The 144179-nt window shown below is 43.8% G+C and overlaps 1 protein-coding gene across 1 annotated transcript; it reads right to left on the reverse strand.

Moving 5' to 3' along the window:
- Nucleotides 1–6371: 6371 nt before the first annotated feature.
- Nucleotides 6372–116732, reverse strand: SLC25A53 (solute carrier family 25 member 53). Its single transcript, XM_086948262.1, has 2 exons — nucleotides 116483–116732; nucleotides 6372–10836 (listed from the first exon to the last, which is right to left on the reverse strand). The coding sequence occupies exon 2, from the start codon at nucleotides 10816–10818 to the stop codon at nucleotides 9928–9930; it is 891 nt and encodes a 296-aa protein (XP_086804388.1). The 5' UTR covers nucleotides 10819–10836; nucleotides 116483–116732; the 3' UTR covers nucleotides 6372–9927.
- Nucleotides 116733–144179: the final 27447 nt, after the last annotated feature.

The raw sequence follows: 144179 nt of genomic DNA on the forward strand, positions 1-144179 counted from the left end.
CCTGGCTTTCCCTGTGAGATGGTGCCATGCTGGGTATCTCCAAGGTGAAGCCAGGCATCCCCGGCGTCTGTGGGGGGCCGTTGTAGAGATGAGGCAAGCTTAATGCCCAGAGTTACCGAGTGTGATCACTGCCCAAAGTGGGCACCGAGGCGAGAATTATCAGTCCGCTGACCCTGGTCCTCGACCCTGCCGCGTCGGGAATCGAACCCTGGTCCCGGGCCGTTCTCAGCCTCCGGGTCTGCCGCCTCTAACCAGTGAGCCACACCTCTCAGAAACGTCAGTATTTTGTATGACAACATTGTCAACATTTTCATTGTTAACAATTCTTGTAACATCATCTCGAGTACAATTATCAATCACAGGAACAGAACCATCCAAATGTTGATTCTCACACCCAAAAGTATCTAGCATGGCCGAGTAAGACACATCATATTTCTTGACAGAACTATTTAACTTGGTGTCAGAATGATTCACAATCGAATCATTATTAGTGGTAAGTAAACCAGAGCGTGAATCTACTTCCAAATTCAAACCTTTACATAAAGAAATCCTTCTAAAATTCCATACTTTACCCCCCTCAACTCTAACTGCTTTGGAGAATACTTCTCTAACTTTACACGGATCAGACCACTTGTTCCATTTATTGCCAAAAGCCTAACCAAACTTGACTCGCACAAAATCTCCAACCTTGACCTTCCTACCACAATTGTTTAATGACAAATAGCTGCTTTTCATCTTATCTTGATATTTCAAAACCCTGTCCCTTACCTTGGAAGGATCCAATGAAGACTCACAAGGAAACTTAACCTTCAACCACCAGGGAAGGAGCTTTGAACCAGGTATCCTACCTCTAAGCATCTCAAACGGGGATAAATCTTAGGAGAGGTACGGTAAGACAATAATGTGGCACGCAAAGTTTTCCTCCAATCCAAGTTACTTTTAATAGCCAACTGAATGGATTGCTTAATAACCCTATTGAAACGTTCCGTTTGACCATTGGCCTGGGGGTTATAATTTGACACACTTTTATGCACAATACCACACCTTTCAAGAAAAAACAAAAATTCCTTACTAATGAACTGCGGACCATTGTCCGACACAATTTCTGCCGGAATGCCTTCCCTACAGAAAACCTCATCTAAAAATTGAATCATCTGAGTAGAACCAACCTTGTCAACAATCTTCAGCTCTGGCCATTTCGAAAAGTAATCAATCAATACTAATGCAAACACATCCTTGTGAGTGGATAGATCAAGAGGACCAATGATGTCAATCCCCAACTTTTTCCAGGGACATGTGACAAACTGTATTGTATATTGGATTTATATAGCGCTTATCACCCAGGGGTCTCTAAGAGCTTGCCTTGGGAACCCGTCCTGGCTTTTCCCTGTGAGATAGCCCCTACAGGACATCCCCAAGGCGAAAGCCAGGCATCCCGCCGCGGGGGCCGTTGTGGAGATTAAGCAAGCTTAAGGCCCAGAGTTGCGGAGTGTGAACCCATGATTAGGTCAGGCACCGAAGCGAGAATTATCGAGTCCGTGGACATTTGAGCTCAAGACCCTGCCGCGTCGGGAATTGAACCCTGGTCCCGGTCTGACCTCTGCTTCAGGGTCTGCCTGCTCTAACCAGTGAGCTACACTTCTCCACTCAATAGGAGAAATATCCACAGCCAATGGTTTAACAGTTTTGTCACTTTTAGCACAAGGAGAACATGAACTGACCCATTTATCAACCATTTTATCAATTTAAGGCCACCAGTAGAACTCACGAATACGTCTCTTAGTACTAGACATACCCATATGGCCTTCATGGGCTATAGAAATAATTTTCTCTCTCAAAGCAACCGGAGGAACAATCTTATCACATCTAATTATGAAACCCTGATCAAACATAAGTTCATCTCTCACCTTAAAAAAAAGAAAGAATATCACCAGACAAATTTCTTTCCTGAGGCCAACCATGTTGTAAATAACCTACTACAAAAGATAAACTAGTATCATTACCCATTGCTTCTCTCCAATTGGTCTCAGAAATACCATTAGACAAACCTGCAATACTACAACCATTAACATCATCAATGTTAAAAACAACATCTGAATCACCTCTTAAAATGTCACTACAAATAGAATTGATTAGAGATAACCTGGACATGCAGTCAGCATGTACATTCAAACGTCCAGGAACATACTCAACTATGCATTGGAATTCTTGCAATTTTGCAGCTAAATGTGCTAAACGCGCAGTTAAAGTCCTACCACCACCAGCTGCCAAAATTTTAATCAAAGGTTTGTGGTCAGTCCTTAGTCGAAACCTTGTTCCCCAAAGAAATTGTCTGAAATGTTCAGAGGCCCAGGTGCACGCCAATAATTCTTTCTCAATGGTAGAATAGTTGTACTCAGCACCCCGCAAGGTCCTAGAAGCATACAAAACCACATATTCTTCCCCTTTGTCTTTCTGCATTAACACAGAACCCAAACCTACGTTGCTTGCATCAACACATAATATACATTCTTTACCAAGCTCAAATGGTCTCAAAAAAGGAGCATTGATGACTTCCTGTTTCAATAAGTCAAATGCAGATTGTTGATCATTGTTCCATACAAATTTAACATCTTTTTTTAACAACATTCTCAGAGGGTGTACTTTTGAAGCATAATCTTGAACAAATTTACTATAAAATTCGGTGAGACCCAAAAATGAAACTAATTGTTCCTCATTCGATGGTGCTGGTGCTTTTGATATGCTTTGAATGTGATTAAGTTTAGGTTTAATACCCTGAGAAGAAATTTCATGGCCAAGATATTCAACTTTACTTTGTCTAAATTTGCATTTGGATAATTTTAATGTCAAGCCCTTTTCCTGAACACATTTTAAGACTTTTTCCAGGTTCCTGTCATGGTCCTCGAAATTTTTCCCATAAATCATCCTGAAAGGCAATCGCCCCCTCACAACCCTCTAACACTGCTTTCATGAGTCGTTGAAATACAGATGCTGCACTGGCTAAGCCAAAAGGCATTCGGCAATATTGGAACATACCTTCCGGTGTAATAAATGTGGTTAAAAATTTTGATTCCTCATGCAAAACTACTGGATGATAAGCACTAGTTAAATCTAGTGTTGAAAATACGCAAGCACCTGAAAGAGTGGAAATAAGCTCATGGATATGAGGTAAGGGATGTCTATCAATCCAGATCTCCTTGTTTAGACTGCGAAGATCTACATATAGACGAAGTTCGCCATTACTCTTAAGGGATAAAACTACTGGACAAACCCATGGTGATGATTCAACAGGTTCAATTATCTTCTTGGCAACAAGATCAGACAAAATTACTTTCAATTTGTCACGATATGCCAAAGGTACATTTCTGACCCTATGTCGAATGGGAATAGCTGATTCTTTAAGAATGATACAGTGTTTAAAATTAACAAAAACTCCCAAATCATCAGTAAAAATAGAAGAAAACTTGTTCTTCATTTGAACAATAAAATCATTTTCGGGTGGCACTACATATACAGGTGGAGAAGCATTAGGATTAAGTTTAATGCCTAAATCGTGTTGATGAGGCCAACACAAGATAGATGCACCTTTAGTGGCAACATACACTTTCCCTCTAGTTGTTCTGTCTTTGAATTTAATATCAGCCCACATGTATCCTTCAAGATCAATTTTCTTTTCAGAGTACCCACCAGGATGTACATCAGGTGGTAACAATTTCGTTGTACCCCAATATCTATTGAAAACATTGTTGCCTATAATAGTATACCAGGCAAAAGAATCAATAAGCATTGATATTTCTTCTCCATTGATAAAAATAATATCACTGGGAAAACCCTTGCATTCAGTATCCCCAACACACAATAAGGTATTGATTTCAGAAGGCTGCTCAAGATAATCGCATTTTTCATAGGACAATAAATTTACTTTCTGTGAAGACTTACACATTTTGTTAAAATGACCTGGCCTCTTACACTTTATACATATTTTGTTCCATGCTGGACAACCCCTGTAGTTTCCTACATGATCATTGGCTCCACATCTGTAACATACAATTTGGGATTTTTTAACAAAAGTTTTATTTTCTTTCCCAAAAGTCTCTTTTTTAGCAGGAAAAGATGAAGATTTCCTATAATTGGAAACATTCTTTACTAAAGAAACCTCAGGAATTACTACTTTACTTTTAACTTCCTGACCTCTAATTTCACTTACAAACAATTCTGATTGTTCAATACCTTTAGCAATGTTTAACATGGCACTGAGAGAAGATTCAGTACCCATCCACAAATGTTCTTGGATCTTTTTACTTTTTGTGCGCATCTTGATTTGATCCCTTAAGACTTGTTCAAAATTTATAGTCTCAAAAGAACAAGAACCAGCCAAAGTGTGCAAAGCAGCCACGTAGTTTTCAATAGACTCATCCTCTTTTTGTACTCTAGAATAAAACTTAAACCTTTCCATAACAGTATTGATCTTTCTTCCAAATCTAATACCTACTTGCTTTATAACAACTTCAAAAATATTTAAATCTCCAGAACCTACATTCTCAATTGGAGGTAAATTTTTCAATTCTTTAAGTCCTGCACCACCTAGACAGTTCTTTAAAAGCGCTAATTTCCTTTTTGGAGAACATCCATCCTCCTCTACTACATCTACATATGCTAGAAATGTTGGATACCATAGATCCCATTCCATCTTGGGATCACCAGCTACAGGCAAAAAATGTGCAGGTGAAGCGATATTGTTAGACATATTTTTTTTAAAAAGATGACAAAAGTATAACCAAGAAAAAAAAATAATAAAAGTAGTCACCGTAGTCCATAAAGTAGGTAATGTCCAATGTTGACAGATGTGATGACAAAGGATGTAGTAAATCGTCTTCTGAAATTAGATGTTTACCACAAAATATATTTAGAAAAGAATACTGTTCCAGAGCTTCGCTGTAAAGAAAATACAAAAAAAAATTATTTCCCAAACAAAGAAACGAGAAATGGACTTTGCCAAAGGTTTTCGAAAGAGATCGTAACCGTTGCTATGGAAACGAACATCTGACGAAAAATAAAATGGCCGCTGAAATGCACACGTCAAGACGTACGTGAAGACGTAATGCGTGTAGACAAGTGATGGCTCAGACTTGTGATGACAGAGTGGAGTTGCCCTGTGTAATAGCCTGGAGAAAGTTGAAGAGAGCTGCACGTTCGAATACTTCAGTAAGTTTTCAAAAGATGCATTTCAAGACAAATGTTCAATAAGTAAAGAAATATATATGAAAAAATGTCAAAAAGTTAAAAATTCGACAAGGCTTCACATCCGATAATATCAGCGTCTTAGTTAAATCTTTTTAGTTTAGCGTCTTAGTTAAATCTTTTTAGTTTCTTGTAAATAATTGAAGAATAAAGCGAAGATGAATATATAACTCCCGCTGGTGCAATCAAAGCACTTAGAATAACAGAAACTGCCGCTGGTGCAATCAATTTACACAGAAAGAGTAAAGGAAAATGAATACCTTCTATTATCTTTAGTTGCAAAGGTGAACGCTGTCTCCCAACTTCATTTCATGAAATAAAAAAAATCTTGGAAGAAAGTGGGTTCTTTTCTTCTCTTCTCTTCTCGATCCCGATTGTCGCCAAAATTATGATGTAATCCACTTAGGCAGATAGGTTGCTTGAAAGAAGTTTATTGATGGGAGACAGCTTAGACAACCACCACCAACAGATACTTAGTCTTAACTGCATATAGTCATACATACAGAATGTTGGAGCAGGAATGAACCATAACAATTCTAATGGAACAGAGAGATAAGAATGCTACATTAGGCATCCCTTCGGGGTCTGCAATGGCCTTGCCCGGGATAGATAATAACCTCAGGGAAAAACATAATAATGTTTCAGAGGCAAGAGACCATGGACACCTTATGCTAACAATGATTAGTCAATTATCCGCATCAAGCATCCCTAATATCCACACAGCCCGGCACTAGTTCCTTTGACCTGGGTGAAAGACCGCATAGTAGAGAAACTTCCCACATTTGAAAGTATCATATTTAAAAAGGTTCTTCACTTACGACAAAAAGGAATTGTATACTTTCTCCTGGCCCTCTGTAGAAACTTCTCCCTTGACATATATTTTGCTCACTTTGTTTCATCCGAAAACACGATTTGAAAGCATATCTGCTTGTTGCATATTCAGTTTTATGAGAGAACTGGTTAGGAAAAATGGCTTCGGCTCAGGCATATGCTCCAACTTGCCACCTTTTTAGGGAAAATGTATTTATGTATACCTCTTTCTAACCATGCCATTTACCCTATGTCAAATGATTTTTCACTGAATGCAGATGTAAAAACAAAAACTATAAACGTTTAGGAATTTTGATGTAGCCAGAGGTTTTTATTTTATTTTCTGCCTTTTTCGTACTTGCATGCTTAAATGGAAACAAACGTCATTCACATTTGCAACAATATCTAAGACATGCATTATTCTTTTGTAATAATAAAAAAATGTTCAAAATGAGAAGCCAAAGATCCCTATTGTGCTTCAGATATCATTAGCACACTGCCCTGAGCTTTATTAGTGCAATTAAAACTTTTCAATGTCTCTACAAGAAATAGGAATGCATACATTATTTATATAAAAAACTCAAACGTTTAAAAACACTTTCATCTAAAGGTTTTGGAAGCTCTGGGCACTGACCATGAAGATGAATCGAATATTTTGCAGACTAGCTGGCAGCATATTGTTTGCTATCTGTAGACTGTATGGATTCCTTTATTTCTTGTACGAAGCACCACTTGCTGCCATTGCCCACTGTTGGCCACAAGGGAGGCATACATACATGATAAGGTTGAGTATAGAGATGGCAGCACAATTAGGACACAGAGAAAACACCCATGAATTGAGTGATAACCTTTACTTTAACTGGATGTTCTACTTCAACCCACGTAGCTTTGTAAGCAGCGGCTTTTAGTTCAATGTCAACTGTGGTTTTTGCATTTGTCACCCTGAGTGGGACGGGTATGCTCAGACGTGAGTCCCGTGCTCTCCACACCACTGGAGTCAAGCTATCCTGGCTCAAGACGGCTGATAGCCAGAAACCGGTCCCAGGATGCTTGATTCCGGTCCAGGAAAGACATGGCTTGGCAGTTCGGGCTGGACTGTTCCCATGAGGCACAGGGTCAAGGCTGATTTGCATATGGCCATGTCTGAACTGGGGTGGTGTGGAGTGCAAAAAAACCGATGGATTTAGGCCCAGATCTCTGTACTGGGGTGAATGTATGACATTGTTCTGCATTCTGTCCACCAACTGTGGTTTTTGCATACTTCAACCCACAGCAGCTTTGTAAGCAGCAGCTTTTAGTCCAATGTAGAGCAATTGTGTTTAAGGTTGAGAGAGCTATGTCATGTATGTGGCTTATTCTTCTGTACAGTGCATATTGTAATCAAATATACATTTCAGGGTCTGCAACAAAACAGATGCTGTTTCTAAATCTCCTAGCCATTGAAGCTTACTGACTTACACATCCTGCAAGGGCAATCTCCAGCTTGGGACTTGTCTAGGAACGCGACGCGCGACCTCGCCGCTGTTCTTGGACGAAGGTGTGGCCTATGTTTTGTTGATCCTAGGAACGTCCCCATTGGCAATGGATCTGGTCATCATCCACCTACATGTGAGCAAAACCTGAAACCTGTCCCCTACATGACGCCATCCAAATGTTAATACTGCAGATACTCTTTCTTCTATATACCACCTGACGTTATAATGAAGTCTCACTCAATTGTTGTGTTTAGTTTTAATATGTGTGACCTACCTACATATATCCATTGTCTGCACTTATATATATGTATGCCTATTTATTTTGCGTACTCTGAAAAGCAGAAGTTGTAGTTAGTATATTTTCAAATTAATTTAAGTGATGCAGGTATACTTTTTCTTCTATATCTGTTGGGTTTTAATGCTAAAAACATAGTGTAACAATACTACAAGCAGGATTACAAAATAGACACAAAGCGTCATACTCTCTCATACTTTGTTTTAACTATTTTCTGTCAATCTGCACTGCTTCTGCCTGGGAGTCATGGGAAGAGAGACTGGGTAGCAGTAAAATACAGTGGGGCAGATTTACAAGAAACTAGGATTGCGCAGTGCAGCACATCATTTTGCTGCGCAGTGCTGTGTTAGTTTGGAAAGCACAGAGATGCAACATATTTACAACAATATGTCACATTTCTGTGCTCCTTCCTGCACTGGCGCACAAACTGCTGCCATGCGCTGACGCACTAAATTTTCAGATTTTGGAATTAGTCTGATATCGACCATTAAAGAATGCAGGTTGATACTAAATATGTTGGGCCCAATTCACAAACATTTTGCTTTGACTTACTCTTTTAGTAATCAAGGCATTCAGATTTAAGCCAAGTGATAACCATATCAATATCTTTGAAAAAGAAAATAAGGCTTTCAAGGAAATGTCATGCTGATTGGTGTGAGGGCACACTATTGTATGTGTGTGGCAATTACGCAGTCATCTAATGGTAATGTTATTCCCCAGGGAAACATTTCATTCGGTTTCTACTTTTTTGCTAACTTACTTTCCCATATGCAAGTGCTCTATAGGAAAAACGTTGTCACTTTTAGCAAAGCTACTTGACATTGAATACCAAATGATGGCGTCCCCATTGAAAATGTGTTGTTGGAACCCAAACTCAAAAACTTGTGATAGAGCAAGTACTTCCACTGACAATTCATTAAAGCCACCGAAGAAATACACAACTGTCCATGGCTGAATTGGCGATGGCGTGGGGATATAATATTGCTGGACCTCCTACAGTGTAGGGAATGTAGGGGCCCACGATGAAGCCAACTACAGCCCACATTTTTGTAAGTGTAATGGGGAACAGTGCCTATTCCACTGTGCGTTTGTTTCCTCTAAATATCCTCTTCAAACAATTAAATGGGCCTCAAAGTATTCTCAGTAATACTGCTTAGAGAGATTCTCCTTCTCTTGTCCACCTAACTTTCAGATTTTGTTAAATGTGTAGCTTATTATTTCAAAGAAACTGAGCTTTACAATACCTTATGGTGTTCATTACATGGACATGGAATATAGTCTCAACCCCCATTATATTTACATTTGATGGATTTCTTTTTCTTCTAAAAATTAATGATAATTTTTGTGACTTAATTTTGTGAAGAATCCTTGACTGCTCCTATTAACATTATTGATCATTTTTGTGAATGTATGTAGTTAAGAACCTTTAACTACTCTTTTTAACATAAAAGGGTTTTGTTTTTCTTATTTGACAGGTTACCATGTTTTAAAATGCACCATTATGCTTGATTTTGTATATTTTACTTTAAAAACAACTGTCTTCTGTGACCCATATCCAACCTCCTCGAGTCTTATTTTGTTAGGCTGCCCACATTGATATTCGTACGGTGTGAGCTCTCCACAGCCAAACTGTAAAAATATGAAAATGTGGTCCACAGATTCAGAATACAATGTTTTGTTTTACATAAGATATCATTTAGATGTTACGATTTGGTTTATTAGTTGAAAAAAGAGGATTAATATGGGTTTGAATTGCACCACTGCTCCTTCACTGGATTTCATAACCAATATTGTGGTTTGGAATGGAGGACAGTCAACAGCAAGAAGTCAAACTATGCACAGTAACTCCTAAAAACAATATTTTTGTTGGACATGGAATAAAATGCATAGTTTTCTGGCTAAAGTGTAAATTAATGTTGTCAGCATTAATATATTATTTATCACATATCAGTTTGGGAAGTATATTCATACATTAAATAGCTGCATCCGTGGGCATATAAAAATCCTAGAAGATATATTGAAGAGGCATTTCAAAAGTTGATACCCCTGAAGTTTGACCAATGATCACAAATAATAGTTCACAAAACAGTGAAGCATCGATGATCCTCACTGTTTCGTGCTCTTTTGATCTTTGTTTGCTTTCAGGAAGTCATGGATGGCTGTTGTAAGACCCCATGTCACGCAGGATCTCAGGATTATGAGGGAGCCCCCCTGGTAAAGGAGTGATATCTTCCTTCCTCTTGACTCCCAAATGGTCCTCATACACTGGCGTATGCTGATGGAATATTGGCCAGTCTGTGACTGCATGTTAGCAATGAGCACACTGAGAGGATATAGCATCAAGCAGGTCACCATACCATTGATGCTGCCAGACACAAATGCAGGCAGCCAGCTAGGTAAGCCTCTCTCTGATAGGCTATCACGCAATGGGTCCTTGAAAGAGAAATACAGGGCGCTTCCCAGACCATTTCTTAGAAGAACTGGAAATAACCCGCGATAGTAGCCCATGGTCAAACTTTCTTTCAGACCATAGGAGTTAAATTCTCGTAAAATACTGTGGATATTTGGAAAACTGGTAACCTTCCTCCCATCTTGCATAATATTTTGGACTCGTTCAAAAGGGCTGAGGATGAAAGCCTCGACAGATCCAGAAAAGAATCCTGCCGTCCAACGGTCTTTGAGTGTGTAAGGCCCAGATGGATTTCCTGAGAACAAGTTTAGAAAGCTGTCATGTGTGCCAAACAGCAAGGTCCCTTGGATTGTCTTTGCCACTAGTGGTGGGTATACCCCCCTGTAGAAATTGCGAAGGCCTTCCTGTCGGAGCTGTCGCATGGCCGCCCTCATGGCAAATGCATGGATCTGTTGTCGAAAAATGGTTTTGTAGATGGGAAAGGTCACAATGGTTGACAAGAAGCTGGAGACAGCTCCAATAGTGTAGCTCCTTTTGCTCCATGTCAAATTTGTCCTGTTTGAGTTACCACTTACATCTGCCTTCATTATTTATACAGCCTGAGTCTGAAATAAAAGAAAATATGAATGTAAAAACAGTTCCCAAGTTTTAAAAACATATTTTAACTAATTAAGCACACAGTTGTAGAATAACGAAGAATAACCTATCGTTCATCTTTATAAATATTTGAGTTATAGAATTAGCCCACCATTTGAACAGAAAAACACCATAAAAACAAATGATGGTTAGTAACAGTTTGACCAGAGGATAGTAATTACATTTCTTTTCATTTAATTTAATTAGCCAATATAAATATTGCGGGGCTCCTAAAATCTAATCAAGCAACCAATGTGAAATATTCATTTGCAGCTTTATACCAAAAGCCATTTTCCTTTGTAAACCTTCTTTACATACACAAATGGCGTGATTAGTTCGTAATATAGACTCTTTCATAAAGCCTTTAACTCATGAGCCATATTACTCCACTCTAGTGTAATATGAATTTAAGAAATAGGGTTATTGGTTGAGGGGTTTGGAAGCCGCACTCAGGCAACAACCACAGTCCTTGTCAAGGTGAACCACAAAAGTCACTAAATTAATCTGTGCTTAACCCTCTGCTAGCTGGCCACATATCAGTCAGGCAATGTGTTAAGTATTTACAAAATACAACAGGTATTAAAGTGAAAACACAACACAAGAAAAATCCAAATTAAACTTTAATAAATAAAATGCTATCAGACCAACAAAAATCCAAGTAGGAGAACCAGAGATATTCAGTTTAAAGTTTTTGGTAAAAGTAGCAAATAAATGTACAATGCACCACTCGCAGTCATCTAGTCGCACTAGACCAGGGGAAAGTCAAAGGGTCAGGCTGACAGGAATGGAGCGTGGGTCAGATACAAGGGCCAGGTTAGTCCCGCTGAAAAGTTACCCTAAAAGTCCAGCACAGAGAATTCCCTTCATGGTAGTCGTCGCCACAGTAGGGGAAGCATTGAAGTTCGGCGGAGTTAAAAAATTTTCCGCTGAGTTTTCAGAGCGCTTTACATGAGCACCATTTGCGTTACACAAGGACACATTAATTTTTGTTATGCACAGGGAGATTAAGTGATTTGCCCAGAATCACAGGATGTTGAGCGTCATTGCAGAGACTCGAACCCGGTTCCCCAGATTTGAGATCAACTACTCTAGCCGTTAGACCCCAACCTCTCCCCATTTACTATTCTCACTCCAAACAGGACAACAGTAGGGAAAGCGTTGGATTTCGGAGGGGAAGAATTTACTATTCTCATTCCAAACACTGCAACAGTAGGGAAAGTGTTGGATTTTGCAGCTTGAGTGACTATACGAAACCCCAAATACCCCAACCAGAAGAAACTCTGAGATACAGACACAAGTAACGACACAGAGTACACTGAGTCATTTTGCACTGAAGATAATCCCTTGATAATACAGGGTTTGAAACGCGTCTGTGTTTTTCTATATAAGATCCCATGAGGGCCATACATGAAATGTAGCCCTAGTGCTAGATAGGGATAATGAACTCAAATTATATCCCATAAAGACCTTGAGCTTAGCCCCATGGTACAAGGAACTCTAATGAAGCCAGTCAAATAGTTGTTAAAAATAGAGTTCCTGTAAGACGTGGATCTTGACAAATTGTATGTATAATGTGATTATTGCACTTTAGGTTAATGTGATTCATGCACTTGTTTACAATCTCTCCTGTTAGCAATGGTGTGATTCATGCACTTATTGTTAAGCCTTAGAAATAATTCTTTTTTAAAATAATTGTTTTCATTTCATTTGATTTTTTTATGACTATCAAGTTTATCGTTTTATGTTTTGGCATGCATTTAAATGTTATGAAACATGTGCAAAAAAAATGTAAGTAATTTCAAAGAAATAGCCAGGACCAAGAAAAATAAATATTTCCATTGGTCCTCAATCTGCTAAAATAAATAGCGGGAACCAAAATAAGGTGGTCAGTTGGTGCCTGCAGCCTGTCTCTGGGTCACATCACTGGGTATGGGAGACAGTTGGGCATTGTGTATTCCTCCTAGACAGCCACACACAATGGCCGTTTAAGTGTGACTGAATGGGCCATCATTGGCAGGATGGAAGGGAGGAGCTGGGCACTGCCCCATTTACACTTGAATGGGCTGTGTCCTGTCTCCACACACAATGATATGAACCCCACTGTAGTTGGTCTGGAGCCAGGGAATCTGTCCACTTCCAAGGCATGCCTCTAGAAGCTACTTCCTATTTCAAAGGCACAACTGTGTATAGAACAAGGACCTCAGACTCCACCACTTCACTACACTTCTGGAACCGTGGAAGCTCTGCCAGAAAGAAGAACTGCTGTGCTACTAGAAGGACTGCCACTCTATTGGACTTCTGTGCCAAAAGAACTGCTGCCCTGCTGTGCTGACCTGCTGCAAGCTGCATTCTTGCCTGGGTAAGAAGAACTGGACACTTAACTTTATCTTGAACCCAGGACCTCAGAGTGACTCAAAGGGCTAGTCTGTTGGCCTACTTGTCTGTGCCTCAGGGACACAAAAGGCTCCACAACAGCCCATGGACCTGTCTTCAGTGAGATCCTGACCTTAAGTGGTGCCTCCCAACTCCTGGACCCCTGCTGTGGCTCTCGAGCTCTTGAAATCAAGCTTTTGAGCTCTTCGCAACCACAAATGGGCCCATTCACACTGAAACTACACCACTCCCTCGGATAATCAGCATGCGCTGGTGTTAGCCATCTCTTCGCACAGCAGCATCGATACCTCATGAGGGACCTCCAACGCAAAGCTCCAGCTGGGCCATCTACAATGCCCAATCTGTTCTTTGTATGCAATACTTTCAGTGCTTGGAAGAAGGGCTGACAACAAGCTCCCAGGAAGGTCCCCAGGACGTGGGCAACTACATGCAGGCACTTCACAACTAGATGAAACACTTCTGGAAGAAAGCGCAGAAAAATCTAGAAGGCAGCCAGGAGGACAAGAAGTAGCAGTATGACCAGGACACCACTCTGGTTGAGTTTCAGTCAGGCTAAAAAGTGTGGGTTATGAAGCCTGTGGAGCACAGAGCCATAAAGACTGACTGCTGGTCTGGGCCTTATGAGGTGTAAAATCCCAACAGTGATGTTACCTACTTGGTGGACCTCAAGACAGGTCCTACATGTCAATGTCTCAAACCCCACTTCAGAGGTCCTAGTCACAGATGATGAGATGGAAGAGGAGAGTTAACCCTCCCCAACCTCTTTTCTTCTAAGGAGCAGGATAGGTCAGTGGAGGGTGTCAGCCTCTCCCCTAATCTGACCATAGACAAAGTGAGAGACTGCAGATAGCTTTTGGTTCTCCCTTAACCTAGGACGTACTACATGGTAAGCATGGGCGAATTTTGCGAATCTCGCGTTCGCGAATTATGCGGATTTGCGAACTCGCAATCCCCAAAATCCGCGAATTCTCGCGAATTTTTTTTTTTTGTGTTCGCGCGGGTTTCTGCCAGTTCGCGAGGGTTTTGTACAATTTCGCAAACGCGAACTTACCTGTCGGGTCGCAATTTTTGCCAACTTGTTGTTTCTACGTGTCCAGCCTGTTTGGGACAATCTTCTTCATCACTGCCACTCTCTGTCACCACTGCCACTCTCTGACTACTCATGCCACCCTCTGGCCCACCCATGCCACCCTCTGTTTCATCACCGCACCCTCTGGTTGTCCAGTGTACATTATTTTCGGCAAAGCAAAGCACACCTTCCCTGCCTCAAGTGACCTGAATTAATTTGGGGCTGATTAATGTGTCACAGAATATTTTTTTAGCTGGCACCTGCTTCCTTAGTGCTTCCTGATTAGTGATCTTTTGCACTTGCTAAGTGCTTTCATTGTTGCAAAATTAGTTACAACACCTGCCCTGCCCCAACTGACAATAATGAATTAGGGGCTGATTAATGTGTCACTGGATTTGAACTTCCAGCCTGGCTCCTGCTTGTCTGCCTTAGCTGTAATTCAGGACCTTTGTGTAACTATTCTGAGGGTCAGTGCAGGGTCACATAATAGTTGCAAGTAGGCAACTGAACTCTGGAGGGGCCCCTCAGGAAGCACTACAGGAAATGGCTACTAATGATGAGCTTGAACTTTTGAACCTGGTAAGTAGTTTCAGTTTTGCTAAGATCGTATTTCTGCAATTTAGCGCTTATTCGCGGGGCGCGAAGTTGAACTGGGAAGCCGCGAACTCACGCGAACAGTGCGAGCAAGCCATAAAATCTGCTGCTCGCGGATTTGCGGATTTTGCGGGAAATTCGCGAATCTCGCGGATTGCGAATTTACCGAAAATCCGCAAAATCCGCGAGCGTAACGGATTTTCCGCGCATGCTTACTACATGGTGTACCTATTATTTTGATACTGGGGACAGCACACCTGTGAAGAGCAAAATGTACAGGTTGTCTGATAAGGTGAGAGCGAGCATTAAAGAGGAGGTCTCCAAGATGCTGGTGTTATGGGTTACTGGACCCTCAAACAGCCCTTGGTCCAGTCCAGTGTTGCTGGTTCCCAAGGCTGCCCCTCCTGTTTGCACTCCAGAATTTAGGTTCTATGTAGATTACCGAGGCTCATTGCACTAACCAAGACTGACGCACACCCCTTCCCCAGAGCCAAAGAGCTCATAGATCAGCTGGGGCCTGGGAAATTCCTCAGCACATTTGATTTAATGCCTGGGTACTCGCAGATTGCCTTGACTGAGGGGGCCAACAAGAGTTCTGGGTTCTCTACCACAGATAGGCACGTCCAGTTCCAAGTAATGCCCTTTGGGTTGAAGAAAGCCTCTGCCACCTTCCAGAGGTTGGTCAACCAGGTCCTGAATGGGTTGGAGTAATTCAGTACCACCTATTTGTACGACACTGGGGTCTTCAGTTATAACTGGAAGCACCACCTGCGCCACCACAGTGAAGTCCTTCAGACTCTGCAGAGGGCATTCCTGACTCTCAAGGCCAATAAGAGTTTAGTGGTCTACTTGGGTCATCAAGTGGGAGGAGGCAAAGTGCATCCCCTCCAGGCCAAGATTGAAACCATTCTGGCTTGAGAATGCCCCAGGACCCACACAGAGGTGAGAGTCTTCTTAGGCCTCACTAGCTACTACAGGAGATTTGTCAAAGGGTATGGCACCATTGTTGCCCCCTTGACAGAGCTGAATTCCAAGAAGCAGCCATGTCAGGTGATCTGGATGGAGGCGTGCCAGAAAACATTTGACAACCTGAAGGAGACCATGTGCACAGCACCCATGCTCAAGGCTCTTGACTTCCCCAAAGATTAAATTGTGCAGACCGACGCTTCAGAGCATGGCATAGGGGGCAGTGCTCTCACAGCTAAACAAAGAGGGCCTGGATCAACCTGTTACTTCCAAGGGAATAGAGTTGGAGAGCCTTTGCTGTGTTCTGGGCACTGGAGAAGCTGAGACCATATCTGTTTGGTGCTCACTTCCTGGTTCAGACAGAGCAAAGACCCCCTTAGATGGTTTTTGCAGATAAGGGTTGAGAAGCCCAAACTGTTGTGGTAGTCCATCACCCTACAGGGAATGGAATTTACAGTGGAACACCTTCCTAGAACAGGCCACACCAGTTCTGATGATCCCTTTTAGGTTTGTTCGCCCTAGTGAAGAGAACTCCCAAAGGGTTTAGGTAGGTCTCCCCCCTTTCAGCTGCGAGAGGACATATGTTAGACCCGGTATCCTTGGCATCTTTCCCCAAAACTTTTTTCCTTCAGATGACCTGTTTTTGCTGACTTCATATTTACTGGACTTAGGACTACAGATTTTTTGCCAGTTCCCAACCTTCCTTTATTATATATATATATATATATATATATATATATATATATATATATATATATATATATATATATATATATATATATATATATATATATATATATATATATATATACATATATATATATATACATATATACATATATACATATATATATATATATATATATATATATATATATATATATATATTCACTGAAAAAACCATAGGTTTCACACCAGTTATAGTTAGGAACTAACATTTAAAAAACCTATTAAATTCACTGAAAAAACCATAGGTTTCACACCAGTTATAGTTAGCTGGAAATTTTACTGACATAAAACCATTGAAATTCCCACGTTATAGTTAATTGGACTCACTATAACTTGCGCGTGTAATGCACTGCTGATGACGTCACATATTACATCACTCATGACATGGTCAGTGACATCACTCATGACATCACTGATGACACCATCCAGTGAATGTGTGCCTTTCTGAAAAATAAATATGTTTTATATATGTATATGTAAAGGTCGATGGAAGAATAAATGTTTAAATAAGTGTCTAAATGGATGTTTTTTTTTAAAAAAAATGATTGGTTAACTGGCTTATTAAGTGTATCTTAGTGAATACATATTTTAACGAGTAATGTTTAAATATTTAAATATATGTATCAGTGTTTCACTTTGTGTATAAATGGCTGCATGGGTTGGTAAGTAGCTACATGTGTGTGTATATGGGTTATTAGATGTTTTTTTAGTATCAGTATGTCTGTATGGTTTGGTGGGAGTGTTACTTAGCACATAGATGCGTCAATGACTGACTCACTTTTTGTATGTGTTTTGAAGACGGCATATGTGCAGGACTGTATGGGTGGATGAGTGTGTATATGCTTGTGTTAGTGAGTGAGTGGCTGTCTCATTAGTGTTTTTATCAGTAACTACATATGTTTTAATCTAGTATATGTGAGTATTGATGTATATGAGTGAGTATATGTGAGAGTGAGAGATTGAAAGAGTTCTTGTTTAAATAAGTATGTGTTTCTATAAGTGATTGTTTAAGAGAGTAAGTATGTGTAAGTTTCCTTAGAAGTAAGGTGGTAGTGTGTGCATAGCTGTATATGCAAATAAATGGATGTTCAATAGTTTATTTGCATGTGTGAGTATGTGTGTGAGTAACTTTTGGATGACTGTCGGTGTGTAACAGGATGTATAGGTGTATCACTACATATGATGAGTGAGTATATGTATGAGTGACTATATAGAACTGTTGGTGAATGAGTGAATGTGTATATAGATGGTGGAATTATTGAATTGGTTGTTGTAACTAGTATGGGTATCTCCATTTTTTAAAATGTTTTAATTTATATTTTTCAATATGTGTTTCATGGGTTACATTACAGTGAAAGGAGGTCTGTCACTCTGTCACAAGGATGATGTCATCAGTGATGTCATGAGTGATGTCACTGACCATGTCATGAGTGATGTAATATGTGACGTCGTCAGCAGTGCATTACACGCGCAAGTTATAGTGAGTCCAACTAACTATAACGTGGGAATTTCAATGGTTTTATGTCAGTAAAATTTCCAGCCAACTATAACTGGTGTGAAACCTATGTTTTTTTCAGTGAATTTAATAGGTTTTTTAAATGCCAATTCCTAACTATAACTGGTGTGAAACCTATGGTTTTTTCAGTAAATTTCATAGGTTTTTTAAATGCTAATTCCTAACTATAACTGGTGTTAAACCTATGGTCTTTTCAGGGAATTTCATAGGTTTTTTTAAATGCCAATTCCTAACTATAACTGGTCTGAAACCTATGGTTTTTTCAGTGAATTTCATAGGTTTTTTTATGCTAATTCCTAACTATAAGTCTCACTTTATAAGTAAGACTGTTAGCGCTCTAGTTGTTTAGAACACTCTGGTACATTCTGTCATTGGGCTACAGTTGGGCTACATCTGGCTGATATTTGGGCTACATTTTTTGTTGTTGTCTCTGGTGGCCATCTTTGGGCTACATTGGGCTACATTGGGCTACATTGGGCTACATTTGGGCTACATTTTGGCTCTAACATATATATAGCCCAATGTAGCACAATATATATTTTTTTCAAAGTTAATTTTCGTAAAAACCAATTGAGAATAGGGCTACCAGTCCCAACAATTTTTCCCAATTTTTTATTTTTTTTTGCTTTGGAGAGCTCCTGGTGCGTGCCCCGGGGAGCGCCCCGAAAAGCGTACTTTTATAAAGCGCCCCGGGGAGCGTCCCGTAAGCGCCAATATCGCGAACGAAAACATGATCGTGACGTATCGCGTAGCCGCATCCGTGTGATGCGCACAGCGTAAGCGCACCCGGAAGCACTCGAGCGAATACGATCGGGCAACGTAAACATGCGACGCGCTTACGCGACGCGACCCGGGGGCGCGACCCGGGGGCGCGCCCCGGGGCGCGTAGCGTAAGCGCGTCGGGTCATGTGACCTGAAAATAACAATTTTTATTGGTTCATAACAGTTTTGGTTTCATAATGATGAAGCCCCTGGTCATGTGATCTGAAAATAACACTTTTCATTGGTTCAATAAAAAAATTTAGCAGCTGGTGCATCTGCACCACCACCACAACCACCAAAAGGACCTCCTCAAGATATCATTGGTGGTCTTCAAGAAGAGGAAGAGGAGGAGGAGGAGGAGGGGAGTTCAAGATGGCTGGAAGAACGCAATACCCCATACCAGCCAAGACCACACATTATTTGGGAGTTTTTTACTCTCCCAGAGGGGAAAAAAAAAGTAAATGCACCCAAGGTCAGTTGCAAAATTTGTGGCATGGAACTTTCCAGGGGAAACCCAAATAAAAAATATTCATTTGGGAACTACACAATGATACGCCACATGCAGCGCAAACATCCTATAAACTATTCTGCTGCAGAAATGAAGGAACTGGCCAGTAACCCTTCCCGATCAACAAGAACCAGCTCAAAAAGGAAACAACCCACTGCGTCTGCACCAGAGGAAAGTGAGACGATGCTGTGCATTCAGCCCCGATTTGCAGATTTCAGAATTATCTGTAAATATTGTGGGAAGACCATCTCCTACGGAGAACAGAGCGTAAAGCTCATCGTCCTTGCTGGGGACAACCATAAATGCCCCAATAAACCCTAATTTTTTCTTTTCTTTTAGTTTTTTGCTCCAGTTGAGCCATTTTCAATTCCCTGTTTTTTTGTTTTTCCCCATGAAAAATACAAAAAAAATCTAAAACTGTTCAGAAAATCCAAAAAAAGTACAAAATGTTCAAAAAAACAATATGAAAAATATAACAACAAAAAGAAGAAAAAAAACAGTTCTTTTCAGAACTACCTCCAATTTCTAAAAAAAAGGCTACATTTTTTAAAAAACTCTATCATTCATTTTTCCTCATGGTACGCTCCCCGGTCCGCTCCCCGGTGCGCGTACCGGGCACGCCCCCGCGCCAAACAAAAAAAAAATGTTTTTGCCCCGCGGGGCCCTTTTTAAGCCCCCACATCAAACCTAGGGGGTCAGGGGGGATCTATCCTGCCCCCTTATGGTCATTTCCCCCTTTGTTTTGGCCACCTCTTGTGTCTCGATACTACAGAGACACAAGATGGCGGCCGCTCCAGACTGTTTCGAATGTTTACAGACACCCAAGAGCCAATCAGATTTCCGGGCGCACCTCGCGTGTCGCGCCCGGGGCGCTCCCCGGAGCGCGTACCGGGGCGCGCTTACAGATATATATATTTTTTTGAACCTAAATCACTCAAAATCCACTGGAGCACATATCTTGAGACATAGCAAAGGCAAATCGGGCTACCAGTCCCTACAATTTTGCCAAATTTGGTTGAAATCCATTCAGCCGTTCGGGCTAAAAGTGAAATCGACCGCCCTATGGAAATTAACATGGGGAAAATGTGTTTTGGGACCCCCCTTTTATCTCGGCCCCCGCTTGACGAATCCCCCCCAAACCTTCAGGGAAGGACCGGAACGCCGCGAGGCCATTTTGAGGAAATTTTCAGTCAGATTCGTCAACCGGCGCCAAAGTTATTCCAAATGGAATTTTGAGATTCAACATTGAAAAAAAATCCTAACTATAAATACCTACTGGCGACCGCCAGTAGGTTTTATATATATATATATATATATATATATATATATATATATATATATATATATATATATATATATATATATATATATATATATATATATATATATCTCAAACACTCCAGTGTTTCTTTTTTCCAACAACAGCGAAACGGACACTTGCTTCCTCTTCTTGAAACAGGTATGTAATCAAGTTTTCAAATTTTCATGTGAACTGCCATGTGCTGTATATACACATATATGTATATGTATATATGTATATATATATATGTATATATGTATATGTACATATATATATATATATATGTACAATACGGCTTGGTCCTGCCGTGGAACACCGCACCGGCAAGTAAGGAGCGCCGTAACTGCCCGCAATTGGACCATGTGAGGTTTTCCCGCCGCAAGGCATTGGGCAGTGGCAGGCGCCACGGACTGGACTGTGGATTTGGCCCCAGTAACGTCGGAAAAGTACTGCTGGGGTAACGCGGAGCTTTGTTTAAACGGAAAAAACACACACCCATTGAAGGGATCCTACCATCAGCAGTCAAACAACTACAAAGACCAGGATGCTCGAAGTGAAATGAAACGCCCATCAAAGGGCTGGACAATTAATGCGAAGCACCGATATGGCCTTTAAAAGTTGCAAAGCTGCTCGTGATTTGTGCCACACTCCTCCTCTGAAGAAGACCGAAGTTACGGTAGAAATGCATTAGGAAAAAGGAGTTTGTCAAATAAATCATCTGAAACACCGCGTTATGTGTGCGACTCGATTCTTTCAAAAGAAAGGTGCTTTCAATACAATACGGCTTGGTCCTGCCGTGGAACACCGCACCGGCAAGTAAGGAGCGCCGTAACTGCCCGCAATTGGACCCTGTGAAGTTTTCCCGCCGCAAGGCATTGGGCAGTGGCAGCTGCCACGGACTGGACTGTGGATTTGGCCCCAGTAACGTCGGAAAAGTACTGCTGGGGTAACGCGGAGCTTTGTATAAACGGCAAAAACGCACACCCATTGAAGGGATCCTACCATCAGCAGTCAAACAACTACAAAGACCAGGATGCTCGAAGTGAAATGAAACGCCCATCAAAGGCCTGGACAATTAATGCAAAGCACCGAAATGGCCTTTAAAAGTTGCAAAGCTTCTCGTGATTTGTGCCACACTCCTCCTCTGAAGAAGACCGAAGTTATGGTAGAAATGCATTAGGAAAAAGGAGTTTGTCAAATAAATCAGCTGAAACACCGCGTTATGTGTGCGACTCGATTCTTTCAAAAGAAAGGTGCTTTCAATACAATACGGCTTGGTCCTGCCGTGGAACACCGCACCGGCAAGTAAGGAGCGCCGTAACTGCCCGCAATTGGACCCTGTGAAGTTTTCCCGCCGCAAGGCATTGGGCAGTGGCAGCTGCCACGGACTGGACTGTGGATTTGGCCCCAGTAACGTCGGAAAAGTACTGCTGGGGTAACGCGGAGCTTTGTTTAAACAGCAAAAACGCACACCCATTGAAGGGATCTTACCATCAGCAGTCAAACAACTACAAAGACCAGGATGCTCGAAGTGAAATGAAACGCCCATCAAAGGGCTGGACAATTAATGCGAAGCACCGATATGGCCTTTAAAAGTTGCAAAGCTGCTCGTGATTTGTGCCACACTCCTCCTCTGAAGAAGACCGAAGTTACGGTAGAAATGCATTAGGAAAAAGGAGTTTGTCAAATAAATCAGCTGAAACACCGCGTTATGTGTGCGACTCGATTCTTTCAAAAGAAAGGTGCTTTCAATACAATACGGCTTGGTCCTGCCATGGAACACCGCACCGGCAAGTAAGGAGCGCCGTAACTGCCCGCAATTGGACCCTGTGAAGTTTTCCCGCCGCAAGGCATTGGGCAGTGGCAGCCGCCACGGACTGGACTGTGGATTTGGCCCCAGTAACGTCGGAAAAGTACTGCTGGGGTAACGCGGAGCTTTGTTTAAACGGCAAAAACACACACCCATTGAAGGGATCCTACCATCAGCAGTCAAACAACTACAAAGACCAGGATGCTCAAAGTGAAATGAAACGCCCATCAAAGGGCTGGACAATTAATGCGAAGCACCGATATGGCCTTTAAAAGTTGCAAAGCTGCTCGTGATTTGTGCCACACTCCTCCTCTGAAGAAGACCGAAGTTACGGTAGAAATGCATTAGGAAAAAGGAGTTTGTCAAATAAATCAGCTGAAACACCGCGTTATGTGTGCGACTCAATTCTTTCAAAAGAAAGGTGCTTTCAATACAATACGGCTTGGTCCTGCCGTGGAACACCGCACAGGCAAGTAAGGAGCGCCGTAACTGCCCGCAATTGGACCCTGTGAAGTTTTCCCGCCGCAAGGCATTGGGCAGTGGCAGCCGCCACAGACTGGACTGTGGATTTGGCCCCAGTATCGTCGGAAAAGTACTGCTGGGGTAACGCGGAGCTTTGTTTAAACGGCAAAAACACACACCCATTGAAGGGATCCTGCCATCAGCAGTCAAACAACTACAAAGACCAGGATGCTCGAAGTGAAATGAAACGCCCATCAAAGGGCTGGACAATTAATGCGAAGCACCGATATGGCCTTTAAAAGTTGCAAAGCTGCTCGTGATTTGTGCCACACTCCTCCTCTGAAGAAGACCGAAGTTACGGTAGAAATGCATTAGGAAAAAGGAGTTTGTCAAATAAATCAGCTGAAACACCGCGTTATGTGTGCGACTCGATTCTTTCAAAAGAAAGGTGCTTTCAATATATATATATATATATATATATATATATATATATATATATATATATATATATATATATATATATATATATATATATATATATATATATATATATTACCTACTGGCGGTCGCCAGTAGGTAGTTATAGTTAGGATAATTTTCAATGTTAAATCTCAACATTCTATTTTGAATAACTTTGGCGCCGGTTGACGAATCTGCCTGAAATTTTCAGGAAAATGGTCTCATGGCGGTCCGGTCCTTCCCTGAAAGTTTGGGGGGGATTCGTCAAGCGGGGGCCGAGATAAAAGGGGGGTCCCAAAACGCGTTTTCCCCATGTTAATTTCCATAGGGCGGTCGATTTCACTTTTAGCCCGAACGGCTGAATGGATTTCCACCAAACTTGGCAAAATTGTAGGGACTGGTAGCCCGATGTGCCTTTGCTATGTCTCAAGATATGTGCTCCAGTGGATTTTGAGTAATTTAGGTTCAAAAAAATATATATATCTATAGGCGCTCTCCGGTGCGCGCACCGGAGAGCGCTCCAGGCGCGACACGCGACTTGCGCGCAGAAAGCTGATTGGCTCTCAGTTGTCTGTAAACATTCTAAACAGTCCGGAGCGGCCGCCATCTTGTCTATCGGTAAAATCTAGTCATAAGAGGTGGCAAAAACAAAGGGTGGAATTGACCATAAGGGGGCAGGGTAGACCCCCCCTGACCCCCTAGGTTTGATATGGGGGCCATTAAAGGGCCCCGCGGGGCCTCAAAAAAAATTTTTTTTTTTTCGATTTTCGCGGGGGAAGCGCCTGGTGCGCGCACCGGGGAGCGTATCGAGGAGGGTACTATGGAAAAATAATCACTTCAAAAAATTGTATGTTTATTAATTGTTTTTTTTTGAATTTTTTTATTTTATGTAAGTACCTACATGTAGGTACTAATGAAGAGACTTAAATTTAATGTTCACCATCTTCTTTGTAGACATCTTGCATGTTGTTATTGTATTTTTTGTGGTATATGGAATTCATAATATAGTCTGTCTGGAAAGGAGAAACAGATCTTTTAGGCACTCCCTGAGAATTTCTAGGGGATCATGAGTAGTCTATCCTGCTCACTTATGAAAATGAGGTGTAAAATATTCATATGAGATAATATAGTGGGAGAAAGGTAGTAACTATGAGTAAACTTACTATGTAACAGAAAAATAGTTGAACAGTATACTATAAGTCTCACTTTATATTTTAAACATTTATGGTAATACTTTATGAATTACATATAAAAAAGAATATTGTCTGAAACAATTGAAATTATTAAAGATACATTTATTCCTCTGATTCTTTTTCATAATTTAATAAAATTTCTAACATAATATTGTCCGGAATTTCCTCATAATTATATGTACATGATTCAATTTCTTCCAAACATTCTATAAACTGTTCATCCAAAGAGTCATCCATGAAATCAACTTCTTTTTTTTCATCTTCTGGTTTTTCCACCTTTACTTTGATAGAAGTATCATTTGCCTTATTTTCTCCTTCCATTTTCTTTCTGAAAATTGCATATAAATTAACTATATTAGTAGAGCTAGTATACCAGAGAAGCCTAATTCAATCCATAACTATTACAGAGAAGTCTATCTCTATCTCTAACTATTAAAGAGGGATAGCATATCACTAACAGAATATTTTTTAAGAAATAAACTTAAAGTGTACAATATATTTCCATAATTAGAAGTTACCTTAGAGAAATTAGTTGAAGTTGTCAGTGAAATTTGTTTTCAAGTGTACTTCAGGAAGCAGTAGTCAAAATGGCTGTGTTTCCCTCTCTTCTTTTATATATATTGTTGTACTTAACCAATCAAACGTCAGGAAATAATCGTAGAAAATGAGAGATACTTTTTAATTGGTTGTAAATTCTAACATTACAAGTGTGTTTTTGTCATGTAATTTACCTCAGGATATTTAGACAGGCCTGTAGCCTAAATGTCTCAATGGAATTTCACCAAATTTGGGCAAATGGTAGGGACTGCTATGTAGTAGGGCGTATTCTATATTTGATGAAAGTGTCTCCATTGGGTTTTCCGTAAATTACTTTCCCACCTTTACGCGCACTGGCAGCGTTACGGGAGTCCTCCATTTTGTGTTTCGGAACAATCGAGACACAAGATGGAGGGTAAACAATGTTCGGAATGGATAGAAGGGGGAACTGTAGAGACTTCTTGACCCTCTAGGTTTTCTGAGGGGGGCTTAGGAGGCTCATAAACGTGAAAAAAAAAAAAAAATCTTTAATTTTTCGCGGGGGGAGCGCCTGGTACGCGCACCGTTAAGCTTACCGGGAAGCGTACTACTCTCTCTCTTCTTTGTCTCTATTACTCCCCATGTGTTACCCTTATTCACTTACATGTACCCTCTTTCACCCCTCTTTACTTATATTCACTGATATTTACTTTCCCTCAATCACTGCTATTCTTTTCCTCTGATTCCGTCACTACCTGACATTCTCATACTTAACTGTCCTTTTTTTTTACTTTCAACATCCATTTACAATCTCCCTTAACCTCTGCTTTAGTCTTCTTCCTATTTCTTCTTTCTTTTGCTCCCTTATTCATTTTTCTTTTCTCAGTTACTTCCTTTTACACTTTTTATCTGTCTTACTATCTATTACACAGTCCCTCCTTCATTTTTTTTTTCTTTTTTTTGTTAGTGCGCTGACGGTACGCGCACCGGTGCGCGCACCGAAAGCGAAATATAAAAAAAAATATTTTAAATTAAAAATATTATCTCAATATACATTATAGTGTTCATTTTTACAAAAACATACTTTAGCAATTCACTAAAAAACACATAGGTATGAGTATGAATAAAAAGTTAAGAATTAGCATTAAAAAAACCTATGAAATTCACTGAAAAAACCATAGGTTTCACACCAGTTATAGTTAGGAATTAGCATTTAAAAAACCTATGAAATTCACTGAAAAAACCATAGGTTTCACACCAGTTATAGTTAGGAATTAGCATTTAAAAAACCTATTAAATTCACTGAAAAAACCATAGGTTTCACACCAGTTATAGTTAGCTGGAAATTTTACTGATATAAAACCATTGAAATTCCCACGTTATAGTTAGTCGGACTCACTATAACTTGCGCGTGCAATGCACTGCTGATGACATCACATATTACATCACTCATGACATGGTCAGTGACATCACTTATGACACCATCCTTGTGACATAGTGACAGACCTCCTTTCACTATAATGTAACCCTTGAGACACATATTCAAAAATAGAAACTGAAATTTTAAAAAAATGGAGATACCTATATCAGTTACAACAAGCAATTCAGTAATTCCACTATCTATATACACATCCACTCATTCACCAACAGTTCTATATAGTCACTCATACATATACTCACTCATCATATGAAGTGATACACCTATACATCCTGTTACACACCGTTATTCATCCAAAAGTTACTCACACACATATTCACACGTGCAAATAAACTATTGGACATCCATTTATTTGAATATAGAGTTATACACACACTTCCACCTTACTTCTATTTAAAATTACACATATTTATTCTCTTAAACAATCACTTATAGAAACACATACTTATTTAAACAGGAACTCTTACAATCTCTTACTCTCACATATACTCACTTATATACATCAATATTCACATATACTAGATTAAAACATATGTAGTTACTGATAAAGACACTAGTGAGACAGTCATTCACTCACTAACAAACACATATAGACACTCATCCACCCATACAGTCCTGTACATATGTTGTCTTCAAAACACATACAAACAAAGAGTCAGTCACTCATGCATCTATGTGCTAAGTAATACCCCCACCAAACCATATAGACACTCAAACTGATACTAATAAAAATATCAAATAACCCATATACATACGCATGTAGCTACTTATCAACACATGTAGCTACTTATACACAATGTGAAACACTAATATATGTATTTAAATATTTAAACATAACTCACTAATATTTATTTTTCAGAAAGACACATATTCACTGGATGGTGTCATCAGTGATGTCATGAGTGATGTCACTGACCATGTCATGAGTGATGTAATATGTGATGTCATCAGCAGTGCATTGCACGCGCAAGTTATAGTGAGTCCGACTAACTATAACGTGGGAATTTCAATGGTTTTATATCAGTAAAATTTCCAGCTAACTATAACTGGTGTGAAACCTATGGTTTTTTCAGTGAATTTAATAGGTTTTTTAAATGCTAATTCCTAACTATAACTGGTGTGAAACCTATGGTTTTTTCAGTGAATATATATATATATATATATATATATATATATATATATATATATATATATATATATATATATATATATATATATATATATATGTTACCCATAGGCTAGGCCCTTAAAAGCCCAGAGAGCAGGTTGCAATGCATTAAAAAAAATTGTACATGTACTTTTAAGTTTTACATGTCCAGGTAGTGAAAAAAAACTGTTTTTCACTACTACAAGGCCTTTCTCTCCCATGGAATAACATTGGAGCTGCTGTATTACATTTTATAAGTGTAATGTCCAATTGGGAAGAGATAACTGGTTCATGTTTGGTGTCTCTGGGTCCCTAATTTGAAGTCCTAATTCATGGTGAAGTCGGATTTTAAATTACAGTTCTGAAAGTACCACTTTTAGAAGGTTAAAAAAACAAATGGTGAAAGATTCACCTCCATTCACAAATCTGTATTCAATGGCAGTGGAACAGGTGGTCTTCCCAGCTGGAGCTGAAGACCGGAACATCATTTAGGTATATAACACTGAAATCTGCCACTGAAAGCCTCCATTCCATCCAGGACCCAGTTGACCAACCTCTGGAAGGTGGCAGGGGCATTATTTCAAACTTGGTTGTTCCTCTAGGGTATAGAATGCAGACCTCTCCATAACCCCTCAGTGGAGTCAATCTGTCAGTACCCAGATGTTAAGACAAATGTTTTCAAGAACCTGGCAGCAAGGTGTGTGAAAGGACAATTCTTTCCACTGACCCATCCTACTCCTTGGACAATAGGAGGTCGGGAGAGGTTCACTCTCATCTTCCACCATATCATGTGGATAGGAGCATGGTTATCTCCTACATCTCGAAGTGACGTTTGAGGTGATTGACATGGAGGACCCTCAATGGGTTTCTAGTGGTCTTGGGATCTACCACGTACGTGACCTCCTCTATGCACTCCTTCACCTGATAGGGCCCATTTAATCAGTTCTGCAAGACCTAAGGTTCCACTGGTTCCATCAACCATACTTTCTGACCGGGGTGAAACTCAACCAAAGTGGTCTTCTGATCATACCACAGTGTTATAACTTCCTAGTTAGCTTCCAGGTTCTCAGTAGCTGTTTTCCAGAACCCATGTCATCTGAGTACTGAGAGCCAGCATGCAGCAGACAACATTGGGAGAGTTCTTGGGAGCCTGCTCCCACCCTGTCTTCACAGGGATGAGAGGCTCTCTGGCAGGGTGGCCATACAGAAGTTCAAAGGGACTGAATCTTACTCAATTCTGAGGCACCTCCTTGTAAACAGACAACAGGTATGGCAAGAGGTTGTCCCACCTCTGCCTCAAGGGCTATGGTAAGCCCATGATCATGCCTTTGAGGGCCTTTGTGAACCTTTCAACATGCCCATTAGTCCCACATAGACTTCATGTATGCTGACATGAAACTGGGTCCCCGATCAGACACCACCTTCTTGGGGAAGCCAACTTGAGTAAATTTCCCCATCAGTCCCTTGGCCACTTCAGGTGCAGTCACAGTCCTGAGAGGTATTGACCCCGGGTACCGGGTGGCATGGTCGACCAAGACCAGGATAAATCTTTTGGCCTAGGCTGTCTAGGCATCTGGGGGCCACACAATGTTGACGCCTACCCACTAAAAGGGGGTGTCTGTGACAGGAAGTTGTACCAAGGGAGCTTTTCACTTTCCCCCTGTCTTTCCACTGGCCTGGAAGGTAGGACAAAGCCTGCCGAATGCATCTGAGATCAATCTCATCCAGGGCCAATAGAAGTGGGGGACAAGACTCAAAAAGGTCTTGTCTTGCCCTAGATGTCCTGCCAGGTGTACATTTTGAGTCAATCCCAGTAGGAAGGCCCTGTAGCACTGGGGGATCACTAAAACATGAGTTGCCTCAGGCTCAGCAACCTTAGGCTCGCTATACAGGAGATCATTCTCCCCTTAAAATGAGGTGATTCTCAGAGGTGTCACCAGATGCCTGGGCCTTGGCCTACGCTGTAGGGCCCTCAAGAGTTGGTCAATATTTGTGTGTTAGGCAGAACTCTGGCCAGGATGGTCCCTGTCAGCTTGCCAGCCGACCTGCTTGGGTAGGTCTTCCAGGGCAGCAATGAACCCCCCCCCTACCATCTAGGTTCTTGTGTCTCACCCTTATGTTCAGCTTCCTCTGAACCATGGGAGTTTTAGGAGTGGGTTTCCCATGCCTCCTGCCCTTCCTCTTTTTGGCAGGTACCTGGACCATTTGTCTAGGCTTTAGGTCCTTTCAACTTACGTCTCAGGCTGCATGGATGCCATGGATTGTGCATTCAGACACACCTTCTCAGACAACCCTAACATCCCCAGTTGGGACCGGAGTTCCGCCTCCTTCTAGATAGTATGCTTCATGTTATTGCCATGCATGGCTGGACTCAAGCTAATTAGATTTAATGGTTAGAGTTAATAGAGTTAATGGTTTCCAAGGCCATGGGGAAAGCCATGGACTCATTTAATTAAACCATTTAAAAAAATGTAATGACACCATTAACAAAAGAATTGAAATGCTCACAACGGCATGGCCCTTTACTAGTGGTGCGCACACCTTTGGCGCAAAAGAAGGGGCAGTTAAGGTCCCAAAGAAAAGAGCAGCAGCAGAGCACCCTAGCTTAACTTCCAAAAAGACAAAAATGTTAACGAAAATGGATCGATCTAGATTCCTAGACGGAGACCAGAACGATGCCCCAGGAATCACAGAGAGGCAACAGACAGGCCCACAACTCCCTATACATATCGATAGCGATGAACAAGACGAGGCAGAGATAGATCTATCCTGTTCTTCACCTTTTGATTCAGACATTGAGGTCCAAGGAGACAATTCAATGGAAAACTCTGAAGAGGCAAGTAAGGCCTCAGGATCAAAATATGGGTATCACTGACCCTTTCAGAGACAATCTGTTTGATCCATTGTTAATCAAACATCCCCTATCTCCCGAATGGCTACTGTCCCAACATGTAGCAGATTATATTAGCTTCTGGCTAAGAAGGGAAATCCCAGAAGAAGTAAGATCCAGATTGAGATCAGAATGCCCTCTTCCATTCCTTCCAGACAAAATCACTTCCACCTCTGAACTTGACCCTAAGGTCGTCGCTTTTATAGCCAAAGGTGCAAAGGACCCAAGGAACGGCATAGACAAAGGTCTTAGGTGATGTCAAGACCGTCTGCTTGATATAATTGGTCCCCTAACCAAAATTTTTGACCTGGCCGAAAACACATATGTTGATGGTACTCCTATTGATCCCAACGATTTACGTGGGCGGGTCCAAAGATCCATCTGCCTCCTTGGCAATGTAAACACTGCCATTTCAAGTGAATGTTGTAAGGGGATACTCCTTAAAATCGATCGTAAGCTAAAAGAATTGGCTAACAAGGAGGCAGGACCTACCTCAAAAGGGCTCCTTTTTGGAGAAGATTTTATCCGTGATATGGCCAAATATGTAGGGGCGTTCAGCTCGATACAAAAATCCCAACGCAAATGTAAAAAAGTCTTCCAGGACAAAATTTTTAGAGGGGCCAGGATAATGCGGAGTAGATTCCCTGGCCATGGCCAATCCATCTCAAGACCTTTTCGGGGACGAGGATCTAGGTTCCAACAGACATCATTCTACGGGAACCAAACCTTCTACCCTCAGAGGCAACGCAACAGGGGAAGATCATTTTGTGGCGAGAGAAGAAGCAGAGGTTTCTCAACAGGTATGTGTATCGAAAGACTATTCAGATACCCCTGTAAAAGTGGGAGGGAGACTAGCCCTTTTCTCTGGGAACTGGACATTGATAACTCAAGACCCGTGGGTCCTACAAACCGTCAAAGGTTACAAAATAGATTTTGTAGACATTTCCTTTCAATCAAAAACACACCTCGAGATCAGTTTTTTCCCTAGAACAGAAAAAACTAGTATCTCAGGAGGTAATGGATCTTTATGCCAAAGAAGCTATAATAGAGAGCTCACAGACAGGTTTCATCAGCAATATTTTCTTGGTAGAAAAGAAAGACAAGACACAGAGACCTGTCATAAACTTAAAAAGTCTAAACGGGTGGGTATTTTACCACTACTTCAAGATGGAGGGTATACACCTTCCGAGAGATGTCTTGAGAAAATGCAACTGGCTAACACGCCTAGACTTAAAGGACGCCTATTTGACCATTCCAGATGCCTATTTGACCATTCCAATTTGGCCCCCACCCAGGAAGTTCCTCCAATTCACCTGGGAGGGAAAACTCTGGGAATTTTGCAGTCTTCCATTCGGACTATCCTCAGCCCCTTGGTGCTTCACCAAGGTCTTACGTCCGGTAGTAGCATGGCTGAGGGAAAGGGGTGTAAGACTAATAATTTATCTAGATAATATCCTTATCATGTGTCAGTCTAAGGTGACAATTTCGCACCACACGGACCTTACAATCCGCCTTCTAGAATATCTAGGCTTTGTCATAAATACAAGGAAATCTTGCACTACCCCAACCCAGGAAACCCAATTCCTGGAGTTCATGGTAAACACGGTATCGGGAGAATTGAAATTACCAAGGGAAAAGATAAAGAAACTCAGAAAGGAATTAAAAAAGATAATTTCTCTGGAAGTCTTCCCTTTGAGACAATTAGCCATAATCCAGGGTCTCCTCTCCTCAACCATTCAGGCGATCTTTCCGGGCCCTCTACACTACAGGGCCCTCCAGAGACTCTAGGCAAAAGCTCTGAAATCGACTCTGTCTTACACTAAGATGACTTCTTTAGACACAGAGTCAAGTAAAGAACTATCTTTGAGGCTGAAAAATGCAGAAGCCTGGAATGGCACAGCCATCTTCACGGAAACCTCAGATTTGATAACAGAATCGAATGCGAGTCTAGAGGGTTGGGGTGTCGCATGTGCCAACTCTTCCACCGGAGGGCGGTGGACATGCGAGGAGAAGAAATTACATATCAACTGCCTAGAACTTTTAGCAGATTCCTTTGCGATTCGAAGCTTCAGCCAGAATTTGTTGAAATGCTGTATAATGCTGCGCGTGGACAATGTCTCTGCAGTGAAATACATCAACAAGATGGGGGGACCACGTTCGAAGGGTCTGACTGAAATAGCAAAGGTTTTCTGGGACTATTGTTTGAACAAGGGGCTGTCAGTCACGTCTTAACACATTCTTGGTTTGAACAATGGTGTAGCGGACTGGTTCTCCAGGATTTTCAGGGACTCCAGCAACTGGAAGTTAAACAGGGAGATATTCTTGATTATCAAAGACTGATGGGGCCCCTGCCGGACAGACCTCTTTGCAGACAGATTAAACACTCAGATGGCGAACTTTTTCAGGTGGAGACCGGACCCTCAGGCAACAGGAGTGGATGCCTTCCTCCAGAACTGGCAAGGCTTAAGGCCATATGCCTTCCCGACGTTTGTAATGCTTCTGCAACTTCTCTTACATGCTTTCAGATGACAGTTGCAAATCCCTGGCCTTTTGCACAATGCTTTCCAACTCATATCTAAATCTTGGGCATCTGGAACAAGGAAGGCATATCGACTTGCATGGAATAAATGGGTTCGCTGTTGTCTTCAACGACATTACGATCCCGTTTCAACTGATTTAGTTCATGTAGTCAATTTCCTATCGGAACTCTTTGCTTCTGGCCTTAGCTACAGAACGGTTAATGTCTATAGGTCAGCAGTAGCTGCAGGTCATTGCTTAATCGATGGTGAGTCAGGTGGACAAAGCCTATTAACAAAAAAGATTATGAGAAGCATGCGAGTTCTCAATCCTCCAACTCCCAAATATTCAGGGACGTAAGAAACATATTACAACTTATTTCCTCCTGGGGCGATAACGCTAATCTCTCTCTCAAATGCATTTCTTATAAGCTTACTGTGTTACTTTGCTTGGTCTCCTTCAGGCGAACATCGGATGTTATGGCTTTAGACATTACTAGCAGGGCTTACCAGCCTGAGGGAGTTTATTTTTACCTTAAGAAGAGGACTAAGACGATGTTGTCCTCTATCTTCTATCCTTTCTTTCCTCTGTTTGAAAGTTTGTGTGTTGTCAAATGTCTTAAAGAATATGAAAAGAGAACTGTAAGTCTAAGGGGAACTGAAACTCCACTGTTGATCTCTCATAGATCTCCTCATAAAGCAGTTTCATCTCCCACACTCACGAGACGGGTTAAAGAAGTGATGAGTGAAAGTGGTGCTGATATTTCAGTTTTCAATGCACACTCCCTTAGGGGTGAAACAGCTTTTAAAGCTTTAATGCTCGGTGGAGGGCTCCAAGTTATTCTAAGAGCCGCTGACCGGTCAAATGAGAGTATGTTTAAAAAGTGTTACTTTATGACCAATCAATAAACTTTAAACTTGCATAATGCTGGCCTCCGTGTCATGCCATAAAATTTAGATTTTTCACAGCCGGCTGGGCTAAAAAATCTAGATTTGATTAAAGACACAGAGGTTAATATTATCCCTACACTATTTGACCCTCCCTATGGGTTTTATATTTTGACACCTTGTATCTCTTTTCTTTTTCAGAATAGAATTCCTACATTTGATTAATGGAATCGACTCGTTCAACGTCATATTTCATTTTATTTTGTTTTTGCTGAGTTTATCCTTTTGGTTTGCAGCATCGGACAAAGAAGGAAGATGGCTGTGTGCTCATGGACTTTATATTATATCTAGAATGTTTCGAAGTTCTATATTCTCTTCATTGTTACTGCTGAGGTTTGAAAATAAAGGAGTTTTGCATAATATTAGCCTCTGTGTCTTTAATAAAATCCAGGTTTTCCGCCCAGCAGGCTGTGAATAATCTAAATTGTCCTGGGAATGTTGGAGGCCTTGACGGAGTGATCAAGTAGGACAATGTCATTGGCAAATTGTAGGAATAGCAGTGGCTGTCTCTTTAGATTTGGTAGACATGCTCTGTGATTTTTTATTGTTGCCTCCATATCGGCAAAGAATAGGTTAAACAAAGTGGAGGTCGACATGCATATCTGCTTCAAACCTTTATTAATAAACACCTTTTTGGACACAGTTTCAACTGCATCTAACTTGACTTGTTTACAATTGTTGGAAAAGTGGGCTATTATTGCATTTAGTGGTTTGGTGGGGTTCCTCTGTTTGGTCAGTATGGATCATAGCAGCTTCCTGGTAATGCTGTCAAGTGCTTTCTTGAAATCAATGAAGTATAAATGGAGGGGTCTTTTGTTGTAAATGTAGGTTATTGACAGGCAGAGCAAGGGCCAAAATGTTGTTATTTGTTACGCTATTTCTCCTGATTCTCATTTGAAACCAGAGTATCACATTACATGTTTCCATACATTCTCTCACATCAGCCAAATTTAGGGAGGCAAAGTATGTGGCCTCAACATCTAGGAGGGCAAGTGGCCTATAGTTTGATGAAACATCCCTTTTCCCCTTTTTGTGTATGTGATAAATATAGAATGCCTGCCAGGGAGATGGTATTGTAAAAGACAGGTAGCAGTTTTCAAAGACATTAATTAGTGGATTTAACTTGAAGGTGGGATGTGTCGTAAAGAGGAGTACTGGAATCATGTTTGGCCCGGGTGCACCGTTGTTCTAACTTTTCACAATTAACCATGTAGGATCTCTTTACATGCCCAGCCCGGGGATTTTCTTTGCGGCTTGGCTGGGAGACTTGTTACACATTGTTCCTTATTGTCAGTCTTTTTGGTTATTACTGCTGTCGTAATGAGCGTCTCCTGATGAGTTTTTTAAAGGAAGACAAAGTCAATGGCGATATTCCCTTTGAGGTCTTGTTTGTTTTGTACAAGATGCTATACCCCAGCATTTACACTGTTTACTGGAGGACAGTTGGTTGGTAGCAGCAGCTTGTTAATCCATCACCAAATAGTACTTGAGGTTTTGGAGGAACATGCTGTATGTAAGACACCCTCCTGCCCAGAAACAATCAATGGTGTTTTGCTATTTCCATGTGTGCTGCACAACGCAGCACACATGGAAACAGCAAAAATGGGGAGAAATTAAACATTTCTCCTCTTTGCGCCAGGGTAAGACCAGGTTTTGCCTGGTCTTAGTTTTGGTGCTGCCCCATATTTACTCCACCCTTGTAAATATGGGCATCGTCAAAATCAATGGGTGATGCAGTGGAATGCCCACTGCAACACCGATTTCCCTCCCCTTTCAGGCTAAGTATAGCGTGAAAAGGTGCCTGATTTATAAGGCAGCATTAAGCCATGTTCAATGACTTAATACTGCCTTTTAAGTAAGGTGAAGCCCCTATCGCCACCACAACGTCGTGAAAAGTGACGTTGTGGTGGCGATAGGGGCTTGTAAATATGTCCCCAGGAGTTTAGCTAATAGTCTGGAGTGGATGCATGTGTTTTATGCATGGGGATGTCCTTGGACATTAGGATGCCTAACTGTTTCATTGCTTCCTCCCATATGCTGTGGCTGTAGAGGCAATTATCTGAGGAGATTATGGAAAAAGAAATTGTGGAGTGCCCCGGGAACATGTGCCTCTATTGTTCTTCCACCTTTGATGAACATTTAAACCGCGTTGCCTTGGGGGCCTCAATTCCGTTCTCTATAAACCTGGACCTCAGTAGATTGCAACTGGTGGTGGCAAGAACTCCCTTCTGTGGAAAGTGATCCTTTTCCAGGCGATGTCCTATTGAAATTCCTTCAGTTGGCTTATGAGATGAAGGGAGATTATAGTGTAGTTGGAACACAAAAAAATGATGGGCGGAACCTTGAACATTGTCAAACAGTCACCCCCAGTCACAGGTCTGGGTTTAATCCATCTTTATTTTGCTTGGAACGCAATTCCAGTTTAGACCCAGGAGAATGCAAATCAGTCTTGGCCCTGCTCCCAATGGGAACAGTCCAGCCCGAACTGCCAGGCCACATCCTCCCTGGACCAGAAAACAAGCATCCTGGGTCTGATTACGGGGTATTGCCCCTCATCAGCCAGGCTAGCTTGAAACTGGTGGCGTAGTGAGCACGGGACCCACCCATACCCTTTCCACTTAGGGCAAAATGAGCTAAATAACTGTGATGGATTCAACCCAGATCTTTGACTGGGGCTGAGTGTCTGAAACATTTCAGCCCTCCGTCCATCATCTCCTTGTGTTTGCTTTGTTCACCTTAAGTTGGCAGAGTATGCCCCGACGTGGGTCCCTTGCTCACGTTGCCACGGGATTCAAGCTAGCCAGGCTGATGAGGGGTGTTACACCAAACCCGGCACCAGGATGCTTTTTTCCAGTCCAGGGAAGACTTGGGTTGGCAGTTCGGGCAGGACTGTTCCCATAAGGCACAGGGTTAAGAATGATTTGCATAAAGCTGGGTCTGAACTGGGGTGGCAAGTGAGCTACAGAACGGTGATAGATTCGACCCAGATCTGTGACTGGGTGTGAATTTCTGAAAAGTTTCAGCGCTCTGTCCATCATCTACTTGTGTTTGCTTTGATTATAGTGTAGCCAAGCACAGCATTGCCTTTTAGGTTTACATAGTGAAGGTTGCTAATTGATTGAATTTATTGCTCTTAGGCTTGGCATGGAATGGAGGGCTTCTATTAGTTGTTTGGCTCATCTCTGTGGGTGGTAGCATGGGGTAGAAGTTGCCAGATTAGGTCTTGCTCTCTAGTTGCTTTGGCATCAAAATTGGACTATAACAGATTAACATTGATTATATATCCTATATCTAAATTTGCTGTGCGAAAATCCAGATGGTAGTTCTACTGGCAATCCACCATTGGGCGGAGGGATTTAGGCATTTTTTTTAAATATATGTCTAGTACTATTAATTTACACAGTTTCACATTTATGATGGTCAAGTGCCATGGTTTTCCGGTGTTGAAATTTTGTGTTTGAATGAGAAGGGCAGATTTTTTCAAAAATTGCAAAGCCACCTGCTGAATTTCCCTTCTCTTATACTTTTTGGGAAGGATTATGATGGACTTTGTTGCCCGTGAGAAGTGGTGCTTATAGTATCTATGTTTCGTGTAGGCATACAATGTCAAACGTAGTCAGGTGCTTGACTGCATCCTCTTGGGTGGTGGGTTGACTCCATCTTGATATGTTCCACAAGCACATTTGCATCTCCTCGATTTGATGGGTTTGAGACCCGTTAAATTTTTCATCGAATGATGGTTAGGAATGTTGGTTTGCGAACCTATAGCTTGTATGAGGGAGATTGTTCTTGGATAATGCTTCTGGTAGCTAGGATCAGTCCTGGAGCAATTGATCCGCCTTTTTTAGCCTGGAAAGCCTGTTCCAGTAATTGCTGATGTTAATTATACTTGCATTAACCTCCTGGAAATAGGAGAAATGTTCTGTGGAGTTTATGTGAGTGTTGGTTATGACAGATCCTCCATACAAGACATTAAATCCATGTGAATGGCAATCTTGAGATGTAGGTTTTCGTGGATGGGTGGGATTTGCCAAAATTCCCTAAAATCTTGAACGCTATATTTAATTAGTGGGTCAGGTCTTGAAAACAGTTGGAAAGTGTTTAGGTTCTGGCTTGGAAATATGTATTCCCCAATTATTGAAATTTTGTTCTGGGATATGATAGATTCAAGTTAATCTTTGTTCCTTAGCATCAATTTTGTTGTTTTGTTGATTTCTCCTTGTTGGCAGGGCATAAATGCATTGCTGATTGTCAGAAAATGCTAGGTTGTGATTTTAATAACTTGAGTATATTACTGCGAATTAGATCAGCTTGTAGCCCCCATGAGATGTACAACGGATTTAGTAGTATGGCGGTCTCTTGATGTGTCAGATAGTTTTCCCTAGATTTCCACAAATTTGCTTGGAGAGATTGAGCTAGGATTTGCAATTTGATGTGTGCTTCACAGTCACCCTTTTCCTCTATTGGGATTGATGGACAAGATTCACTGTTGTCTCTAACAAGGGCGTCCAGTTGTCCCGATGTGTTCCTAGAGTTGATTAGATTGTAATTAATTTATAAGTGAGAGTCTCCCATGATGGGTTGGTAATGGACTGTAGAGACAGCTTACAGTAAAAAAAATATTGTTTCTTGAATCCTGTGAACGGGAATCTGTTTGTAGTTAATTTACTCTGGATTACTGTTCTTTGATTTTCATCCTAGTCTCACTTGAGGTGGTGTTTATTGGACTTGTTGGTCAAGAAGTTGTTTTGGAAGTGATTCGTTGGACTTTGTCTTCCTTCATCATGGAGGGGTAGTTGGGTGGTTGACGAGAAAATTAGAGAATTTTGGTGGATTTCAAAAATAACAAAGGGTATTATTTGGGCTTGAGAAGTTCAATTGGCCCTGCATGTTGTTTAGTTGGGAGGCCTGCTGCTCTTGTTTTTTGTTTTTAATAAATTAACTTAGTCTCTTGCAGTTTTTTGGGGTTTGAAGGGAGCAAACTCTTCCTTTCTGTCATAATTACATGGGTAAAGTTTGCCCTCTAATTTTTAGTTTTCATCCTTTGAAACGGCTCCTTTAGTAATCAATCTATTTGTAGAGCGCGCTATTTACCCATGAGGGTCTCAAGGCACTGAGGGGGTGGGGGGGTGGAAGCTTCGCTACTGTTCAAAGAGCCAGGTCTTGAGGAGTCTTCTGAAGGCGAGTAGGTCTTAGGTCTACCGTAGATGGGTAGGAAGGGTGTTCCAGGCCTTGGCGGCGAGGTAGGAGAAGGATCTGCGGCCTGAGGTTGTTCGTTGGATACGGGGGACGGCAGCGAGGGCGAACTGGCGGAGTGGAGCCAGCGGCGAGGGGTGTGGAAGCTGAGTCTGCTGTTCAGGTAGGCTGGTCCGGCGTTGTGGAGTGCTTTGTGTGCGTGGGTGAGGAGTTTGAAGGTGATCCTCTTGTAGATGGGGAGCCAGTGTAGGTTTCTCAGGTGGGGGGGGTGATGTGGCTGCGGCGGGGATGTTGATGATCAGTCGGGCAGAGGCATTTTGGATGCACTGTCATCGTCGTAGGTGTTTGGCTGGGATTCCGGCGTAGAGTGTGTTGTCATAGTCCAGCCTGCTGCTGACGAGGGCCTGTGTCACCGCTCATCTTGTTTCGGTCGGGATCCACTTGTAGATCCTGAGGAGCATGCGGAGGGTGTTGTCCAAACAGGTCAACGCTGTCTCCTCCTCCTGCTACAAGGAGAGGGAGGAGTCGGGGATGAATCCAAGATTGCGTGCGTGGTCGGTGGGTGTCGGTGCTGTCCCAAGAGTGGTTGGCCAGCAGGAATCGTCCCAGGTTGAAGGGTTGGGTCCGAGGATGAGGACCTCCGTCTTGTCCGAGTTCAGTTTCAGACAGCTGCTCCTCATCCAGTCGGTGATGGCCTTCATTCCATCGTGGATGTTGGTTTTGCCGGTGCGTGGGTCCTTGGTGAGGGAGAGGATGAGCTGAGTGTTGTCAGCATAGGAGAAGATGTTGAGGTTGTGGTGGCAGGCCACGTGTGCGAGGGGGGCCATGCAGATGTTGAACAGCGTCAGGCTGAGGGAGGAGCCCTGGGGGACGCCGCAGATGATGTCGGTGGCTTCGGATCGGAAAGGTGGGAGGCGGACGCTCTGGGATCTGTCGGAGAGGAAGGATGTGGTCCATTCGAGAGCCTTCTCTTGGATACCGGCTTCTTGGAGGCGTGTTTTTAGAGTGCGATGGCAGACCGTGTCGAAGGCGGCCGAGAGGTCCATGAGGATGAGGGCTGATGTCGTCTGTGGCGGCGATGAGGGCTGTCTCGGTGCTGTGGTTTCGTCTGAAACCGGATTGGGACGGGTCTAGGATGTTGTTGTCTTCGAGGTGGCGGTTCAGTTGCATGTTGACGATTTTCTCGATGACCTTCGCCGGGAACGGGAGCAGGGAGATGGGCCGGAAGTCCGTCTTGGGCTTTTTGAGGAGGGCATTGATTTCGGCGTGCTTACAGTTTTCCGGGTAAATGTTGCTGTTTCGAAGGAGATGTTGATGATCTTCCGTAGTTGGGGTGCGATGGCTGTGTCTGCCTTGTTAAATATGTGGTGTGGGCACGGGTCTGTCGGTGATCCTGAGTGGATGGAGTTCATGACCTTGCGTGTCTCGACGTCACTGACGTTGGACCAGGAGGTCAGGCGGTTGGTGCTGTTGGTGTTCCGGAGAGGGGTGGAGTCTGGCGTGGTCGGGTCGGTCGTGGAGTTGAAGCTTTCGTGGATGTCGGCAATCTTGCGGTGGATAAGATGGCCAGTGAGTCGCACAGTTCCTGTGAGGGCGGGATGTCGTTGGTGTTGGCGCTGGGGTTGGAGAGTTCTTTTACAATGCGGAAGAGCTCTTTGCTGTTGTGTGCGTTGTTATCCAGGCGGTCTTTGAAGGAGGATCTCTTGGCTGATCTGATGAGGTGGTGGTATCTGCGGGTGGCATCCTTGAGGACTGCGTAGTTGTCCGGTGTGCGTTCGTGGAGCAATTTCTTCTCCAGTTTCCAGCGTGCGCGCTTGGAGGCCAGGAGCTCGTCGGTGAACCAGGTGGCTCTCTTGCTGGCATTGTTGTTGGAGGGTTTCTTTAGTGGGGCAAGGGTGTTGGCACAGTCGTTGATCCACTGTCTGAGGTTACGGGCTGCGGCGTCTGGGTTGGTGGGGTCGGTGGGTGGGTTCTTGGAGAGGGTGGTGATCAGCTGATCTTCGGTGACTTTGCTCCAGCAGCGGCGAGACAGCTGTTGGGTGCGATGGTGCGTGGTTGGTTTTTTGAAGGTGAAGTTAATGCAGCGGTGGTCGGTCCAGTGGGGTTCGGTTGTGTGGTTGAAGGTGACGTGGGTGCTTGTGGAGAAGATGGCATCCAGCGTGTGGCCGCGGGGTGGGTGGGCGCGGTGACGAGTTGTCTGAGGCCGAGGTTGGCGAGGTTGTCGATCAGCATGGAGGAGTTGCCGTTGTTTTAGGTGCTAAGGAGTTTTGCGGCGCTCTAGAAGCAATACACTACATATATGATTCCCTGTTTCTATATAGCGTACGGGTGCCTGCAATAAAATTGGGGAAGATAGCACCTCACTTCCCACCACCTGATCAGCCGTTTAGGTACAATTAACAAAGATATGACACTGCAGCACTCCACTTATCACAATAAGTCTCTTAGTTAAAGATTCAGCAATCGAGTAATATCAAAAATAGTCCCAAGGCTCTTCAAAACTTCTTCTTTTATTTACACATTCGATTCCAATCCCATGCCAACGCGTTTCGGCTTCATCAGGGCTGGAAATATTACAAAAAACGTTTTTTACCATCCCCACTTCAATTAAATTTGATAGCTTATTTACAGAGCCTTTCAAGACCCCATATAACAACCGTGTGCTCAATAGAAACCTCTCCAACGTGGTATACAGCATGCACATAATATACATTTAAACATGTGCACCGTGCTTCTCAAAAAATATAGTCTCAAAGGTTAAACAAATAGCATCAAACAATTGAGTCTCATGATACATTTAAACGGTGCCGTAATCATTTCATGCGTTTAAAGTGAAAGGAAAATGGTTCATTACAACTGAGACCACTTGTGATATACACACTGCACACATATGCATGCTATCTAGTTATTTTAAATGATATTTACCTCAACTTGAGGTGGAAGTTCAGGTCCCCAAGGAGGATGTAGTCCGTGGAGGCGAGTGCGTGGGTGCTGGCGAGGTCGGCGATGGAGTCGCTGAAGCGGGCCCGGGGTCTGTAGATGAGAGTTCCTCTGAGCGTGGTGTTGGGGTCAGTGTGGATCCGGAAGTGCAGGTGTTCGGCGGTGTTGAGGGAGTCGTCTGCGTGGGTGGTGACCTTGAGGGTGGACTTGTGGACGATGGCTATTCCTCCTCCGATGCCATTGGCGCGGTTCCTGCGGGTGATCTTGTATCCGTCTGGGATGGCTACGGCGATGTCTGGTGCAGAGGAGTCGTTCCATCACGTCTCGGTCAGGAAGGCTACATACGGGCCTGTGGTGTCGAGCAGGTCCCAGAACTCCATGGCGTGTTTGCGTGCAGAGCTGGTGTTGAGGAGTATGCAGCGGAGGTGGTTGGGTTTGGTTCTTGGTGGTTTGATGGTTCTGTCGCAGGTGAATCTGCAGCTGTGGCAGGAGAAGGGTCTGGGGGTGTGTTTCGGGGCGGCCTGGTTGCAGCGTTGGTCTCGGCCGGTGTTGAGAGCATGGAGTGAGTCGGCGTCGTAGCTGAGTCTGGGTCGGGTGCAGTGGGGGTTGCGGGGGCCAGGGGTTCTGGCTCTGGGCGCGGTCCAGGCGCGGACGGACGCAGACAGGCTTGCCTTAGGTGCGCCAGCGGCGCCCCCGCTGAGCTCGGCCGCTGCGCGGCCGGGTAGCGGCTTCCATATGAGGGGATGTGGGAGGGAGGAGCAGCTGGGAGGCGAGAGCGGGGCGGCAAATGCGATTGCAGGTGGGCGGGCCGCAGGGCCGCAGCAGCGGGAATAACAGGCGGGGGCCGCGGGAGAACTGGGCACAGGAAGGAAAAACAAGTTTAGGCAAGAAAACAAGTACAGGCACAGAGGAATAAAAACAAGTCTGGGCAAGAGAGCAAGTTAGGCACAGGGGAATAAAAACAAGTCTGGGCAAGAAAGCAAGTACAGGCACAGGGGAATAAAAACAAGTCTGGGCAAGAAAGCAAGTACAGTCAGGGGAATACAAACAAGTCTGGGCAAGAAACCAAGTACAGGCACAGGGGAATAAAAACAAGTCTGGGCAAGAAACCAAGTACAGGCACAGGGGAATAAAAACAAGTCTGGGCAAGAAAGCAAGTTAGGCACAGGAGAAAATACAAGATTAGGCAAAAACAATGTAGGCAGAGCCGTGCAGCATCGTGGGGAGCGACCTGCCTGCCAGCAGGGTCATCGGTCGCTCTTGAGTAATGCTCTTGGGTATTGGATCATCTGAGGTGTGATCCTTGCTTGGAGCTTAATGAAGAACAGTGTCGAAGAAATATGCATCGTGGCCTCTAAGATAGGTGAACTGGAGAAATGAAAAGTTGCGGGTCATGAGTGCTTGTTTCTTCATCTCTTCCTGCCAACTGCAAACTTTTGCTGTTTGCTGTCCTATTGGCTGATCTAAAGTTAGTGGAAGTTGGTTCTGATCTATGGTTGCCTTGCCATGTACAGATGGTGATGTTTTCTTGGTTTACTGTGGATCTCCACTATGAACAGCTTTACCATTGTCTATGTTGATTTACTCGTCAGTTTACTAGTAGGAACAGGTAAGTAACTTTGATTGACGGGAGTGTCGGTTCTAAAATCATACACTATGAACTGGAGAATAACTGGAACTTCAGTAGGTTAAAATAATAATGAGCATAGACAAGTAGTAGATGGCAAAGCAGTTTCTTTTTATACACAAATTATTAGTGGGCACAGCTTTTTGGAGGCTCATTTCAATTGATCCTATTGAGCCTTCCATTTGTGAATCTGTGGTTAGGTGATCTTCTAAAATCGTTTTTTTATTTGGTAAGAAATACTCTCCACCTATTGCTTCCCAGAAACCAAGTACACTGGATTCTGAAAAATCCTTATCAGTTGTTGGGTAGACACTCTGATCATCATCCTAAGTGAACCCCTGCAAGTTAAACTGCTCATTGTGGTCCTTATCTTAGGTTGTTTCCTCAGTGGTTGGCGCATCATAGTCATCACAAGATGTTTTTGTAGTGTGCAATGTGCTCAGTTTGGGATAAGGGCCGACAGCGTTCAGATGATTTAGGAAACTATTGTTGAACTAGATGGTGAAAGGGGTGGAAATCTTGGGTTCTGCTTTGGTAGTTTTAGGGATGCTGCACAATCATGTTCATGGCACCTTGGCTTTATAGAAGGTATCATACATTGGTGCCTGCAGTTGGTTATAGGTGGAGGGCCTCATTAATGGGTTTTATGAAATAGGCAGCACAGCAGGCTTTGCTGCTGCGCTGCCCTATGGCAAAAAGAAAAGGGCAGACATGCGCTGTATCTAAGAGCTACGGTGCATTCCTGTCCTTTTCACCAGCGCATGTACACAATGCGCTGCTGTGCACCAACGCAGGCACCTTTGCACCATGGTGCAAGAGTGCCTGTGTTGTGGGGATGATTATTTTTGTGCAGGAAGGAAAACCTTCCTGCACAAAAACAATCACAAGAGGCTTTTTTCTCTTTCTATGTGTGCTGCAGAATGCAGCACACACTGAAAGAGGAAAAACGAGGAGAAATAAAGATATTTCTCCTCGTTGTGTCTTCCTTACGCCTCGTTTGTTTATGGCGCTGCCTCAGAATTACGATTCTTCGTAAATCTGGGGCAGTGTCAAAAGCCATGGATGTTGCCGTTCGTGCCATTTTTTGCGTGAAAGGGGTGCATATTTATAAGGCCATGAAAAGGCAAGTAACATGGCTTTACGTGGCCTTATAAATATGCCAGTGGCACATTGTGCCACCAGAACGTCAAAAAACATATGTTCCAGTGGCGCAAAAGTGCCGGTAGGGCCTCATAAATGAAGCCTGTAATGTTTAGTGTGTTTTCTGCTTCACATCTCTATACATGTTTTTATTTTTGAATTATTTTTGGGGGATGGTTGCTTATCGGTTTTGGTAGTTTGGTCATGACCTTAGTCCTTTTCAATTAGCTTTGGAAGAAACTAAATTTCTCATGCAATGGAGGGGGGTGAAAAAGGATTCCACTGATTCCCCGATTAATTTATCTGGATTTCCGCTAGTATGAATTATCTTGTAAATTGTAATTGTAAATTGATACTTGTATAGCGCACTACTCACCCGCAAGGGTCTCAAGGCGCTTGTACGAATACCGCTGTGGAACCCTTCCTGGCTTTCCCTGTGAGGCGTCCACTCCTGGTCACCCCCAGGGTGAAGGTCAGGCATCCTTAGCGTTGTGGGGGCCATTGTGGAGATTAAGCAAACTATTGCCCAGAGTTGCAGAGTGGGACTCTATGATTGGAATAGGCACCAAGGCGAGAATTATCAGGTCCGTGGAATTTTTTTGGAGCCCAAGACCCGCCAAGGCGGGGAATTGAACCCTGGTCCCGGGCTAGACCTCTGCATCAGGGTCTGCCTCTCTAATCATTGAGCCACACTTCTCTTGGGTCTTGGGTACCCCAATGAAGAAAGCAGGCGCTTGCAGCCTATGTTTTGTAGCTTTGATTCTTTCTGCCAATTACAGCGAAGGTTGGGGGCTTGAGGATGATGATGCACTTGCATTGAGTTTTATATCTACGCGTGGGCCCAATTGGGCTTGGTTTCACATGTGATCCTTTGTGGTTTTGAGAATTTGACTCTGCTAGCTAAGCACTGAAGTGGTCAAAAACAATTTGTTGGTGTATTTGGAGTTGAAGAAGTGGACTCTTGCTGGTCATTCTGGTCTGGCCTTTGTGGCTACTCCTGTGGAGGAAAGACAAGCAGCAACAATAACCATGATGTTGGGGCTGAAATTACCAAACCGTAAGCTACACTGAGGCTACCTTTTTTTATAGGCACGCATGAGCATCAAACACCCACAAACCCCTATACACCCCCAGCACCAATTTCCCTCCTCTAGGAGCATGGGGCAGTATGGAGCAGTCAGAGTGCCAGTGTCAGTCAAGGGTTAGTGTGGGGGTGGGACCTTGGGTAACCACATAGGGGCATGCGCAAACCTGGCCCCTTCCGCGGCTTACCTGCTTGGTGGTTGTAGATGGTGGCTTCTGCTCCTCAGCGCTTCACTCAGGTGGTTGTGGGGTGCGGTAGCTTTGTGGGGTATGATGCACTCCCTAGCCATTACCTGTTATTGTTGCTGTTGGTTCTCTCGTCCCAAACCTCTCCTCCCCCGCATTTGCTTTAAAGAATGGTGCAAAATGGGGTGTACTTAGCAGCACTCCACCTTGTTTTCTGAAGCTGTCGACTAGTGAACTAGCTGACTGGCAGTTGAAGGGGTTAATCCAGATGCACTCCCCTGTTTTTGATCCTTTTAATGTGCTGTAACTGCTGCAGGCCTATGGTCCACCTGCCCATCGGTCTCAGACTCTAGCACTGAATGTAGGCAGCAAATGGCAAGAGGGTTGTGCCCCAGTGATCCCTGGCTCAGTTCGACCTTCCCGTGGTTCCCTCGGGCTGCCACTGAGGAGTTGTGCTGCCTCTCCAAAGCGTCACATGTGACACTGCACAGCTTTCATCTTCACTGCTTCCACAGCAGACAGATTCGACCAATTGAAGGTTCTGAATGCTGGCTTGTCTTTTGTCCAGCAATAGAATTCAATTGGAATCTTATATTAATGATAAAGGATGGCATTGTGTATTTTCTCATATCAACCTAAGGACATATGATTCTGACAGTCATACAAATGAAAGGCTTTAATTAGCAATCTAGGAGTCGTCCTACAGAACATGGGGTGCTTTCCATTTACGATAGACTTAAAAGGATTTATGATGTCTCTTTTCTAGCCATTGTTCTTTGTGTTGAGGTCCAACTGTAAGGGCCATTAACAGGACTCACATTATTGAGTGGCCATAGCATTTTATTAGCTTAAAATGTTTATAATGTCTAATTTGGTTGTGTTATAGCATAATGAAGGAAGAAAGCCCACCTCAAGTTCAGAAATCTCATCAGGGCATGTAACTTCCTCAATGTGTTCAGAGGTTGTACAGTATCACACTTCTGTAGAAAGTCGGGTGCCAATTCTTTACCCTCACTGGATAGCTCACACCCAAGAAAACTCACATTGAAATATGGCACTTAACATTGATTCTACACCCATGTCGGGTCAAAAGAGTCACTATTTGGTCCACCCTTTCCGTCAGGGCATTGTATGTAACATACATATTATCAATGTATGATAGCGCCTCAGGATCCTCTTGTAAGAGCTCCATAATTCTTGCTGCAAAAAGCCCAGAGCTTTTCTTATACCCAAAAGGCAAACATGTATAAGCATACTAAGATTCACTGAAGGTAAAAGCAGTTAGAAACTAATATTCAGGCTTTATATTTCGACTAAAGAATCCACTAGGTATGTCCAAATCTGTTTTATATTTTCATCACTAAGTTCATCATTAGTCTTGCACGACTCTTATACAGCATGTATGCACGCATGTTCATTTACATTTCTATAATCTAAATTCAAAATGAGACATGGTATTTCAATACCAGAAAAAGAAGGGTGTTCATTGTAGAACTACATGGGACCATTACACCTTGATATTGTAGCTGATCGACTATAGCTTTCACATTACATTTAGCTCCTGGCTTCAAAGGAACCTGGGCGGAACTGCATGTGGAACAGATTTTTGTCCCACTTCACTTGGTTTCTATATAACACAGGAGCCTGCTTCAATGTGCACTCATGTGCATATTTTTCCATGATTTCTTCAAATACTAAGGAGGAAAATCCCTGCGTTTTTACCTCCTCACCTTGATGTACGTCCCTTATGAAAGGCAGAGGCTAGCCACCCTTTTCAAGAATTATATCATAAGCATCCAATAAATGCAGCCAGAATACAGCGTTTATTCTGTACAGAATGTCCCCCTCAATCTGTAGTGCTACCTTATGTATTTTTTAGTTGGGGTTAACATCAGATACCCTTTGAGAGATTGGCAAACTATAGTCGCTTCTGCTGTGATGTCCAGAAATGCTACCATCTAAGTCCTGTTCCAGAAGTATTCATAGTTTGCAGGGCATGTTTTGCTGCTAGACCCTGTGCTGCATGAAAGGGAGAGGGGAGGAATGTGCCATATTTAACATTAAATGCACAATAGGCTGCCTTGCGCCAAAGCAGGCAGCCCTGCTCTGTGGTGCAAGGGTAACTGCATTTTAGTCAGAATCTGAATCAGGAAGTTCAGGACATGGGCCACTTGTTCACTATGCCACTGGATTCAAACTAGCCTGGCTGATGAGGGGTGCTTCTCCGAAACCAGTCCCAGGATACTTGCTTCCAGTTCAGGTAACACCTGGCTTGGCAGTTCGGTCTGGACTGTTCCCATGAGGCACAGGGTCAAGACTGATTTGCATATAGTTCGGTCTGTACTGAGGTGGCGAAGTGAGCTAAAGAACAATGATGGATTGAAACCAGATCTGTGACTGGGGGTAAGTGTCTGAAAAGTTTCAGCGCTCCATCCATCATCTCTTTGTGTTTGCTTTGTTCGCCTCTAAGTTGGCAGAGTATGCCCAGACATGGGTCCCTTGTTCACTTTGCCACTGGATTCAAACTATCCTGGCTTATGAGGGGTGTTACCCCGAATTTGGTGCCAGGATGCTGGTTTCCAGTCAGGAAAAACCTGGCTTGGCAGTACAGTCTGGACTGTTCCCATGAGGCACAGGGTCAAGACTGATTTGCATATGGCTGGGTTTGAACTGGGGTGGTGAAGTGAGCTAAAGAACGACGATGGCTTCAGCCCAGATCTGTGATTGGGAGTGAGTGTCTGAAATGTTTCAGCGCTCCGTCAATCATCTCTTTGTGTTTGCTTTGTTCACATCTAAGTTGGCAGAGGATGCCCAGATGTGGATCCCTTATACACTTTGCCAATGGGTTCAAACTAGCCTGACTTATGAGGGATGTCACCCCGAAACTGGTCCCAGGATACTTTTTCCTGTCCAGGGAAGACCTGGCTTAGCAATTCGAGATGGACTGTTCCCATGAGGCACAGGGTCAAGACTTATTTGCATATGGCTGGGTCTAAAATGGGGTGGCGGAGTGGGCTAAAGAATGATGGTGGATTTAACGCAGATCTGTGACTGGGTGTGAGTGTCGGAAATGTTCCAGTGCTCCGTCTATTATCTCTTTGTGTTTGCAGTGCAGAAAGGGACACCTTCCAGCACAAAAACAATCCTCAGAGGCTTTTTAAAGATATTTGTCCTTGTTACGCCTCCCCTGAGAACGCATAGCATTTTAATACATTTCCAGTTTTTTCCAGTCCAAGTAAATCAGGGAATGTGCCAAAATCCACGGGTGGATGCATGGGAACACCCACACTCCACCCATGGGAGCCTTTCCAGGTCAGAGTAATGCAAGGCAGTGACCTGCGCTGCTTTGCGCAACTCCAGATTTACTTAACCGCACAGGGCCACAAAAGGTGGCCTTGCTTGTCTTGGTAAACCTCATAGGATCTGTGTTGCCCTACGTTCACTTGCTCGATGCAAGAACGGCGCAAAACACTGATAAATATGGGCCTCAGCCTGCCCTTTTACTGTCCTCAAAGTGCTGAAAATAGCAGAAAGAATGGCTATCAGAGTACTGCTACTGGTCTGGGATTTTGACTTTTTCATGGTACCTTAAATTATATTCTCCCCTATTAGACTTCTGCCTTGAGGGAGATCAGGTCGTTGTTTTTTTTTTGCTTTCTGCTTCTTTTTAGTCTCTAGCATGAATTTCTCCTTCCCAGAACCCTCACACTCTTTTTTTACTTCGAGGTGCAATTTACTAGCCCCGAACCTAACATATCAGAGCCCACAGAGGTGTAAACTTTTATATAATCCTTGGAACTTCCTGTTCATTTTCCTTATGAGGAAATGGCTGCTGACCGCTGGTGTTCTTCCAGACCTGCAGTTGCCCGGCAAACATTACTCAGAGCTAAATAAGAGACTGTCTTAAAATTTCAAGTCAATTTCATCCCTCAATCAAGCAGCTGATTAGGTTTCGCCTGCCGAAAGCAGCGCACATGCGCTGCTCTCGCCATGAAAGGGCTTCTTGGAATCAATACAGTTCCAGAAGTCCTGTGTCCGCTTCTTCAATTGTCATTGGCGTGCGTCGGTTTTCATCACTAATTATGCCAAACATGCTTTCTTGATTGCACTGGACGGTTTTTAGTCCCTCCTGGTTGCCACCCTGTCCGCTTTAGGCAACGCCAACCGGGATTGGATGTTTTACTGGCAGAGTGAGACGGCGGCTTTAATATTTACTCGTGGCACTTTTTTTTTAACTTTTGCATGTGTCTGTGTGTGGGGTGCATTTACAACTATTGGGTAATGTTTAACTGAATGTTTGTTTCATATCTGCTTTGTTATTTGCAATCTTCTTTTTATACGCTTCAGTCGTGATGTGTTGCGTGTGGAATGCATTTTATTCATTACACACTATCTTTTGAGTATAGTCTTGAGGCGCGGTGTCTTGCGTGTGGGCTGCATTTTGTTACTTGCAACATTGTGCTCTGCTATCTTGTTACTATATCTTGTCGTTGTTACTATACATTGTCATTGTCTTGCATGTAGGAAGCATTTTGTCATTTAAAATATTATTGTTACACGTTAGAGGCACGTGGTGCTTGCTGCAATATTTTTTTTACGATTTCACACGATGTTGCGTATGTGATGCATTTAAAACTATTAGAATTACTAAACAAAGTGGTTGTACTTGCAAGAAAACATCTGTTGTGCTCAAGTTTTGGAGATTGGCTGCGTACAATGTCGGGAGTTTAGAATGGTATTTGTCTTAACATCCTGCACTGTGGTTGGTGGATCTCACAAGCTTCAAAGAAACCAGCCTGCCCCGGGATTGTTTTAACATCCTGCGCTGTGATTGGTGGATCTCACAAGCTTAAAAGAAACCAGCTTGTCCCGGGGTTGGTTGGTGTATTTCACTGTGTTCAGAGATATCACCCTGCCCTGCGGCTGGTGTTATTTGCTCACCCACTCCTATTTTCTTTGCATTCCGGTACTCTGAGTGATAGAGAATGCGAACCCAAAAGAGGCTGCATGTAAAGCAACGCACAGGGTTGAGTGCGTATTTTAGGCCTGGCGAGGGGCATGTTGAGGTCTCGGGATTGTGGACAGCAAAGCTCTGAGAGGCGTTCTCCGTCAAGTCACGTCACTCAGTCTTCAGAGCGGCCCCCGTAAACTTCCTCCTCCCAGTTGCTCCCGGAAATCTTCGGTGTTTCTTGTCCCCCGGGGTGGGACAGTTAGCCTGAAAAGTGCGCCTTATTAGACGGCAGACAGTCCCCTTTATATTTTGAAGATGTGTCGCAAACGCTGACTCAGGAGAGCCAATGTAAATAACAAGCATTGAAATGCTATAGGTGTCGCCTTTTATAAAGTTGCAGCCAATTGCTTTGCTATACAATACCATTTGTAAAGGAAATGGCTTTCACTTAATCAAAGGTGAGACCTATTTCATTTTCAATGCTTGTTTCGTACCTGTCTCAACACCACCGGCAGCATCTCCAATGAGCCTGTGCCATGCATAGCAGTATAAATATTCACAAATGCACTGGCACACGTGCTGAACTCTTCTGTGGGTGGTACCATTGCAAAGGGAAGCAACATGGTTAGGATTCTATGCTTATCATAGGTGCTGTACGAAGATAGACCTCTTCCAATTGACTGATTATGGGAGAAATTCAGAATGGAATTTCATCTCACTTTGTGGGTGCTTTGCTCACAATAGCGTTAATAGTCCGTGGACTGATTAACTGTACTGTGGCATGCATATGGTGTGCTGATTAAGGAGCACATGCTTCCATAGCAGTGATTCGTAAGAGATACTGTTGAAGTTGTCTGTAGAGAGCCATTACTTGTGTTAGTAACTGTCTTACTTCTGCAAGTGTCAGGCTCCCTGAATCAAAATAAGGCGTATACCCAGCCAATACAGACCAGGTGACCCCATCATTACTTATGGGGTCCATTCTAATGTTCTGCACTACATGCAGAAGTTGACCACCAAACCATGCTTGGTGTTCTTGATTTTCTAGCAGGACCTTTACGTCACAATAATGTTTATAATTAGCTGTTATTGTGCAGGTTTGTATGTAAGAAAATTCTCGGTATTGAGATCTACAGCATCAAACTCCACCAATGAATAAAATATTTCAAAGGGGTAGGAACCATATTTATTTACAACAAATGTTACCCCGCCCCAGTGTTGGGGACACCCCTAACAAGGAGACGTGCCTGGTGACTGTGACTGGTACCCTGGAGTTTTCCCCTATCAAAACAGGTGCTTGTGCATTTTTCAACAAAAGGATTAAATTAATATGATTCAAGCAACACAAATGACAAATTGAGAATAACTTTCCATAAGAGCCTAACAAACCTATAGCAAACAGAAAGCACCTAGCTCGCCATAAGGTGGTACCCAATATTATAACAGACATTTCCATTAATTGTAATACTTATTTTCTTGACTGTTCCCTCCACAATTGCTCAAGGAACTAGAAAACGTGTGCACGGAGTTCAGGCGCCAAACTGTTCGTTTTCCAGATCACTTTAGAATACAGGGTTTGCTTTTCTATACCCTCTGGCACAAAGGACTCAGTCAAAATGCCAACCCAAAACAGTAAACCAGCTGGGCTGCAACCATTCTACTGAGCAATATTTGAATGAGTTGTTGTTCAGTTAACGGTGAATCCCATGAGAGATTAGAAGGATAGTTAGTGGAACTCCAAACCCATTTCAATAAAGAATATTATACTGACAAACACTAGAAAATGAGGAATACTTTTTAAAGATTTCCTTTCAAATCAAAACCCTAATCTAGTGCCCAAGATATGAATTGCAACTACAATTAAGACAAATAAAATGGCTGCAGCATTGTTTACTAAAACATGAATAAAAGGAAAAACCTCAACATAATTGCTGTATGCTTTTATAGCAATTCTACCTTAGTTCTGCTACTCCTAAGCACTATGCTAATTCTAGCACAGCAGAAACTTAAAAATTATTTTGAGTTTCAGAGATGATTCACACCCACATCCCTGTTTCAATGAGAAGGCTGGTGTTCAATTTGATAGCAAAGCCTACTATTCTTTTCACACATGAGCAACTGAGCTTGACAATCACAACAATCGGAAGCCAGCTGCCTCCTTCCCCGGCACCCTTCAGTTAAAATGAGTGATATGCTTCTGCACTGCCTGCAGCGTTGTCAATTGGAATTAAGGTCCCTCTCTTAACACCTAACATTTTCTGCTCAGCTTTTATAGCATTATTTAACTGTTGCTCAAACTCTCAGATTAAACAGTTAGCAGAGAGTGGCCTGATGCCCTTTTACTCTTTTTCATTCCACATGAATGTGTTCTGTTGAATAATAACAATAAATGGAACACATAGGGCCAGATGTATCAAGATACAATTTTGCGATTCTCAAATAGCGATTTTTAAGGATTCGCTATTTGAGAATTGCAAAATGGTATGTATGTAGAAATTCGCTATTTTTTTGCGATTTCTTAAAATTCCTAATTGCGATTAGGAAATTGCTAATCGCAATTAAGGAATAATTTCCCATTCATTGCTATGGGCCAGGAGGCCCATAGGAATGAATGTGAAATTGTTCTCAATTTGTGATTCGCAATTTGCTAATCGCAAAGTGAGAATAATTTCAAGGGTGCAGGGGGGTCCAAAGGACACTCTGTTGCACCCCTGAAATAAGCATGGGTGCACATGTGGTGCACATACATGCCCTAAGGGCATGTATGTGAATCACATGGCACTTTGAAAAATGCAAAAATGGGCATTTTTCAAGAAATTAGCAAATTACCACCAACTTGAAGTTGGTGGTAATTTGCGATTCCTTAAGGACAATTAGAATTTTTTTTTTGCTTCATACATTGCATTTAAGGAATCGCAAATTTTGAAATTCCTTAAATGCAATCGCAAAATAAGGAATCGCAAATTTACGATTCCTTATTTTGCACTGAAATTTGCTACATACATACCATTTTGCTCAAATGAGTTCGCAAACGCCGAAATTCTGAGAATTTCGGCGTTTGCGAACCCATTTCAGCTTCATACATCTGGCCCATAGTTATCAACCTTCTAAAACTCATCTAAAACCAATAACACATAATGTGGAACATAACAGTCACCTTTTTGATTAAATATTGTGACTATATTTAAAAAACGTAATAATCACGCTGCACAAAGAAATAATATAAACTAAATATGCATTCTATACTATCCATAGGTATTCACTTTTAATTAACTAACATATGTCACTCAAGAAGGGGCATACCCAGAATAGAACAGTCATAATATTTGTGACGGCTAGAATGCCAGAAAAGATAGGAGCTGAGAGAGAAGAGCCCTTATAGGCCACAAAATATTCATGGTGTCCTTTAGGCCACATATCTTCACACTCCAGCACACTATACAAGCCCTGAAGTAGGGGGGTCTCATGAGATCTGTTGCTATTCAGGTATGCAAGCCTGCATGACACATCAAGCGCTGAAGCTTACGTGTGGGTATTTGATCCAGGTCAGCTGGGCTGCAGGTCCTCATGCCTCCTGGGCTGGTTCCTCTTTCAGTCAATTCTCCTTGCAGTTTAAAGTCTCGGCCAAGCCTTTGCTCTACTCTTCAGGTTGTGGGTAGTACTAGTAGCAGCAGATTCACTTCTCATCTTCCTGCATGGCACCACAGCTTAAAGTTACTCAGATCCAGGTCCCAACTTCGAGTAGAACAGCACTAGAGGCCCAGCAGACCTGCTCATCTTCGCCTTTCAGGGCACTGCGTGTCGAGTTTCTTCAGGCCTTGGTGTCAGGCTTGAGGGGAATGTACTAGAATCCAGGTTTTTGACCGACTTTAAAATCCAGGTTATGACAAAATATTTCAGCTGAATAGCAAAGTCTGTTCTAAATAAGTACAAAATCTGGATTTGGCGGGTCAATGCTGGTCCAATACTGGTCACAACAAATACAAATCCTGGTTCTCAAACATTGGTACTTGTCCCCTACTGGCAGAAAGCAGAGTAAGAACAAGTGCTAATACTGGTTCTGCAGGGTCAACAGGAAGCCATGTCCCAATAAGTCCTTGTGCCACTTTTGACCTTAAAATGTGCAGTGAATCAGAGCAGGGCTACCTTTGCAGTCTTCTTCTGGCTCTTTCCTTTTTGGCAGGCGTGAGGGACACCCTAGGTACCTGCAAAACAAGTAAGGGGGTCTCTTGTGATGCTGCCAGGGGCTCGGCTAAGTTACACCTTTCATACTGGGGCTCTCTCCACAGACATTGTCCATCATAAACATGTGCAAGAAATCTTATGAAGTGAAATAACCAAAACCCAATCAGCATTTTATAAACGACACACACTCTAAAAAAAAAAGTAATGTCATCACAAGCACACAGGAACTGCATGTCTCTCTATTCCGCAAATGTGACAAAGGCAGGAGCCACAGCACACTTACAGAGCTTAATTTGTAAAAATTAAAAAAAATAGAAAGTTATGCTCAGCAGCCTGGAGCTAACGCTATCAAATGTCAGGGTGCTAAATACCAAGGCTGGGTAGTTTTGATTCCATCGAATGCCTCGTTAATCAACCACCAGACACTACCTGTTTCTATATCTAACTCTTGCAGATTCTTTTTCTCCCCTGCCTTCTCTCTTTGTCAGTCTTTTGTCCATTTTTGTCTTTCTCCTTCCTTTCCCATTTTGTGCTTTTCTTTCTCTTGCTCTGGATAAAAGTATTCCAGTCCCCAACAAATGATAGGCTCCACCTTTCATCACCGGGTCACATTATGTACTGATACTACCGATGCAAGGTACATGTATTAACATATATCAAGCCAGATAAATGATGTAAGAAGAATTCAGTGCATTACATCAAATACAGATCTTCAGAGAACAAAGATCAGGGAAAGTAGAGGAAGGAAATATCAAAGGAAACAAAGATTAGTAATGTAATGTAATGTAAGGGTTTTTTTGTAAAGCGTGACAATCACTCCAAGGAGCATCTTGGCGCTGAGAAAAAAAACAGACGGATGGAGGAGCCGGTTCAACTGCTCATCGTGGTGCACCCAACAAATCAGATTAGGCTTTTACACTGCCTATCGGGCAGGCTGTAGATCCAGGTCTTTAGTAGTTTCCTAAACACTGATTCAGAGCTGGTTTGACAAAGGTGCAAGGGGAGTTTATTCCAAGCCTTTGACCCTAGAACTGCCGGAGCTTTCCCCCCCCCTGGTGGTCAGTCTAAAGGAAGGAATGGTCAGCAAGTTTGCATTTGAGGATCTCAGAGTTTGCGATGGGAAGTATAGTTTAAAACTCTTTTAAAGATATCTAGGCCCTTGTGAATGAAAAGCCCTAAACGTGATTAATAGGACTTTAAACAGTACTCGCTTGTGGAGGGCATCCATCGCCGCAGTGGCTGATGATTTCCTGGGCCATCTCAACACCAGTCTGGCCGCTGCATGCTGGACCATTTGCAGCTTGTGCGTGACCGCTTTGATTGTACCTGCATATAGACTGTTGCCTTAATCTAGCCGAGATGTTATGAGGGCAACTGCTACCATACGCCTGGCTGGGAGTAGTAAAAAATCGAAGAATTTCCTCAGCCCTTTGATGATGCTAAAGCAAGAACCCGCCACGGCCAGGGCCTGTTGCTTGAAGGACAGGGCAGCATCGAACTTGACTCCTAGGTTTCTGACTACATTTATTGTATTAGGGGGAACGGTAGCGTCTTTAGGCCACCACTGCTTGGGGCTGAAAAGATTATATGGGCCAAAAGGCAGGATTTCAGTTTTCCCTGAGTTACACCTCAGGTGATTATTGCTCATGCATTTAAAAGTGGCTGAGAGGCAGTTTTTTCAATTTTCCTCCGCTTCTGTTGAATCCTCATCCAGCACCAGGATGAGCTGCGTATCATCCGCATAAGAGATGGTGTTAATCTTAAAGGATGATATCAGTTCAATCAGGGGGGGTCATATATATGTTAAACACTGTCGGGCTCAGACAGGATCTCTGAGGGACCCCCGAGGTAAGTTTTTTTTCCTCTGAGCTGAAATGCCCCAACGTGATCACTCGCCGCCTGTTTTTCAGAAAGTCTTTGATCCAGCCCAACACGTTTCCTGCTATACCTGATGCGGCTAAAAGGTTTATGAGTATTTCGTGTGAGACCGTATCAAAGGCCGCGGACAAGTCTAATAGTACCAGGACGGCCTTCTTGCCATGGTCCATAGCAGCCCGTAGTGTTTCCGTAGTAAAAAGGAGATCTGACTCTGTGGAGCTTTACAAGTTTCCTCCAGATTGATGGGAGAGAAACAGTTCTTGCTGGCCATGTATGTCACTGCCTTAGTTTTCTTATTGAGGTTCAATGGGGTCAGGGGGGGGGGGGAGTCTTTGATTAGAATATGAACTTTTTCTTCAAAGAAATCGACTATGGTGTTGCAGAGACTTTGAGAGGGGGGAATTTCTTGCAACAAGGCCTTGGGGTTCATAAAGGTGTTAACTATCTTAAAGATCTCTTTCTGTTTGTTATCATTATTTTTATGGCTTCCGTATAGAAATCCATTTTGGCAGTCTTAATCAGGCCATGGTATTGTCGCCGAGCGGATTTGTAGTTACTGAGATTTTTACTCTCGTAATCTCGCCGCCATTTTCGCTCTAGTGCCCTTACTTCCCCTTGCTTTCCTTTTAGGAGCAGCGAGAACCATGGTGCGGACATTTTCTTATTCCGTGCTTTCTTTCTGGGAGCTGTGGGACCTAGCTCCTTACTGAGTTCCATCATCCAGTCCCCAAACAGCTGATTGTCCCTGATCGGGTCTCCTATCAAGGTAGGTCTCTTTTCCAAGGCTTTCTTTTGGAAATCGGGGTGCCCTATAATAGTTCTACAACAGGGTTTTCCCTGTAGGGGCGTTGTCGGTTTCGCTTTGCTTTTGCCTACTGTGCTATCCCTGACTATCATTTCAAATGGGATACATTTGTGATCTGTCCATGTTTGCACTAAGGGATGCTTTACCTCAAGTGTTTCTAAATTGGAGCAGATACAGTCGAGGATATGACCTGCCCTATGTGTAGTATCTAGAGTAAGCTGTGTTAAGCCTAGGACGCTCATTATGTCCTTAAAGCAAATTGCAGCCGGATCTGTACGGGAGTCAAGGTGCAGGTTAATGTCACCTAATAGTGTAAAATTAGAAAATCTGAGGGCTAGATTACTGAGTACTTCCCCAATGCTCTCCAGAAACCCATTTTGCTGCCCTGGAGGTCGGTACACTAAAACTCTTGCTAAGGTAAACGAGTTGTGGACCTGTATACAAAAGTCCATACTCTCTGCTCCTTTGAGGTCCGGAAGATCGTATATTAGACACTTCAGGGTGTCACGTTAGATTATTGCAAGGCCTCCTCCGTGTTGTTCAGGTCTGTCAGCCCTTGAAATTAGATAGCCAGGAGGGAGAGTGTTCACAATGTCTGGGTTACACCAGGTTTTTAGCCAGGTCTCAGTTATGAAGAGACAATCCAAATCTCCTTCCGTTATTAGATCATAAATGTGCAGTGCATCTTTGCACATCGATCTGGGATTGATAAGCCCCCCACGTAGGCCTTTAAACAGTCCATTTCCCAATGCCGGTTGACAGGACCCAAAGGATCCCTTAAATTGGTTACAGCTTATCGGCCCCTCCCAGTTGGCCACATTCAGGGTCTGACTGCATGTGTTTGGACCGGTGTTAAGTGATAGTATGAGGTCCCTAGTGAGGAGGTTTTTTGGTCTTAGAGGAGCAGCATGTCTGGCCCTAATCCCGGTCGTGGCATGGACGGGCGCAGACGGGCTTGCCTTTGGCGCGCCCAGTGCGTGCGTCTGCTGCGCGTCCATGCCATCTAAGTTTTATATGGAGGGGTGAGTTTGGTCCTAGTGATATTCCTTGGGCAAGGGACACAAGTGAGTCAAGAAATATAAATGTATCATTGGAAAGACCAACAGATCTGGCTGTAATTAAAAGTGCCTCCCCACTGACTGGTATGTTTTGTGCACTTCAGGAAAGGGCAAGTGCCTGAATGCAAGAGTGGGTCAATAGGTAGATGAGTTGATGCATGAATGCAAGATTGAGTGATAAGCTGCATTGAGGGATGGATGACTGAGAACAATGAAATGGTACTTTCAGTTAGATGCCAAAACTTTTGGCGTTGCCAGTAATTCAGTGGGAAACCCGTGTCTGTTCATTAAGATTATGGTCCTGAAGAAATGTGAAGCTGTTTACAAAAATATGGTTAACGGTGTGAAATATGCTAATATTGTTGCAAGCATAAGCACATTCTAAAAATGTAGCATTCTGCTATCTTTTCATTTATTCTGGAATTCGAACATTGTTAATAAATACAGCGATTGTTGGGAATCATAAAAAAAATATGTGCACAGAACATAAGCTGCTAAAGATGTGAAACCGCTCCGCCCACAAAGCACAATGTCAGTATGTCCACTGACACAAACTGTGTAAATGGGTCCACCATGACAACCCACTGCTAGCAGAGTTATTCCATTGGCTTTTCCAATTTGGTAGGAAGGAACTGCACAGTTTTGTGCTGCATTCACGGCAATTTGAGCACAGACCAAGTTTAACTCAGATCAGAATCAAAGCTTTACACTTTGGCGGGAGTTGGAATAAGGGGCACACCATAGTGCAGCTGGGCTCACTTATACTTCTGGATCCTGCCAATTCATACCCCTACTTCAACAAATATCTTGCACTGTGGCTCATTGGAAACAAAACATGGAGGTGTACCAGGTAAACTGCCATCAAATTCACACCACTAAAAAAGAGCTTTCATTATAACATTCAGTTTTATTACAAGCACGTTTAGTGTGTAGGACTGACAAAGTACTTTTTCTATTCAACAACCAGAAGAGGAAAATGTGATATAGGTGTACTAATTCATTTTGTGTTTTAAAAAAACAGGAAGTGTTGTTTTGATAAACGTTACTTCTACTTTCCCTAGTTTCATTATTGCTGTACTCAGAGTATACTGTGCTGAACACTTTACTGAATAATACATGTTCATGCAAAGGCATTGGGTACATCTGTGACAGTCTACCATGTGAGGAGTCCACGATTAACCGTGAGCTGAAAAAGGATGCAGCAACTTGCCTTGACAGTGGTGCAGCCAGTTTTTTTCTCTCTCTCTCTCTCTCTCTCTCCCCTCCCTCCCTCCCTGCCTCCCTCCCCCCTCCCCCCTTGAATGCAGCCTATGGTACTGCATGGCCAACCAGTGGGCACAGTAACAGTAGGGCAAGCCATGGAGATTGAGACGCCTCTTTTAAAAAACAAAGAGGTGCAGAGGCAGGTCCCCCTGTATTTTGGGAGCACTTTGGAACAAAATGAAGCAAAGGCAGAGAACATACCATTGACAACAATGTGGTACAAACCACAACAAGTCCACAACAGAACACAGGACACAACTAGTGCCGCTTGTGTGTAGAAACTGGCCAATCACATTTGGCATTGCAGGGAAATGTGAGTTGATAATGTACAAGTAAAAACACACATCCGTTATGTTTTCGAAATGTCCAATGTCCCCCATCAAATAGGCAGCTCCTCCCAAACAGCCACAATGTACACAGTCATGCAGTCTGTATGAAAACATGTACAATGCGACAGCATACATGTGAACACATTGTTAAACTGCATCTCCCCTTCACATTGCAGAGGGAGAATCAACACCTCCTGCAGAGCAGCCCAAATCTCTCTTCTCTGATGATGAAGAGGACCACCGGAGCCTCGACCCTGAAGCCCTCCAACAGTTTGTGGAGAGCTTCCGCAGCCCACCTCCAGGAGCAGGGCAGCTCAGCTGCTACGAGGAGACCCCACCGCCTGCACAGACCACGCATCAGGCAGCACCTACCACCACAGCTGCTTTCCAGGACCCCCACGAAGAACAGATGGCCTTCTTTTGCCGTGTGTTGGAGTGCCAGGAGAATCTGGCTGAACAGGTGTGGGTGGGCTTTGACCGCATGGCAGCCAAACTAGATGCCATACGTGGGTGTCTAAGTCCCATCAGGAACCACTGATGGTCCCTAACGGACACCCACAGTCTGCTCCATGCTCTCCAATGGACCATGGCTGACATCGCTGGAGCCCTGACTCAGAGACTAGAACAAATGTCCAGTCAGAGTGGCTCTAGCGATGTCACACAGGAGTTGGGACACATGTGGAGGTTAATAGAGACCATGGAGCGGACGCAGGCGGAAATAGCGGCTGCCATGGCTGTACACCAGCGAGAGGTAGCTGGATTTCTCAATGACCTCAGGACTATCATCAATGCATTGCTGCTACAAGGCCTGGTCTGATGCATGCTGCTGCTACCACTACATCCACATCTCCGCCCCCTGAAGTGCCAGTGCCACACAGAGTTGCATACATTCCATTTCTGACACATAAGTTATCACTGGCACACAGTGCTGGAGACAGAACACCACCACCCACATGTGAGGCACATGAGACAGCAGAGGATGAAGATGCGGATGAAACCGCCTTACTGGTAAGAAGAAAACTGTAGCAGTCATCTCCGCCATATGGCCGGTTTCTGCTTGGTTCTGCCCTCTGCCACATCACCTTCCACTGTCCCCAGATACACTCAGCGACACTCACCTTGGACCTCGACATGGACTGCGATATTCTATTTGATCGCCAATGACACAGCAAACAGACTGCAGACTGAACTCTTCCTCTTCCTTTGGACTTGTCATTCCCTGAAGGACTCTGGCTGGCCCTCCACGGGCCATTATTGTAAAGTGGAGTTTGCATTGCCCTGTACAACTCCAGCTGCAACACTTCACTGAATGTGCATTAAACATTCAGAATCACACAGATGCCTCATGTCTATGATCAAGTGTTGAAGTATGGATGAATGTAGGCTCAGTCATTCCCCCTTATGTCAATGTTGCTCATGTCGTTGGATTGGGTCACACATTGCTGAATGCAGTCAGGGGGCGACGACACAACAACAGGGACACACGCATTAGTTACATCCTTGTCCAGCCCAGTACGGAACAACTCCCAGAGCCCCGGGTCATTGTTCAAACCCTTACGCTGGACTGGCATACGCCAGGCCAGCCCACTCCGCTCATGCTCACAGGGGGGGGAACACAACGCTACATGTGCCAGGTCTTCCCTGTAGTGATCTGCAGATCACAGGTCTAGTTGTCAGCATGCCACAACCACTCCCTAATGGCTTGTTTACACCCACACCACACCCATCCAGCACACGCGTCAGAGGACATTTGACCCTGCCAATAAAAAGAGACATGTGCACGTGTTCGACGCCATTTCTACTCTCTATCTGGGTGTATCTGTGTGGTGTTAATGTAGGCATAAGCGCCTAGGGCCCTACAACATCACATTCCCCAGGGCCAGAGGTGACATGCTGTAGTCCGCACCACGATACTCAATCATAGATGGTTCATGACTTGCGGGGCACAGACTTGATGGCCCCAGATACACTACCGCCGGCACAGGCACACCGCCACGGGACGGTGACTTTCGGTGCATTGATGTAGGGGCACCTTACGTGCTGAGCGGGTGTGCAGCCTGCGATGATGCCCTGTCCTGGCGGTCAGGACTGGTGACGATCTTTGTGAGCCCTGATAGACCGCAGTGTAGGCCTGAGCCAGCGGGCAGTGCGTGCATACAGTATAGTGGAAATAGCATGGCAGAAGCTCACTCTGATTACAATTCATGCAGCGTCTGATGATTTTTAGGGGGAAAACGCTGTATTGGGTGACAGCAAACAAGGGATAACAAGTCGGTTTTTGATAAATATGACATTATTTTATACATATGCCAATAGTGATGTTAACTGTATTTTCTTATACTCACAGTGAACCCCTGAAGAAGGACCCCATTAACGGTCCGAAATGCATTGGGTATTGCACATTGTAAATCTGAGGATGTTGATTGTATTTATCGCGAGCCCAGAAAAAGGCCTGAATGGGCATATCGGAAGCATGAGAAGCTGTTTTAAATGTGATAGCATCATGCGTGTGGAATAACACCTAAATAAAGTTCAAATGATGGAATTGATTGGAGTACTTTGAATAATTATCTGAACAAATGGACATAACATGGCATATATGGGAGCTGGCTGTGCTCTGGATTGGAGTGAAACTTCGCTCCATTTCTGATATGAGTTACAAGTGTGGGATACCTGGGTGGATCCTTTTATCCAGACGCACGTCTAATAGTTAACAAGCAGGAAAAAGTTCAATTATTGTGGCAAACAAGAAGAAAAGTGATGGTGTGCACTGTACAGTGTTGCTTCAGTGCGTGCATACCGCCACGTGGCGATGCCTCGTGGGTCACAGAGTTAGTGGCACCTCAAGGGCTGAGCGGGTGTGCAGCCTGCGATGATCGCTTGTGCACTGGTATGTCCACCGCCATAGCGAAATCAAGACCCATAATCAAGTGTGAGACCTGGTGGCCTGCAGAATGGGGCTGCATGATGTGGAGGGTGCCATGTTCGTGGGCCCCGGGCTTGGGGCTTGCACCGGCACGTGGTGGGCTCTCTTTGCGACACGCCGGTGGCGGAAGGTGAGCAATGAGGCCTGGGTGCACAGGGGTAGGCATGCACCACTGGGCGGCGGGAGGGGCTCGGTTGCAGCTGCCTGGGTGCACAGGGGTGGGCATGCACCACTGGGCAGGAGGAGGGGCTGAGGTGCAGCTGCCTGGGTGCGCAGAGGCGGACAGGAGATGATGGCGTGTGCAATTGTATGTACTTTGCCATTCATGTACCTGGACTCTGTTTCAGATGAGGGATCTGTTTCAGATGAGGGACCTGGTGAACTGCACTACATACCGGCACATGGTTGGAGACACACCGGTGGCAGCAGGTGAGCAGCGAGGCCTGGGTGCGCAGTATCGGCACTCTCTCTCGCCGTCACTCTCTTATTTTCTCTGTGTCTCTCTCTCCCCCTCTCTTTCTGTCTTCCTCTCTCCCTCTCTTTCCGTCTTTCACTCTCCCGCCCTCTCTTCCCATCTTTCTCTCTCCCTCCCTATCTTTCTGTCCTCCTCTCTCTCTCCCTCTCTTTCTCTCTCCCTCTCTTTCTCTCTCTCTGTATATCTCTCTCTCTCTCCTTCGCTCTCTCTCTGTCCTTTGATTAGCGCATGACACACCTTCTTATCTGGATTTTTGTCTTACCTATAGATTGTGCCGCCATGTGTCTTCATTAATGTTCTTCTGAGGTGTTTTTTTAATACATTTTCGTTTGGTAATTCAAAGGTGAATGTGTAATGCTCATTTTTGTGACGACACATGCATGTTACCTGTTGTGATTGTGCGACATCAGGCGGATTCTTTGGTACATGAAGTTGATGTGACATGTCTTTGCCATGGGGGTGGATGTCCGGGGAAGAGGGGGGGTGATGGTGGATGTTGTGGCCCTGTTGGGGCTCCATGCTGCATGATCAGTGGCTCCATGGCATCAGTTCTTCAAGTGTAGCTCTGGGCTGGGCTCCCTTTCTGGTGCAGGCTGTCGTCCGACTTTACACCAGGTCAGAGCAGGTGTTAATTTTCTGCTGCTAACGCGCCTTATCGCCTGTTTTGGGTTCTCATATCCGATCTGGCTGGTCGTAGAGAATGTTGCTGAGTGGTGTTGTCGTGGCTTTTTGCACGGGAACGCCTACTCTGCATCTCATTAGCGATAGTTGCCAGGGTCATCTGTGACGATTTTTTTTGCGGCTGCTATCGCAGGTAAACTGGTGATATGGGCTGTTAGCACCAGCTTGTGAATGGGGTGATAAATTTATCACACTTTGACTGCGATAAAGTGCTGTTGACTCGGCGATAAATCTTTAAGAATATGCCCCCTTAGTACCTATTCAAATGTGTTTGTGATAAACTGGTGGATGTGTGCTTGAGTGATGCACACATACAGATCAAACCTTCGTCCACACAAACACAGAGACATCGGAGCACGCTCCAAGTACAAATTAGAAGCATTCACATGAGATTAGTGTGACATTTCAAAACAAGCATTGGCAAAGTCAATACTACTGGTCTTGGCAAACACATGCACATTTTTATAACTTTTTGGGTCAAACATATGCAAAATAAACATATAAAAAAAATAATATAAAACTAGATGAGTGGCCCAGCAGTCTAAGAGCACCTCTGAAGTGAACTTCTTTTTAGGTGGCAGGTAAGATGCTGTCACTTACAGTGCAAGGCGGCCAAAGGATAGACTGCGCTAACCAAATTCCCTAAGTTGTATGCTGTAGTGGTTGAAAGCAAAATGTGAATAACCCTTAAAGAGACTAATTGCTAAAGAGAGCTAACCTGAAACCCTTGAATGTGCGTACATATCTTTGTATTTTTATTATGATTTTAGAAAGCATGGGGCTGGTCAACAGTTAAAGCGGTCTCTAGGGTGACCTAAAAAAGGATGCGTTTGTTCAGTATATTTAAGTTGCTAATCTGTGTTTCAAATTAAAACAAGCATGCCTCTAAGCTACATCTCTACACATATAGTGTCTGTGTGAATGTGTGTATGTTTGTGTCCGCTACAAATGGCGGTAATTTCATGGCCCCTGCCAGTTGTGTCCTGTTGGTTTTCTTAATATTCCTTTGTTCTAGAACTACTGCATTGTAAACAGTCCTCGCGACACTTCAATACGCCTGGTGCTAATTTACATGACTAACCCTATATCCATCAGTCACCACCTCAGCACCTTAGAAATTGCCCAGCATTGTGACCATTTCCCATGGTGTTTTCACAACAATGGATGGCCCCCCGGGGCGACCATGTACCTGGCTTTGATGTTTGCACCCATATCGATACACTTTCGCCAACTTTGTATACCACGGGGCAGAGGCTTCAGCAGCGACTGGTATCAGACAATAACAAAGTGCACTGTATCATGATTTCTATTTCCTTAAATTTTTCAAGCTCTGCCCTGGACATACCTGGGTGCAACCCTATTACAATTGTCCTCCCCCTTTTATAATTAACTTTTCCATGAGTAGAAAACCTCAAAAGAAATGATCCCAATAACTCCACTGCTCTGATTTCTTCACAGTGTGTGGATTCTTTCCCATTGTGCATTTTTTAATATAGTGTCACAGTAAACATGTTTTCCAATGAGGAGCCCAGGCGTGAACCCATGGTTAGGGAACACGCTTCACCTAGGCAAAGACAGAACTCCACCCGTCAATATATTTAGCGGTCTAGAGCTGCATCGCCTCGAGGACACCAACGGCAGCACGTCCTCCCGGTATATTACAGGACACACAAAGCCCCTCCGGCATCTTCCGAGCCACAGGCGAACGGGTAATCCCACAACAAGGGAGTAGCCTTGACAGAGTAAGTCCTAGCATGACAATTTTAGAAGTCGGAAACTTAAGGTTTAGAGGACCTCTCCTTCTAATGATAGGAGGTTTTCTAACCTTTTTGTTGTATCTAACTATCCCGTTTTGAATACTGTGTTTCCCTACAGAGTATGACTACAGGCGTCCCTTCTTCCCAGCATGGACTCATGAGGCCTCACTTAGGCATATTTACATGTATGTAATGTATTGTGTGTAGTATTGTTCCACTTGGGGGCAAATTATGTGTCTATGTATTGTGTGTCTAACGACCCTTTCATTGAAACAACATTTTGTTCACTTTATTTTTACATATTCAGAATATGAGAAAAATATATCACTGTCCACTCACTTTAATGCATGTTGGACAACACATAATGCATTTATGATGCCCATGGTCCGTGCATATTTTTTATGTCTTTTTTTCTTTCCCAACCTTCGTAGAAAAACATAATAACAGACCAAATAGGTGTTGTATACTTTTATTACATGTACTTTCATTAAATTCATTTCTTCACTTATTAAGACATTTGATGACTGGATGAGTGGTAACAGGGAGTAACCCCCTTAGGTCCTGATGAAAAGCCTTGGGTTAGGGCTTGAAACTAGTCGCCCAGAGAAACTAAGAGTCACTTACCCTTGAAGTTTCGCGTTATCCCCATTTTTTAACCATATCGCCTAGGGGAGTGAATAAAATATGGATGTACGTCGTTACAACGCATGCTTTCACAACGCATGCCTTTACGTCGCAACTTTTACAACGCAAGTCGTTACAACGACTTGCGTTGGGGGGCGCTGGATAGTGAATAGTTTAATTTACTATTCCAACTCCAGTCCCCGTGGATAGTAGCGAAGGTGTTGGATAGTAAATTAAAACTATTGCCTATCCTAGAGCGCCCCCCAGCGCAAGTTGTTGTAATGACTTGTGTTGTAATGGTTGCGTCGTAAAGGTACTTCGTTGTAAAAGTTGCATTGTAAACACTGTTCCCCATAAAATATTGACCTTGCACAAAGAGAAGGACAGTAAAAATGCTGTATCAGACAGACAGCTACAAAATGGATCTTATCCAATGAAAGATTTATTTGAAGTGAAATGCATTATAGGGTAGAGAACCAAATGGGAGTGAGTTCAAACAAAAACCAGAACCTTACAGAAAAGCCCAAGGGTTTTCCTAAGACTGCCCTCACTCACTATGTAGTGGCATGCTTCTTAATTCGGCCGCTACAAACACCCTGGTGCAGTCCAACACTCGGAGTGGAGCGATGATTTTTTTGGAGAGAAGAAAAGAGAAAAGGAGACAGCTCTCCAAATGAGGGATCCCAAATACAGAAAGAAATAGTGTTAAGACTGCCTAAGTGAATGTCTATCTACTACTTTATTAATGGTCCCACTTGACAGGGTTGAAAAGTACGTGTTGGGTGTGTAGGAGGAGTTTCATCTCCATCACCCTGTCCGCTCCTACTGACTTGTTTCAGCCAATCACTACAGCCCTTACGGGTCTCTGACCTTCCTCAGGGTCCAGATCCCTCTCGGCTATTGTGAATCTTAAAGGTTATAATTTAACTTGTAGTAAAAAATTGTTTAGGGGTTACTTGATTCTTTGCAAGTAACCACACTCGCCTTTCATGCCAGAGTTGCATTGCTTTTTCTCCCAACTCAGTGCCAAAGTAGGAACACCGCCCTGAGGTCAAACATTCATCAAGGGTCACTAACTCCAACCTGTCTGTGCCTCTTTGCGCTCCAATAAATAAAATATTATTTTTCCCACTAGGCAGATATTTGTAACTTAGTTTTTTTTTTTTTAAAACACTCCAACATCATTGCAATCAGTGTAGGTGTATAGGCAAAACACGAGGTTTATCAAAAAGGAAACAGACACTTGTAACACTAGGCCATTGGTCATATAAATTTAGAGTAACCTCAAAAACCCTATGCCCGTGTGATTATTGCGGTATATATTGTTCATCCGCCCCCGCATATGGGTTGTTGGCCGTTATCATCGGTTACTCTAAGTTAGTGATGTTGCCAGCCTCAACCTGAGGCACCTCTGGCATATAGTGCAGTGTCCAGAGAAGGAGAAAAAAGTGGTGTGTCAAAAATTAGAGAAAGAAAAAGAAAAAAGGGTTTAAAAAACTGAGGAATCACCCTGAGTAATTTTATTTAATGGTGTGATTTCCAGTTTGTTAAAAGGATCTGTTACTACTAAATTGATCGGGTAACTAGATCATAGTAGTTGAAAAACACTTATTACACAAACGTCGACATGTTTCTGCTCTGTCGGCCCACAGGGGTTTATAGAGCATTCGTCAGGACTAACAATAAAAATAGACAAACAATGTTCGGATTACTCACACCTTTTGTGTAGTATTGCGTTAAATAACCTGTATACTTTGCAGGGTATTGACTCCTCCGATTTCTTGTAAACAGAAAGTACTTGCTTGCGTCGGGGGGCCCTCAGGACTCAGAGCCGCGTGTGCTTGTGGTCACGTCTAGTGCTGACTCTGCCCCCGGAAGTTAGTGAATCCGGCCGGGCGGGTGTTTTAAAAGGGCAGGCACTCTTGGCTCACGTGTTAGCGAGCGTATCTAGATGGATTGTTTTTTATAAACACAACTTTATTGCTCGCATCAAGGAAAAATGATATTTTGAACTAGGCAGTCACTTGTATTATAGATGGTACGGGCACTCTGGGCTCATGTGTTAGCGAGCGTATCTGGATTGATTGTTATTTATAAACAAAACACTATTGATCGCATCAAGGAGAGATGGGATTTTGGCGAGTGTTGTTTTCTGGGCTAGACAGTCTCTTGTATTAAAGATGGTACGTCATCTAGAGATTCAGTGCAATGGAATAGATGGTCCATCATTTAGAGAATTGGTGCCACGGAATGGAGTCATTAAGGCCATTTTCATAAGTTCTGAGGCGTTCGACCCACCTCTGTTCTTTCTCGAATAATGTTCTTTCACATCTCTGGGATTTGTCGGTTAACATTTCAATTACTGACCAATGGATGTCATCACAGGAATGGCCTGCTTGCACAAAATGGGTACAAAGTTTTGTGGTGTTCTTTTTTAATCTTATATTACTGCGATGTTCGCCAATCCTTGTTTTTATTTTTCGACATGTCATCCCGATGTAACGTTTTCCGCAGGGGCAGGTCACTGTGTAGATGACATGAGTCGAATTACAATTCGTGTGTTGACGTTGCTGCCAAACAAAGGTGTCAGAAAGCTGAAATGTTTTGGTAGCAGTTGTAGTTTTGCATGCTACGCACGACCCACACGGATAGTGTCCAGTTACTGGTGACATAGTTATATCCCTGGGCAGACTTGCTTGCAGTTTTTTTGGCGGCGGTCGAGTATGTACCCAGACATCCTTGATATTTTTTGATCTCTTGTTGGCAAACCTTGGTTTGGGCCAATTGAAATGTCCGGTGTGAAGGATATGCCAGTTTTTATTTACTAGCTTCTTTACTGCGTAAGACGCCTGGCTGAATGTTGTCACACAGGTGGTTAGATCGGGTATTATTTCTTTCTCAAATGTTTGTAGGAGGCATTCTCTCGGTTGATTTGTAGCTCGTTTTTTGCAGAGTTTGATTGTTTTCTCCGTATAGTTTCTTTGTCTCAGTCTGTCACATAATTCATTGGCTTGCAATCTATAATCTGAGTTGTTGCTGCAGTTCCTCTTCAAACGTAGAAACTGGCTGTAGGGAAGATTGTCCCTCAATGGTTTGGGATGAAAACTTTCATAGGACAGAATGCTGTTCTTGGCCGTAGGTTTCCTGTACGTTTTTGTGTGTAACTCATTATCCTTTACGAATATGGTTATATCGAGGAAGTCAAGGTTGCAGCTAGTGGCTGTGTATGTAAATTTTAGCCATGGGTCAAGGCTGTTAAGCCAGTTCATGAAAGTCTGTAGGTCCAATTTTTTGTCCCAAATCATGATGATATCATCAATGTATCTCTTCCAGTATAAAATACTGGAAGAGAAGATGTTGTCTACATTGATTATGTTGAGTTCTTCAAAGTGACTGACATAGAGCCCTGCCACCGAGGGGGCGAAGGCGCTCCCCATGGATGTTCCATGGATCTGAAGGTACATATCATCTCCAAAAGCAAAGAAGTTCTCCTTCAGTGCTAACTTACAGCACTCTAGAATGAAATGTCTTGGTGTTTTGAATTCCCAATCTTTAGAGAATAAGACGTCTTCCAAAACTTGCATGGTATCGTTTTGAGGCAGACTAGTGAAGAGGGCTTCAACATCTAGGCCCACAAGAAGCATGGTTTGTGGATTGAAAGGTTTTTTATCTATTTGTACCAAAAGGTCTCGTGTGTCCTTTAAATATGCCGGTGTTTGTTGGACAAGAGGCTTTAAGAATTCATCGGCAAATTTGGAGAGTGGTTCCAATATAGAACCAATGCCCGAAACTATCGGACGACCTGGTGGTGGGCTTCTGTTTTTATGAGTTTTTGGCAGAGAATAAAAATAGGGAGTAATAGGTTCCTTCGCCATCAAAAAGTCAGCCTCCTTCGGTGTGATCCAGCCTTTCGTCTCTGCTTCATTGACCATAATCGCAATGGTGTTCCTGAGTCTCTCAGTGGGGTCTGAGTCTATCTTAAGATAAAACCTTGTATCAGATAACAGAGCTAAGCACTGTGAGTCATATCCTTCTTTGCTTAAGATAACAGTTCCACCCCCCTTATCTGCTGGCTTGATCACTATTTTTTCATTAGTTTTTAATGCTTCCAGAGCCAAGCGTTCGTTTTTACTTAGGTTTTCGTAGGGTTTTTTATATTGCAATTTATCTACTCCGTTTAGAAGTGCCTGCTCGAACGTCTGTAGTTCTGGGTGCACAGTTGAGGCTGGTGGATTAAAAGTGGATTTGTTCCTCAAATTAGTATCACCCTGTTCTGTCATCCCAATGTTGGAATTCTGATTGGAGAAGAAGGCCTTCAGTTTCAATGTCCTGCAGAATTCGGCTAATTCGCTCTTCAATTTGAAAGTGTCAAGCCTGGGGGTAGGAACAAAGCCCAGTCCCTTGTTCAGGATTTCGATCTGTTCTTGTGGTAAATCAATACCCGAGAGGTTGATTACTAGGGATTGGTTTTGCTGGTTGAGGGGTGCGATGCTGCCATGCTGCGTGTCTGCACATTCCTCTGTTGGTCTTGCCATCTGAGGGATTTTTTCTTGCCTCTTGGTTGGTTTTGGCCTCTCGATAAAAAATGAGGTTCTTTTTGGGTGGTGTGCAGATTATGCCCCATTTGCTGTTCTCCCATGTTTGGCATTTGTTGCATGCCTTGATTGTATGGATCCATCCAACCTCCATATGGTGGAACAAAAGGCTGGTAATATGGCATGTTGTACCCGTGAAAAAATGGTCTCTGCCATCTATTTCCTCTCCTCGGGCGATTTTGTCTATAATTACTCCTGCCTCTCTTGGGAAAAAAACCATCTGTACTATTGAAGGAATTATTGGAGGAATTATTTGATTCGTTGTCAGACCCTGTATCCTGAGGGGAATATTCCTCCACAGTATATGGATGCATCTTTTCTTGGTTGAATTTCTTTAAATCTTTCCCAAGTTTGTTTAGCTTACTTTGTGTGAGAAATTCTCGAGTTTCTTCTAATTCCTTATTGATTTCATCCAGCCTTTGTTTGTATACTGCAGGATTAATACCCTTCTTCAGCTCTTTTTCGCAATCCTCAATCTCTTTTAGGAGCTTATCTGATAATCTTTTTGCAGTTTTTACAATTAGTACTAGGTAATCAAGAGTACACTTCCACGATATTGAGGACCAATCTCGTCGGAAGGCTAGGTCGCTCAAGAAAATACGTGGGGCATTGTTGACCCAAAGGCCTCTTGGGGCTGCTTTCACTCTCAAATATTCTGTCATAATGATTCCATGTATAGATGTTCTCATCTCTTCTCTTTTTTTCTCCGTCAATTTGTCCCAATCATCAGCCTGTGCTAATGCTTCCGTAAGTTCAGTGTTCTGTAAGAGTGATTGTCCTGCCAGAATTTCATCTATATCATTCGCGTCAAAGCTCAAACCAAGATTACCCTCCATTTAGAGTTTCCGGGTAATATATATATACTTCAAATGCGTATATAAGATATTTAGTCCCGCTGCTGTCCGCAGCTTAAATATCAATCAATCAATGGGGAGGGACTAGGGATTTGAAGGTCTGTTTCATTCCCCAGGGAAAGTACGAGGTTTATCAAAAAGGAAACAGACACTTGTAACACTAGGCCATTGGTCATATAAATTTAGAGTAACCTCAAAAACCCTATGCCCGTGTGATTATTGCGGTATATATTGTTCATCCGCCCCCGCATATGGGTTGTTGGCCGTTATCATCGGTTACTCTAAGTTAGTGATGTTGCCAGCCTCAACCTGAGGCACCTCTGGCATATAGTGCAGTGTCCAGAGAAGGAGAAAAAAGTGGTGTGTCAAAAATTAGAGAAAGAAAAAGAAAAAAGGGTTTAAAAAACTGAGGAATCACCCTGAGTAATTTTATTTAATGGTGTGATTTCCAGTTTGTTAAAAGGATCTGTTACTACTAAATTGATCGGGTAACTAGATCATAGTAGTTGAAAAACACTTATTACACAAACGTCGACATGTTTCTGCTCTGTCGGCCCACAGGGGTCTATAGAGCATTCGTCAGGACTAACAATAAAAATAGACAAACAATGTTCGGATTACTCACACCTTTTGTGTAGTATTGCGTTAAATAACCTGTATACTTTGCAGGGTATTGACTCCTCCGATTTCTTGTAAACAGAAAGTACTTGCTTGCGTCGGGGGGCCCTCAGGACTCAGAGCCGCGTGTGCTTGTGGTCACGTCTAGTGCTGACTCTGCCCCCGGAAGTTAGTGAATCCGGCCGGGCGGGTGTTTTAAAAGGGCAGGCACTCTTGGCTCACGTGTTAGCGAGCGTATCTAGATGGATTGTTTTTTATAAACACAACTTTATTGCTCGCATCAAGGAAAAATGATATTTTGAACTAGGCAGTCACTTGTATTATAGATGGTACGGGCACTCTGGGCTCATGTGTTAGCGAGCGTATCTGGATTGATTGTTATTTATAAACAAAACACTATTGATCGCATCAAGGAGAGATGGGATTTTGGCGAGTGTTGTTTTCTGGGCTAGACAGTCTCTTGTATTAAAGATGGTACGTCATCTAGAGATTCAGTGCAATGGAATAGATGGTCCATCATTTAGAGAATTTGTGCCACGGAATGGAGTCATTAAGGCCATTTTCATAAGTTCTGAGGCGTTCGACCCACCTCTGTTCTTTCTCGAATAATGTTCTTTCACATCTCTGGGATTTGTCGGTTAACATTTCAATTACTGACCAATGGATGTCATCACAGGAATGGCCTGCTTGCACAAAATGGGTACAAAGTTTTGTGGTGTTCTTTTTTAATCTTATATTACTGCGATGTTCGCCAATCCTTGTTTTTATTTTTCGACATGTCATCCCGATGTAACGTTTTCCGCAGGGGCAGGTCACTGTGTAGATGACATGAGTCGAATTACAATTCGTGTGTTGACGTTGCTGCCAAACAAAGGTGTCAGAAAGCTGTAATGTTTTGGTAGCAGTTGTAGTTTTGCATGCTACGCACGACCCACACGGATAGTGTCCAGTTACTGGTGACATAGTTATATCCCTGGGCAGACTTGCTTGCAGTTTTTTTGGCGGCGGTCGAGTATGTACCAAGACATCCTTGATATTTTTTGATCTCTTGTTGGCAAACCTTGGTTTGGGCCAATTGAAATGTCCGGTGTGAAGGATATGCCAGTTTTTATTTACTAGCTTCTTTACTGCGTAAGACGCCTGGCTGAATGTTGTCACACAGGTGGTTAGATCGGGTATTATTTCTTTCTCAAATGTTTGTAGGAGGCATTCTCTCGGTTGATTTGTAGCTCGTTTTTTGCAGAGTTTGATTGTTTTCTCCGTATAGTTTCTTTGTCTCAGTCTGTCACATAATTCATTGGCTTGCAATCTATAATCTGAGTTGTTGCTGCAGTTCCTCTTCAAACGTAGAAACTGGCTGTAGGGAAGATTGTCCCTCAATGGTTTGGGATGAAAACTTTCATAGGACAGAATGCTGTTCTTGGCCGTAGGTTTCCTGTACGTTTTTGTGTGTAACTCATTATCCTTTACGAATATGGTTATATCGAGGAAGTCAAGGTTGCAGCTAGTGGCTGTGTATGTAAATTTTAGCCATGGGTCAAGGCTGTTAAGCCAGTTCATGAAAGTCTGTAGGTCCAATTTTTTGTCCCAAATCATGATGATATCATCAATGTATCTCTTCCAGTATAAAATACTGGAAGAGAAGATGTTGTCTACATTGATTATGTTGAGTTCTTCAAAGTGACTGACATAGAGCCCTGCCACCGAGGGGGCGAAGGCGCTCCCCATGGATGTTCCATGGATCTGAAGGTACATATCATCTCCAAAAGCAAAGAAGTTCTCCTTCAGTGCTAACTTACAGCACTCTAGAATGAAATGTCTTGGTGTTTTGAATTCCCAATCTTTAGAGAATAAGACGTCTTCCAAAACTTGCATGGTATCGTTTTGAGGCAGACTAGTGAAGAGGGCTTCAACATCTAGGCCCACAAGAAGCATGGTTTGTGGATTGAAAGGTTTTTTATCTATTTGTACCAAAAGGTCTCGTGTGTCCTTTAAATATGCCGGTGTTTGTTGGACAAGAGGCTTTAAGAATTCATCGGCAAATTTGGAGAGTGGTTCCAATATAGAACCAATGCCCGAAACTATCGGACGACCTGGTGGTGGGCTTCTGTTTTTATGAGTTTTTGGCAGAGAATAAAAATAGGGAGTAATAGGTTCCTTCGCCATCAAAAAGTCAGCCTCCTTCGGTGTGATCCAGCCTTTCGTCTCTGCTTCATTGACCATAATCGCAATGGTGTTCCTGAGTCTCTCAGTGGGGTCTGAGTCTATCTTAAGATAAAACCTTGTATCAGATAACAGAGCTAAGCACTGTGAGTCATATCCTTCTTTGCTTAAGATAACAGTTCCACCCCCCTTATCTGCTGGCTTGATCACTATTTTTTCATTAGTTTTTAATGCTTCCAGAGCCAAGCGTTCGTTTTTACTTAGGTTTTCGTAGGGTTTTTTATATTGCAATTTATCTACTCCGTTTAGAAGTGCCTGCTCGAACGTCTGTAGTTCTGGGTGCACAGTTGAGGCTGGTGGATTAAAAGTGGATTTGTTCCTCAAATTAGTATCACCCTGTTCTGTCATCCCAATGTTGGAATTCTGATTGGAGAAGAAGGCCTTCAGTTTCAATGTCCTGCAGAATTCGGCTAATTCGCTCTTCAATTTGAAAGTGTCAAGCCTGGGGGTAGGAACAAAGCCCAGTCCCTTGTTCAGGATTTCGATCTGTTCTTGTGGTAAATCAATACCCGAGAGGTTGATTACTAGGGATTGGTTTTGCTGGTTGAGGGGTGCGATGCTGCCATGCTGCGTGTCTGCACATTCCTCTGTTGGTCTTGCCATCTGAGGGATTTTTTCTTGCCTCTTGGTTGGTTTTGGCCTCTCGATAAAAAATGAGGTTCTTTTTGGGTGGTGTGCAGATTATGCCCCATTTGCTGTTCTCCCATGTTTGGCATTTGTTGCATGCCTTGATTGTATGGATCCATCCAACCTCCATATGGTGGAACAAAAGGCTGGTAATATGGCATGTTGTACCCGTGAAAAAATGGTCTCTGCCATCTATTTCCTCTCCTCGGGCGATTTTGTCTATAATTACTCCTGCCTCTCTTGGGAAAAAAACCATCTGTACTATTGAAGGAATTATTGGAGGAATTATTTGATTCGTTGTCAGACCCTGTATCCTGAGGGGAATATTCCTCCACAGTATATGGATGCATCTTTTCTTGGTTGAATTTCTTTAAATCTTTCCCAAGTTTGTTTAGCTTACTTTGTGTGAGAAATTCTCGAGTTTCTTCTAATTCCTTATTGATTTCATCCAGCCTTTGTTTGTATACTGCAGGATTAATACCCTTCTTCAGCTCTTTTTCGCAATCCTCAATCTCTTTTAGGAGCTTATCTGATAATCTTTTTGCAGTTTTTACAATTAGTACTAGGTAATCAAGAGTACACTTCCACGATATTGAGGACCAATCTCGTCGGAAGGCTAGGTCGCTCAAGAAAATACGTGGGGCATTGTTGACCCAAAGGCCTCTTGGGGCTGCTTTCACTCTCAAATATTCTGTCATAATGATTCCATGTATAGATGTTCTCATCTCTTCTCTTTTTTTCTCCGTCAATTTGTCCCAATCATCAGCCTGTGCTAATGCTTCCGTAAGTTCAGTGTTCTGTAAGAGTGATTGTCCTGCCAGAATTTCATCTATATCATTCGCGTCAAAGCTCAAACCAAGATTACCCTCCATTTAGAGTTTCCGGGTAATATATATATACTTCAAATGCGTATATAAGATATTTAGTCCCGCTGCTGTCCGCAGCTTAAATATCAATCAATCAATGGGGAGGGACTAGGGATTTGAAGGTCTGTTTCATTCCCCAGGGAAAGTACGAGGTTTATCAAAAAGGAAACAGACACTTGTAACACTAGGCCATTGGTCATATAAATTTAGAGTCTTACAGAACACTGAACACTGAACTTACGGAAGCATTAGCACAGGCTGATGATTGGGACAAATTGCCGGAGAAAAAAAGAGAAGAGATGAGAACATCTATACATGGAATCATTATGACAGAATATTTGAGAGTGAAAGCAGCCCCAAGAGGCCTTTGGGTCAACAATGCCCCACGTATTTTCTTGAGCGACCTAGCCTTCCGACGAGATTGGTCCTCAATATCGTGGAAGTGTACTCTTGATTACCTAGTACTAATTGTAAAAACTGCAAAAAGATTATCAGATAAGCTCCTAAAAGAGATTGAGGATTGCGAAAAAGAGCTGAAGAAGGGTATTAATCCTGCAGTATACAAACAAAGGCTGGATGAAATCAATAAGGAATTAGAAGAAACTCGAGAATTTCTCACACAAAGTAAGCTAAACAAACTTGGGAAAGATTTAAAGAAATTCAACCAAGAAAAGATGCATCCATATACTGTGGAGGAATATTCCCCTCAGGATACAGGGTCTGACAACGAATCAAATAATTCCTCCAATAATTCCTTCAATAGTACAGATGGTTTTTTTCCCAAGAGAGGCAGGAGTAATTATAGACAAAATCGCCCGAGGAGAGGAAATAGATGGCAGAGACCATTTTTTCACGGGTACAACATGCCATATTACCAGCCTTTTGTTCCACCATATGGAGGTTGGATGGATCCATACAATCAAGGCATGCAACAAATGCCAAACATGGGAGAACAGCAAATGGGGCATAATCTGCACACCACCCAAAAAGAACCTCATTTTTTATCGAGAGGCCAAAACCAACCAAGAGGCAAGAAAAAATCCCTCAGATGGCAAGACCAACAGAGGAATGTGCAGACACGCAGCATGGCAGCATCGCACCCCTCAACCAGCAAAACCAATCCCTAGTAATCAACCTCTCGGGTATTGATTTACCACAAGAACAGATCGAAATCCTGAACAAGGGACTGGGCTTTGTTCCTACCCCCAGGCTTGACACTTTCAAATTGAAGAGCGAATTAGCCGAATTCTGCAGGACATTGAAACTGAAGGCCTTCTTCTCCAATCAGAATTCCAACATTGGGATGACAGAACAGGGTGATACTAATTTGAGGAACAAATCCACTTTTAATCCACCAGCCTCAACTGTGCACCCAGAACTACAGACGTTCGAGCAGGCACTTCTAAACGGAGTAGATAAATTGCAATATAAAAAACCCTACGAAAACCTAAGTAAAAACGAACGCTTGGCTCTGGAAGCATTAAAAACTAATGAAAAAATAGTGATCAAGCCAGCAGATAAGGGGGGTGGAACTGTTATCTTAAGCAAAGAAGGATATGACTCACAGTGCTTAGCTCTGTTATCTGATACAAGGTTTTATCTTAAGATAGACTCAGACCCCACTGAGAGACTCAGGAACACCATTGCGATTATGGTCAATGAAGCAGAGACGAAAGGCTGGATCACACCGAAGGAGGCTGACTTTTTGATGGCGAAGGAACCTATTACTCCCTATTTTTATTCTCTGCCAAAAACTCATAAAAACAGAAGCCCACCACCAGGTCGTCCGATAGTTTCGGGCATTGGTTCTATATTGGAACCACTCTCCAAATTTGCCGATGAATTCTTAAAGCCTCTTGTCCAACAAACACCGGCATATTTAAAGGACACACGAGACCTTTTGGTACAAATAGATAAAAAACCTTTCAATCCACAAACCATGCTTCTTGTGGGCCTAGATGTTGAAGCCCTCTTCACTAGTCTGCCTCAAAACGATACCATGCAAGTTTTGGAAGACGTCTTATTCTCTAAAGATTGGGAATTCAAAACACCAAGACATTTCATTCTAGAGTGCTGTAAGTTAGCACTGAAGGAGAACTTCTTTGCTTTTGGAGATGATATGTACCTTCAGATCCATGGAACATCCATGGGGAGCGCCTTCGCCCCCTCGGTGGCAGGGCTCTATGTCAGTCACTTTGAAGAACTCAACATAATCAATGTAGAAAACATCTTCTCTTCCAGTATTTTATACTGGAAGAGATACATTGATGATATCATCATGATTTGGGACAAAAAATTGGACCTACAGACTTTCATGAACTGGCTTAACAGCCTTGACCCATGGCTAAAATTTACATACACAGCCACTAGCTGCAACCTTGACTTCCTCGATATAACCATATTCGTAAAGGATAATGAGTTACACACAAAAACGTACAGGAAACCTACGGCCAAGAACAGCATTCTGTCCTATGAAAGTTTTCATCCCAAACCATTGAGGGACAATCTTCCCTACAGCCAGTTTCTACGTTTGAAGAGGAACTGCAGCAACAACTCAGATTATAGATTGCAAGCCAATGAATTATGTGACAGACTGAGACAAAGAAACTATACGGAGAAAACAATCAAACTCTGCAAAAAACGAGCTACAAATCAACCGAGAGAATGCCTCCTACAAACATTTGAGAAAGAAATAATACCCGATCTAACCACCTGTGTGACAACATTCAGCCAGGCGTCTTACGCAGTAAAGAAGCTAGTAAATAAAAACTGGCATATCCTTCACACCGGACATTTCAATTGGCCCAAACCAAGGTTTGCCAACAAGAGATCAAAAAATATCAAGGATGTCTTGGTACATACTCGACCGCCGCCAAAAAAACTGCAAGCAAGTCTGCCCAGGGATATAACTATGTCACCAGTAACTGGACACTATCCGTGTGGGTCGTGCGTAGCATGCAAAACTACAACTGCTACCAAAACATTACAGCTTTCTGACACCTTTGTTTGGCAGCAACGTCAACACACGAATTGTAATTCGACTCATGTCATCTACACAGTGACCTGCCCCTGCGGAAAACGTTACATCGGGATGACATGTCGAAAAATAAAAACAAGGATTGGCGAACATCGCAGTAATATAAGATTAAAAAAGAACACCACAAAACTTTGTACCCATTTTGTGCAAGCAGGCCATTCCTGTGATGACATCCATTGGTCAGTAATTGAAATGTTAACCGACAAATCCCAGAGATGTGAAAGAACATTATTCGAGAAAGAACAGAGGTGGGTCGAACGCCTCAGAACTTATGAAAATGGCCTTAATGACTCCATTCCGTGGCACCAATTCTCTAAATGATGGACCATCTATTCCATTGCACTGAATCTCTAGATGACGTACCATCTTTAATACAAGAGACTGTCTAGCCCAGAAAACAACACTCGCCAAAATCCCATCTCTCCTTGATGCGATCAATAGTGTTTTGTTTATAAATAACAATCAATCCAGATACGCTCGCTAACACATGAGCCCAGAGTGCCCGTACCATCTATAATACAAGTGACTGCCTAGTTCAAAATATCATTTTTCCTTGATGCGAGCAATAAAGTTGTGTTTATAAAAAACAATCCATCTAGATACGCTCGCTAACACGTGAGCCAAGAGTGCCTGCGCTTTTAAAACACCCGCCCGGCCGGATTCACTAACTTCCGGGGGCAGAGTCAGCACTAGACGTGACCACAAGCACACGCGGCTCTGAGTCCTGAGGGCCCCCCGACGCAAGCAAGTACTTTCTGTTTACAAGAAATCGGAGGAGTCAATACCCTGCAAAGTATACAGGTTATTTAACGCAATACTACACAAAAGGTGTGAGTAATCCGAACATTGTTTGTCTATTTTTATTGTTAGTCCTGACGAATGCTCTATAGACCCCTGTGGGCCGACAGAGCAGAAACATGTCGACGTTTGTGTAATAAGTGTTTTTCAACTACTATGATCTAGTTACCCGATCAATTTAGTAGTAACAGATCCTTTTAACAAACTGGAAATCACACCATTAAATAAAATTACTCAGGGTGATTCCTCAGTTTTTTAAACCCTTTTTTCTTTTTCTTTCTCTAATTTTTGACACACCACTTTTTTCTCCTTCTCTGGACACTGCACTATATGCCAGAGGTGCCTCAGGTTGAGGCTGGCAACATCACTAACTTAGAGTAACCGATGATAACGGCCAACAACCCATATGCGGGGGCGGATGAACAATATATACCGCAATAATCACACGGGCATAGGGTTTTTGAGGTTACTCTAAATTTATATGACCAATGGCCTAGTGTTACAAGTGTCTGTTTCCTTTTTGATAAACCTCGTACTTTCCCTGGGGAATGAAACAGACCTTCAAATCCCTAGTCCCTCCCCATTGATTGATTGATATTTAAGCTGCGGACAGCAGCGGGACTAAATATCTTATATACGCATTTGAAGTATATATATATTACCCGGAAACTCTAAATGGAGGGTAATCTTGGTTTGAGCTTTGACGCGAATGATATAGATGAAATTCTGGCAGGACAATCACTCTTACAGAACACTGAACTTACGGAAGCATTAGCACAGGCTGATGATTGGGACAAATTGACGGAGAAAAAAAGAGAAGAGATGAGAACATCTATACATGGAATCATTATGACAGAATATTTGAGAGTGAAAGCAGCCCCAAGAGGCCTTTGGGTCAACAATGCCCCACGTATTTTCTTGAGCGACCTAGCCTTCCGACGAGATTGGTCCTCAATATCGTGGAAGTGTACTCTTGATTACCTAGTACTAATTGTAAAAACTGCAAAAAGATTATCAGATAAGCTCCTAAAAGAGATTGAGGATTGCGAAAAAGAGCTGAAGAAGGGTATTAATCCTGCAGTATACAAACAAAGGCTGGATGAAATCAATAAGGAATTAGAAGAAACTCGAGAATTTCTCACACAAAGTAAGCTAAACAAACTTGGGAAAGATTTAAAGAAATTCAACCAAGAAAAGATGCATCCATATACTGTGGAGGAATATTCCCCTCAGGATACAGGGTCTGACAACGAATCAAATAATTCCTCCAATAATTCCTTCAATAGTACAGATGGTTTTTTTCCCAAGAGAGGCAGGAGTAATTATAGACAAAATCGCCCGAGGAGAGGAAATAGATGGCAGAGACCATTTTTTCACGGGTACAACATGCCATATTACCAGCCTTTTGTTCCACCATATGGAGGTTGGATGGATCCATACAATCAAGGCATGCAACAAATGCCAAACATGGGAGAACAGCAAATGGGGCATAATCTGCACACCACCCAAAAAGAACCTCATTTTTTATCGAGAGGCCAAAACCAACCAAGAGGCAAGAAAAAATCCCTCAGATGGCAAGACCAACAGAGGAATGTGCAGACACGCAGCATGGCAGCATCGCACCCCTCAACCAGCAAAACCAATCCCTAGTAATCAACCTCTCGGGTATTGATTTACCACAAGAACAGATCGAAATCCTGAACAAGGGACTGGGCTTTGTTCCTACCCCCAGGCTTGACACTTTCAAATTGAAGAGCGAATTAGCCGAATTCTGCAGGACATTGAAACTGAAGGCCTTCTTCTCCAATCAGAATTCCAACATTGGGATGACAGAACAGGGTGATACTAATTTGAGGAACAAATCCACTTTTAATCCACCAGCCTCAACTGTGCACCCAGAACTACAGACGTTCGAGCAGGCACTTCTAAACGGAGTAGATAAATTGCAATATAAAAAACCCTACGAAAACCTAAGTAAAAACGAACGCTTGGCTCTGGAAGCATTAAAAACTAATGAAAAAATAGTGATCAAGCCAGCAGATAAGGGGGGTGGAACTGTTATCTTAAGCAAAGAAGGATATGACTCACAGTGCTTAGCTCTGTTATCTGATACAAGGTTTTATCTTAAGATAGACTCAGACCCCACTGAGAGACTCAGGAACACCATTGCGATTATGGTCAATGAAGCAGAGACGAAAGGCTGGATCACACCGAAGGAGGCTGACTTTTTGATGGCGAAGGAACCTATTACTCCCTATTTTTATTCTCTGCCAAAAACTCATAAAAACAGAAGCCCACCACCAGGTCGTCCGATAGTTTCGGGCATTGGTTCTATATTGGAACCACTCTCCAAATTTGCCGATGAATTCTTAAAGCCTCTTGTCCAACAAACACCGGCATATTTAAAGGACACACGAGACCTTTTGGTACAAATAGATAAAAAACCTTTCAATCCACAAACCATGCTTCTTGTGGGCCTAGATGTTGAAGCCCTCTTCACTAGTCTGCCTCAAAACGATACCATGCAAGTTTTGGAAGACGTCTTATTCTCTAAAGATTGGGAATTCAAAACACCAAGACATTTCATTCTAGAGTGCTGTAAGTTAGCACTGAAGGAGAACTTCTTTGCTTTTGGAGATGATATGTACCTTCAGATCCATGGAACATCCATGGGGAGCGCCTTCGCCCCCTCGGTGGCAGGGCTCTATGTCAGTCACTTTGAAGAACTCAACATAATCAATGTAGACAACATCTTCTCTTCCAGTATTTTATACTGGAAGAGATACATTGATGATATCATCATGATTTGGGACAAAAAATTGGACCTACAGACTTTCATGAACTGGCTTAACAGCCTTGACCCATGGCTAAAATTTACATACACAGCCACTAGCTGCAACCTTGACTTCCTCGATATAACCATATTCGTAAAGGATAATGAGTTACACACAAAAACGTACAGGAAACCTACGGCCAAGAACAGCATTCTGTCCTATGAAAGTTTTCATCCCAAACCATTGAGGGACAATCTTCCCTACAGCCAGTTTCTACGTTTGAAGAGGAACTGCAGCAACAACTCAGATTATAGATTGCAAGCCAATGAATTATGTGACAGACTGAGACAAAGAAACTATACGGAGAAAACAATCAAACTCTGCAAAAAACGAGCTACAAATCAACCGAGAGAATGCCTCCTACAAACATTTGAGAAAGAAATAATACCCGATCTAACCACCTGTGTGACAACATTCAGCCAGGCGTCTTACGCAGTAAAGAAGCTAGTAAATAAAAACTGGCATATCCTTCACACCGGACATTTCAATTGGCCCAAACCAAGGTTTGCCAACAAGAGATCAAAAAATATCAAGGATGTCTTGGTACATACTCGACCGCCGCCAAAAAAACTGCAAGCAAGTCTGCCCAGGGATATAACTATGTCACCAGTAACTGGACACTATCCGTGTGGGTCGTGCGTAGCATGCAAAACTACAACTGCTACCAAAACATTACAGCTTTCTGACACCTTTGTTTGGCAGCAACGTCAACACACGAATTGTAATTCGACTCATGTCATCTACACAGTGACCTGCCCCTGCGGAAAACGTTACATCGGGATGACATGTCGAAAAATAAAAACAAGGATTGGCGAACATCGCAGTAATATAAGATTAAAAAAGAACACCACAAAACTTTGTACCCATTTTGTGCAAGCAGGCCATTCCTGTGATGACATCCATTGGTCAGTAATTGAAATGTTAACCGACAAATCCCAGAGATGTGAAAGAACATTATTCGAGAAAGAACAGAGGTGGGTCGAACGCCTCAGAACTTATGAAAATGGCCTTAATGACTCCATTCAGTGGCACCAATTCTCTAAATGATGGACCATCTATTCCATTGCACTGAATCTCTAGATGACGTACCATCTTTAATACAAGAGACTGTCTAGCCCAGAAAACAACACTCGCCAAAATCCCATCTCTCCTTGATGCGATCAATAGTGTTTTGTTTATAAATAACAATCAATCCAGATACGCTCGCTAACACATGAGCCCAGAGTGCCCGTACCATCTATAATACAAGTGACTGCCTAGTTCAAAATATCATTTTTCCTTGATGCGAGCAATAAAGTTGTGTTTATAAAAAACAATCCATCTAGATACGCTCGCTAACACGTGAGCCAAGAGTGCCTGCCCTTTTAAAACACCCGCCCGGCCGGATTCACTAACTTCCGGGGGCAGAGTCAGCACTAGGCGTGACCACAAGCACACGCGGCTCTGAGTCCTGAGGGCCCCCCGACGCAAGCAAGTACTTTCTGTTTACAAGAAATCGGAGGAGTCAATACCCTGCAAAGTATACAGGTTATTTAACGCAATACTACACAAAAGGTGTGAGTAATCCGAACATTGTTTGTCTATTTTTATTGTTAGTCCTGACGAATGCTCTATAGACCCCTGTGGGCCGACAGAGCAGAAACATGTCGACGTTTGTGTAATAAGTGTTTTTCAACTACTATGATCTAGTTACCCGATCAATTTAGTAGTAACAGATCCTTTTAACAAACTGGAAATCACACCATTAAATAAAATTACTCAGGGTGATTCCTCAGTTTTTTAAACCCTTTTTTCTTTTTCTTTCTCTAATTTTTGACACACCACTTTTTTCTCCTTCTCTGGACACTGCACTATATGCCAGAGGTGCCTCAGGTTGAGGCTGGCAACATCACTAACTTAGAGTAACCGATGATAACGGCCAACAACCCATATGCGGGGGCGGATGAACAATATATACCGCAATAATCACACAGGCATAGGGTTTTTGAGGTTACTCTAAATTTATATGACCAATGGCCTAGTGTTACAAGTGTCTGTTTCCTTTTTGATAAACCTCGTACTTTCCCTGGGGAATGAAACAGACCTTCAAATCCCTAGTCCCTCCCCATTGATTGATTGATATTTAAGCTGCGGACAGCAGCGGGACTAAATATCTTATATACGCATTTGAAGTATATATATATTACCCGGAAACTCTAAATGGAGGGTAATCTTGGTTTGAGCTTTGACGCGAATGATATAGATGAAATTCTGGCAGGACAATCACTCTTACAGAACACTGAACTTACGGAAGCATTAGCACAGGCTGATGATTGGGACAAATTGACGGAGAAAAAAAGAGAAGAGATGAGAACATCTATACATGGAATCATTATGACAGAATATTTGAGAGTGAAAGCAGCCCCAAGAGGCCTTTGGGTCAACAATGCCCCACGTATTTTCTTGAGCGACCTAGCCTTCCGACGAGATTGGTCCTCAATATCGTGGAAGTGTACTCTTGATTACCTAGTACTAATTGTAAAAACTGCAAAAAGATTATCAGATAAGCTCCTAAAAGAGATTGAGGATTGCGAAAAAGAGCTGAAGAAGGGTATTAATCCTGCAGTATACAAACAAAGGCTGGATGAAATCAATAAGGAATTAGAAGAAACTCGAGAATTTCTCACACAAAGTAAGCTAAACAAACTTGGGAAAGATTTAAAGAAATTCAACCAAGAAAAGATGCATCCATATACTGTGGAGGAATATTCCCCTCAGGATACAGGGTCTGACAACGAATCAAATAATTCCTCCAATAATTCCTTCAATAGTACAGATGGTTTTTTTCCCAAGAGAGGCAGGAGTAATTATAGACAAAATCGCCCGAGGAGAGGAAATAGATGGCAGAGACCATTTTTTCACGGGTACAACATGCCATATTACCAGCCTTTTGTTCCACCATATGGAGGTTGGATGGATCCATACAATCAAGGCATGCAACAAATGCCAAACATGGGAGAACAGCAAATGGGGCATAATCTGCACACCACCCAAAAAGAACCTCATTTTTTATCGAGAGGCCAAAACCAACCAAGAGGCAAGAAAAAATCCCTCAGATGGCAAGACCAACAGAGGAATGTGCAGACACACAGCATGGCAGCATCGCACCCCTCAACCAGCAAAACCAATCCCTAGTAATCAACCTCTCGGGTATTGATTTACCACAAGAACAGATCGAAATCCTGAACAAGGGACTGGGCTTTGTTCCTACCCCCAGGCTTGACACTTTCAAATTGAAGAGCGAATTAGCCGAATTCTGCAGGACATTGAAACTGAAGGCCTTCTTCTCCAATCAGAATTCCAACATTGGGATGACAGAACAGGGTGATACTAATTTGAGGAACAAATCCACTTTTAATCCACCAGCCTCAACTGTGCACCCAGAACTACAGACGTTCGAGCAGGCACTTCTAAACGGAGTAGATAAATTGCAATATAAAAAAACCTACGAAAACCTAAGTAAAAACGAACGCTTGGCTCTGGAAGCATTAAAAACTAATGAAAAAATAGTGATCAAGCCAGCAGATAAGGGGGGTGGAACTGTTATCTTAAGCAAAGAAGGATATGACTCACAGTGCTTAGCTCTGTTATCTGATACAAGGTTTTATCTTAAGATAGACTCAGACCCCACTGAGAGACTCAGGAACACCATTGCGATTATGGTCAATGAAGCAGAGACGAAAGGCTGGATCACACCGAAGGAGGCTGACTTTTTGATGGCGAAGGAACCTATTACTCCCTATTTTTATTCTCTGCCAAAAACTCATAAAAACAGAAGCCCACCACCAGGTCGTCCGATAGTTTCGGGCATTGGTTCTATATTGGAACCACTCTCCAAATTTGCCGATGAATTCTTAAAGCCTCTTGTCCAACAAACACCGGCATATTTAAAGGACACACGAGACCTTTTGGTACAAATAGATAAAAAACCTTTCAATCCACAAACCATGCTTCTTGTGGGCCTAGATGTTGAAGCCCTCTTCACTAGTCTGCCTCAAAACGATACCATGCAAGTTTTGGAAGACGTCTTATTCTCTAAAGATTGGGAATTCAAAACACCAAGACATTTCATTCTAGAGTGCTGTAAGTTAGCACTGAAGGAGAACTTCTTTGCTTTTGGAGATGATATGTACCTTCAGATCCATGGAACATCCATGGGGAGCGCCTTCGCCCCCTCGGTGGCAGGGCTCTATGTCAGTCACTTTGAAGAACTCAACATAATCAATGTAGACAACATCTTCTCTTCCAGTATTTTATACTGGAAGAGATACATTGATGATATCATCATGATTTGGGACAAAAAATTGGACCTACAGACTTTCATGAACTGGCTTAACAGCCTTGACCCATGGCTAAAATTTACATACACAGCCACTAGCTGCAACCTTGACTTCCTCGATATAACCATATTCGTAAAGGATAATGAGTTACACACAAAAACGTACAGGAAACCTACGGCCAAGAACAGCATTCTGTCCTATGAAAGTTTTCATCCCAAACCATTGAGGGACAATCTTCCCTACAGCCAGTTTCTACGTTTGAAGAGGAACTGCAGCAACAACTCAGATTATAGATTGCAAGCCAATGAATTATGTGACAGACTGAGACAAAGAAACTATACGGAGAAAACAATCAAACTCTGCAAAAAACGAGCTACAAATCAACCGAGAGAATGCCTCCTACAAACATTTGAGAAAGAAATAATACCCGATCTAACCACCTGTGTGACAACATTCAGCCAGGCGTCTTACGCAGTAAAGAAGCTAGTAAATAAAAACTGGCATATCCTTCACACCGGACATTTCAATTGGCCCAAACCAAGGTTTGCCAACAAGAGATCAAAAAATATCAAGGATGTCTTGGTACATACTCGACCGCCGCCAAAAAAACTGCAAGCAAGTCTGCCCAGGGATATAACTATGTCACCAGTAACTGGACACTATCCGTGTGGGTCGTGCGTAGCATGCAAAACTACAACTGCTACCAAAACATTACAGCTTTCTGACACCTTTGTTTGGCAGCAACGTCAACACACGAATTGTAATTCGACTCATGTCATCTACACAGTGACCTGCCCCTGCGGAAAACGTTACATCGGGATGACATGTCGAAAAATAAAAACAAGGATTGGCGAACATCGCAGTAATATAAGATTAAAAAAGAACACCACAAAACTTTGTACCCATTTTGTGCAAGCAGGCCATTCCTGTGATGACATCCATTGGTCAGTAATTGAAATGTTAACCGACAAATCCCAGAGATGTGAAAGAACATTATTCGAGAAAGAACAGAGGTGGGTCGAACGCCTCAGAACTTATGAAAATGGCCTTAATGACTCCATTCCGTGGCACCAATTCTCTAAATGATGGACCATCTATTCCATTGCACTGAATCTCTAGATGACGTACCATCTTTAATACAAGAGACTGTCTAGCCCAGAAAACAACACTCGCCAAAATCCCATCTCTCCTTGATGCGATCAATAGTGTTTTGTTTATAAATAACAATCAATCCAGATACGCTCGCTAACACATGAGCCCAGAGTGCCCGTACCATCTATAATACAAGTGACTGCCTAGTTCAAAATATCATTTTTCCTTGATGCGAGCAATAAAGTTGTGTTTATAAAAAACAATCCATCTAGATACGCTCGCTAACACGTGAGCCAAGAGTGCCTGCCCTTTTAAAACACCCGCCCGGCCGGATTCACTAACTTCCGGGGGCAGAGTCAGCACTAGACGTGACCACAAGCACACGCGGCTCTGAGTCCTGAGGGCCCCCCGACGCAAGCAAGTACTTTCTGTTTACAAGAAATCGGAGGAGTCAATACCCTGCAAAGTATACAGGTTATTTAACGCAATACTACACAAAAGGTGTGAGTAATCCGAACATTGTTTGTCTATTTTTATTGTTAGTCCTGACGAATGCTCTATAGACCCCTGTGGGCCGACAGAGCAGAAACATGTCGACGTTTGTGTAATAAGTGTTTTTCAACTACTATGATCTAGTTACCCGATCAATTTAGTAGTAACAGATCCTTTTAACAAACTGGAAATCACACCATTAAATAAAATTACTCAGGGTGATTCCTCAGTTTTTTAAACCCTTTTTTCTTTTTCTTTCTCTAATTTTTGACACACCACTTTTTTCTCCTTCTCTGGACACTGCACTATATGCCAGAGGTGCCTCAGGTTGAGGCTGGCAACATCACTAACTTAGAGTAACCGATGATAACGGCCAACAACCCATATGCGGGGGCGGATGAACAATATATACCGCAATAATCACACGGGCATAGGGTTTTTGAGGTTACTCTAAATTTATATGACCAATGGCCTAGTGTTACAAGTGTCTGTTTCCTTTTTGATAAACCTCGTACTTTCCCTGGGGAATGAAACAGACCTTCAAATCCCTAGTCCCTCCCCATTGATTGATTGATATTTAAGCTGCGGACAGCAGCGGGACTAAATATCTTATATACGCATTTGAAGTATATCTATATATTACCCGGAAACTCTAAATGGAGGGTAATCTTGGTTTGAGCTTTGACGCGAATGATATAGATGAAATTCTGGCAGGACAATCACTCTTACAGAACACTGAACTTACGGAAGCATTAGCACAGGCTGATGATTGGGACAAATTGACGGAGAAAAAAAGAGAAGAGATGAGAACATCTATACATGGAATCATTATGACAGAATATTTGAGAGTGAAAGCAGCCCCAAGAGGCCTTTGGGTCAACAATGCCCCACGTATTTTCTTGAGCGACCTAGCCTTCCGACGAGATTGGTCCTCAATATCGTGGAAGTGTACTCTTGATTACCTAGTACTAATTGTAAAAACTGCAAAAAGATTATCAGATAAGCTCCTAAAAGAGATTGAGGATTGCGAAAAAGAGCTGAAGAAGGGTATTAATCCTGCAGTATACAAACAAAGGCTGGATGAAATCAATAAGGAATTAGAAGAAACTCGAGAATTTCTCACACAAAGTAAGCTAAACAAACTTGGGAAAGATTTAAAGAAATTCAACCAAGAAAAGATGCATCCATATACTGTGGAGGAATATTCCCCTCAGGATACAGGGTCTGACAACGAATCAAATAATTCCTCCAATAATTCCTTCAATAGTACAGATGGTTTTTTTCCCAAGAGAGGCAGGAGTAATTATAGACAAAATCGCCCGAGGAGAGGAAATAGATGGCAGAGACCATTTTTTCACGGGTACAACATGCCATATTACCAGCCTTTTGTTCCACCATATGGAGGTTGGATGGATCCATACAATCAAGGCATGCAACAAATGCCAAACATGGGAGAACAGCAAATGGGGCATAATCTGCACACCACCCAAAAAGAACCTCATTTTTTATCGAGAGGCCAAAACCAACCAAGAGGCAAGAAAAAATCCCTCAGATGGCAAGACCAACAGAGGAATGTGCAGACACGCAGCATGGCAGCATCGCACCCCTCAACCAGCAAAACCAATCCCTAGTAATCAACCTCTCGGGTATTGATTTACCACAAGAACAGATCGAAATCCTGAACAAGGGACTGGGCTTTGTTCCTACCCCCAGGCTTGACACTTTCAAATTGAAGAGCGAATTAGCCGAATTCTGCAGGACATTGAAACTGAAGGCCTTCTTCTCCAATCAGAATTCCAACATTGGGATGACAGAACAGGGTGATACTAATTTGAGGAACAAATCCACTTTTAATCCACCAGCCTCAACTGTGCACCCAGAACTACAGACGTTCGAGCAGGCACTTCTAAACGGAGTAGATAAATTGCAATATAAAAAAACCCTACGAAAACCTAAGTAAAAACGAACGCTTGGCTCTGGAAGCATTAAAAACTAATGAAAAAATAGTGATCAAGCCAGCAGATAAGGGGGGTGGAACTGTTATCTTAAGCAAAGAAGGATATGACTCACAGTGCTTAGCTCTGTTATCTGATACAAGGTTTTATCTTAAGATAGACTCAGACCCCACTGAGAGACTCAGGAACACCATTGCGATTATGGTCAATGAAGCAGAGACGAAAGGCTGGATCACACCGAAGGAGGCTGACTTTTTGATGGCGAAGGAACCTATTACTCCCTATTTTTATTCTCTGCCAAAAACTCATAAAAACAGAAGCCCACCACCAGGTCGTCCGATAGTTTCGGGCATTGGTTCTATATTGGAACCACTCTCCAAATTTGCCGATGAATTCTTAAAGCCTCTTGTCCAACAAACACCGGCATATTTAAAGGACACACGAGACCTTTTGGTACAAATAGATAAAAAACCTTTCAATCCACAAACCATGCTTCTTGTGGGCCTAGATGTTGAAGCCCTCTTCACTAGTCTGCCTCAAAACGATACCATGCAAGTTTTGGAAGACGTCTTATTCTCTAAAGATTGGGAATTCAAAACACCAAGACATTTCATTCTAGAGTGCTGTAAGTTAGCACTGAAGGAGAACTTCTTTGCTTTTGGAGATGATATGTACCTTCAGATCCATGGAACATCCATGGGGAGCGCCTTCGCCCCCTCGGTGGCAGGGCTCTATGTCAGTCACTTTGAAGAACTCAACATAATCAATGTAGACAACATCTTCTCTTCCAGTATTTTATACTGGAAGAGATACATTGATGATATCATCATGATTTGGGACAAAAAATTGGACCTACAGACTTTCATGAACTGGCTTAACAGCCTTGACCCATGGCTAAAATTTACATACACAGCCACTAGCTGCAACCTTGACTTCCTCGATATAACCATATTCGTAAAGGATAATGAGTTACACACAAAAACGTACAGGAAACCTACGGCCAAGAACAGCATTCTGTCCTATGAAAGTTTTCATCCCAAACCATTGAGGGACAATCTTCCCTACAGCCAGTTTCTACGTTTGAAGAGGAACTGCAGCAACAACTCAGATTATAGATTGCAAGCCAATGAATTATGTGACAGACTGAGACAAAGAAACTATACGGAGAAAACAATCAAACTCTGCAAAAAACGAGCTACAAATCAACCGAGAGAATGCCTCCTACAAACATTTGAGAAAGAAATAATACCCGATCTAACCACCTGTGTGACAACATTCAGCCAGGCGTCTTACGCAGTAAAGAAGCTAGTAAATAAAAACTGGCATATCCTTCACACCGGACATTTCAATTGGCCCAAACCAAGGTTTGCCAACAAGAGATCAAAAAATATCAAGGATGTCTTGGTACATACTCGACCGCCGCCAAAAAAACTGCAAGCAAGTCTGCCCAGGGATATAACTATGTCACCAGTAACTGGACACTATCCGTGTGGGTCGTGCGTAGCATGCAAAACTACAACTGCTACCAAAACATTACAGCTTTCTGACACCTTTGTTTGGCAGCAACGTCAACACACGAATTGTAATTCGACTCATGTCATCTACACAGTGACCTGCCCCTGCGGAAAACGTTACATCGGGATGACATGTCGAAAAATAAAAACAAGGATTGGCGAACATCGCAGTAATATAAGATTAAAAAAGAACACCACAAAACTTTGTACCCATTTTGTGCAAGCAGGCCATTCCTGTGATGACATCCATTGGTCAGTAATTGAAATGTTAACCGACAAATCCCAGAGATGTGAAAGAACATTATTCGAGAAAGAACAGAGGTGGGTCGAACGCCTCAGAACTTATGAAAATGGCCTTAATGACTCCATTCCGTGGCACCAATTCTCTAAATGATGGACCATCTATTCCATTGCACTGAATCTCTAGATGACGTACCATCTTTAATACAAGAGACTGTCTAGCCCAGAAAACAACACTCGCCAAAATCCCATCTCTCCTTGATGCGATCAATAGTGTTTTGTTTATAAATAACAATCAATCCAGATACGCTCGCTAACACATGAGCCCAGAGTGCCCGTACCATCTATAATACAAGTGACTGCCTAGTTCAAAATATCATTTTTCCTTGATGCGAGCAATAAAGTTGTGTTTATAAAAAACAATCCATCTAGATACGCTCGCTAACACGTGAGCCAAGAGTGCCTGCCCTTTTAAAACACCCGCCCGGCCGGATTCACTAACTTCCGGGGGCAGAGTCAGCACTAGACGTGACCACAAGCACACGCGGCTCTGAGTCCTGAGGGCCCCCCGACGCAAGCAAGTACTTTCTGTTTACAAGAAATCGGAGGAGTCAATACCCTGCAAAGTATACAGGTTATTTAACGCAATACTACACAAAAGGTGTGAGTAATCCGAACATTGTTTGTCTATTTTTATTGTTAGTCCTGACGAATGCTCTATAGACCCCTGTGGGCCGACAGAGCAGAAACATGTCGACGTTTGTGTAATAAGTGTTTTTCAACTACTATGATCTAGTTACCCGATCAATTTAGTAGTAACAGATCCTTTTAACAAACTGGAAATCACACCATTAAATAAAATTACTCAGGGTGATTCCTCAGTTTTTTAAACCCTTTTTTCTTTTTCTTTCTCTAATTTTTGACACACCACTTTTTTCTCCTTCTCTGGACACTGCACTATATGCCAGAGGTGCCTCAGGTTGAGGCTGGCAACATCACTAACTTAGAGTAACCGATGATAACGGCCAACAACCCATATGCGGGGGCGGATGAACAATATATACCGCAATAATCACACGGGCATAGGGTTTTTGAGGTTACTCTAAATTTATATGACCAATGGCCTAGTGTTACAAGTGTCTGTTTCCTTTTTGATAAACCTCGTACTTTCCCTGGGGAATGAAACAGACCTTCAAATCCCTAGTCCCTCCCCATTGATTGATTGGTATAGGCAAAACATACTATCATTGCTGCCACACAACCGTCAGTCTTAGCACACCCCTTTCCGTGGCAGGTAGGGATGAACCCTATGATGAAGTATGCCACCAAGGGGTAACCCTGGTGGGTGAGGGTTACATATAAAAGAGGATTTTTTTTAATTTCCTCTATGAGGTTAACATTGTTTCCAATTTTCTAGGAGTTACTTTTTTTGGTTATTCGTTATTTGTTCTAGAACTAGACATGCAACCCCCCCACCTTTGCTAACAACTGCTGGAAATCGAAGATGTCCCCTTACAAAAACTCCTCCGTGACAAGCTTTGTGTGTGATCTGAATGCTAAGATCACGGTAACTTTATAAACACACAAATCCTGATCTGCTATTCAATACTGCTGTTTAACTCCTTCCCTGCTGCCGTCGGCCGTTGGCCGTTGGCCGTTGTGAGCACTACCTCGCTGGTGCTGCGAACGTTCAACAGCCGACCCGGCCCCACCCGTTTTGCGGAAGTGCCGCACTGCCGCGAAATCGCAGCCGCGGCAAAGGGGTTAAACATTAAACAGACTGAGGCCTGTATCTGCTTCGATTGGTCTTTCGCAATTGAATTACTTAAAAAAAAAAATGTTTATCTTAATAAGACATTGTTAAGACATGCCTTTCCAAAAGACACACTACATCAATGAAGATTCTTTCTTGTGTACATACTGTGTTCAGTGTTTAACATAAAACATACATTATATACAAAATATAACCAAATTAGATCATGAACAAATTAAATCAGAATGTACCAGTCAAGATAATTTAGAACACAACAGCCAATTGAGTAACGATGAATACACAATTTCTCAAAAACACTACAAAGGCTGTTGGACTACTTGGTATTCATTTGGAAGTCTAGCGGGCATACATCATTTACAGTACAATGCTCAACTTAGACAATTATCATTCAATTAACCCACTAGGGGGTAAATACAGACACGTTTCAAGTCCCTATATAATTTTCAGGGTTCTCTTCAGGGCTTGAGACTGGATATGATCTGGAAATATATAAATTCCAGAAACATTTCGTTAGAATTACACAAATCTCTCTCAATGATATTTATACTACGTTCTGACTCTCAATAATGAGAAGAGGTACCTGGATTTTGAATCTGTGAAGTCAAGTCTTCTTTATAAAAAATGGGGGAGGACATTTAGTAGTTTAGCTGTTCTGTTTGAGGACAAAAACATGTTTTGCTATAATTTTATAAAGCAGGCTTTACAATTTTGAGTGCTTCCTATTGCATCTATGTAAAATTATTTTTCAATAAAATATTTTGAAATAAAAAAAAATGAATGTAAATTCGTGCACTTTGGAGGAGTTTGCACTTACGTTCTGAGTGACTCAGGTCCACCCCTCTTTCGAATAATCCTATCAGGCTTTATCCCAACCATCAATGTGCGATATCGAACACTTACATGACAAGGTATTTTAGTCAGGTTCTCCGAATGGGACAACAAGGCTGCACGCCGTAAGTGTTTGTTTAAGAGAGGCACTTTGAATGAAACAATGTTGCCATTCTACGGTCAGGGTTAATCACCATTGTGTTCAACCGCGCTGCAAAACAAGCGGATGAACGATTAGTAATACAATACTTCTGTGCAGCAGTTCATTCTAAGAGCCATTCCGCGGCAGCGTTTACCTCAAATGTTACATGTTTTTCTCTGTATCCCAATTCGGTTGTTCAGATGTGTTACCAAATAGCTTCGTCTTGCCCAAAAAAATTCTGTGCTTTGTAGTATGTATTTCCCAGTAGAAGCCCATCAGCCTGGTGCTATTGTGAAACACCAACCCTGTGTTTTCTTAATGAAATGGCACTCATTCGCAAACATTTTGATCAATATTGGGATTGGTTGGACCACACCAAGTTTTACCATTATGTCAGAAATATCCCTATATGTAAATTTATGTTCTTCCTATTTTCCATATTTCGTTAAGACCATTTATTGTACTGTTGAATCTCGAAATTAAATAGGCTTCTTTTCTTCAGAGTATTGTTTCAGTGTCGCCTCCTCTAAGATCGTGATTGATGACACAGTACTGTCCATCTGAAATCTCGTGCACTATGATTAACTTCCATGAAATGGCTGACCATAGGGGCTGTGACTACTTTTGTTTTAAACCGTGATCTATGTTGCATTAGCCTCTGTCTTATTTCCTGATTCGTTTTTCCAATGTACAATTTTTGACAAGGACAAAAAATTGCATATTCCACATTTTTGTTTTGCAATTAGAGAAATCTTTCTGCATCCATTTGATGTTACGATTCTGATCATTCAATTGTTGTGTCGCTCACAGAACAATTGCCGCATTTGTGGTGTCCTACTATAGGTTTCAAGTTCCATTGGGATAACAAATCTCTTTTCTTAGTGGTGGAAGCGATCTCAGCACACACAATTTGTTGACCTACGCTAGTTTTTTTTCTTATAGCAAACAGAGGAGTTTGTAATGTGTGCTCCATGTTGTTCAGCAAATGCCAGTTTCTCAATATAATCTGGAGGAATTTGTTTGTTTGAGGACCAAATGTGGAAACGCAGCCCAGTTTATCATCTTGTTTTTTGTCTTTCTTGAGTAGTGAGCATTCCCTTGGAGTGTAGTGGGTTCGTTTGATAGCATGTTTTAGCAACTTTAAGGAATATCCACGATCCTTTAGTTGAGTTTGAAAGGCTTCTGCATGGACAATATAGTCTTCAAGACGTGTACAATTTCTTTGCATCTATCACAGAAAGAGCATACAAAAACAGAGAAAGGAAAAGGGCCTAGAACATACCGAAATTTCTGTTTTTAGTTAAAAAACAAAATATGTCCCCAGACAACTTCTGACCGTCCCGCAGAAAATAATGTGTGTGGTACTAAACAGGAAAATGAAAGAAGACATTCTGGCAGCAACCACATGTCACAAAACGCATAGCGGTTCCACAATCAACTCTCTGATTACTTCTTACACACTTTCAATAATGTAACACATATGACGCTATTGGCAAATCATCTAAGCAACCATTCGGCATAACTGGCTCAGTAATTCTGACCACCCCACCACCCCCGTGGAATCTAAGAGATGGTAACATCTAAGTACCCCACAATTGGAAAAAGCAAAAATAGTTTCCTCAATCACAGCTCGCATAAAACCACCTGGTTCAAGTCTTTAAGAACATGCAGGAGACAACCCTCCGACTAATAATCAAATGGTTTGAGCACCTCATGTGAAAGCCACCTTGTGTACGATGTAAAAACACTTGTTCCTTGTTAAAGCCTGTCCCAAATTTACCAAGCCAAGCTAAGAGAAGACATTGAATTAATGTAAACAAGGCTGCCCGTTTGCATGTTAAAAGTTCAACTTAACACTAGAAAGAACTATACTTTCAATAAAAAACCTATTGAATAGAGGTAGAACTCTGCTCAAGAAAACAAAATGTGGTTCACTCTAAAAGAAGTATCTCTAAGTAAAATCCCACTAAGAGACGTTTTAATGCATGTGTAAAGTGGGCAATTGCCCAGAGCCTCCACATTCTGAGCCCCTCACCCCATGAATGAGGACTCTGTTTGGCCTCTGTCTATTCTATTCCTCTTACTCTATAAACTTCTCTTCCACTGCCTGCCTGTACCCCTGACTCAGTCTCTTTAGGATTTAGGATTTTTGGGGTCCAAGAAAATAATTATTTCAACTGTTGTAGGACCCTGTTGAAGTTTATCATATAACCCAGTATAGTTTGGCATCACAGAGAGCATGAATTATAGAAAATGCGTAATAAAATTCAAATGTGTTACACACGGTCCCCCAAAAGATGACACTTATCCACTTAGATACAGGCACGTTATTAGAAAACTCTCTGTCTCTCACATTATTAGATGTGAAGTCTCCAATGCTGAGAAAACCTCGCAGCAGGGCTGGCACTAGGGTGGTGCGACCGGTGCAGTAGTACCCGGCGCTGACTTCGGGGGTGGGGCCGTGTTTAGAAATAACACAGATTTCAATAGCACCTGCTGCAGAGTTCCTTATGCGTCTTGCAGTTATCGAGGCAACAATAAAAATGTCAATATAACTGGTGACCAATGTTCCTGCTGGAGAAAAAACGAGTGTTGTCTGGTGGCAGTTTCCACTCATGATAAATTAGCAGAGAGGGTTAATATGCCTGCTGCAAAGAACGTGTACAACCATACTGTGTTTTATGTGGCTAGATCAGTCATTTCTGCTTTTGCCACAGAGATCATTTTCCAGTTCATAAATTATTACCCTAATATAGCACATTGAGATATGAACCGCCATGAAAGAGCTGCACGCAAGCTCCATGGTATAAGTGAGAAAGTTGTTTTTTCCCCAGTCTTTCATTATCCTAATGTTGCTAAAAGTGGTAAAGCCAATCACTGTGGTACTTTTTAAATCTTGAGTTTGTGCTTCTCAAGGCCCCAAATTCTTAAAATATACTGCATACTAGTATCTGTCACTCCTACACCTTGTAGTATTCATTGTCTTATGTAGCATTTCCTATGGACTAATTTACATAAGTATGATTCATTGGCTCTATATAATGTGTGTGTGATGTAAAGTGCTCTGACTGGTATCAGTAGCGCTATAAAACAAATCAAATGCATGTGAGAGAGGGGCTATTGGAGCATGGTAGTGAATACATTTCCGGAGGAGGTTTTGGGAGGGGGGGCCAACAAAGTTTGCGGCACTGGTCGCTACCAGCGCTAAAGCCAGCCAAGCATGGCAGCATTAAGCCACTTACCTGTATGCCGCTAATGCCAGCATATTGAATGGATTTATCAACTTTACCAAACAGTATTGACCTCCCAAGAAATTTTTATATAGTAAAATACGTCAAACTCTCACCCCTTTCCCCAGCACAGGGCCAGGATGCCATGACAATATCCCTTTTGGAAAGGGATCTGAATGGGGCAGGTTCCCCTCCCTGCTATTTAGTGATTGATTTTGCACTGGTGTGATTCCCTATTCTTAAAGAGAAAGCACCCTCTTCCCAATCTGTAAGAACAAGGCTACAGATAGCCCACAAAACTATCACCAAATTACCCTCCTTTACCCTCTGGAAATGTAGTTGCCCAATGCCTTAGAGCACCTACAAAACTGGGTAAATGACAACAGAATACTACCTAAGGAGCAAGCCGACTCACGAAAAACGTTTTCCAACATCATGAAGTTAAACCTAATCGTCGAAACAATACACCTGATTAAAACATCAACCTATTTTTGCACCATTTATAGAATTCTCTATATCTGATCTTGACAAGATCAGCCGTACAGTAATATGGCATAAATGAATTTTTCTAGGCATCGCTAAAGCCCTTTTCAAACTACTCACATCTCATCATACTGACCACTGGTTCAAAGTTTTGTTGGATACTGACAGGGTGCTGAGTGCTCAAATATCAAACGAAATGCATCCAAAAAGAAAAGATATTTACCCCCCCCCCCTATTATTTTGGTTATACCATCATGCTTGTCCATCTACACTCCAGCAGGTAAGCACGCCTCCCCAGGAAAGAATCTCAACACAAATAATAAGATTCACACCCTGCTTGATGCTGAGGATCATGTCATCTGCAACAGCGACTGCAATATTATCCGACTACACAAATAATATTTTCTTGAAAATAAATGTAAATAAAGGTAAAAATTATGCGTTTTTTCAAAATTCAATAAAAAATGTACTGTAACAGCTCTGGGGTAAAAAGTTACAACTTCTTAGGGTAACTATAGTCCAAAATAATTCAAAATCGCTTCTTATAAAACAGTTACAGTGTAAATCCAGAGCCGACCGAATAGGGATCCGCAGGTTTTACAATGCCGCTGGGGGGCGCCACCTTGATCTCCTGTTAAAGGTCTATGAATTCAAAGTTCCTGCTAAACTGTTAAAGCTGAATGCTTCGCTCATGAAAAGCTGTCCAATAGGACAAAGGGGAAAATATTAAAATATGCTTTCTGAGTACCTCAATTTCCCCCATACAAGCAATTCCGTTGGAAGCAGAACTGACTAGTGGGGGCAAGAGATCTCGGCACCACTCTGAGCTGGGATTAGCATATATTCTGTAGGCCCGCGGTGGCTATCTAGGAGAGCTAATCTGCACATAAATCGATTTTTCTACAGCAGGAACATACACTTTTCAAAGAACATGAAAGATGCTGCCTTCATTCTTGGACTATTACGATATTTTAACTGTTTATCAAGCTAAGTGTTAGACTTAGCATCCTTGGTGTGGTTTCCCCTGAATTTTTGCCTCAACCACCTAGATTTTTTCTGGTAAACTGGATTTCGTTTTTGCTGGCTTAGACGCTTTGGGCACTTTGCCACTACTGATCAGTTTCAAAGTGTAAGTGCTCCCTGTTTAAAGTTCTATTTTTATTGGTTAGTAATTTGCACATTTGAATTACTGGTAGGCCCCTAGTAAAGTGCACTAAGTGTGCCAGGGCCTGTACATAAAATGCCACATGTGGGCCTGCAGCACTATCCACATGAGTAGCTCTGGAAGTGTAATTCAGACGTGTCACTGTAGTGTCTGTGTGTAGTTTTAAAACTGCCATGTCGAGTGCATCTACTTGCCAGGCCCCAACCGTCCCCTTTCTTACATCTAAGGCACCCCTCAGGTTGGCCCAAGGTACCCCCGTGGGCAGGGTGCAGTGAATGTGAAAGGTTGGGCATATACCGTTGTGTTTTACACGTCCTGATTGTGAAATGCTGCCAATTTCGTTTTTCACTATTTGAAAGTCTATCTGTCCAATAGGGTAACATGGGTGTATAAATTTCCATTGGGACAAGATGGAGGAATTGAGTTTAAGCTCTCTGAACTCACAATTTAATAAATTGTGTGTTTGAAAATGCCACTTTTAAACAAAGTAGCAAGAGAAAAGATGAAAGAATGCACTCCTTCCCTTTTAATTCTAGCAATTTGCCAAACTTGGTGGAGAAATTATTATAAATTATTGTGTGTGAACAGTGATCTGTCCCAACGATCACAATTCTATTAAAAAATTTCCTAGAGGGCACGTAATTGCGCTCCTAACTGTCACATTGCGAGAACAGGAATATTTCCATATCATAAACAACTTTTTTTTCTTTCTTTTAGCCATAATCTTCGTATTCAAAGTAAACCGAGCTATAATCACAAAGCCTTCATCCACAGTTCATCCATACTTCCAGCATCACGGCGAGAACAGAGTAATTCCAGGATGATTCATTAACTCCTGTATGCCCGCCAGGCCTTCAACAGCGACACGTTGGAATGAATCATACACGACAAGTTTGCTCATCAAAGGTATTTCTTTCTTATCACCCAATGCATTTCAGGCCGCAAGGCCCCTTCGTCAGGGGTCACTGAAATGGATAATGAAACAGACATCTCAACCATCTGAACAAAACAAGCTCTCTACATTAAAAATAAAATAGGGATGTAAATGAAACTCCACACCCCGATCATTTTGCCCTCTATTCACCCCTTACCAACAATCGTGAACCAGAAATTCAGAGTGCTGATTCTATCCCTCCTCCCCTTTATCCCTTGCCCAAATTCAAAAGTTAAAAATAATCCAGTGCATGAAAAATTAATAATGATCCCAAAACCTTGCCCATACTTGCATAAGCAACATCCTATCGTGAACCCATCCATAAAAGCTCCCACTTAGACTAGTACCAACCCCTTTAGTGCAATGTGACTTGTAAACTAATGCATCACCTTCAAAGCCGAAACCAGCAGCCTCATCATAACGTGCAAATCCATTCGCCACTGCCAGCATTCAGTTTGACTCAAGTCTTTCCGAACGTAATTTTATAAGCATGTGCACTCCAGGAAACAAGTGTGGTTCTAACCCCATGACCTGATCCGATTGAAATTCAAATGCTTAAAGACACAGCTTTAGAAAGTAGGCATTTTCTTGTTTAACCATTCTGTGTGCCTCTGCTGTTTGTGTATTGGCTGTCTGGTTTTGGAGTGTCTGGAGCCGGTGATGTGCATTCACTTAGATAGCCACAAGGGGGGTTGAGGTGTGTCCTGCATTTCCTGGGTGACATATAGCTGAGCTGAATAGACCTTGGTTGCATTTAGAGTGGGGGGAGGAGTTTCACTTTCACCTGAATATGATGTGTCTCCTTTGCACAATGCTGTGTCCACCCCGTGGTCCAGCTACACCAGAAAGATGGAACTGGTTTGGACTGGGCTCACAGACCCTTGCCACAAAGAGAACAAAGAGAAAATGGGTTATAAGTATTGGACCCTAAACGCAAGAGAATTAGATCCCTTCTGGACTCAAGAGGAACCTCTGCCAAGGAGAAAAGTTGGAGAGCTGTACGGAGGAGCACTGCCCCTTTGCTGTGTGTGCTTTCTAGGTTGGCCTGGAGCTGCTGCTTCGGCCAAGGAGTGGACAAAGACAGGAGCTTTGCTGTGAACCTTCTTGAAGAAGAATCTCCAAGGGCCTGTGTGTGCTGGCCTCCTGTTCTGAAGTCTCAAGGCCACAAAGACTTCACCTGCAACCCACTGACAAGAACATGGACTCGTCTGGAACTCCTGTGTTCAAAAGGGCACCAATTCCAGTTCCTGGGCCCTGAGTATTGTAGTTGGTGCGACAAAGCAAGACAAACAACTTTGGCGCCATCAGCGATGTTACCACTTACGACGCGACCTGCACCAAGTCGAGGCCGCCGCTCGTGAAGTGCATGACGCACCACCCCGCCTGCACCACAGCTCCGACGCCTACTGATGCCTGCAATTATTGGCCTTCCCAATGCCAGTGTTCGCACAATGTTGTCACTGCCAGCATCCCACTATTGCGAATCCGATAACCGACGAGGGTGACTCACAAACTCTTCAACTGTGTATCCAAACCGCCACCTCACTGCCGACACGGCCTAACTTCCCCTGCCCTGGATTCTACGCCTCGCCTCCTCATGGACTCAATGCACTGCCTCCCCCATGGAAAGCAGGGAACCAACCTTGACGCCGAAGCCTCACAACTCCATGATGCTCTGCATCATCCATAGACTTCTATTTCCTAGGTACTGTTGTTTGGGGGTCCGTGTGAATCTATGCCCGGCACTGCGCACCTTGCGGTCGGCGCTGTACTTTGGATTTATGCCTGTCACGAAGTCGGTATAGCCCCATGTAGAGGAATGTGTTTCTGTAAGTGCTATTTTTGAAGTAACTGTTCTAAAAGGGATATTTTGATACATGTCTGTTGGATTTTTGTCATTTTGGTTTTGTTTGGTTTAGATAAAGATACTTTACTTTTCTAAACTGGTGTGGTGTCCATTTGTGGTGTATTCTCTCTGTTATTGTGTGTTTTGAGTACAAATACTTCACACCTTGCCTTTGGGAAAAGCCTGTTTGCTCATGCCAAGCTGGGGGTGAACAGTGGTTATCTAAAGTGTGTAATACCTTACCCTGACTAGAAGGAAGGGTCCCTACTTGGAGAAATGTGCATACCTCTGCTAACTAGAGACCCCCATTTCTAACACTAAGAAACTGGTCAACGATGCAGTATCCCAGTTTAGTTTTTCGCAAAGACGAAAACCATTGCTCTTCAACTACATCACTACAAATCATGGAAACATTTTTATTTTATATCAAAAGAAGCTGCATTTACTAAATCCAATTCAGCGTGAACTGTGAAGAATCTTCTTACTCACAAATACCCCAGCCATAAGATCATGCATGGGTTACTGGACCATCAGGAATGCATCAGGAAAGAATTTGTCCGCATGGTAGTGGTCAGTATATTTATTAAGGGGTTTTGTACAGTGCCAGATCAACAATATTCTCCCAGACCAATCATGGCCACATATGTGGAAGTCCATTTACTTGATTTATGCTCAGGCTTCCATTGTCACAGTACCGTTCATCAGTCAATCAATCCATCAATCAATGAGGATTTGTGAAGCGTGGCTGCTTCACCTGTGAGGGTCTCGAGGCGCTATGGGCTAATGCTGCGGGATCACGCTACCTGTTCCTATTGATTGGACATCCAGGTCTCGAGGTCTTTCCTGAACTGCTGGAGTGATGGTGAGGCTCTGAGGTGCAGGGGGACTGCTGACTCAGCTATGATGCTTGTTTGGAAATCCAAGTAGATCTGCTGCAGACCTTACCAGTGTATACGTCAGCGATTGATATTAAACTAGAAAGATTAAACAAATTAATAGACTGTGCCGAAATGGAAGCTGTGAAAGCAGAAGGACACTGTACTTGCACTTCTTTAATAGATGATCTGACATCAGTTCTGGAGGAGATGAGTTCATTAATAGAACACTTTAAGAGAGTTGCATTAGACACCAACACCCAAGTCAGAACATGGGACAAGGAGGTTCCTGACAATATTAAACTAATAAAAGAACCAAAACCGGAACCTGTAGTACGCCATGTTACAAGATAGACTTAAATTTTCCAAAAATTAACCCAAACAAGGGCTACAACTGACAAGTCATTTGAAGCATGAAAACTCATTGCATCCAGAAGTGGAAGATGAAGCATCTCCCATTTTGGAATTGCCTGTTTTAGCTATGGAAAACTAGAAAAAACAAAAAAGCAGACTGAAAACAAAAAGAAGAATAAGTAACCATCAATACTAGGGCAAGGGAAGAACAATCTTCTCTTATAAATTCCATCCCAATTTATGATACACTGTGGAAACAAAATTATCTAATGAGTTTCCGAATTATGATCAGCAGAATCACATTTAAAAGGGACTCAATCTGCATTAATACATTGGACCACAAGGAACCTCCTTGTACATAAATTCAGAATTAAGTAAAGCTTACCAACTCAATAGTCAATAAATTGATGGAACAACCCAAAAAGGGACCCGGAGTATGAAAAAAAAATAACAAATTAAGCAAAAACAAACAGGCTGAACAGCTTCATGAGCATAGTTAGAGTCTAAACCGAGATGCACCTGACATAGCAAAACACAATCTCCCCTATTTAACACTTCAGCTAAAGCACATAAAACAACTTTGAGGAAAAATAATTTTGCGCCTTATCCTCAAGCCAGCTCACTGCTATTATGGCTTGAGATCATATAAAACAAACCTTTAAGTAGCCTTCCTGCCACTATAATGAGATAAGAAACAATAAGTGAACATTTAAAATTCCTCTTTCAACTAGAATACAATTTTAAGGGAAAGATAACCAAGTGAATTGTGGCAATAGTGTAAGGCTCTTAGATGCGTTGCCAGCATTGGAAGGCTTAGAAACTAAAGATATCATGGCGATAACTTTTAAACCATCAAAGAATGGGGAACAAAAGGAACTCAAAGAGGTACCTTTTGTAAACAAAGTGACTTTATGTTTCACATGGCCTACCAACAGCAACTCTTAATTGGGGAATTAAGATTCTGCTCCCAGAACTGGACAAAAATCCCTACCTTTGTTAATGAAATCTAGCTTCGTAATGACCACGATCACAAGTGAATATCAAGGTGAAGGGCTCCCTTTTACATGGAGCTCTAGGAACTGGTGGCTGTTTCGATACCACCAATACAAAATTAATAATAAAATATAAGAGGCAAAACTAGAAAAGGATGGTGCTAAATCCAGATAACCAATAGAGCTGGGAATTAGCTCCATCACATCACTACTACTAGCAAGAAAGCACTCAACAATAACAACTTATTCATAGAACATCAGAGTAATTACCCAGAGCACCACCTTCCGGGTGCTGCGCACAACCAACGGTCGACGCAGCCCCGCCCACTGCGTAGAAAGCCCGCACCGCAGCAGAAAGTCCGCTGCGGTAAACAGGTTAAAACAGTCCTGTGATTGTAGACATTCACAGCGGGTTGCAAATTGCAACCTGCCTAGTGAATATTAATTAAGCTGGTCATTTTGTATTCCCCTGCGACTCGTTATTTTGTGGACTGACCAATTAGTACAGAGGCTGGTTCACAAAATAAAATACAGGTTGCAAAAAGTTGGTGCCTAATTTGCGACTGCTTTTTTGAAGCAGTTGCTACGTACATCTGACCCAAAGTTATGTAATATGATGGGCTGAAGAGATTGGATTGTGCTGTTTTCAATTAACCTGTTTTTTTTTTTTTACATTTTTATTTTTGGTGCAAAACAAAGATGGTAGGTACATTGTCATCCATCGCATTTCCATACATAAGTTACTAGGTGAATGAGGTGAGACAGCATTCACAAAGGCAAAACTTATAACATCCACAGTAGTATATAGCATTGCGAGTTTCGTCGACGATGTGATGAATAGGAATATACTTGTGTCGAAAAAATACAGTTTGCAATTTTGTGTTTTGTTGGCTACTATCCGTCTGAGTCTTGCCGTTCGCTCCTTGCAATAAACATAAAACAGTAAAAACAGCACACTTTAGTCCGGCACGTACTTGAAGTAGTAGCTTTCGGCACTCGCAGCACAGTCCATCTGTAAAGAGAGCATTGTATTGTTGCCTAGCCCCCTAGTTCCCACTCCCTCCCATGCCACCTCCCACGGCTGCACCCACCCACCTCCGTTGCGCTCGCCCTATTCACCTAGTTACAACCCAATCAACGCTCCTCGTCACTCTCTGACCCTCCGTCATCATCTTCCTCCAATGGTTCGCAGATATCCCCCCTGTATGCGTTCCAGGATTGCCACACCCCGTTCCATTTACGTGGGTTACCCCTCAATTTGTACACCGCCCTTTCAGTCAACATGAGCATGTCCATGTTGCGGAGCCATTGGGGTAGCGTGGGGAGATCAGCCGACCCCCACTTCTGTGCTATGTCCCGTTTCGCTGTTACCATCCCCACTGTGACCCAGGTTCTTGCATGAAAGGTGAGGTCAGTCGGCTCCCAGATGTTTAGCAGACAGAGCCGTGAGTCTAGGGTGAGGGTGGTATGAAGAGCTTGGGCCATCGTGCGTATTACCCGTTGCCAGTAGCCGACTAACAATGGACATTCCCACACCGTGTGTATGAAGGTCCCTTCTGCCCCGCAGCCCCTAAGGCAATATGGATGATCCGCCCTGTGCAGTTTGTGGAGTAATGTACGGGTGTAGTAGATTCTGTGAAGAAATTTTAGCTGCACTAGGCGAAATTTAGATGATATGCCTGCTTCACGGGGGGATGCCATGGCTGCGTTCCAGTCATTGTCGTCCAGGTCACCCACTTCCGCCATCCATTTGTCCTTCAGTTTCCCCAGTGGATCAGGCATATTGTTAATCAGCTTGCGGTATGTCAGCGATGTCGCCCCTTCTTGCATGAAGTCAGTAAGTAGCCGATCCTCCAGAGGGGAGGATTCGGGCAGGGGTGCGTCTGGTGAGATCGCTGCCTGTAGTGCGTGTCGGACCTGGATGTATCTGTAGAGCTCTGTGTTCCCCAACTCATATTGGTCCTGCAAAGTGGCAAATGAGATCACTCCTTCCCTCGTCCACATGTCCCCCACCGTGGATATGCCGATGCTGTCCCATTGTGCGAAGCCCTTGGAGCGCCGCAAATGGCCCAACGCCTTTGTGTCCCACAGGGGTGTAAGTTTCGTTATGACGCCATCCCACTTCAACTTTGCCTGCGCCTTGTACCATATACGGACCGTGTGTTTCGTAGGCCCCGTGAGTTTTGCCGCCACTCCACGGTGATACAGTGGGGCCAATAAGGTGTTGGCACCCAGTTGTGCCCTGTCGGCCTTGTACGCTGGGCCTTCCTGCGGGGCATGTATCCATTGGTTAAGGATTTTGAGTTGGGCCGCCCAGTAGTACAACTGTACATTCGGGAGGGCGATGCCCCCGTCGTACCACCCCCTGTTCAGTTTAGTGTGGGAAATGCGGGCTGGCTGGTTGCCCCATAACAGGCCCGAGATTTGCGCCGTTATTTTCTGGAGGTAGCCATCCGGCACCAGATACGGGGCGTTCTCCAGCACATATAGGAAGCGCGGCAGAGCCATCATTTTAAATAGTGCTGCACGGCCAAGGAGTGTTAGGGGGAGATCCTTCCAATGTCGCACGTCTCCTCGGAGATGAGCTAAGGGGGGTAGTAGGTTGAGGCGTGAGAAATCTGCCTCGTTACGGGTGATATGAATCCCCAGGTATTTAAATGACGTGTGGGCCAGTTCCAGTGGGCAGGAATCCGGGAGAGGCGGGAGTGGGCCTCGCAGTTCAAAAATGGTGGACTTAGCCCAGTTGATGGTGTAACCCGAGATTCGCCCATGAGCCGTACAAAGAGCCAGGAGGTTAGGGAGACTCCCCTCCAGATCTGTGAGATAGATCAGCATGTCGTCTGCGTAGAGGGACACTCTGTCCTCCCATAACGGGGTCCATTGTATCCCTTTCAGGAGCTGGGTGGTACGAATCGTAACCGCCAGTGGTTCTAAAACTAAGGCGAAGAGCAGGGGTGAAAGCGGGCAGCCCTGTCGAGTGCCTCTGCCTAGGGGGAAGGTGTTTGAAATATGGCCGTTGGCCGTCACCTGCGCCACCGGGTCCTTGTACAGCATTCGTATCCAGGAAAGGAACACCGGGCCAAAACCCATACGCGTGAGTACTGCAAAGAGGTAGCTCCATTCCACCATATCAAACGCCATCTTGGCGTCCAAGGAGAGGATGGCAGCCGGTTCTTGCAGTAGTGGAACTCGCGCCAACACGCCATGCACCCTGCGGAGATTTAAAGCAGTGCTGCGGTGTGGCATGAATCCGGACTGGTCCGGGTGGATCAGGTGTGACAGAGTTGGCAAGATCCTGTTCGCCAACACTTTGGCAATAATTTTGGCCTCCGGGTTCAAAAGGGAGATCGGTCTATATGAGGTGCATTCGTTGGGGGGCTTACCTGGCTTTGGTATCGCCACAATAGTAGCCATACGCTGATCGAGCGGCAGCGTTCCCTGTGTTCTAGAATCCTCGTACATATTGAGTAGGGGTGTGCTTAAGGATTCGGCCATGACTTTCAACCACTCAATGGGTATCCCGCTGGGGCCCATCGCTTTGCCTGGATGAAGGGCGCCTATGGCCATCTGAATCTCCTCCACCGTGAGAGGTGCGTCTATGTCCTCGGACATCTCAGGTGTCAGCTCTGGCAAGGGAACATGGTTAAGGGCAGTCTGCACCTCCCCCTCCTCTACCACTATCTCTGGGGTGTAGACTGAGGCGAAATAATCGGCGAGGACGTTTACTATCTCATCGGGGCGGGTGTGGTTGTTGCCCTGTGGGTCCACAATCTGTAAGATATTCTTCCCCCCCCCTGTCTTTTGTCTAACCATGCCAGCAATTTACTGGCCTTGTCTCCAATATCGTATACCCTGTGCTGTGTAGCCGCAATGTCCGACATCGTGACCCTGCGCATGTGATCTGTGAGGCGGCGCTGGTGGATCTGGAGTTCGTGAAGCGTGTCGTCAGAGGGGTTCGCCATATGGGCCGTGTTGGCCCGTTCCAGGCCTAGTTCTATCTCGAGGGCCTCCCGCCTGTGCGTCTTTTTGTGATTCGCTATCACTGCTATGGCCTGACCCCGAAACACTGTTTTATATGCCTCCCACAGTATGGAGGGGGAGGCCACCGAGGATTGGTTTTCTTCGAAGTACTGTTGGGTTACCTTCTTAAGATCCTTATTAATTCGGGGCACTTTGAGGTAGCCCGGGAAAATCGGGAATAATCTGCGCCGCGCCATGGTCGAAGTGGTGAGTGTCAATGTGAGTGGCGAGTGATCGGAGACCCCCCGTGGTAGTATCTCGGCTTCGGCTATCGTAAGGTGTCCATTAATCAAAGTGAAGATGTAGTCTATCCTGGACAGGCTATTGTGTGTGGCCGAGTAGTATGTGTATTGTTGCTGAGTAGGGTGCAGAGCGCGCCATACATCCACCAACCCCTGTGCAGTCAAGAATGTCTGGAGCCTGTTGGGCCCAACTGCGTGCGCGCGTGGGGGAAAGCGGTCTTCTGAGTTTGTGAGTGCCATGTTGAAATCCCCACCTAGTAGTAGTTCCCCATCAGGGAGTGTTAGCAGGAATTTGCCCAGATCCGGCAAGGCCTCAGAGTGTAGAGCTGGTGGGATATAGACAGAGACTATATTAAAGAGCTTCCCCTCCCACTGGCCATGCACTGCCGCGAATCTGCCATGGTCATCCGTTGCTGTAGACTTGACGATGAACTTGGAGGATTTTTTCTGCAGGATGCCAGTACCACGGGACCCCGAGGTGAACTTCGCATGCACTACCATATGATAGCCTCTCCTATCCAGGGCCTTCGTGGCCGCTCCCGACAAATGTGTCTCCTGCAGGAGAATGAGAGCCGGGCCCCGTCTCCTTATCCCCTGCAGCACTAGCCCTCGCTTGATCTTATCCCCCAGGCCCCTCACGTTCCAGGACATGACAATCAGTGAGTTCTTCGTGGTTGGGCTATCTGTTGCTGCCATTGCTAGACTCCCAATCAGACTTCCCTGCGCCCCGAGTGTGCCAGTAGTTCTTGGTTACATAGAACATGCCTAGATACTGAAGTGTGCATAAAACATAAACTTGTAGGACCAAACAGTCCCATAGAAATAACTTTTTCAACTCTTCCCCCCTCCCTGCCCCCCTGCTACACGGACTCAAAACTGCCCGCCCCCCCAACTTAGCAGAGTGCATATCCCATCCCCAAACCAGTGTACTTGCGCGTCGGGGTGAGGGACTCTCCGCAGCCGGCAGTCTCTCATTCACACCCCCGGAGGCCCTTCACCCAGTGTCCAATGGCGGGAAGCGCTTCACAGCTTAATAGTCTCAATGCTGAAGTATGAATGAATTGTCCCCAAGCTTTCATTGTTCCTCAGTCTCGTCCACGCCGCCCTCAGCTCCCAAAGAGTCACTGTTGTCCGGCCTCCCGCCGGAGGCCTGCGAGTCTCTGCGATGGCCGTCGGCCCGATCCTTTCTGGAGCGATTCGTCCGTCTGTGGTTCTGACCCGGTCGCCATCCCTCGAGCCATTCTTGCACGTTTTCGGGGCAGTCGAAGAACCAGGTTTTGTTCTCCGCTACCACTCGCAGTCTTGCGGGGAATAACATGGAATACGGCAATTCCCTGGACCTCAGTTCCTTTTTCACGTCGAAAAACGTGCGTCGCCGACGGGCGACTTCCGCGGTGTAGTCGGGGAAGATGGCAATGGTGGCGTTCTGGATCTTGAGGGGAGGGGAGGACCTGGCTGCCTGTAGGATTGTGTCCCGGTCACGGAAGTTAAACAGACGTGCCACTATGGGTCGCGGGTTAGCCCCTGGCTTCGTTTGGCCACCCGGGACTCGATGGGCCCTCTCCACCGAAAAGAAGTTGGACAGTCCCTTTGGCTTTAGTTCGTTGGTGATATTGTTGCGCCTGGAACGCCCCTCCTGCTCATCCAGCTTCTCCCTGAGCATTCTATTGTCCTGCGCCATCTTTCCCATTTCTCGCTGGAGTTCCGCGACGTCTTCCACCAGAGATTTTGTGATCACCTCCATACTCTTGACCTTCTCCGACATTTTGTGGAGGTCTGCTCTAAGTAGGGTGACGTCCGTGGAGATTCCGCCAACAGTTGTTTGCAGTTGTGCCAAGGCTACCATGACGTCGTCCAGCGTGGCCTTTTTTCCCCCAGGGGAGTCGGCTGTTTTACCGGTCTGTTCCTTCCCTGCCGGGGATCCGGTGGGCTTGTCGGAGGTGAAACGATCTATGCGAGTCTGTGTGACGCCGCCCTTAGGGCCTTTCCCCGCCATGTCGCCGAAGGTTGTGCTCCTCGTGCCCCTACGCGCCAGGATGTAGGGATCAGTGCAGGCCCCCAGACCAGTCCGATACAACAACGAACAGGTCGGGCGAGCTTCTTCGGGGCGGGAGGTGCACCGTAGGTCGCCAAGTGCGTAGCGACGATCAGGTCACAAGATGGCGGGTACTCACTCCGTTGTCGATGCCCAGGCTCCCGGCACTTTAGGAGATGACCTCCGATGCTGTCAGGATTCCAGCGGTCCCTCCCTTGGGCACTGCTACCTTGATTTGCCTGAGCCGCCGTCTCCGACCTCCTGAGGTGTGGTCGAATTGTCGAGGCCACCGCCGCGCGGGCACTTCCGGTCCAAGTTCTCCGGTCAGGATGCACTTCCGGCGGGGTGAAAAGCCAAGGAAGGTCCCGGCTCTGGAGGTGTTGGCAGGCCGGTCGGAGGCTTCGACGTATCTTTGGCTACGGACGTCGGATTTTCTCGCTGCTTGTCGCTGCTCACTCCGCCCGGTCCTGGGATCCGGTGCCTGCCTTTGGGGCTTGAAGGTGTAACGGATTTTGTGTCGGATCGACGAAGAGGCCGCTTCAGCCGCGGAGCTCGTCCCTTATGCTGCCGCCATGATCGGCTGCTAGCCACGCCCCTCCAATTAACCTGTTTTACCTTCTGAGAGGTAGGCCCACCAGACTGGAAGAAGTGTTCATAGATATAGGTTTCCCAGCCAACTCTCCCACTTATCCTATATGAAATTCTGGAATCCATGAAGGTGTACAAAGCGCCTTGCAATTCTCTTGTGAATTGACAATATTGCCTTCAGCAGATGAAACATTTGGGGATTACATAACCCACAAACTCTCCAATACCCAACATAAATGTCTATCAGTAATGTTAAAAAATAACTTTGGCCTTGGAAAATAAGACTATGTTTGACAATCCATCTGGATTATTGTTTATTATTTAGCCGTATGCGAAGAGAGTAAAGAGAGAAGACACATAGAGCCCTGACCACATTAAGTTCACTGTGACTTACTCTTGTAGTACTCCTGCCTTACTCTTTAATATCAGAAGCCAGCCTGGAGTAAACCTAAAGTACTCCTAGATTTTTTATTTTTTTTGTAAAGTATTTTTATTGATTTTTCAAAATATAAGGTACAGCCATAAACAAAATAAACACCACCAAATACAGAAAAGCATCAGCGACCTATGTGCATAAAACAGTATAAGGATTTATATCACAATCCCAGAAGCCCAAAATGGTCGCACCAAACCCCATGTTTTATGATGCTTCTGAGGGCAGCCACATACAGCATACACAGGCTCCTCCATCTTTGTATACCAGTCCATGACTCTCTACCATGCAAGCAAGTCAGGGCCAGATGCAGAAATCCAATCTCAAGTTTTCCCTGCAAGGTTCACAAGCCCACCAAACACCTCTCAGACCTCCTGCCTCCCATCTCCGCTAGCAGCCCCAGAACCACGATCTGAGGAAAACAATCTATTGGTCAACTCAAAGACATCAGAGAAGAACCCCTAAAAGCTGGGACCCCTGCCGCTGTATGACGGGGCACAACCAAATCACATGATGGAAATCTGTGGTGTCAACACCGCAGCAATGACATGCAAGCGCAGGAAGCCTAGCAGCCCTCCACAGCTGCTCCGGCTTTAGGTAGATCACATGAAGTACATTAACTTAGATCACAGGGAACCGGGAGGAGATGTCCAGCTCCCGTGGCGCCATAAGTGCCTCCCTCCATTCCCCATTATCCACAGCCCCCAACCAGGCATCTCAATGCATGCGAAGAGGTAGGATCAAGTCCCTGGAGTTAATGATCCAGGACCGATAAATCTGCGACACTCCCCCTTGACCCAAGGGGGAATTGAGGACCTTAACCTCCGTAGGGCTATATTCAGGGACCTTCACCAAAGCAAGCTGAAGAGAAGATAAGGCATGTAAAATCTGAAAGAAACAGAAAGAACTAAGGGGCAGATTTACGAGCCAGTGCGCCACATTTGCGCTGCCGTTGTGTCACTTCTGTGACGCAGCGGTGGTGTAAACTTTGCACCACGTTGCGCCCTATTTAGATTGTGATAGATCTAGGGAGATGCATCACATTGTAAAGCCCTGCACCAAAGGAAACCTGCATCAGGTTTTATGTGAGCGTTCTGGCGCAGGAGGGAGGGGGGGGGGGGCGTTCTGTTGCAGCAACACTTCAGAAAAGTGCCTGAGTGAACTCTACGAGATTTCACTCTGTCATTTTTCCGACGCCGTTGCAATAATACCTTGCGCCTGCTTGAAGCAGGCGTAAGGCGTGACGCGCACAACTACAAGGAGAAAGTCAGTCTGTTAGTGCGCCAAAAAAACCTCTAGATGCTCCAAAGAAAACTGTTCACCAGGTTCTAATAGCTTGCCCAACGCTTGACATGAGTATAGTCTCCATCAGCCCACCCATTTGGCGGAGCTTCGTCATCTGGAAACCTGTGAGAGTAGGGTCAAATGTAGCCAATGTTGCTCCAAGGCTAACATGAGTGAATACTTGACCTCATACTCCCAGTGATCTCAGCCAAAATAATTGTTCAAGATATGAGACAACTGATGGAGTGCAGTGCAGGTGAAAAAGTGCGAAAAATAAAAATGACTAGAAGAACAAAAAAATATGTTTAATGAATATTGCCCAAATGCCATAAGTAAAAACCGCCTGATAGTATGGAACAAATTTACTATCTCCTGGCAAAGAGTGAGGTCGACATGTTTCAGCCGAATTGGCTAGCTAGCCCGGCTTTCTTCAGGACCTAATCGATGTTAAATGCTACTGCAGGACAGAAATACTATTAGTGAAATGTGTTACATATAAAGCTTTTCACATAGAAGAATGAGTAGATAAGTGGTTTGTTACCACCCTACCAGACATGAATCCAATGTATATGTAGGGAAGAGCTATCTCTTGATTCCCAACTTGCTGTGGGAGTAAGCCTCACCTCACCCGGCAACTGCTCGGTGGTTGAGGCCCCGCTCTGTCCGTCGGTACCCCCTTGCAGTCTGCAAGCAGTGTGGGAGGTCACCATGTTGAGGATAGGCCAGGTTGGAACAGTGCTGGAGTTGCGTCGCGCCCGCGACACAACTCCAGCACTGCACCAATCTTACTCCGGCAGATGCGAAACACATCTGTTTATCCTTGTGCCATGATGCGCCGCATTGTAAATGCGACACATCTGTGGAGGCGCAAGGGGAAACTTGAATCACTCATCTTTCGTGGCGCATCCCTGCTGATTTGCAGGGATGGGCCTGGAAATGTAAATCTGTCCCTAAGTGTGGTGTAAGTGAAAATCTTCTTGTAAGTCAGAAAATGGGCATGTAGGGGATCCCGGCCTTACATCTCCAGTCCCAACTGAGCGATGTCATTCACGTCCCATCATACGAGCCCATTTAGACCTGCCACATGTCAGAGCAGCTTGCTCCTCCAGAGGGGAGTCTGCAGTTTGATCCTACCCCCCCCCCCCCCGCTTTCCCCCCCACCCAGACCAGTCAATATGGAGGTGGCCCACCAAATACGTAACACTACCCCATTGGGGTCCAGTAAAGTGCAAGGGTTCGGTAACCCAAGCGGTCAGTAATCTTCTCCCACGACTTGAAGGAAAGTTCCACGCGATACACCGGATCTTCAGACCACAGGGTGGGAGGTCCAGAAATAAAGCTGCATGTCAGCTCCTGTCAGATATCCATCAAAGGTGGACTGTACAAATGTACGAAACGTTATACACGGAACCAGATGGGTCCACAAGAAAAGACATATAAGGGCCTGAACTGAGCAGAACCAGGATGAAGGGTACTCCTAGCTTAACCCATCTGCCCTGTTAAGTATCCATTTACGCATTGCTGACTTGATCCAATAAAATCCGTTTGGCCAGGTGCAGGTGCAGCACAGAAGGGCCTATAGAAAGCTCTCCGTCACTACGCCTTGGAGGGGTGTGCAAACTGGTGCATTCTCATTTTAGGTGTGAAGCATTCGGACCCTTGAACTATTTGCCGGCAACACAGTTGACATGAAACACCTGCACTGCAGACAATTTAAACATGAGAAATATAATTTCAGCCCTAATGTGAATCTCATAAAGTCAAACTATATTGTTTATTAGGCACAGTTATCCGAGATGCCCGGAATCCCCTCCCTGTGCTCTACATGCGTCAACTAAACCAGAGCACAGTAATCTAGCTTGCATTGTGTACATCCGCATGAAGTGAGAAGGAAGCAATGAACTGTCTACGGCAGATAACACAATGCATTCAATGAACAACTATTCAGTGCCGAACTGGCCCGTCGTTGTAGAGTGAAGGCAGCACGGCCAGTCATTGTTATTACCGTGTATTGTTGTCGGAGGTTTCGCTTCTCTCTCCTCCTTTGTGGTCCTCTCCACAGCGATGCTATAAAACGGAAGCGCTGCGAGGGAAGGCTGCAGTCTGTCGGCTCTGTGATAGCGCGAGGTGCATGGTGTGGTGCTGCCGGAAATAACGGTGTCGCTGTAGTGCTGGCCCCACACCCTGTGCTTCGCATCGGCACAGACAGGGAGACAGGCCTCGCCCATCGACCGTGCCGGGATTGGCTGCTTCGCCCTCGCTGGTCCTCCGCAGACTGATGGATGCTGACGGGCTGCCCTGCACACCTTAGACTGCACGCTGCTACGCTTAAGGCAGCTAGCGTGCAGAGATGCTGCCTGCCTCCGCCTCGTCACAAACCGAGACCGAGTTGCGGACGGTATCACTTCGAACTCCGGAAACCACAGCGCTCATTTAAAAACACACAGTACGGGCGTGTTTCTGTCATTTCTCAGTTCCAGTGCTAAGTCTAATAGCAAAGCGAGGGCGCGTGAGCGGGGTGCTGGGAGTTCCCTTGGTCGGAGAAGACCCACAGCGCGGTGTTCCTGATGTCAGTGGCACGCTTGCCTGCCTCGATGAATCTTGGCGTGTCCTCGCCCGGGGACCAAGCATCTTCTAGCGGGTTATGTAGCCATTGTCTCCGCCAGCGCTGAGTGTCTCTGTGACGAGGGTCCCTCTCAGCGCCAGCAGCGGAGGAACACAGTCACAATCATTGATTTTAGAATTACGATCTCATTTAAAAGCTTACTAACATATAATGTATTACTCTAAAACTGTTTCCACCACAGATGTTCCTTCCATCTTTTGCATGCATATGTTCAGCAGAACCTCCATCCAGTGCGCACTACGTTGATGGAGCCTGCCCAAAGCCCATGCTTACTGCTGGACGTGTGATGAAGCAGGGGAGAGACAAAAAAAACAGACCCGAGTACCATGGGAGTCCGCAGAAATTTTTCCAGGGAGGGGCTAACCTGGCAAATGAAGGGGCGTGGCTAATGTTAATCAATACGGGCAGGGCTTAAATGTCAGACAAACAGGATTGAGTAATGCTCAGGCCAAGCTGAGAAAAGAAAGTGGTGAATTCTGCATTTGAAACTGGACAACAATTAGAGCACACATGAACCCTAAAATTACACCCTGGCCCCTTAATACTCATACATTCCTGATCCCTAAAATTAGCCCCCTGGCACCCCAAAACCCATAAGCCATACCCGCCCTGACCCCTAAAATTGTTCCCCTTGCACCCCAAAACCCATACCCACCCTGAACCCTAAAATTACCCCCTTGGTACCCCAAAATCTATACCCACCATGAACCCTAAAATTATCCCCTGGCACCCCAAACCCACCCTGAACCCTAAAATTACCCCTGCCCCCCAAAACCATACCCTCCCTGAACCCTAAAATTACCCCCCTGTACCCTTAAAACATACCCACCCTGAACCCTAAAATTACCTCCCCCAAGTACCCCAAAACCCATACCCTTCCAGAACCCTAAAATTTCCCCCCTGGCACCCCAAAACCCATACCAACACAGAACCCTAAAATTAACCCCTGGCACACCAACACCCATACCCGCCTGGAACCCTAAAATTACCCCATGGCACCCGAAAACCCATACCCACCAGGAACCCTAAAATTACCCCTTGGTGCCCCAAAACCCATATCCACCATGAACCCTAACATTATCCCCATGGCACCCCAAAACCCATAACCACCCTGAACCCTAAAGTTACCCCTGCCCCCAAAACTCTCACCAGCCCTGAACCCTAAAATTACCCCCTGGCCCCTTAAAACCCATACCTGCCCTGAATCCTAAAATTACCCCCCTGGTACATCAAAACTCATACCCACCATGAACCCTAAAATTTACCTCCTGACACCCCAAAACTCATACCCACACTGAACCCTAAAATTACCCCCTGGCACACCAACACCCATAACTGCCTGTAACCCTAAAAGTATCCCCTGGCACCCCAAATCTCATACCCGCCCGGGACCCTAAAATTACCCCCTGGCACCCATATCGCTAACCCACCCTGAACCCTAAAATTACTCCCTGGCACCCTAAAACACACACCCAACCTGAATCCTAAAGGTACCCCCTGGCACCCCAAAAGCTGAATACTATGAGCTTACACTACATTTGCATATTCAGAGGGAACTGTCCTCCTTGACGTTTCCATGCATGTAAGTCTAGAACACCGTTCTCTTAGAGCATGGATACTCACAAGTTTTCTCTCGGGGGCTACATTTACAGTGTGGTTTGTGGCCCAGGGCAGGACTGGTGGGGGTGGGGGTGGGGTCGGTGGGGGAGAGGGGCGGGGCTAGAGCCACAAAAAAACTGTGACCATGAGGTTGAACACAGGTCCCTTCGTCCACTGAGCCACCAGACCAGCATACACAAATATCTCTCACTCACTCTCTCTCTCTCTCTCTCTCTCTCTCTCTCTCTGTCTCTGTCTCTCTCTCTCTCTCCGTCTCCGTCTCTCTCTCACTCTGTCTCCCTCTGTCTGTCTGTCTCACTCCCTCCCTCTGTCTCCCTCTGTCGGTCTCCTTCTGTTTCCCTCTGTCTCCGTACCTCTGTCTCCCTCTCTCTGTCCTCTGTCTCCCTCCCTCTGTCTCCCTCCTCTCTCTGTCTCTCTCCCTCCCTCTGTCTGTCTCCTTCTGTCTCCCTCTGTCTCCGTCCCTCTGTCTCCCTCCCTCTGTCTTCCTCCCTCTGTCTCCCTCTCTCTGTCTCCCGCTCTCTGTCTCCTTCTCTGTCTCTCTCTCTCTGTCTCCCTCTCCCTTCCTTTATCTCCCCCTGACTCCCTCTCTGTCTTCTTCTGTCTCCCTCTCCCTGTCTCCCTCTCTCCCTCTCTCTCTCTGTCACTCTCTCTCACTCACTCCCTCTGTCTCCCTCTCCCTCCCTCCTTCTCCCTGCCTCCCTCCCTCTGTCTCCATCACTGTGTCACTCTCCGTCTCCCTCCCTCTGTCACCCTCCCTCTGCCACCCTCCTCCCTCTTTCTGTCTCCCTCTGTCTGTCTCCCTCTGTCTGTCTCCATCCCGCTGTCTGTCACCCTATGTCTCCCTCTGTCTTCCTTTCTCTGTCTCCCTCTCTTTCTCCCTCCCTTTATTTTCCTCTGTCCCCCTCTCTCTCTCTGTCTCCCTCCCTCTGTCACCCTCTCTCTCACTCCCTCCGTCTTCCTCTTCCTCCCTCCTTCTCCCTCCCTCTCTCTCCCTCCCTCTGTCTCTGTCTGTCTCCCTCCGTCTCCCTCTGTCTTTCACCCTCTGTATCCCTCTGTCTCCCTCCCTCTGTCTCCCTCTGTCTGTCTCCCTCCCTCTGACACCCTCTCCCTCTGTCTTCCTTTCTCTCCCTCTCTCTATCTCCCTCTCCCTCTGTCTCACTTTCTCTGTCTCCCTCTGCCGCCCTCTCTCTCACTTCCTCTGTCACCCTCTCCCTCCCTCCTTCTCCCTCCCTCTCCCTCTGTCTCCCTCCCTCTGTCTCCCTCCCTCTGTCTCCATCTGTCTGTCTCCCTCCTTCTGTCTTTCACCCTCTTTCTCCCTCCCTCTGTCACCCTCCTCCCTCTGTCTGTCTCCCTCCCTCTGTAACCCTGTCTGTCACCCACTGTCTCCCTCTGTCTGTCTCCCTCCCTCTGTCACCCTCTGTCTCCCTCCCTCTGTCTCCCTCTCCCTCGGTCTTCCTTTCTCTGCCTCCCTCTCTCTATCTCCCTCTCCCTCTGTCTCACTCTCTCTGTCTCCCTCTGTCGCCTTCTCTCTCACTTCCTCTGTCGCCCTCTCCCTCCCTCCTTCTCCCTCCCTCTCGCTCTGTCTCCCTCCCTCTGTCTGTCACCCTCTCTCTCCCTCTGTCTCCCTCCCTCTGTCTCCATCCGTCTGTCTCCCTCCCTCTGTCTCTCTAACTCCGTCTGTCTCCCCCTGTCTGTCTTCCTCCCCCTGTCTGTAATCCTGTCTGTCACCCTATGTCTCCCTCCCTCTGTCTCCCTCTGTCTCCCTTTCTCTGTCTCTCTTTCTGTCTCCCTCTACCTCTGTCTCCCTCCCCCTCTGCCCCTCTCCCTCTGTCTCTGTCTCCCACTCCCTCCGTCTCCCTCTCTTTCCCTCCCTATCCCTCTGTCTCCCTTCCTCTGTCTCCCTCCCTCTATCTCCCTCTCTCTGTCCTCGGTCTCCGTCCCTCTGTCTCCGTCCCTCTATCTCCCTCTGTCTCCCTCTCCCTCTCTCTGTCTCCTTCTCTGTCTCCCTCTCTCTGTCTCCCTCTCCATTCCCCTGCCTCCCCCTGAATTCCTCTCTGTCTTCTTCTGTCTCCCTCTTTCTGTCTTCTTCTGTCTCCCTCTCTCTCTCTCTGTCTCCCTCTCTCTCTCTGTCTCCCTCTCTTACCCTACCTCTGTCACCCTCTCTCGCACTCTCTCTGTCTCCCTCTCCCTCCCTCCCTCCTTCTCCCTGTCTCCCTCCCTGTCTGTCTCCCTCTGTCTCCGTCCCTCTGTCACTCTCCGTCTCCCTCCCTTTGTCACCCTCCCTGTCACCCTCCATCTGTCTCCCTCTGTCTCCCTCCCTCCAGCTGTCTGTCACCCTCTGTCTCCCTCTTCCTCTGTCTAACTTTCTCTGTCTCCCTCTCTTTCTCCCTCCCTCCGTTTCCCTCTGTCTCCCTCTCTCTCTCTGTCTTCCTGCCTTTCCCTCCCTCTGTCACCCTATCTCTCACTCCCTCTGTCTCCCTCTTCCTCCCTCCTTCTCCCTCCTTCTCCCTCTGTCTTCCTCCCTCTGTCTCTATCTGTCTGTCTCCCTCTGTCTTTCACCCTCTGTATCCCTCTGTCTATCTCCCTCCCTCTGTCACCCTCTGGCTGTCACCCTCTTTCTGTCACCCTCTGTCTCCCTCCCTCTGTCTCCCTCTCCCTCGGTCTTCCTTTCTCTATCTCCCTCTCTCTCTATCTCCCTCTCCCTCCATCTCTCTCCCTCTGTATCACTCTCTCTGTCTCCCTCTGTCACCCTCTCTCTCACTTCCTCGGTCTCCCTCTCCCTCCCTCCTTCCCCCTCCTTCTCCTTCCCTCTCCCTCTGTCTCCCTCCCTCTGCCACCCCCCTCTCACTCCGTCTCCCACCCTCTGTCTCCATCTGTCTGTCTGTCTCCCTCTGTTTGTCACCCTCTGTCTCCCTCCCTCTTTCACCCTCCTCCTTCTGTCTGTCTCCCTCGGTCTGTCTCCATCCTTCTGTCTGTAACCCTCCGTCTTTCACCCTCTGTCTCTCTCCCTCTGTCTCCCTTTCTCTGTCTCTCTCTCTCTCTGTCTCCCTCTATCTCCCTACCCTCTGCCTCTCTCCCTCTTTCTCCCTCCGTCTCCCTCTCCTTCCCTCCATTTCCCTCCCTATCCCTCTATCTCCCTCCCTCTACCTCCCACTGTCACCCTCTACCTCCCTCTGTCACCCTCTGTCACCCTCTGTCATCTCACCCTGTGTGTGTCAGCCCGGGCTGAGACAGCTTCCCGGGCACACACAGAGCCGCACCAGAGCACTTCACAGGTCTTTAAAAGACCATTTGCATGTTAATGAGGCTTTGTTGTATTTCACCTCTTCTTAGACCCCTGCAGCTCCGCTCTGACTATCCCTGGAATCGCCGTGCCCCCAAAGAGCAGAGTCTCAGAGTCGTGCTGGTGCAACCTGCAGTGTTTGGGAACACTCTTTCATTTTTTTTTTAAAACACAGGTACGATGTCTGCAAGGTCCGCAGGCCGTCAAGGCAGGCTTGCCGGGCCGCAGACGGCCCGCAGGCCTTACTATGAGTACCGTGACTTAGAGTAACCAGTGGGTAATGCTGATGCTGTAGAATGCATAAAAGTTACTTAAAAACTGCTGACTGCTCTTCTGATACTATTCAGTGTAGTCGGGCTGATCAGCAGCACTGTCGTCCTGGCATCCAGCCTCTCCAGAAGGTCTCACTGTGTAAATAGATGTGGGTCAAATGTCTCCTGGTTTCTCCTTGCCAGGGCCTCCTCTACTTCTTCGTCAGTGCCCTTGGATGCAAAAAGAAACAGATACATGACCCTGTTCACCATTGATCTGGTGATCAGAGGCGTGGATGTGTATTCCATACAAGTGCACAGACAGCATGGGAAAAGGGATGGCAGTGCAGGTGATGCTTTTCCTTTGTAAAGTAATTCCTGCTGGCGTCATAGCCCAGGGTTTGCTGTCTGTGCACTTGTATGGAATACACATCTATACAAGTGCACAGTCAGCCAACCCTGGGCTTTGATGCGTCACCTGCACTGGCCATCCCTTACCCCATGATGTGCACATCTTCCCACTCCCACCCCATGCTCACATTCACAACACATCAAGTGCTTAGGTGAAATCCCTGCCTTCAGGCAAGGATATCACAGCGGTGGCACCAATCTAAAAGAAAACAAAGGGTGGGGGCAGGGAGGGTCGCTGAAACCATTCAGAGGCGGGCATGCTCAGCTGGTTCTGGGCCTCTAGAAGGGGTCATAAAAATCACATTCTCAGATGCTTAGCATTTAACCATGGCTCGTTCTTAGCACCTGGTGGTGTTCAGATCAAAGTAGGCGCTTTACAAGCGTAATATGCTACCATGGAAAAAATACAGAAACACAAAATCTGGGAAATCGTTAATACTCTAAGGGAATGAAATATTAAGTAAAACGTCAAACACAAACAGGAACTAAATCGCTTACATGGATTGCCTTTTTACATTTATAATTTAGAAATCGATCAGCGTTTATGTCAGAATAAAGGGCATGACGTTAGAGCCGGTTAAGGACCCGTTGCAATCTCCTCTGTGACCCGGGGGACCCGGCACATTTAAAGCCCTGGCTGAGGGGTCACTTCAATGTGAGATGAAGATCGGCAACAAAAGGGCCCCCCAAATGCAGAAGATTTCTTGAGAAATTCCTGTGCTGGAATGGGGAGTGACGAAGACGTTTGTGGCGGGGAAGGAGGCTCATGGTTCCTACGCAGATCATAGTATATCTTTTCCCTGCTAGTGGAGGTGCGTGCTTCAGTCATGCTTCTGGGCTTCAGTCCTGTCCAGATCTGCGCATCCGAGCGTTTCACATTGTAAGCACCATGGATGCATTGGTGAATGCTTTGCAGACACGTTCGGGTGAACTCTGTACTTTTGGTGATGTCATGTGTGAACGCTGCACCCCAAAGTGAACTCAACAGTTAATGTAGGGTGACCAACTGACATGGTGGCAAATTCAGGACAGTAAGTGTAAAAATTCAGGACAAAGGGTCAAAATTCAGGATGAAAATTCAGGACAGAAGGTCAAAATTCAGGACAAATCTTCGGAACAAAAGGTACGTTTTACAGACACATCAGAGGAAGTTGCGCGATAGTATAAAAGTAATTAAACAGACAACTACTTGAGTACAAGTCAAAATAAGTTTACATTAGGTTGAGACAATCGTGCACTTCACTGTTTTTTGGTATGAGCCCAGCTTTGAGCAACTGTGCAGGTCTTTTTGAGGTATTTCATATGATCATAATCTATTTATATTGTTACTGCACTGGGTTAGCCAGTCTGATATTTTGTTTACAACTCATGGGCTTGAGCAAACATGTATGGTGAGAGAAGTGCTCAGGAAGATCTGCTCGGATATACTTTGTTACTAGCATCTCATATCTGAGTGCCATTGTGAGATGTAACGCGGCAATCATAGGTGAACTAAAGGGAGGATTGCTGTGATGAACCCACTACAGGGAACGCATTATGGGTGTTTCAGCAAGTGGAACTTAAAATATGGAATCTGAATTTGCTTACGGGGCTTCTTAGAGAGTTGCACTAGCTGACGGAAGTCACAAAGGTGTTTTTCCCAGCAACTTTCTTAAAGAAGGCACGGTCAATACACTATTACATAGTTTATTTTTGACACCTTGCCTATTGTTACAAACACAATACACATCTCAAGCACAGTTTATGGCATTTAAGGCTCTCCCTAAAAACTTAAACCAAAAACAACGCATGCAAACATTTACAATTACTAGTCTAACATTCAAGTAGCAGTTGGGTGTCACTCAAAATGTTGTATGCATGATGTATGGACCCCACTCATAAGCACACAGCAAATACAGAATAGTAATACATAGGCAAGGAAGTCGCCAGAAAATTGAAATACCTCCCACATTGAACTAAATCTCTCATGGCACCAAGAAAGCAAAGTAAGTAATCACAACCCTCCCCAGAAGAGCTTTCTCGTCCAGTGATCTAGCCATTCATCCTTCCATCAAACCCCTGACAACCACCATTTCAAATGTACTTTATGTTATCTATTAATTTTGTCATCCACCATTCAGTCTTTCACCATTTATTCGGTCCTTCCATCTGAGTTCCCATCCATATCCAAATCTTTTCAACCATTTGCAAACCTATCCAACGTCTATTCTTCCATCCATCATTTCACTCATCCATCCCTCTATCCACCCTTTCACCCAATCCATCCATCATCCATCCACCCTTTCAACAGATCCATCCTTTCACTCATCCATCCACTCTTCTACCAATCGATCCATTCACTCATCCATCCAACCAGTTACTCTTTCACCCAAGCCATCCTTTAACTCATCCATCCACTCTTCCACCCATCCATCCACTCCTCCATCCAACCACTTACCCTTTCACCCATCCAGCCACCCTTTCACTTATCCAGCCATCATCCATCCACCCTTTCACCCAATCCATCCTCTCACTCACCCACACACTCTTCCACTCATGAATTCCATTCACTCATCCATACAACCATTTACCATTTCACCCAAGCCACCCTTTCACTCATCCATCCACTCTACCACCCATCCATCCATTCAGTGATCCATCCATCCATTCACCCTTTCACTTATTAATTCATCAATCCATCCATCATTTCTCTCATTCATCCACCCATTCACTCGTCCATCATCCACCCTTTCACTCATCAATCCATCCTTTTACTGATCTATCTTTCATAATTGGTGGTGGGAACCCCCTCGACAGCGCACACATGTGCACACTACTGTTCTTTACATCCACTACTGCTCACCTTTCCAATCCAGGTGAACAGAGCACAGAACATGAGGCGCTGCACAATACAGTGAAGACAGCTTATGTTGCATCTCATAAAATCAAGCGCTTCATCTGTAATGAGCGTACCACAATCACCCTCTTGGCTCATACCACTCCCGGTACCTTGGAGATGAGATTGGCAGTGTTTCTCAGGGACTCTGGTGCTCGACTGCAGTATTGAAATGCAGCCTTACAAGGTTGCAAGACAGCAGTGGAGATAGCGCTGCTCCTCCTTTACAGTACCTTGATGGTGAACCTAGTTGATCTCCTTCATGCCCCGAGTTTCGGCTCTCACACACCAGTATTGTGCATGCATGCAGGAGTGCGAGCTCTTCAAGCACTCGTCATGATCGGCTGGATTGGCCCACACGCTTAGACATAGAGCAGGTTGTTCGCAAGGCAGCTTCATTTGGAGCTGCCTTGCAAAGGGGGGTTCTTTAGGGGCTGATGGCAATTTCGCATACAGAGGGATTGTGCCTCCAAGTGACACGCAACTCTAGGACTGTTGCATGCTGTGGTGCCCCAGCCTGGGGGGCGCACTGAAGGACACACCCACAGTCACTCCCTTTATATGGGGGGGTGGACACTCTGTTGTGCTAACTTGAAATCAGGTTCTTGCAAGCAAAGCGCTCCACACACTTTGTGAAAAATATCAACTAGTTGAAGATGCATTCACGCCCCCCTTGGAATGCATATACATAAAACAACAATTCCCAACAGGTATCAATTTAAGACAGTTAGATGATGTATGCAGTCAGCATTACATAGAAAAGAAACAAGGAGGCTCATAAGGTTTAAGAGCTTGTAATTCACCAATTTAGACGGGGGTGTTTCACATGGGGATAGAGTTTAGGCAGCACTGTACAGAGGAAATCATGTGACAACCCAAAGGCACTTGGTGAGTGGTGATATATACAGTTGGTGAAAGGTGATGATGCAAGCGCTGAACGTGAACAGCGTGAACGGCGCAAGGTGACAAAGGAAATATACAGTGATGGCTCCGCAAGATTCAGTTTTAGTCACTTAGATAATGGTATCAAACAATTTTACAAGAGCCAAAGACGTTAAATGCGCCATAAAGTTGCGCTGTGATGTCGAAGGCGTTTCGATCCCCGTGAGTCGGGATCGTCTTCAGGACAGGGTTGTCAGGTTCAAGCAGTGCTGTGGGGAAAAAGCTGGAGTCAGGTAGGGTAAAGGCGACGGGGCGTGGGCAAGGGAGAGGAACTGGGGGGTGAGGAACCGGGTAGTTCGGCTGTTGGTATACAAGCTGGATAGTGAGCTAGTCTGGAGCGTTGCCAGTGAGGTAGGTGGGGGAAGTGGAAGGGACGCTGCGGGGGGCTGTAAGAGCCCTCGAGGGTGTGAACTGGGGTGGGTGGAATGCAGCCACGGACCCCAGGGAGGTGCACCCCACCATTTGAATACCTCTGTTTTAAGCTAAGGCACTTTAGAGGCAGCTCAAACTGGCCATTGTCATTCTGTATGTGATAATCAGCCACAGAAAGAATGACAATGGGCGGGAGGGGCTGCCAAGAGGAGTGCGAAGTGCCCCATCAGAGAGTTGAGGCCTCTGGCAGGGAACAGAACTGCTCCCTGCAGGGCCCAGAATTACAGACAAACAACGTCCGCAAAAGCATGGGCGTGCTCAGGGGGGCAAGGAGGGGCACTCCAGAGAGGGGCAACCGCCCCTCCTTGCCCCCTGTAGACGCCCATGCTGAGTACCCCGAAAATAAGTGGCCCAGATTTGCGAATTGCAACCTTTTGTGAAGCAACTCTATTTTAGGTCTCACCTAGGCAGTGCTTGTGCTGTCTCTTCGAGACATGCTGTATTCAGGTATGGACTTAAAGCTCGCCCACTCTCTACCCATATTTTTAATTGGCGTGTATCATCGCCCTTTGTAAATTTTGGCTACAGAAAGAGAGTATGCAGTTCCTAAGAGTCACCAAAGAAAGAGGGAGAAGAAGTTGGCTACATGTTGTGGCGTATCCCTGTTGTAATGCTACAGGATATTACACACAAAGATGTGGTCGACATGTTTCTTGCCATCGGGTCAAGTTGACCGCAATTCTTCAGGACCAAAACAATATTTCTACACAGTTGGTGGTTGTCTAGTTAAGTAACAATGAGGAACCACGAACGGCACCCTAAGTGTGGTACCTGTAAACTTGTTCAGTCAACCTGGTAAGAAAAAACACAGTGGTTAGGTGGAAGTGGACGTTGTAAAATCTCAAAATGCCAGTCCACTGCTGAATTTCGTCATACTCTGTGCATATGATATTACAATGATGAGATAATAATGGTATCTAAAAACATGCATTACGATCTTGTGAAATGCTCGTGCAAAGAGACGGCGAGGAGAAATGGGTAAAAATGGTTATTAAGGAGCCTGTACTCCTATGGTAGCTAGAGAAATAGAGAACTCACCCCACTTGGGTTACTGACTCAAAACATTGACTCCCGGCCTGTAAAGACACCTTGTCGGATAGTGTCCCAAAGGAGGTGGGAGTACATGGGGTACGTAATCAGAGGACGTAATTGGATCACAATCCCTCATCCATGGTTGTGGTTGTCAGGCTGAATTGCGGATCCAAAATGGGCAGCCCCAACGGTATCCATAAATGCGACACACAAACCAAGGCTGCAATATGTTCTCACTGTCCTCAGCGAAGTGACAAACTGAACTTAAATACAAGCACCCATTGTCTGTGCACCGTGGGGTCTCGGTAATCACATCATCCATCTGCTAATATCACAAAAATGTCAAACCCATCATAGTCATGCCCAGTGTGTCCGTTGTCTTGTGGTTCAACAGACAAAACACACCAAAAGAGGGATTCCAGGATTAAAGAATGCGTGTACTCTGAGCAGGCATCAATACTCATGTGCTCTCACCACAAGACCGTTGGCGGACCTACCCCAAACACTGCCGGGAGGTAACCGCCATCCTACTCGTGGCTCAGTCATGTTCCCGGCAGTCGGAAGTGAAGGGGCGTGGCTATACCGCGGGACAGGCTGGTACACTAGAGAGTCAACTCACTTCATTACGTTCTGCATGACCTCCATGTTGGTGGTCTAAACTGAAGTAACACATTGGTGTTCTCGTGGGCAATGTCAATTCTTGGGCAGTTTCACATAAGCACTTTTTCCACACACAAAACACACATTTAGTACTATGGTTAATTTATCCAATAACTTGCCTCCTCAATTAAGAAAATGTGTTCGCAATCACTTTCACCCACAAATATTTTGTCATAATAAGTGGACGGGTGTCTAATCCATAACTTTCCTTTTTGCTGGAAGTCTAAAGCTAATGGACGAGAACTTCCCTTTGCCTATGATTTAATTCTTCCTGTGTCCATGGGATAACATTATTCTTTGGGTTCGGTCTAAATAAGGTCTGTCTATGTCGTTCTTCTATTTGATTCACAAATTTCTTTTCAATGTCAGTTAACAAGCAAGTCAACTTGTGTCTATGAGCATATGATGTATCTAAAGTAATAGTAGGCACAAACTATGTAGACATCCTCTCTACCTCCTTATAGTAATCATACTTATTCATGTACTTCAGGACTGGAACTTCTGAGAGTACCACATCATAATTTGAGAAATAGTACTCAAAATGAGCCTTACTATAAAACATGCTCAGCAACACACTACATGTGATGCCATAAGTCAACGGTAAGTGATGATATCGGATGCCCTCTTCTACTGATGCTGGTAATTGCATAAATACATAACAATCTTTCACTTCCATTGCATTCACATATTTATACAACAACCGAGCATGTGCATTCAGGGTGAAATCTCCTTTTGACAAATCTACGTGTAGCATCCGACTAGTTTCTTTAATCAGGTCTTTATCCTTGGCAGATGCACCCTCTCTTACGTCTACGGTAGATGGGGTAGATGTATTTCATTCTTTTCAGCATCGTGAGATGCAACCAAAGATGTAACAATCACCACAGCTATGACAATAATGGCCACAACAATAAGGGTACCAATTATGCATTTCTGCTTTGCGTTCTGACTTCTCGGACTACATTTTGAATCACTGTTTTGATTTGAAACATAACTGAATTCAACAAAGTCTCTGTTCTTCTTTACCTTGCTCAATTCGATTATTACAATATCTCTTTATTTTTTCATTTGATTTTTGCAATGTTTAGTTCAACGATACTAAGCCTATTGAAGAGACGTAGCCAGCCTAAACCCTCAATTCTTCTTTATATTGGAAAGTCCCTAATTTTAAAACGTCTTCCTCTTTGGGCTAGGTTATCTTCTTTCTAAGGCTAATACCATTTCTTCTACAGTTCAATCTTCATCAAGCTGTAGTATTTCAGCACGGATTTCTCCCATTTCTTGTGCGGTTGGCTGGCGACCAAACGTAGGGAAAGCAACCTGGTTGAGGATCAAAAGCGTAACCCACTCAGCCTTGGTGGATCGGGAACTGTCAGAGTCAGAATTCCGAAGGCATTCACTCCAGCGACTTTTTAACTGAGTGGCTCACTATGCAGGTCCCCAACCTCCCAGATCTCTCTGGTCTCTGCATCTGCAGCTAGATATGTCCACTCAGGAGATGCATACTTTCGAGGTGGTACTCTCTCCTTTTTGGATCGTCTTAGACCATCTGGTCTTTCTTCGGTTTCACTTAGATCAGATTCAGATGTTTCAGGAACCTGAGCGAGATTTTTCTCAGATGCAAGCCTTATGTTCAGCCTTTCCTTCTTTGTTGGCCACGTTGCTGCTGCAGCATCTGCTCTCCTCTCTTCTTCTGATGATCCGGCACCAGGATGTTCACTCTGCTCTTGTTCAAAGTTCACATCGACAATGTTGTCTATCTCTAAGTCTGCATTCTCTTCAGAGGCTGTTTGGTTTATTCTTTCTTGCTTAGTTGATTGTTCCGACTCATCAAGAGTTTTCACAATCTGACTTGATCTTTCTGTTACTGTTGCACTCTCGATTGCATAAAGGGCGGGAAGACGGTGTGTGTGTGGGGGAAATGAGGGGGGCTTCTTTGCGAGTTCACATGCCTCTTGTGTGTATAAAAGGTCAGGCACCGATCAGAGCAGCAGATGGGGAGAAAGAAGCTCCTGGTCACAGGAACTGCACGGGGATTGCACTCGTGAAAGTCAAGGATGCAAAGGCCTCCATCAAGCATCATAGCTAATTTTCGAGGGTAGATATGGGGAGATAGCACACCTGACCTGCCTCGACAAAGCGTACGATTTTTTGGGGCTGATTAACTTTGCCATCGCGCCGAAGGGCGCCGGGGTCCCTCGAGTGAGATGTCCATCATAGTGTGTAAAGGGCGGGAAGATGGTGCACACCGCTAGTGTGTGGGGGGGCAAATAGGGGTGGCTTCTTTGCGAGTTCACATGCCTCTTCTTGTGTGTATAAAAGGTCAGGCACAGATCAGAGCAGCAGATGAGGAGAAAGAATCTACTGGTTACAGGAACTGCATGGGGATTGCACTCGTGAAAGTCAAGGATGCAAAGGCCTCAATCAAGCATCATAGCTAATTTTTGACTGTAGATATGGGGAGAAAGCACACCTGCCCAGCCTCGACAAAGCGCATGATTTTTGGGGGCTGATTAATGAGTTACTGACTTTGACCTTCAACTCAGGCACCTGCTTTATCTTTATCTGTAAGTGCTTCCTGTTCACGGAGCCTTGTTGTCTACTTGTAACTATTCTCTGACCCTGCTTCGAGGGTCAGAGCAGGGTCAGAGAATAGTTGCAAGTAGGCAACGAGGCGCCGCTCAGGAAGCACTTACAGGGTTACAGCAGGTGCCCAAGTTGAAGTTAATTTCTTTGTAACCATTTTGTAAATGGTTACAAAAGAAATTAGCTTCAACTTGGGCACCTGCTGTAACCCTGTAAGTGCTTCCTGAGCAAAATTTGTCCCGCTCGCGAATTCGCGGATTTTGCCGCGATTTCGAGCGGATCGCGAAATCGCAGAAAATCTGCAAATTCCGTGAGCGGCACGAATTTTCCGCCCATACTTACTCACAACCTCCCCCATACATGGATCTAGGTCGTGTCACAGTATTCACACCTTCTAACATTTGTCCCTCTCCCTCATATTGCAAGTGATTTGCTGGATTCAATCTACACTCACACTTCCAATGCCCAATTTTGTGACAATAGTGGCAGGCGGTGACACGTTTTTGATTTGCCACCCACTCAGCTCCCATACCGACATCTGCACCCCTTCCTCTACCCTGTCCAGGTTGTGGCACAATCTGTTGATTCATTCCTTTACCACTTCCTCTTCCTCGACCCATCACTCCTCCAACTCCTTGCCCCCAGTCAGGCCTTTTGGCATTCCTCAACTGTTCCAACATTATTTTTTCCTTTGCTTTCTTTTGTGCTGCCTCTAAATGTTCACTGCAGCATTTTGCATAACGCAAAATTTCATCGACAGATTCATTCTGCCAAAATATCGAGTGGTGCTGTATCATCAACTGATATCAGAACTCAATCCTAACACAAATTTTGAAACAAACTGTCCCATATCCTTTGGCTCAACAGTATCCAATCCACTATGTTGTTTAAATGCCACTAAAATTCCCTCATAATAATCATGTCCCGATTCTTTAGGATCTTGAGTAGTACGATCAATTTTAAGCCAATCTACAGTCTGCGGGGCCACTTTACACTGCAACCAAGTAATCACTTGTTCATATTTCTTCATCACCTCAGCTGAAGGACCATTAATCACCGCATCCCTAGCCGGTTCTACTGCAGGCCAATCAACGGCAATCTTAAATGTCGTCCATAGATCACCCGGAACCACTATGTCAAACAAGGTATTTAAATCAATCCATAACACCTTCGAAATCTTAACAAACCTAATAATTTGTTTGTACCAGTCTGCAAGTTTCTCCCTCAGCAGAGGAAAGTCATTGGTGAATGCTGCCAAATCACCCCTGCTCCATGGCACATGTACATACCACTAAGTCTGTATGTAAAGAAACGCACCCAGGCAAACAGTATGACTACACATTATTTACCCTGACCCAGGAACCTTATCCATATCAGGGCGTCCTTGTTTTTTCGCACATTCATACCACTAAGTCTGTACTTCTCTCAAAGGGAAGTTCCCTGCTGCTCCCATTCCTCCACTTAGAGGCGAAATATCTCCTATCACTTTCTTGGCACTTTTCTTCTTAGCCCATCTTTCTTCCCATTTATCCAATTCCCTCCACGGTCATGTTGCTATGACCAAGTCTCTAATTTGTGCCTTTAACCCTGTTGTTCTCTTTTATTCTAAATCTTGATCAGTATAATTCAATCTGCAGCTTCCCTGCATCAAATTCGTTTTGGCCAAATCCATACAGTCTTGCCAACTTTACCAACCTTTTCGCTTTGTCTTTTTAGTAACATCCTTAACTACAAATAGCAACTCGATTAAGTCATATGTTTCAATCCTGTCCAATGGCAGATTTCCTTCTATCACTTCATCTATTTCAACTTTCAATCTTACCACGTCTAACAATGTTGCCTTCATTACCCCTTGTATGTTTCTCTGACCCTTCTCACATCCTGTTTCTTCCCTGCTACAGCTTTGTGCCTTCCTTAGACCTGCACTCTCTTCCATTCTCAATACTGGACGACTTTCTCTCTCACAACTTCAACTTCTCCAATGGTTACCTTCGCACAAACCGTGTGGTTTGAATAGTAGCCTAGGTGTCTCTCGTCTCATCTCCCACTCTTCTCTTTGTAGCATTGACTCCCTCACTGGTGGAACCCACATTCTGATATCTGACCTAGAATTTGCCAAAGCTACTGTTCATCTCCATTCTGACCCACTGTCCATCCTTGATGGATCAGCAGTGGCTTGCAATGGAGTACTATCTTCCGCTGGTATCTGAGCCATCCCTGTTCCACTCACTGTAAGACTACCTTCTGACATAGTTTCTTCCCCTTCTCTGGTCTGCCGTTGACTTTCACTTGCACCCTCATTTGGGTTATAGTTCGAAACCACGGGTCCAATTGTAACTAGTACAGTAAGAGAGTCTGGTAACTGCATGGCACATGCACCTCCATTGTGCTCAGGTCCTGTATATCCTGGCCTTCCAGACCCCCCCCCCTGGAATTCTTATAACAACTGCCATTCTCCCATTTACTCCTGTTGTCTGCTCTTCTGAACCTGTTCAGCCTACCCCTAAAGCTTCTCCAGGTTGCTGCATTCTCTCCAGCTCTGATCTGGAGTCATAAGGGGGAGGTTGTTCTGCTAACAATCTCTCTAGAAAGCCATCATCTGTATCTCTGTCCTCTTCTGTCTTACTCTGTCCTTCAGACCTCCCTTTTAGCAACCTGAATGGATATAAGCGTTCTCCCTCTATAGTGTCTACTCTCCACCTCTTCAGCTGTGCATCCCACCTAGCATCCTGATATGCCTTCATTGCTTTTTTCGTTGTTCCCTGTGAAACTTCTCTTCTCTTTGCCATTGCAGCTCTCATCCATGCATCTAATGCCTCAAATTGCATTGGTCTAGGCGGAGGCTTCAGAGAAGACATCACTCCTCTCAGCTGGTATAGCACCTCCACCCGAAATGACCCATAACGAGGAAAAGCCAATTCTCCCTCTTTCTCTGTGATTTTATGCCAATTTTGCAGCCACACTATAGTATGAAGTCCTACATTGGTTGCCATATAATTTGCTGGGGTATCCTCGGGTGTGAGCTTCTTCTCCCACCCGAGTTACCACCCCTGTGTCGCCTCTACACAAATCACGCAACACCGTGAAACATATCATTGTGAAAATCAGTTATTTGCAATCCGGAATTCAATAATAAACTTCTGACGAACTTCCACCAATCCCAGCGCCAATCTCAGTGCAGCTCGCACTGAAAACACATCTCCCTCCTTGCAGCGGCTCACCCTCCTTCACAATTTCACTTTGTACACTTGCACACACATTCGGACACAAGTGCCTGAATTACCAAAAGTTATTAACCGAGTAACTGCTTCCTACTACAGCCACAATAACTTAGAGTCACATAAACAAGTAGTTGTCCATCCGCAAGAAGGTCAATACAAGAACATCCGCTGTGACCCCCGACCTGCATTGGTCACCCAATCGCCGTTACCCCGGTACCTGAGGCTTTCCACCGCAACGTTACTCCTACATTCGCACAAATTTCCCTATCACAAGTGGATCGCCAATAGCGCTGCACGACACCCACAATTTTGATCGGACGATCACATACACAAACTATCCCGGGATCTTGGACTTCTGTTGAGTCCGCTCACCAAAACTTCCTGACCCACACGTGTCCAGAAGAGTAAACCGATTAACCCACAATCACTCGACTTGCATTCTTACTTCGCAAGACAACAAACACACAATTAATTCATCACCGCAATCTAGCACACCACACAATTTTCATACTCAGGCTACCACTGCTTCCGCCGCACCATCAGCATCCGCCGACCTCCGTCAATCTTAGTTTCTCGCCGTCCTCTACTCCAAGTCCAGAGCCAAATTGTCCTCCACTTTTACTCTAAATCCCTTATTTTCCCCACACCTTAAAGGCAAACCATCCTCTGCTACCATTTGATTACGCTAAATTTAGTCCTTGCCTTTCCTTCCAAATTTAGCACTGATTGTCTTTTATTTCCCTGCTGAAAGTGGTTGAGGGGAATAAACACTTCAAGATTATACTTACAATTTAGTCATGCGTAAAAGACCACAGACTCCGAATTCCAGTTCATGGATTTTATTATAAGGCCAAAAATAATTGGATGTAAACACATCTGAGAATTAGCGACTATAGATACATAAAGATCAATACGGAGCCGAACCTACGCATATAATGAATTCGGCACAGAAGGCATAATGTGACAAATTCTAGAATTAACATACAATACAGAATTCAGGTGGAGTCTAATTCCTTATTCATTAGGAAGGAAAGCATGAGTTATCTTTCCCTACACTATTCTCCCTGAGATTCCTGCTTATTTCCCCTATATCAATTCACAAAGGTGTCAGCACATGTAGACTTACTCAGAAGCACTCATGTCAAATGGGTCAAGATAGCTTAAAGCTATGGAGCTCGCTCTTAAGATGCTCCTTCTCCTCTGAAAATCTAGAAGTCGGATCCTATGTCCTTGCGCATAATACAAAAAGACAAAACTCAGCCCCTCCTAAATGTATCACATGACAAATTATTCACTTGTAAGGTGCCCCCGTAACTTTCCATTACTTCTTCAATTAAGTGTTTCTTGTCTTCCAGTGGCCTGAGGTTCAGATAGGCCAGGCACAGAAGATATCCTCCCTTCTTGCATCTCAGACTCTTCAAAGACATTCCAGTTATCTCCTTAAACTAGGAATAACGAGGTTGAATTCCTGTACCTGTAGTGGGATGAGAGCATACTGTTCTGGCACACACAATAGATTCATTTAATTATTTCTTTAGTAACCAAGGATTTTGAACCTGTCAATAACTTGCAGCTTTGGGCCTACAGTGCAGGCAGCTTAAACACAGTTACATTGGTATGAATATAATTTCATCTTGCACATTATACATACAGGAATGGTAGTGTCTTTAATACATGTAAATTCAAATTAAAGGTGCACGCTACATTTATTATGCTTAAGATATTGTATTAATGCATTTAATAAACATAATACACTTCACAACGAAAAAAATATATGCGAGTGTGTTTGAACCATGAGTATAATGCACCCATACAATTTAGAGTGCTGTAAGCGCTCTATCAAAATCATCAGTTGAGAAGTAATGGTGAGAGAGGTATTAATATTGACGTTAGATTTGAAGTCATGATGTGCTGGGTGAGAATAAATGAAGGAAGCTGCAGATATTAGTTCAACAGAGTCAAAGGGCAGAGCGTTACTGCAAGAGGTGAAAAAGAAAGGAAATGTGCTTACAATTTGAGTTGTCACATAGTGCATTTTGTAGCACTGTACTCAACAGATGTTTTTTCTTCCATGATCCATGTTTCTACATCAGAAAGAGAAACAGTTGGGTTGATCCTGTCCAGAATGCAGCCTTTAGGTCATAGCAAAAACACCACAGCAGACAGTCCACTAATCACTGTGGTGTGTTAACGACAGACCATAGACACCTTCAATTTCACTGGTTTTATTCGAAAGGGACTTTTTTTCTTTTTCAAGAAAGAAGTACATGAGCAAACATTTAAGCTCACTGTCAAACAGAAATACTTTCTGTGCAGCCCTCCTTTGACTAAGGTAATATAAAGACTACACTTCGCTGGCACTAAGGCCCAATAAACACATTAGTGAGGTCATCTGCTGACAACGCCCCTGCAATGAGTGGCAAATCTGCAAGTTAGAGGTAAAGCAAAGGTTTGCTTTCTGGTTTAGTTCAGGGTTCATGAAGGAGAATAATAGAGCCCTAATGACCATAAGGGCCACCCAGTGCAGGGACAAAAGCAGAACTCTCTTTATAGCCCCCACCACTACCCTTAACAAGAGGAGTTTCAACTCTGTCACTCAGAATCAACATTTTCCATGGCAAGGCGTCCCTGTCCTAACTTGAGTACAGGATGGGAGGAGGGGCATGAACCACATGCTGTGCCTACTGGGGCTGGCACATTGTTGCCTAAATGACTCTCCTGATTTACATACACCAAATCTATCAATCAAAATTACTTTATTCTACTACTACACAATTAATCATAAAAGTTCACAAATCGCAGATAAAAACAGTAAAAAACATTCATGACAGCACATAATAGTTTTGCTATTTCGCAGGGATGAACATAAAAAGGAAACAACACTAAAACTGGTTAAAGGATTAGGCAGCATTTGTAAAAAATATAAGACCGGGAGACATGGTCTAAAATTAAGCTTACGTAAAAGAGGAATTAAAAACCTTTTCCGGTGATTTGAATAAAATTTACAAAAGAACAAGATGTGCAAATCAGTTTAGAGAGAAAGCTCATAACAAGGGCAACAAGGGAGTTCATTAGCGGAAAAAATACCTGCGGGATAGCCCAATATGCATGGGATATAGTTAAGGCGAAATCTTAATAGAATAAATCTGTGCTGAGGGAGTGTTACAAACTTCAGATACGAAGATAGCCCCTCATCCTGCAGTGGTTCCTCCAGGTATTGCCTTATAAATGATTTGTTATGATTTACCTTCATTCTCATATCATTGGCCACAGCTAAAAAACTTGTTTTTAAAACTTTTTTGGGGACAGTTAGACAATTTTCTGGTAATTTAAATAAGTTCCCTAGATCTGGAGCATGTAAGATCTTTTTCACATACATCAACTAATTAATGTTTGCTATGCGATCTAAGTCTAGGCAACCCTTTATTATTTGTTGGGTAAGGGACACAGTGTCTCTACACCATATTGAATGCCAAAGAATAATAGGAGCCGCTTTTATCTGGTCAGCTACATAGAAGATGTTTAGCTCATAGTGTAATTTAAAATTGGCGTAGCTACTAGGAAGGCTCATCATTGATTTCCAGAAACTAGCCTCCAATTTTTGTATACCCTCTATATTGACATGACCCCACACTCCCTCGCCGTATGCAGCTACTGCACTCGACTTTTTTTTACCCATAAACCTCTTTTAAAATGTCGGGGTTTCTAGTTCCTACTTTTTTTGAGAAGGAACAAATGGCATTTGTACTTTTTTCTAGCATTATTCAGCGGTTTGCCACCATATTCGTCCAGGATGCTTGATGGTCAAAAGTCACCCCTAAATAGGAAAACAGCTCTGTCTGAGTAACTTTACGCTTGGAGATAAAAAAAAGTGGGAGTATTTTTTAGCTTTTTTCCTGCAATTAAAACAAATGACTTGTATTCATTTGTGTGAAGATCCAGACTTTTCATAAAATGTACATAGTTATTTAACAGTTTCTGCAGCGACCGACCTGTACGCGCAATTAAAACGACATCATCTGCATACAATAAAATTGGGATGCGCCTCTTGTTTATTCTGGGTACATCTATAGCTGATTCGAGGAGACGAGACTCCACTCCATTTGTATGGAGCAAAAACAGGAAAGGAGCAAGAACGCACCCTTGCCAAATGCCTCTGGTGACTGGGAACCATCTAGTGCACTCACCCTGTTTGCCATACCTTACACATGCTTCACTCCTTGAATACAATTGTCTTATAAAGACATTTATTTCTGGTCTCCCCCCATTTCCCTCCATAAATGGGAATGGGATACACAATCAAAAGCTGCGCTAAGATCCAAAAAGACCAGATACAAGTTGCCTTGCTTAGCATTGGTGTACTTTGCTATAAGTAGACTCAGGTTCAAACACTGATCTTGGGTGCCTCTCCCTTTTCTAAAGCCATATTGTGCCAGGATCAGAATATTATTTGCCAGTGCCCATGTTTCCAATCTATTTAATAGCACTCTTCCCATAAGTTTGGCCATGCTATCAAGGAGGGAGATTGGCCTGTAATTTCTGGGTTCTAGTTTATCCCATTTTTTGTGTATTGGAATTACGACTGCTTAATGCCAGGATGCTGGCGGTCCCTCTTGGCTACGGCATTAAATATATTGGTAAGTGGGGGACCCCACAAAACCGGGCAGCCTGTAAAGAAATCTATTGGGTTCCATCTATACCCGGTGTCTTGTTACTGGAGGATTGTGCTAAGGCTGTATCTATCTCTTTGAGATTAAAGGTGAGAGAAATATTAGATGGTGGGACATACTCCTCATCGACTGCACCAGTACCCTCTTGCGAACCATTAAAAATTATACTATAATGTTCCACCCATGAGTCATCATCCACATGTGTGTCCAAATTAGGATCAGAATTTGAATTTAAGAATGGAGAATTGATCGTTGACCAAAAGTCCCTTACATTATTTGTAACTGAGGCTATCAGTAAGTTTTCCCAGGTTTCTTCTTTTAGTGTCTTTACTCTATTCTTCCTGGCCATAGTATAACTTAGCCGGGCCAGTTTAACAAGGGCAGGGTTTCTTGGTACACTCTTGAGTAACTGGTGAAGGTGGGAAAGTGCTAGAGTGCAATTATGATCAAACCGGTTCAGACCTATCGTTTTGTGAGAACCCCCACTCTTATAAAGGTTCTTTTTCACCTCTAACAAGATAGCCTCAAAGGCCTCAATAATAACCTGGTGGTCCTGATTTGGATCTAAGCAAATAATGATATCCTTCATCCTACTAGTCACAACCGGGGAATAAGAACAGCCTTATCAATAGCCTCCCATTTGAGAGTTATCCCATTCTTCTTAGATATATTGGGTTTTATATGAGAAAATTTGGGCCATGGATACATAACCTTTTCATAACCTAAGTTAAAGCGACATGATCGCTATAACAGAGAAATTCAACATTCCAGTTACTAAATGCTCCTCCCAATATAGCAGAGGCTATTATAAAATCATTTTATGAGCTATATAGGGTGGAGCAAGAGGTATCGAGCAAAGAGCTGGTAGATTACGACCGCAGGTTCATCATCTCCAGATCATTTGTAATGACTGGCTTATTTAAGGCATTAACATATTGGTTATGGGAAAAAAGTATAGTCAGTCAAACATTTACTTTATTTGGTTAATCATAACCATAAAGCATACATATACAAAAAAGACTTCCATAAAAATAGTAACAAGTTAAAAGTTCATTTAAATAAAATGTGTCTTATTGTTCGTTGATTTGACCACTTTGTCTCAGGCCTTATCTATGGTCTGTTTCTGCTTTTTGAATCTCAGACTCTACAAGATTAATAAATTTTACCCCACGGCATGCTAAAATGTTTGAACCTCCTCCCAACCAGCTAATTACAGCTTGCCTGCAAGTGCGAATCTGTAGCATGTTAAAAATTGGTTTCAATAAAATTTTTCTCTTTTCTTTTAAGGGAACACATGTACACAGGAGATGGCACAGTGTCTCACTGTGATAATCACATAGTCTGCATCTTTGTCCCTGATATGCGGCCTTCCAAGATGGGATCAAGTCTTTGGAGGAGTGGTCACCCATTCTGAAGGCCATGTATTTTCTTTTTAAAGATAGCCTAAAGTGCGCCGTGAGGTACAGTTGTGGTTTTAAACATTTGTACGAATTTAGGATAGTCCATGCGTGTCGTCGTTTGGCCAGGGTCTTTTTATCTTCAACCAAAGAGAGGGCTTTTGTGTTTAGCTTGCAGATCTTTTTAAAGGCGGCTTCTTCTGGAGGGTTCTTCCAGATCTCTGCCATTTTGAGGGTTTCCAATGATGCTCGCAGGTCGTAGCCCCATGAATTAGGTTCCAGTTGGTCGTATTGTTTTTTGATTTCTTGCCAACATAAATTGTTTAAGGATCCTGTCTCTGCCATTCTCAGTTTCCAGCACCACTTAACTAGTGCTGCTTTCCTTTGGTATATTTGATTTTGCAAACCAAATTCCAGCCTGATTTGTGCCGGGGCCGTTCCTTTGTGTAGGAGAAGCACAGCTTTATATATTTTTGTCTGTAGTGTATTTAAAATGTCTGATTCTTTTCCGTGCCATATTTCCAGTCCGTATGAGAGAGTGGGTAAAACTTGAGCTGCCATTACTTTTAGTAGGTGGTCATATGAAGGGCATTGCAATTTCTTTTGGAGAACTTTGTACGCAAAGCTCAGTGATTGTGCTTTTGCCGTGATTATTCTTTTTTGAGTTGACAGTGACATGTTTTTGCTTATTGTGACCCCTAGATATTTATACGATTTTACTTCCTCTATGTGTCTTCCATTAGTGAACCACTTAAAAGAACTTTTACTGGCGCCCGCCAATCTCACCACTTTTGTTTTTTTGATGTTTAGTTCAAGGCCTTCTCTCTCAAAATAATCTGTTAATTCCAATATTGATCTTTGTAGGCCTATTGGTGTTTGACTTAGGATTACAATGTCGTCCGCATATTGGAGGAATTGAATGCTTTCGTTGGCCAATTTGGGCGGGTGTCCATTCACGTTCTTAAGTTGATCTTTCAAATCGGCCAAGTATATGTTAAAAAGGGTTGGGGAGAGCACGCAGCCCTGTTTAAGGCCGTTGGTTATTTTTTGTTCTGCCGATATTCTTCTTCCATCTCCCAATTTCACTTTTGCCCATGTTCCGCTGTATTGTGCCATTATTGTTTCCAATAATCCTTTCGGAAGACCCAACTGTTCCAGTTTTTTCCATAGGCGACTTCTGGGCACTCGGTCGAAAGCGGATTTCAAATCTATATAGCAGGCTATTAATCCGGTCTTCCTTTTCACTGCGCCTTCGATTAATAGTGACAGAGCGGACAGATTGGTTAAACAGCCCATGCCTTCTCTGAAACCGGTTTGAAATATGGGTATTATTTTGTTGTCCTTTGTCCATTGTCGTAGAAGGGACAGAATACAAGATGAAAAGAGCTTTGCCTCCACGTCGATTAGAGCTATTAATCTGTAGTTCCCTGGGAAAAAAGTATATAACCCTCTCCATCCTCGTCAGATAGACCACATAAAGAGGTTGACGTGAGAGGGAAGGGTGTACATTAAAATCGCCCAACCACAATACTGATGGTACTTTATTCCCAGATCCAATTAACGTATTCATATTTTCTTCTACTAAAGCAACAACTTTATACATGTCATCCCCAAATAGATGTTTATAAAAGTTAATCTGTAATAAGGTATCAGCTTCTGGGCCTTTAAGATGTAACATATTAAAATATTGACAATCGTTAAATAAAGACAAAACTTCAAGTCGCAGTATGTTCTTTAAAAATGTAACAATCCCACCCCTTGCAGGGGTACAATATGACCTATAGCCATCTATATTAACAGGACCCACTGCTCAGGTCTCTTGCAGACATATTAATTCAAACGTGGAGATGTAATCTAACCAATCTCAGTCCGTCAATTTCTGTCCCAAGCCTGCAATGTTCCATGAGATGGAAGGTATCCAGATTCTTTGAGGGAGGGACTTCCACAATTTGAGAATCTTGAGATTCGCGTGGAGCAACATTCTGGGATTCCTCCCTTGTGGACAGTCAGTCACAGGCATCCAGGTTCGTCAGTGCCAGAAAGCGATTTGCAGTTGGTATTAAAAAAGTAGTATACCCTCTACAGTGCACGTGGGATTGTGTCTCTGCTCTGAAAAAAGGAGAATCATGAGCCCCATTAACCATCTGATCCTTGCTGGTTGAACATAGGTTTGTAAAAGAATCCGAGAGGAAGTGCAAACTTTTTTGGCAGTACTGAAGGGTTATAGGGGAATAAATGTAATAGCATTTCTGCCATAAAAAGTGATTTCAGAGTTACTACCACACAGTCCCCTTTGATAGCTTTGGGTTGCTTCCCCAGCCAAGAAACTCTGCGGGCCATTAGAATGATACAAAAGCCCCCTTCCCGACCATTCGTTATTGTATAAATCCAATGTCGAGCTTTGTAGATTAGTTGGATAGTAGTTTCCATTCGATCCTTATTTAGAGTTGGAATGTTTGACAATATGACTACATAAAGGCAAGCGGCCAGGGGGAGATCTAACCTTAGCCCCTCCTCTAAGTTATTTGAACATACACCCATTTACAAGGAGTACCATAGGGAATCGTCCAGGCTCCAGAGAGGTCAATGGACCTTTTCCACCATGCTCAGAATTAGAGTTCTTTGTGAAATAAAGTCATTAAAACATCATAATCTTTTATAATTTACGAAGAGCCAATTGCAAGAGGTTAAAATAGTTTTAAAGGCTTTATTATCAATAGTGTAAGACTGTCACATTTTATTCCGTTTAGTAATTCACAGAAATAATAAAAGAAGGATTAGAAATCGCAATTAAAATATGTGTTCCATAAAGAAACCCAATGAGCTATTCTGGATAAAAATCCATAAAGAGTTCTGTTTGAAAAGAGCGATAAATGAAAATTGAACTTTTTATGAAGAGTAGTTCTTGGGACGTGGCTTAGGAGCCTCCGGAGATGGCCGCGATTCACGGGAGCTCCGTAGGGACGTAGGAGTTCGAGCGGCTCTCAGGACTTAATTTTCATTTTCGGACCCGGTCTGTGGTATTTCCTGGCGTCGGAAAGGATGCTGCTTGCCTTGCTAACATGACAGGTGCGCTCTGTAAGGTTTTCCCCTTCTTTTTGATGTTTTCTTGCCTCCGCTCTCCACAGAAGCGTCGCGGCCGCCATTTTGTTTTTCTGTGCGTCCGCGTTTTCCCGCCTGCACAAGTTACCAGATGCATTTTCCTCACAAAATCTTGCCAAACCTTCTCATTTTTGGTCATATTACTGTTTTTTTCCTCTTTTTGCCCTGCGCTTGACATTTATGCTTGTTGACATACATGGGTGTCTTTTGAGGAGCTATTGCAGATTTCTTGTCTATTTACGCCAGTTGGTTTTCTACGGTGTACAAGCCTATATTGTGTAGGAAGCGGTTTCCTCCTCATTTCTAATATGGCTAAAGCACGTAATAACCGTAATTGGTCTTTTCAACCAAATGGAGCAGGTTTGGAGGACTTTAATCCATTTAATGCCTTGCAGGACTCTAAAGAGGATTCCCTCACAGACTGTACTGTCTCTAAGGGATCTGCTACTTCGGTGTCACGCTTGAATGCTAAGCAAAGCCCTAAAGCGACCCTTACTGTACCAAATTCATCCTCTGTACAAGGCAAACGAGTCAAGGTAAACCCTCCTTCCCCACCTCCTGCATCATCCGCCTTGAAATCCTCAGACCTCATTC

The sequence above is a fragment of the Lissotriton vulgaris genome, unplaced genomic scaffold, assembly GCF_964263255.1.
Source record: "Lissotriton vulgaris unplaced genomic scaffold, aLisVul1.2 SCAFFOLD_393, whole genome shotgun sequence".
Classification (NCBI taxonomy): Eukaryota; Metazoa; Chordata; class Amphibia; order Caudata; family Salamandridae; genus Lissotriton; species Lissotriton vulgaris.

Excerpts from the sequence above, each read along its gene's own strand:
- SLC25A53 (XM_086948262.1), bottom strand. The coding sequence starts at position 10,818 with ATGAAGGCAGATGTAAGTGGTAACTCAAACAGGACAAATTTGACATGG.